Source organism: Anolis carolinensis, chromosome 3, assembly GCF_035594765.1.
Source record: "Anolis carolinensis isolate JA03-04 chromosome 3, rAnoCar3.1.pri, whole genome shotgun sequence".
Taxonomy (NCBI): domain Eukaryota; kingdom Metazoa; phylum Chordata; class Lepidosauria; order Squamata; family Dactyloidae; genus Anolis; species Anolis carolinensis.
Window position 1 is genome coordinate 239728491 of NC_085843.1, and position 144179 is coordinate 239872669.

Below are 144179 nucleotides of genomic sequence, written 5' to 3' on the forward strand. Positions count from 1 at the left end.
AAGCCATTGTTCCGTGTCCTAGTCTGCAGGGCAGCAGAAAATAAGCTTGCTCCCTCCTCCCTATGACTTCCCCTCACATATTTGTACATGGCTATCATGTCTCCTCTCAGCCTTCTCTTCTGCAGGCTAAACATGCCCAGCTCTTTAAGCCTCTCCTCATAGGGCTTGTTCTCCAGACCCTTAATCATTTTAGTTGCCCTCCTCTGGACGCTTTCCAGCTTGTCAGCATCTCCCTTCATCTGCGGTGCCCAAAACTGGACACAGTATTCCAGGTGTGGTCTGACCAAGGCAGAATAGAGGGGGAGCATGACTTCCCTGGATCTAGACGTTATTCCCCTATTGATGCAGGCCAAAATCCCATTGGCTTTTTTAGCTGCCGCATCACATTGTAGGCTCATGTTTAACTTGTTGTCCACGAGGACTCCAAGATCTTTTTCGCACACACTGCTGTCAAGCCAGGCGTCCCCCATTCTGTATCTTTGATTTCCATTTTTTCTGCCGAAGTGAAGTATCTTGCATTTGTCCCTGTTGAACTTCATTTTGTTAGTTTCGGCCCATCTCTCTAGTCTGTCAAGATCGTTTTGAATTCTGCTCCTGTCTTCTGGAGTGTTAGCTATCCCTCCGAGTTTGGTGTCATCTGCAAACTTGATGATCGTGCCTTCTAACCCTTTGTCTAAGTCGTTAATAAAGATGTTGAACAGAACCGGGCCCAGGACGGAGCCCTGCGGCACTCCACTTGTCACTTCTTTCCATGATGAAGACGACGCATTGGTGAGCACCCTTTGGGTTCGTTCGCTTAGCCAATTACAGATCCACCTAACCGTAGTTTTGTCTAGCCCACATTTTACTAGTTTGTTTGCCAGAAGGTCGTGGGGGACTTTGTCGAAGGCCTTACTGAAATCTAGATATGCTACATCCACGGCATTCCCTGTATCGACCCAACTCGTAACTCTATCGAAAAAAGAGATCAGATTAGTCTGGCATGACTTGTTTTTGGTAAATCCGTGTTGACTATTAGCAATGACCGCATTTGTTTCTAAGTGTTTGCAGACCACTTCCTTAATGATCTTTTCCAGAATCTTGCCTGGTATTGATGTGAGGCTGACCGGACGGTAATTGTTTGGGTCGTTCTTTTTTCCCTTCTTGAAGATAGGGACCACATTCGCCCTCCTCCAATCTGCTGGGACTTCTCCTGTTCTCCAAGAACTCTCGAAGATGATTGCCAGTGGTTCTGAAATAACTTCCGCTAGTTCCTTCAATACTCTTGGATGTAGCTGATCTGGCCCTGGGGACTTGAATTCGTTTAGAGTGGCCAGGTGTTCCTGGACAACTTGTTTCCCTATTTGGGGTTGGATTTCCCCCAATCCTTCGTCCATTCCATGTTGCTGAGGTTGAAGATGGCTTTCTTTTTGTGAGAAGACCGAGGCAAAGAAGGCATTAAGCAGTTCTGCCTTTTCCCTATCCCCTGTCACCATCACCCCATCTACTCCTTGCAGTGGCCCTATCGCCTCCTTTTTCTTCCTTTTTCTACCAACATAAGCAAAAAAACCTTTTTTGTTGTTTTTTATGTCCCTGGCAAGCCTGAGCTCATTTTGCGCTTTAGCCTTGCGAACCTTTTCCCTACAGGAGTTGGCTATACGTTTGAATTCTTCTTTGGTGATTTCTCCCCTTTTCCACTTCTTGTGCATGTCAGCAGGGATCCCATCAGGTCCGCTGGCTTTGTTGTTTTTTAGATGGCTTTGCCAACTTCCTCCAAACTAGGCGATGCTGCAAGCTCATTCCTTGTTTGTTGTTGCGGGATTTGCAAGATAACCTCTTCAGCCACATTGGAGTAACCTGGCTCAAGGTTATGGGATTTTGGGAGTTGTAGTTTACCAATATGTTTATCGTCCTCTCTGCTATATAGTGCTGGGGCCTCACAAACTACAAATCCCAAGATTCCATAGTATCGAGCCATGGCAATTAAAACTGTGTCCAGTTGTATTAACTTTGCAAGCCTATCTCCTCAACATAACTCCGCCCCCTGTGTTTAGTAGCCCAGGCTCGAGCAACATTCGAAGGGGAGGGGCGTCGCGTAAAGGAGGCGTGGCCAGGCGCCTATGCCCCGCCCTCTCCCCGCCTTGGAATCAGGGCGCTGTGCTCAGTAATCCAGGCACAAACGTTTGAAGGGGCGGGGCGTTAGATTAGGAGGCGTGGCAAAGCGCCTAGGTCCCGCCCTCTCCCGCCTTGGAGACCAAGGCGCTTAACTCTGTCCCCTGTGCTCAGTAGCCCGGGCACAAAAGTTTGAAGGGGAGGGGCGTTGGGTAAATGGGCGTGGACGGGTACCTAGGCCCCGCCCCCTCCTCCGCCAAGCCGGTTCCGCCGCGAGCGGGATGGAGGCCATGGCGCCTGCGCCGGCCCCTGGCAACGCGTCGGAAGCGCTGGAGCGGGCCTTGGCGACGCGTGAAGGGGAGCCCGCTGCTTCTGCCGGGAGCATGAAGCTGACCCGGAAGGTGGTTCTCTCCCGGGCGAAGGCCACCAGCCTCAGCGGCGTCCGGAAGCTCAATTGCTGGTGAGGGGCCGGGAAGGCTGGCAGAGAGCGGACGGTGGAGGGGAATGGGCCTATACTATCAATAAAGGAGCTTTTCCTGATGCAGAGCACCCAGTAAAGAGGCCGAAGTGCCCTCTCCTCCCTGAGTTGTAGTTCCCTGCCATTTTATTGACGCAGGGTTGCTGTGAGTTTTCCGGGCTGTATGGCCATGTTCCAAAAGCCTTCTCTCCTGACGATTCGTCCACATCTATGTCAGTCATCCTCAGAGGTTGTGAGGTCTGTTGGAAACTAGGAAAGTGCGGTTTTGTAATGTCCAGAGTGGGAGAAAGAACTCTTGTCTGCTTGAGGAATGTGTGAATGTTGCAATTGGCCACCTTGATTAGCACTGAATAGCCTTTCAGCTTCACAGCCTGGCTGCTTCCTGTCTGGAGGAATCTTTTGTTGGGAAGTGTCAGCCCTGATTGTTTCTTGTCTGGAATGTCCCAGTTTTGAGGAGTGTTCTTTATTTACTGTCCTGATTTTAGAGGTTTTTAAAAAATACTGGTAAAAAAGGTAAAGGTTTCCCCTGAAGTTAAGTCCAATCATGACCGACTGTGGGAGTTGATACTCATCTCCATTTCTAAGCCGAAGAGCTGGTGTTGTCCATAGACACCTCCAAAGTCATGTGGCCGGCATGACTGCATGGAGCGGCATTACCTTCCCGCTGGAGCAGTACCTATTGATCTACTCACATTTGCATGTTTTTGAACTGCTAGGTTGGCAGGAGCTGGGGCTAACAGCGGGTGCTCATTCCTCTCCCAGGATTTGAACCAGGGACCTTTTGGTCCGCAAGTTCAGCAGCTCAGCACTTTAACACACTGTGCCACCAGGGGCCCATCAAAAATACTGGTAATCATAAAGTTGTTTTGTTGTTGTTGTTAAAATACTGGTAATAATAATAACAACAACAACAACTTTATTTTTGTATCACACCCCCATCTCCCCGAAGGTATTCGGGGCCGCTTACATGGAGACAAGCCCATCTGGTAGCCACATTTTGTTCATTTTCATGGTTTCCTCCTTTCCTCCCTCTGTTAAAATTGTCCACATACTTGTGGCTTTCAATGGCTTTCTGTGTGGTCTGTGTAGTTTTTCCTGTTGCAGGACACTCAGTAAAGCTCTCCCCCTGAGTTGTTGTTCCCTGCAGTACTATTGACACATTTTATTGTTTCCTAGCCTTCATCAGCATTGGAAACTGAAAGGCAACCTCTAAGGGTCCATTCTACACTGTGGTATTAATGCAGTTTGCGGAATCATGGAGGTTGTAGTTTAGTAAGGCCTTCTTTGCCTAGGAGTACTGGTACCTCACCAAACTCCCAATCCCAGGATTGCATAGCATTGTGCCATGGCAGTTAAAGGCCCTTCCACACAGCCATATAACCCAGAATATCAATGCAGGAAATCACACAATATCTGCTTTGAACTGAAACATATGGCAGTGTGGACTCAGATAACCCAGTTCAAAGCAGATATTGTTGGATTTCCTACCTTGATATTCTGGGTTATATGGCAGTGTAGAAGGGCCCTAAAAATGGTGCCAAACTGCATTCATTCTACAGTAGGCATGGGCAAACTTCAGCCCTCCAGGTGTTCTGGACTTCAACTCCCACAATTCCTAACAATCAGTTATAGCTACCATTATTCCATGGCAATTAAATTGGTGTGAAATGGCATTGATTCTACATTGTAGTAGGTGCACCCTTAGCCTCCTTCTACACTGCCATATAAAATCCAGATCATCTGCTTTATAATGGATTATATGTCGGTGTAGATGGAGCCTTAGTTTCACCTTTGAACTGGCATTTTTATTCACTTCCCTTCCTTACACCCATTCATTCATTCATTCATTCACTCTAAGATATAAGATAGAATTGTATGCATACCTCCCCAGGGAAGAGTGTTAGAAGAGCAAATGCAGTATGGTTGCAATTACAGTAGAGTCTCGCTTATCCGACATAAACGGGCCAGCAGAACATTGGATAAGTAAAAATGTTGGATAATAAGGAGGGATTAAGGAAAAGCCTATTAAATGTCAAATTATGGTATGATTTTACAAATTAAGCACCAAAGCATCATGTTTTACAACAAATTGAGAGAAAAAAGCAGTTCAATACACGATAACGTTATGTAGTAATTACTGTATTTATGCATTTAGCAGCAAAACTTCACAATGTTTTGAAAAATCAACTACAAAAACATTGACTACTAAAAGGCAAAGTGTGTTGGATAATACAGAACATTGGATAAGTGAAGGTTGGATAAGTGAGACTCTACTGTATGTGTGGTTTATATTGAAGCACTTTTCAGACATTTTCCTCTCCCCTGGACTTTACATATTGGGGGTGACATGACTGGCTTTGCCCTGCTACCATACATGTATTTGTTGATTTGACTACTGAATGCCTACACATGTATGTTTGCAGAAAAGTTTAAGAGGGAACATGAAAAGATGTGGTGGAGGCTCCTTCTCTGGAAATTTTTAAGCAGAGGCTGGATGTCCATCTGTCATCCTTTGATTTTGTGCTTTGATTTTGTGTTCCTGTATGACACAATGTGACTGGGTTGGGGTCTCTTCCAACTCTCTGATTCTATGATTCTACAACTGGGAATCTTGTCTTACCTGCTTAAGTTAAGTGAAGGGATGTTGCAATGGGTTCTGCCATTTCAGCAATATCATGTACACATTGGTGCACAGAAAGGAGCTCAGACATTTATAGAGGGTTTAAAATGGTATTTGTGTCCTATCTGGCATTCCCTTGATTAGTATAAATGCTGGCATATATGATGTTATAAATGCACCCTGTAAATAATGGTTTTCTCTTCTAGGGGCAGCCGCATTGCAGATGTAAGTATTATTTCTATCTATTGAAAATTTATTAAATTGGGTTTATGACTGTTATAACTGTTCTGAAGTACAGGGGGGAGCAAAACAGCATCTTTAACTCAATCTCAGGCATATAGCCCAGAATAAAAAGGCAGAAAATCCCACAATCTCTGCTTTGTAATGGGTTATCTGTGTCCATACTGCCATATATTCCAGTTCAGAGCAGCTCATGTAGTATTTTATTCAGCTGTGTGAAAGGGGCCTCATACTACCATGCTACACAGTAACAACAGGAAAAGAAAGAAAAGAACACATTCATTGGTTGCAGCAATCCTGTCACTGTGCTTTGCCACAGCCTGGTTTTGATAGTAATCTAGGAATCATGGCTAATACAGCAGCCAAATCATTTCTCATCCATCACTTCCTATACCACCATCGAGGAAGGAATTTTATCCCAGTGGTTTATTATGTGTTTTGCTTGCTGAAGTGGCCAATTTCTATATCTAGCATTTCAGTTTAGAAGGATTGCTGCTCATGTATGCTGAGGAATACCCCCACTCTTAGGGGCTGCTGTAAGACGGAGATTGGGATATTTTGGGTAATTTGGGGATAGCCCCCTATGTTTTGATACTGGTAAACCACATATCTTGTCCCATTCTAGAGTCTTGTAAAACTAATCCTTTAGTTCACTGTAGTCTGGATTTTTGTCTGTTTATATTATTGAAATTAGTGAAACTGATTTTATTGTAAGCTGCCCCAAAGTCCTGTGATACACAATAGGATATCAATATTGTAATTAATAACAGACTCCTCGGGTCATTTGGTACATATGTTTGCTTCTCCCTTGGTCACTCCCAACTTTGAGAGAGCCTGTTTTTATCTTTTCCCTCTTTTTTTTTTTAATGTCCAGATTTCAGTCTGCCGTGAGCTTCCCAACGTTGAGGTGATGACACTGAGGTATGTAAGAACCTGCTAAACAAGTATGCTTAGGTTGACAAATCAAAACAATGAAATTTGTTGTGTTTCTTTCAAAGTCAAACACTGCTTGGAAAATATACTAATAGGTCAGATCTTCCAAGCTGTTGTGTATAGAATGCATCACACCCTCTCTTCCCTGTTCACACACTTGCTCCTTGTTTAAGCTGGATGTGGTTCAACAGTACAAGTTTCTTGTGTCACAGGCTCTCTTTTTCAACTGCATACTACCCTTGAACTCTGCTTGGACTAGAAATCATGAAGCATGCAATTCCCTACTGCTACTACCACTACTCCCAAACAATAGGGGGAAACAGCAAAAGATTTTGTTTGCTCTTTTTCAAACATGACACTAGCTGTGAATTATGCAGCAATGCTTGATCGGAAATAGATGTAAATAAATATTACGTTTTAACTAATGTTTTAATATGCTTTTCCACTTTCTCTCTAATAGTGCAAATAACATCTCTGATCTGGAGCCCATGAACCAGTGCCTGAACTTAACTGAGCTTTATCTCAGGAGGAACAATATTGCTAGCCTCCATGAACTGTTCCATTTGAAAAAACTGCCCCATCTAAGGATCCTCTGGCTCTCTGAGAATCCCTGTTGTGGCCCTGACCCTTTTCACTATCGGATGACAGTACTGCGCAATCTCCCCCACCTCCAGAAGCTTGATAACCAGAGTGGGTACTGCATTAAACTGCTTAGTTTGTGTTGGGATTTTTTGTGTTTTTGAATTAACTCCTCTTATGCTTCGACTCGATATGAATTGGAATGAGATGATAAAAACCTGAGGCAGTAGATTAATCTACTGTACATCAAATAGCAGGGAATTCCATTTAAATACTTTCATGTGCCAAAATCTTTCAAGTGAAGACTACACAGAGGAAGGAGCTCCCAAGATATTTCTATATTGCCGGTTAGTGAGAAGCTTGTCTAGATTATCTTTCATGTGTCATATGGGCATCAACCTAGTACATTGCTTAAAGTATCTGAATTCAAATCTGTAGCAGCTAGGAGCCATATGCTCAAAGTGGCAATGTGCTAGCTGCTAGCGTCTCATAAACTCAGAGTTCATAACCAAGACGATAATGGAATGAAAAGAAATTTTCCCCTGGTCAGTATTCCAAGCACAATAACTCTGGATATATGAAGTCCCACACTTCACTATGAGATTACCAGTAGAGTGACCCAGCTCAAAGGATCATTTGAATTTTACACTTGAAGCATACTTATGGCTGAATTGTGGGCTATTCATTCTTTATGGTTGTCCTGATTCAGCAAGTGCACTTGCTACCATTTGGGTTTCTTTATGTCTTAACTTGGTTCTCTGGTTGGTATGGTCACATGTCAAGTGGAAAGATACTTAAGTGAATTGTCTCTGCCTTACCTCTCTCTGCCAAAAGTACTCCTGAAATTCTTGCACATTGGAAATTTTGCAGATGAAAGAGAAGGCTAGGGCTAGAACTCTTGTTTGTTATGTGATGGGATTTTTAAAAGTATTGGAGGAGCTTCTAGCCATCTAAGGCTCTTGACACAGTGATGCTTTGATTTTGGACCACTGAACTTGACTAAGAGGGCACATCCTTTAGCTATTGTTTGGTGTTTGTAGTGGTGACAGAAGAAGAACTGTCCCATGCACTCCTGGAAGGGGAGGAGATAACAGCACCCCCATCAACAGCAAACACAGAGCATTGTTGCCAAAACACTACCATTGAGTCCAGCATGGCAGAGTCTACAGTCGAGAATGAAAACGAACTCATGAACTTCAGCTTGGAAGAGACAAAGTAAGGAAGCACTGTTTGTTTGTCCTTTAGTGCTCCTCTGCTTTTTATTCATAGGGAAAGTCCAGTGCAGCATTGTGTTAAAAGCTGCATAAATATATGTAGCAAAGTATTATGTAAGCATACGAGTTTTAATGTTTCAACTAGACTTGGCAGTGTTTAGTGGACCAAAGCTCTCAGAATCCACCATCCAGCATTGCCAGTGGGAATTGTAATCCAAAACTTGCTTTTCGAGACTGTTACACATCTGTTGTGTTTGATAGAAGCAGCTAGGGCAGTGGTTCTCAACCTGTGAGTCCCCAGGTGTTTTGGCCTACAACTCCCAGAACTCCCAGTCCGTTTACCAGCTGTTAGGATTTCAAGGGAGTTGAAGGCCAAAACATCTGGGGACGCCAGGTTGAGAACCTATGAGTTAGGGTGTCCCATTTTAAATCATGCAAAGTAGGTTGTGTTCATAAATGACTGTTTTAGTTATTTGCTTTTCTTCTTTCCTCCATTCCACAGTAAAATTCGTGAGCAGCTTGGTATGAAACCAGTTCCAAGAGATAAGTTTATTTCCTTCTCACCCAGGGAGATAGATGGGAACCAAAAGAAACGGGTGAGTGCAAAAGCATGTGAAGCTGTTCTTACATAGTTGAAAAGGCATAATCCATTTGCTTGACCCATTACTATCCCTATACACTGGGTAGAAATGAATTGTCATCTGATTCTCCCTATTGAAATCTGTTTCTGCAGTTTAATAGGAATAAAACTTGAAAAGGCATCTTTGATTTCTTCATACCTGGGATATATAAGGAGATTACCATTTTTTTCTAGCAAGGAGTGAGTTGGGGCATAATAATACTGCAGTTATTTCATTGGATTGGATGGAGAATGCATAGCACTGTTTCTTAAATTATGGTTCCCAACCCAAAGTGGGGTCCCTTTAGCTCAGTGTTAAGGTTTTGAAAATCTGGCAGCAGTAATAGTTTTCTGAATGTCATCCATGGTTGTTTCAGCCATTTACACAATGTTTACAGTGGACTCTGCAGAGAAAAATCAGCCTGTTTAGAAAGTCTTGCACATGCTGATTTGCTATCAGTAAATATTTGATCTGTATACCTTTTTATACACTTATATATCTGGGTAAAAATCAGGTAAAATTTTTTGGGCAGAAAGGGGTCAGGGGTGGAAAAGTTTAAGCCCTGATCTAGAGGACTGAGCTTCCAGAAGATCACTGATTCCCATCTCATTTCTTATATTCCTGTCTTGTATGTTTTACATTAATAGAACAACATCCTCAATGCCATCCTGCTTCTCCTAGAAGAGCTTGATTCAGAGGGACTAGAGGTTGTCCATGAAACTGTAGAGAACAAACTCCAAGCCTTGCAGAAGAAGGAACTCCATGAGAATCGATAGCACGTCATAGCAACGTTTTTGTGGACTAGTGGAACTTGCATCTTTAGGCAAGGCTGCACCCTCCTCATGTTTCTGAGCTTTGTGTGGAGATATGCAAAAGCTTACAAGAAGAATAATATACATTCCTTCTCAGTCTTGCAGTAGGATCCTGTTGTAGAACAGGCTTTCATCTGCAGCCACAACTTAACATACAGCTGCTACTCTGCACTCCGCTAAGCCTCACAACAGGGAAAGCAAACCAGCAATTAGCTGTTACACAGAAAAGAGAGGAGGGAGGCCATTCTGGGCCCTTTCCTGCTAGTGCCTGACAAGTAGAAGAATTGCTCATAGTCTTGCTTCAGGTGTGGTTATGCCTGGACTGCAGCTGACTTTCTTAGCATGATATTTTCTTGCATTGTAATATTGGAGCAAGAGTAGGCTTCCTGATTCCATCATCCAGTACTAAGGAGCTTTTGATAGTAACTTTGGTCACAACGTCAGAACTTCTCAAACCTAAGATATTTCTTTAAAAAAATCACTGAACTTTTAAATTTAGTGCTGAGCTTCTTAGTTTTGACCCACTACCTCTCCTTCACATAGTGGGCGGATGTGATGAAAAGAATGTAATTTGCCAACTAAACTTGGGGTTAGAGTTTCTTGTTTCACTCAGAATGAACCCTGTGTTTCAGCTTTGAATGTCTGCCTCAGCCGCCTTTGATCACTTGTCATTTTAGTCCATATAGTAGCCTTAAAAAAAAAAAAATAAGGACAGCTAACTGTAGTAATATGGAAAAAAGTGATTTGACGATGCACATTACTTTTGGTGTCGGAAGGAAAATTAAAGTAATTTACCAAAAATGTATAGATTTGGTGTGGTTCATCTCATTGTGTGTCATGTAAGAAGCTGGGTCAAATGCAGGGGAACACATGCATTGATGTTCAGTCATCTATATACACTGTGTTTCCCCCCAAACAATTCTGATTATAGATCTTGTGGATTTGAATGTAAAAAAAGGTTTCTTGTAAATATATTTTTAAAATTGTGATAATTTGTCTAGACTCATCTCTGTATGACTGGGATCGCCTGAGAGTGCTAATTAATTTTGAAATACCGCTAGTTATTTTTGTTTTGCAATGCACAACTCACCTTCTGGCCTAGGAAGGATGTTCAAGTTAACAATAATAAAATCAAAATAAAAAAAACTAATGTGAAAACAACTACATGTATCAGTGTAAGACATAGCTAGAATGGAAATGGGTACCCAAAGTCATAAGCACATCCTGTATAAAATATCTTTGCCTGCTAGCAAAAGAGGTAAATACTGGCGAGCACCTACAAAATCTACAAGAAAAAATGGGGAGAGGTATCTCCAAGTGATCCAGTAGATGGTATTTATTTTTTATTCTTTTGAAAAAAAAAAACCTCAACATGTTTAATCCTATGGATATATTTGTCCTTCCTCATAAAAATCAGCATGATTATAGCTTCATACTATATACTACATTCAATTTTTTCTATACTCAATTGGATTGACATATATCTCTTTTGGAAGGAGGGGAGAATCAATTACCCCTGATTTTCTTTACCCTTTTTTGTGAGAAAAATTCCTCTATATTCCCCACTTCAATGTGGATGAAATTTTGCCACGTTTTGGCCATTTTAGGTCCAGCAAAGGCCTTTTAAGTCACTTCCAGAATGTATTGTTTTGGTCCTGATAGCCCAGAGGAAGCTGTAAAATATTCCCTTAAATGGCATTTTTAGTATTTCCCCCCAAATGTTGGGGCTTTCTGTGCCTTTTGAGAGCATCAGGTTTTTTTTTGGGGGGGGGGGGGAGGATGGGAATATACAGGCTATATGTGGCCAATACCTGCTTTTAAGCCCTTAGGGCACAGTCCTAGGACAGCTGGCAAAAGTCCCCATGTACTGTACTCCAAGGGGTTTCTGAAAAATGCTAAAATAATTCCCTGGCTATGTAAAATAAAACACAGTCCTCTAGAAGTATGAGTTATGACACTCAGTATTTTAATCCAACCCTAATAACCATAAAATTATTTTATGTTCATCTACTGCCAAGCTAAAGACCATCGTATTTTTCTGCAGAAATGGACTATAAAATCAAACCTGGTATGTCCCAGAGTAACCTTTTACACAGTGCCAGGAATCTGAAATTAGTAACAGCACAAAGTAATGAGCCATAAAAAGGACCTTGCACACTAATTTATAGTTCTCTTACCTTGCCTAGAGATATTTTTCCCTTTGGTGTTAATTGCTCTGGCTTTTCCGAGTTTTGTATTAGGTAAAGGTAAAGGTTTCCCCCGACATTAAGTCCAGTCGTGTCCGACTCTGGGGGTTGGTGCTCATACCAATTTCTAAGCCGAAGAGCCGGCGTTGTCCGTAGACACTTCCAAGGTCATGAGGCCAGCATGACTACATGGAGCACCATTACTTTCCTGTCGGAGCAGTAGTTATTGATCTACTTACATTTGCATGTTTTGATCTGCTAGGTTGGCAGAAGCTGGGTCTAATAGCAAGTGCTCACTCTGCTCCCCGGATTCGAACCTGCGACCTTTGGGCCCGCAAGTTCAGCAGCTCAGTGCTTTAATACGCTGCGCCACCAGGAGCTCGAGTTTTGTATTAATAACTTGTAAAAAGTGGTGTTAGGTCTACAGCAATATATTCAACAAAACATGAGACTACAAATCCTTTAGTATGGTGTGTTCCAGATGTAATTCCTTACTGAAAACTAGTGGCAGTGCCTAGTTCTACCTGGGCTGGATACCCCCCTCCACCAATCTTGTTATCTTTGTAGGGGCTCTGTCTCTCTCATCTATCCACTGACACAGATGGTCTTCCACCCACTCTAGCACTTTTCCACTTAGCCATTTTGTAATTTCTCATCTGTCACCCCACCTTCTTATTTAGAAATTTATTGCTAGGGTCACCAAAATGAAAACTGGAGAGGGTTCTCTACCTTTACCTTACCTAGAGAGGGAATTTCAAAAGAGATTGCTTGTCATACAGCAAAGTAACAAGTTACATCTGAAATTTCCTCTTCTATACAACTATTAGAGTGCAGAAGTTCTCCCCAGTTTTCCAACCCTACAGCTACCCAAATTCTTCTATTTCATCTTACTTTCTCTTCTTTTCTTTCGTGTACACAATGATGCTCATTCTCCACATGTCCTTTTGCCAGCTGCAGTCTTCCTTCCCTCCCTCTCTCTTAAGAGAATAATAGTACAATAAAGAGAAGCTGCAAGACTGTTTTCTTTTCCCAGCCTTTTGCCCTTGTGTTGCTGCTTAGATGCCTTATGGAGAAAGGAATGGGCCAAGCTCTGTGAAGCTTGCTCTTTAATGGCTAGGGTAGGGAAGGCTGCCACCTAAGGATTGAAGATAATGCTGTAGGCTGTGCATAAATGTGAATTAACTACATTATTCTTTTTTAAACAGTGAAATAACCTTGATGCTTATACCCTAGGTCTTCTTTGCCTGTATGATACATTTCAAGTGTCTGGGCTTCATAGTTGTGAGATGAAGAACTATACATACATACATACATACATACATACACACACACACACACACACACACACAGAGTGTGTGAAGAGGATTATTTAAAATGGAAGCATCTAATTCACTTTATGTATGCAAGAAAGGCATATACTGGCTGAAGGGGGAACAGCTTATTTCTTTAGAGCTCCCAAAATTGGCTGTGTATGTGTGTGTGTGTGTGGCAGGGGGGGATCACAGAAGGCAATGTTGCCTTCATGTTTCACTTTATTCTGGCCTAGACTTTCTCACACCAAAGTGAGGTAGCAAAAAAGAGCCATAATGGATTGAAGCAGGGGACAGGCAGAAAATGTCTGATGATTTGAAGAAAGTTTAGCAGTTACAGGACAACTGAATCCGTTCAGGATGGCACTGTTGTAAAATCATTATTCCACTAATTTCTTTTGCACTCTGACCCTGGCAAAAATTCAGTTGCCTGCCATAAGTTAGTCTTTTGGATACAGGGGAATGATATACAACATGAGAATTGAAGATCAACTTGTTCCCACTTCTACAGGATGAGGTTGTCATTTGCCAACTTGACAGACTTCATTTAGAAAGAATTCTGGTACATTTTTGTGTTTTTGCTGTTTGTCACAGTTCATTCCATTTCTGGAAGTCTTATTTTTGGGAGGGCCCATTACAGAACTCCACAGGGAATTTTTGGTAGCTATTGTATTTTCCATGGCAGAACTGCACTAAGTAATCTGATATGAATCCCAAATGATATGCTGTTGCAAATGAGTGGAATTCCTTAGTATCCGCCATGCTGGATAGAGCTGTAGGCCGAATATAGAGGATGTAAGGTTTCCTACCTGTGTTGTTTATTTCATGTTTAGATCAGAGTCTGGTTAACAATTGGGAGCATCATAACATGTAACACACACACACAAGTTTGATTCAGTGGATTTTTTATATTTCTAGGGGACACCAAGCTGTGCCACAGACAGGTACAGGCAATACAGGACACCAGTTTCACAGAAGTGCATCAGGAAGAGCACAGATACAGCATGGCCACAGAGCTGGTGCCACCATGACAGCTCCAGTCAGGTACAATGAATCAGACATACTAGCCAGACTGCATGGAAAAGAAGGCTCTCCATGCAAAGTCAAAGCACATTAATCAGCCCAACCCACCACTCAGGCATACTGTTCTCTTCCCTGTTGGCATGTGTCATTTCAGTGTGGAAGGGTGAGGCAGGAAGAACAGTTCTTCTGCTTGCTGCGCTGTTCAAAGTGAAGCCTAACTCCTGCAGACATAGGACGCACCTGAAAGACAGGATCTTTCTTGGATATGAAATCTTCAGGCCCTAAAATCTATTGCTCACATATCACCCAAGTTTGGGGAGTCCCATATTATCTATAGTTTTGACTAAAGGGAAGACCCCCCTTCTGGAATTTTGCTTTCTTCTTGGCATCTGGCTGGAAAGACTCAAAAACTACCTCATTGTTCATATGACAATCAGTACCATGATTATTTTAGTATCAAGAATAAAAGATTAGCCTGTGAAACAGGAGATTCTGTTTGGCATTGTTGTGTGCATTGATAAATCAGAATTCACCCTTTGCTACCTGCTGCAAACAGAGAGGGAGCTTACAAGCAGAAGCATATAACTTCTCCCTTCTTCCCCAAAAAACCTCAGTAGGGAGGACTGTGAGCTTCTGGAGTGGGCATGGCATGATTCTGTAACAACGGCAGGGCTGCCCCCCAGCCACATTCCTGCAGGCTCACAGTGGCACCAGCACTGCACTCAAAAGTCATGAGAAGGCCAGAGTGGGAGGGAACTACAGGGAAGTGGCTAGGGGTGGAGAGAAGGGAAGAAGTGTAGCTAGAATCCCTTCTCGATACTAAGAGTGCGCCGGGTAACATGCTCTATCTTCCCAGACACATATTCAGTCAGACTGATCTGGTAGTGGGCCAACATCTTCAGCATAAGACGCAGGTTCAGCCACCATTGCTCCTTCGGGAGCCTATGCCTGTCGGGAGAGAGAAAGAGAGCAAAGGGAAGTAGCAGTGTTAGTGCTATATCAAAATCAGACACAGGACTGAAACCTGGAGAATGTAATACAGTACTGCATACAGCCTGCCTGGGAAAATGTAGCATGTGGCTCTCTCATGTGCAAGTACTATGATCTGGGGGCCTGCAGGAGAACAGGGGAAGGAAGAATGTGGTCTGTAGGCCACATGCGGATCCCCCAGGGCTGGATTTGAAGTCCTTAGCCACTCAATTTCCAAATAATTTTGACCAAATTTTCACACACCACCAATGCTATTTTAGGTCCAGAGGAAGTAAATTTTATCATTTTCTTGTTTTTATATAAAGGTCTTCCCTGGAACTAGAACATGATAATATTGCTCCCTGCACTCTTAGAAGTTATATGGGGAGAATTCTGACCTCCCAACAAAAAAGTAAAAAATCAAGAGTGGGGGGCATCCTCCAAGGTCCCCCAGGGAGCTAATGTGTTTCCACAAAACCCTGACAGTTGCCCATCCCTGGATCAAAGCTTCCAGAATACGTGAACTCTTAACATCTCTCTTTTTGAAACTTAACATCGATTAGAAGACAGGTGAAAAGCCCACCCTGCTGCTCAGTATTTAAGTGCTTCAAGAAATCTACTTAAATTTTCTACTTTTACACAGGCAGTTGGAAATGGGCTCAACAAGGCTGAGCAGTAAAGTAATTAGTACTGCTGATTTACCTACCTGGCCTTTCTATGAGACCTGTTTTATACTCTGACAAGAGGTGTCTTCACTATCACCAGTCTCACATCGCACAACTTGGACGTTCAAAGGGAAACTACTTACTCAAAGTCTGTTACTTTCTTAAGCTCAGTCACGGGGCTAAAGGACACAGTCTTCCTCCGAAGGCCTATTACACAGGCAGAGTCTGCAGAATTGGCAAATACCCGGCCTGTGGAAAGAGAAGGGCATCTTATCTGAGATGCCAGGCAAGTCTACAGAAGAAAGGCAGTAGCTAGAGAAAACTGAAGATAGCAGGACCCAAAGATAATGGGTTTTTTATGCTTACTACTGAACATTGGCAAACATCAAAGCACTAACCAAGTTCTCATAAAACTGCAGCTGCCAGTAGGCTGTTAGGAAGTGTGGGAGTCAAAGTCCAAAACACCTGGAGGGCCAAAGTTTGTCCATGCCTGTGTTAGAGTAAAACTTCCGCTGTCTATACCATTAGTGAGTTGTAGTCCCATATATCTGGAGGGCATCAGGTTGGGAAACGTGGGCTAGACTTAAGAATAGTTCTACACAACACATCAAGGAAACAACATTGGGATAATCTTTCTGGGTACACCAACATATCCCAAATCCTCATATCTCTCTACAAAATAACCATAACTAGACTCAAATAAGGATGATTAATAACTGTTCTTGTTCATTTTGAGGGCAGCTACAATAGAACTACTTTATGCTGTATGAAGCAAGTTTTAAGGTGAAGTCTGTTACATACAGACTTCACCTCATTCCCTCAAAGTTTTGAACATCCTCACCCTCCTTACTATATAGAATACAGCAGCAAAGATGTTCTACCCTGGAGGCAGTATTTTTAACATACCTTTACGGTAGGATTCCTTCAGCTTGTCTGACATCCACAGTACCGCTTTCACACCCAGCTTTGTGCTGTAATTGCGATCAAAAGGAGTTGGAGCACCTCCCTAGAAACACAGACAGGAAATGGAAAGCAGAGTAATAGTCCTGCTAGTAAAGGTTCTTCACCATGTGACATTATCTTTCAAAGGCATAACTGAATTTAATTATGGAGTCATTCCAGACTTAATTTGAAAAATTAGTATCTTTGTTTCAGCTTCAGCCACAGAAGCCCAAAGATCCAGAGAGAATAGGCGCATATCCATAGAGTGTTGCTCTCCAGCTCCCCTAAAGGCAATACAGTTGGCCCTTCATATCTTAGGTTTTAGTTTTTGCAGATTTGCTTATTCATGGATTTGAATCTGTAGGTCAGTGCTGACGAACCTATGGCATGTGAGCCAGAAGGGGCAAGAAGGTGCCCTCTTTCCTGGCATGCTCGCTTGCTTGCCTCCCCAATCGCCATCTTGTTCACTCGTCTGCCCTGTTTGTCATCCCACCTGCTTGCCTGCCATCCCACTCACTCGCCCCCCACCATCCCATTCACTTGCCTGTCATCCCGCTCGCTCACCCACCCGCCATCGTGCTGGAGGAGTTACAGACTGCTAAAAAGAACAGCTCTTTAGGAATTTCTAGGTCCTTCAGTGTGATTCTACTTCAAAACCTGGTGCAAGTCGGCCACTAAGTTGTGATAGAAGACCTAGACATTCCGAGATATGAGTTCCCTCAGGTAAAAAACAAACAAACAGCATTTTAAAATTTTAGTCAGTATCCCAATTTTGCAGGAGTTCTGTTCTAGCAAATGTGAAGGGTTGACTGTAGTTTCATGACTTGAGACTAGTGTTTTCTCACTGGAATGTACTAGTTTGATGTTGGACACTAAGATACTAGCTAAAACTATTTTATGCAAAACTCAAATCAGACCCTATAAACACCAAGGCTCTAACATGGCATAAATTGTTGACTAGTTATTTGGAGAACACATATGTATTTTTTTAGTCATACATTTTTTAAATTTCATTTTTATACTTTTATACCATAAGAGTGGGGGGAAAGGCCAAGGAAAGTATGAGTTGATTATGGAGTTTTGTTAGTAAGTTCGGTCTATCCATATTTTTTCTTCAGTAATTCTTCCACAAGCATCATCCGCCATTATTATTTGCTTCCACCATAAATCTTAAATGAGATCTACCTTCAAATGATGTGTCCCTCCTCAGAGCTGAGCCACTATCCCACTTCACATACCTGCTGGAGATGGCCTAAAACGTTGATCCTGCAATCAAATATGCCTTTCCCCTCTGAAGAGTAAAGGTTGTAGAGAAACTCAGTGGTATAGTGTGTATGGCACTTCTCATTTCTAAAAAGAAAACACAAGGAAGAAGAAAAACTTCTTAGGCACTAGGCAACTACACCTTTTGCATAAAAGGCAATATAAAAATATGTTGGATCCTATTCAAGGTGCTTATTTTAAAATGTAAGTCTTCAGTGGCTCAGTCTGGTGTCCTGAATATCCCTCAGAAAAAGGAAAGGTCTGGGCTTTCTTGGTTGTAGCTCCAAAGACAATATTTAACCTTCTGAAGGGAAATTAAGACATTGTTATTCTAGCATTCATTTGCTGCATTGTGCTGAATTTCTATTTGGCTATTCGGTTTTTTAAAGTGTTCACATAGGCTGATATTTTAATTCTGTCCTTCACACTAAAGTACAAAAAAGAGGGATACATAGCTGGCAAAGGAAGTAAAAAGAAAGACCCATTAAGCGGGTAAAATAGAATGCTAGCAACTTTTTGTCATAAGCAGCCCATGTGACAAACAGGGTCTGGGGAACAGGTGACAAATGCCTACATAGTACTTACACACTAAATCATGGAACCAACTGCTGGCCGATGGTAACACAGCAGGCTTCACTGTGCTAACCTTCTCCATTTTTTTTCCTTACAGGACTACTGTGGAGTTCATGGAACCTCCACCTGGCATGAAGCCGAGTCCAGTTTCATCACATTTGCACACTATCCATCTCTTTTCAGTGTTAAAGAGGTTTCTAGCTTGCAATCCCTTCATTTGTGCTGAATTCAGCCATGTTAGAGAGATGCACAACCTGGCAATAGCCCAAGCAAAGGGTCAGCAGAGTACATAGAGACAGGCTAACCCTAGGGTTCAGCATTTGATGGTGTTCTGTACTATCAGCAACAGTTTTCCACAGATCTAGATCTGTCTCCCTAATGCTACTTAGTGCAGTATATTTGCTTCCACATTTCCTGGGTACCAGATGAGGAGAATGGCATAATCATCATCAGAATATCACTGTTTAGATTCAGCCCAAGATCTCTTGCTGGCCTAAGCAAAAATCATAGACACCTCAGCCACTACACTGACAACCATGTAGTCCAAGTTTTTTTCCATCTCAGGTTATTCCTAAACATTTACTAAGTAAGGTCATTTTGGGATCCTTTCTTCCACTTACCGCAATACTAGACCTCTCTGAATGTCTGTTTTCATTTTGTCAGTCAAATGTTCAACATTTGCCTGGAAAGAAACAAAGAGCAATCGTTTTTATGCAATTCATCTTTTCCTGAAGATTTTACACAAAAGAAGGAAATGTCTGAGTTACAGTGAAAATGAGATAAGATAGAATTGTTTTGATATGTTCACATAAACATCATTTATAGTGGCATCAGGGGAACAAATTCCAACAAAAATAAGTCCATATAATACAAGTAATGTTTCTACTATGTTTAGAAAAATGACTACACTGAGAAGACAGAAATATCAAAGCGAGAGAAATGTTCACCATCATATCATACCTTGAACACAGTCATTTGTCTATAACTATGAGATCAAATGTCATACTACAAATAACCTGAATTCACTGATTTAACTACTATGGGAATATGAAGTAGCCTACAATTCCTCTATTGTATGAACTTAATTTAGTTTTCAACTGCTTATATGAAGGGGACCAGTGTTTATCTGTATGCTACCTTCTGGCATTTTCAACCTATTTTCTGGAATTCGGTTTACTCCAGTATGCTCGAGTAGAGGGGACGACATTTTAGACACTTTTGATGGTTAATTAACAAAGTACTTGAGGGAGACAGGACAAAACGTGTTTTTTAAATTAAAAAAATCTTCCCCACTCTACTGTAATGTCATCTCTATCAAACATACATAGCAGCAGTCTCATAACATAATACTATGATCTGCATTGTGGGTTGTCAGCTTATAACTAGGAGTGTCCTATCTGAGATACCTTCTTAGCTTTTAGGAATATATGGATGGACAGTTAGTACACAGTGTACTCACCAGAAATGTGTACTTGATAAAGGAGCTTTTCAGTCTGGCAAAAGGCACAAGTATAAAATTTCACAAACTGGAGACTTGTTGTTACAAGTGTGCCTTGGCACACTCTCACCCTGCTCCTTCTCCCAAGTAGCTCTTAAGAAAATCAAATGCAGGCATCTCTTCCCCCTTCACAAATATTCTCTTTAAAACACAAATGGTACAATTTCCTCTAATATCTTGACTATGCATAAGAAATGGAGATGGGGGGGAATAACATAATGTTTTGTCTTAAGTTCCAGCTACATAGAGACATCATTTCAAGGAATACCTTTTGTTCACTCCACCATCACAATTATCTAGATTTTCATTGCCCCTTGAATTTGGTAGCCAATGTTTCCTGTTGCAGGGAAGAGTGACAAGAGATATTCCATTTTTGGATACTCCTTTTAAATTTCACTTGAGTTGTTATTTCAGGGGTTACTACTAGAGAAGGGCCAATGTCTTCTATCTCTTTCAAGACGGTTCACTTTCAATAGCCACACAGTTGTGAAATTCTCTCAACCTCCATGTTAGAAGGCATCCTGACCACAGAACATTTAACATCTGTTTTGCTTCATTACATAAAACAACACTTCAGTAATACTACTGTATATATATATAGCATTTCACCACCAGCATACCTTTAGGTCATGAATAGTGAAAGGCTCCTCATAGACATAAGCAGCATCAGCTCCCACTGCAATGCCAGTCACTGTTGACAGGTAGCCACAATAACCCCCCATAGTTTCCACAATGAACACGCGTCGTTTTGTGCCCGAAGCAGACTGCTTGATACGGTCACAGCTCTGTATGGCATGGGAAGAAGAAAAACAAATATTTAGTTGGCCAGATGTTGTAAGGCATGTTCCTGCTCCACACATTTTCTCTATAACTTTTTTAATTACAAGAAAAACTGAATTGAAGCAACTGGTCCAAACATGTCTTATTCCTAGAATGCTATGACCAGTCCCTGCTCACCTCCATGGCAGCATTGACAGCTGTATCACATCCCAGGCTGAAATCAGTGCCAGGAACATTATTACTGATAGTAGCTGGTATGACACACATGATGATACAAAGCTCATCATACTGTCCACGTGCTTCCACCAACTGTAGTACTCCCTCATAAGCCTGCAAAAGATTAAACAACAACAACAGTTGGAAACATAGAGTGTGGCACATAGTTAAGCCTAAGCCTAAAAACTGGATTGCTGATAGTATAGAAATCTAGCACTTTCTAGCACCATGACAAAGAGTTTGGATTTAACCTCTGAGTCAGATGGGAGGTAATTGCTTTAAACAAACCTGAATTTCTAGATATCTATCAATTCAAAAGTATCTGAAACATAGTAATTTAGTAGTACTCAGAATATTGAATGTGGGGGGATTGACAATCTTTTCTCTCTAATGTGGCAGGACCATATTTGTTTAATATATATTTAGACACCCTTTTCTGTGAAGGATTAAAAATGTCTTAGTATTCTTTACATCTTTAATAAGTACCTAAAACTTCCATTGCTGAGAGAAGAAGGCACTATGTAAAACGGCACAAGCATTAGTACAAAGATTGCATACATCCACAGAGGCAGATGCCTGGTACTTAGTCAAGATTACAGGTCCATCTAGCTCAATGCCATGCAAAACAGTCCATGACTGGCAATCTAGGGTTTCAGACAGAAGCAATTCTGTCTCTCTCTGGCAATGCTGGTGACTGAAACTGCAACACCACAGTATTCTCCACAGAGCTACAACTGAATTAAGCCAACTGGTATGGGCTTAATTCAGGTGTCAGTTTTGCTTCTGTGGTCCCAACAACCCAGACCATCTCCTTATCTGGCAAAGGAGGATGAATTGTCTCTCCTGGAAGACCTTAGGTGTGTCAATTCACCTTTTAAAAGCTTGCAAGTTCCCCACTGCATAACATTTAAAAAATGCTATTTAAAAACAACAATGTGAATTTCTGGCTACTTCCCGATTTATTCTTTTTTAAAAGATATTCATATCGTTCCAGAGGATCCCCTCAAAAATCACTGGAATCAGTCAATTCTAGCCTTGCATTTTGTCTGCACATTGAAGCACCAGCTCAATGGCAAACATAACTGTCCTAATCCTTTTAGGTCCCTTCAACAGTCTGATCTCAGATTATTTGCTTATCCCAGTTTATATGACAGTGGTGACTCATATAACCCAGTTCAAATAACCTGGGATATAAGGACAGTGTAGAAAGAGCCTTAGACAAAGGGGAAAGGCAGCCTCTATTCAAAGGCCTAATGAGTTTCTCCATACCTCAAATCCTCCAATAACCAATAGTGCCTGGATATTAAATTTCCGAACATTTTCAACAATCTTTTCCATGCATGTCTTTGGAAGAGTTCTGGCAAAACATAAACAAAACACATTTTTTAAAAAGTTATATAACGGTGTATGCCATTCATAATCCTAATTGTATGGGAGACTCTTTACAGTATAATTATCTTTGCACAATGAACATAAAGAAGAACTACCAATTCCGTGAAACAGGTTGAAAAATCCTCTGGAATTTTTCAAATCAATTTGCTACTTTTCACGTTTCAGATAATAATACAAAGCAAAGAAAAGATGCACTAATAACCAGCCTTTCAAGTAATATGGTCTTTGGCAAGTGAGCAGAGACACTAATCAGGAACAATGTGCTCTTTATATTGCTTCTCCCATAATAAATAGTTCAATGACTAACAATAAAAAGAGGAAATGTGTTAAATAACCCATTTGTTCCCTTTTTGTTCAAATTAATAACTGGAGCGTATAGTTCAGACGACACTCTCCAAAGGTCTTGGAAAAGGTTCATACACTCAGAGAAACAGGGAAATGTAGCCAATCAGACCATTAAAATATGGTGCCAAATCATCTGCTCCGGAACAAAGCAAAAGGCTGCTTTTGGAAAAAAATAATCCACTCAGTTAATACATTAGTCTGATTCTAGAAGTGTAACACTATCTGTACAGGAAAGGGGAAAATATAATGTGAAAAACTATTTCATCATTTTTGCCATGAGATTGCAACCTGTAACTAATATAGTCATACATTCTCTGAAGGGAGATCGAATACTAGAGACATTTATTTACTCAGGAGGAACCATACAGAACAGCTCAAAACGTTAATTGCAAAAAAACAAATCAAATTTTGCTATCCTATAGTTTTGTACATGATCTACCTGTCACAACACATTTCTCCTTGAAGTGATGTACTAAGTATCAACATTGTGCTTATGAAATAATAATTGTTAAAATAGGCTGACAATAGCCTACAATTGTTAAAATAGGCTAAAAAACACTGAAGGTTTGTCAGACTATTTTAACTATTATTATTTCAAACTTTTTGTTTTATATAACATAATATTTGAACACAAACTGCTTGAGATTCATTATATCATGATATATAAATATTACAAATAAAAAACGAAAGGTGTGAATCTGCATACACACAGAATCCATACAAAACCAATAAATACTGATGCCATTATGTTACACAGGAATCCATTGTTATTACTATCAGCAGGACTACCTCCTTTTTTCAAACCTATTATCTTCTGGAGCAAGACAGGCTAATGGAGTTGGCTAAAACTTGGGAGTTTTTATGGAGCATCATCACCACAATCTCATGCAATTCAAAAACAGGCAGCATGAAAACATTCCTTAAGTGCCAGGGCCATTCCACAAATGGGACATCCGACTTGAGAATAGAGAAGCAATACAAAAGAGTGAACATAGTATAAGAATATAGGTATACCTTCCAATCACGATAATAAAGAACTGACTGAAAAATGGGATAGCAAAACCCTTACTGTATACCACGGTGAAATACAGAGCACTAATCAATACTTTCAATGACAGAAATAAAAGCATTTACAGGGCATGAACTGACAGTAATAATGGCCCCTGCACTGATAAGACAGCAACATCAAGACATTTTCAGCATATGCTGGTCATATTTCCATTTGGAAAATGAAGACATATGTTTGGTAATGATACACTTTGAATCAAAGAAACAGTGGGGAAAAATTATTCCAGGGTAAAAAAAGGACAGATGTATCCCAAGAGAATGCAATCATGCAACGGAGCTTGTCACGATAAAAAGATAGAACAGTTATGCAGCAGAGCTGACTTAATTAACTAAAAGCTCGCAGAAAGGAGAAGAGATTATACACAAAGCACAGAAACCACGACAATTTCAAAAACAGAAAAGCAAAAGAAAATCAATTTCTTTACTGCAAGAATAGTTCAACAATATAATAGGAAAGAAAATATTATTATTTGAGGAAAGAATAACCTGTTTTAGGACAAGAACAGACAACACAATCCATACATTTTAGTTTTAGAGAAAGACGAGTTCATATCTCCCTGATCTGCCTTTGTCTGCAATTGCAGAGTATCTCTCTCTTTGGAGAGAACCCATGTCTAGGATTTGATAGCACTTACCGTTTGGTTCCTAACATAGATCCTCCACGGCCCAGCCATCCGGCAACATCGTGCCATCCCACCTCTTGAATCTATGAGAGAGAAAATGCACTTAAGTCTCTGGTAGGTAATTCAATCACGGGTAAATGGGGGCAATTCCACTGCCTTTTTATAACAGAAGATCACACTGGCATTTCGTCACCTGAGAACCAGCCAATATCAATTTCTTCTGCTGCTATTTCATTCTAACATTCATACTTCAATGAGAACAGTAAACACAATAAAGAAAACTCCATTTTAGAAATGTGAACTTCTAGACTGCCTTATAATCAAAATTATTTGGAAAGTTCACAAAATTTTACATCTCAGATCTAAAATGTAAAAACCAGAATAAAACAATATTAAAGCAGCACAAAATAAAGTAGCACAAAGTAAAATGAGCAGCAAACTAAAAATTACCACCAAAACCTAAAAGAAGTAGAATACGGAGGACTAAAAACAGTTAAGTAATTTGTAAAACCCTGAGATAATAAAAATATGTTGACCTGGTGCCAAAAAAAGTAACAGAGATCCCAAAAAACTTTATCAAGGAGAAAATTTCGCACATTTTACTTCACCATCTTTAACAAGTGCCAAATGAATGTTGTTTCTGGATATTCTAGTGGGAAAGAAATGGAAATGTGGCTAATAATTCAGCAGGAGTAAACACCTCTTCCCTGTTCATCAGATAGACTTACCTGTCCCTTGCTCAAGCCTTCAAAACCATCGTTCACTGTATACATTGTGTGGCCCTGGCAAATCCCAACACGTACAGCTGACCGGACTGCTGCATTCATTCCTGCTGCAGGGGCTCCCACATTGAGAATTGCAATACTGAAATTGCTCTGTCCAGAAGGAGAAAATGAGAAGTAAGCAGCCCACAGAGAACTTGAAAAAGCCACTGAAGTTATTAGTCTAACATTCTCAGAAATGTGGAAGCTGCCATGTAGATCCCATTGGGAAATAATTGACCCTCTCTTTGTGGGAGTCTAAAATCTTCCAAAATTCTTCATCATCTGGAGACCCAAAGGTTCTCCATCTCTGCTTTAAGAGGCTTTGAAAAAATGAAGCCTGAGGAATAGATAGCTTTCCCTGTAACATTTCAAGTAAATTTTTTGAAGATTCCAGGCAAGGCACAGAGCAGTGGAGGTTATCTCTGGGTTGCCTCCCTTTCTACTGAGCCATCTAAATTGAATGATTAAGGACAGACCATTGCTTCATTCCAGTTATAGTTCATCAGGTCTCTGCCCAAACATTGCCTTTAGCAGATGGTAAAATACTTCCTTGGCTTCCCCAAACTGTTTAAGTAGCTCAAAGATTCCTATAATACCCACCAGAAACTGTAAGGGTTAAAAGCAACAAATTCCTTTAAAAACAAACAAAGCAAGGACATAGCTACTTTGTGTCTTTCTACGTGCTTCTATCTCCTTGCATCTAATTGGAGGGATGTCCTTTATGCCTCTGTGTGGGATACACGATAAGACTACTGTAATTTCCTGTGGGAACCAAAATATTGTTTTTGGATTCCTTTATCCATTTCTTGAGGAGAATAGGTCAAAACAAATTTCTAGTACTGATGGCAGCTTTTCCTTGTCTATACAAACACATCCAACTCTGTTCAAAGAGGATGGATGTGTAAACAACTGCTTTAAAAAATAAGAATCCTCAACTGGAAAACAGAGATGTCCATGAGAGCGTCCTTCTTTCTTGGCTGGAATTACAATTCTCTACTGAACACACAGTATGGATTCTACCATAAATTGGTGATTCCAGGTGAGAAGGAAACCACTGCATTGTCCTGTTGTTTTTACTGTTGCTGCTTAAGCATATATTAAGTGCAATTTACTCAGGAACTTTTAAACTCCTTTCTAACAATACAATCCGCTTGCTGTCTGGGCCCACACCATGTTTTGAGCATGTCATCTTTTCATCTTTGCACATGGACCTACATTTGGCATTTTTGCCAGACTTTAGACATTTCCAAACTCCAGCCTTGCAAAAAGGATTTACTTTAAAAAAATTTAAGATTACAGCAATCCCTTTCTACATCAGAGGAACCTGAAAAAAGTTACCCTTTCCATGCTAGCTCAGAGATTCTGAGAATTAGACTCCATAACAGTAACTTTTCAAAGCCCTTAACAAAGCACTTACAAAACAGGGACTCAAATGTGGCCTACTACTCCTCACCTTCTCCTGTGCCGGTTTCTGGTGTGCAAGAAGCTTGTAAATGTTCCAGTTATTTTCAAAGCTCCTGTAAAAATAAATGTTATATTACATCATAAGCATTTCACTGACATTACCCAAATCTCTAGTGTATGAGAAGCTTCTCTTTTGATCCCTACTACTTTTGGACTTAGGAAGACTTCAAAGAAGTGAAAGATGACACTACGAAATATGAAAACCTGACCTTTTCTATCATGGTATATATGTGAAATGAAATGCATTGTGTGTGTGAGTCTATACCTATGTAAAATGTCTATTTTTTGCCAGAAATTTTTGGTTTAGATCTGTGGAAAATATCAATGTATTCAACTTAAAATGAGTGAATTTTTAACTGAGCATCTAAAGAAAACTGCCAGTCTTTAATTGACATTAAAATAGAGGATAAAAGTATCTGCATTCTCAAAAATGAGACTTGAGTTGCTAGTCAACTCAGCTATCTCCTTGGAACTCAACAATTATGAGTTCAAAATCATTTATAATTTCAGAGATTATCAGTCATTTCCTTAAAAGTTACACCCATTTTTAAAATAGTCTGGGTGATGTATCATCTAATCTGATATAGCTATTACTACCAGGCATGTCACTGGTGACAGGAAATACCCTTACGCCTGTAACACTTTCCTAAAAAGATGAAGAATTTGCTTAGAAGAATGGCATGACCAGAATAAAAGTAAAATCATGCCATATATCTACAATGTTCAGGTTTGAGGTGCGTCTCTTTATGTAGCCAAACAGTCACCATCCTACATATGATGGGAACTGATTCAGATTCAAAGGAACATCACAAATTTTCAGGGAGAAAAACTGTACAGGTGAGAAAACTTACCAAAACTATCCAGATTCAAAAATGTTCACCCTGCTTGGCAAGATTACCAAGAATTTTCACATTTTGTCTGTTATTTTTCACATTCCAGCCATTTTTGCAACAAAAAATAGCAAAAACCCCCCAACAAAAAACAAAAACCCCATGTACAAAGTTGGTGGGTTTTATACAAACAGTCCCGAAATACTAAGTGCTGTTCCAAGTACTTGGTCATTTTTATTCATTGGCTAGAAAATTTGGGAATATTTTAAAATCTCTTATGCTGGTAACTGAGAGAGGGACCAGAACTGGAAAATTGGTGTGTGTATGTGTGCCTGAGTGTGTGACAGCAGTGAACAGAACGAAGCGTCCACAATACTGAATAACACTGTTCCAAAGATTCCTCTTGTATATATTTTCTCCCGTTTACTAAGTATGTGATTGGAGTGAGACACTTTCTTGCATGCATGATCACTTCTGATCTCAACAAACAGGCCTGGCTTGCATTAGCAGCACAGCACAGATCCAGTTACACTGGGAAATCTTCTTTGGCTGTGGATAAAGTCTATTGAAAAAAAACCCCTAACTACTTAGCTGTATGAATGTTACAGAGGCTGAAAAAAAAAAGGAAAAACAGCTTATGCGATTTTAAAGGCTAAGACTCCAAAATGCATTAATTTTTCAACTGATTTCAAAGATCTGCCACATTATGTGGCAAGTTTTTGGGTTTGCAACTTGCTTTTTCATTCATATGAAGTAACTTACAACATAAAGAGATGAAGAAAATTTAATTTCCTCTCAGATTCCAAAGAGATCTCTCACCTCCCTCTGAGCTGGATTGCTTCGTCAAATCTTTTCTCATCCATTGCTTTCTGGACATCTTTGGTCTATAAAGATAAAGAACCATGGGGTCTTAGTGACAGAAACCATAACAGAAATCTAATCCAACAGCATTAATTCTGTCAGTTCCTATTTAGAAAACTCCAAACCGCGTCCAGAGACAGTCCGGACACACTGATGTTTCAAAAATGAAAAGAGAAAACAACATAATTGGAAAAGGAGGAGTGGGAAAGAAATGGTAAAAAACCTTTCTTCTAGAAAACTTACACCAAGAAAAAGAACAAGGGATTTGAAACACCAGGGCAAGCCATTTACATCCCTTTACAACTGGCTGAACTTCAGCTCCCATCAGTTCTAGCTAAAAGTGTCAATGGTGAAGGAAGATGGAAATGGAAGCCCAACAACATCTGGAAAGCTGTTTATTGTCCACCCTGAGATAATTATTTGGCATGATCCAGCTTGGCTCTTGCTGTGTTTTCAGAAAGGGAATAATGTTTTATGCTGAAAAATCTGAAACTCTCCAGCTCAATAAAACATACGGTTAAAAAAAAGTGCAAACGACACACATCTGTATGGTTTTGGCATCATCAGGGAAGCATTTCTTCCATCATCCAATTTAACTTGTGAAGATGTACTTTAATATTTATTTTGATTTCTAACATTTGTAATGTAAAGCACTTAAGAGTGTTTTTCCCCAAGACATGGTAAAGAGTATGTTAATTAATTTTATTTATTTATTGATATACTTATATCTGTACAGATTCAAGACTCCACCACCAAAGGCTTTAATACAGAGCCATTTTTTAACTTGTCACTGGAATAAAGCTTATGTTGGCATTAATTAGGCTTCCAATGGTAGGGCATTCCACATTTTCACATAGCATACTGCTCTTTCTGATGGAGCTCCCTGAAGTATCTAACTCAACTTTCTAGGTGGTAGGCTGTTTAAAACTTTAAATATCAAGAACAGTGTCTTAAATCCAGTAGTACTATGGGTGCCAGCACAACTCCTCTAAAATCAGTGTTATGTGATCTTTTATCACCAAATCAGCTGATCCCTATTGCACTAGCTGAAGATTTCAAATCATCTTTATCTAGAGCACACGAACACAAGCCCAATTGGGAAATTGACAGCACATGAACTGCAGGTTATCCCTGTCCAAGAAAGCCAGTCAAAGCTGTCCTAAGCACTTTCAACTTGGAATCTACCTGGACCTCCAGTGATCGGAGTGATCAAGAAGTACTGCAATGCCATTCACCAACTAGGATACACCTGGTTATTAATTTACTTTAAATGTAAACTGCCAGTCTCTCCACTCATATAAAAACAGGGGCCTTAAAATCTTGGATAAAAATAAAGCCACAGCTCCTCTTCCTCTACACATTTGGTTCCTATGAGTCTTGCGATATACTCACCACTTGCACACACTCCATCAGGGGCAGGCGCACAGACTGGTTTCCAGAGAGGCTCACCACACAGGCTGGAGTGTCTGGTGTTGCTTCCAGTAAAGCCATCACAGCTTCCATGCCCATTTTGCTGCTCTAGGAGACATATAAGGTTTTGTTTTTTTTCCTGTAAGGGAACTGCCTTGCTATTGGCATTTAACAAGTTGAGAGGCCCCCATGACTTAGAGTCGGAGAAAAGGACAACATACAGGCAGTCCACAAATTACAAACATTCGACTTACAAACAAATCATAGGAATTGGGGTGAGACAACAGGAAGTGAGAGAAATCTACCCCCAGGAAGAGAAATTCACTTCTGGCATAGTTATCATGAGGAAAAGGAGTCTCCACGTAAGCCTTCTCACCAAAGCAACCTATTTTTTTCAAATCCAATTATCACAGGGATAGAAAATGGAGTTACACTTTAAAAATGTACCTGTTCCAGGTTACATACAAATTCAACTTAAGAACAAATCTACAGAATCTATCTTTTTTGTAACTTAAAGACTGCCTATATAACAAACTAGCTGTGCCCGGCCACGCGTTGCTGTGGCTTAGTCTGGTGGTGTTGGTCAGTCTACATTAGGTTGTATTGATGCTGTGACCTCCACCTTCTTTATACTCACATTAGTAGTAGTATTTGAAGTCTGTTACCTTCTTCAATTTTTGTGTTGATTGATAATTGCTTGAGATCCCTGTTGTCTTTGGTTTGTTGTTAATCGTGATGTCTGATTCTGCTGAGTGCGGTTTATATTTTTATTGTGGTATAATAGCCTTTTTTTTTTTTGCATGTGTAGGTGTTTATTATTGTTTTTGTTGTAGTGGTCATGAAGGTTGTATAAGTTAGATGCTACTGTATTGTTTTTTGGAGGCCCAGTGTAGCACTGACTGGCCTCTCAGCCTAAGTGCCTGGCTGTTTCTTGCCTGTGATGGTGTTGATTCTTGTTGTCGTTGTTGTTGTCATTGTTATTATTGTAATTGTTTTTTTGGAGGCCAAGTGTGAATGTAGGGATTGGGGAGGCGGATGAGTTGTGTTGTCAAATTATGTATTTGTTATAGTCACAATGCGTTGTTGTGAGTTTTGTGGGTCCGGATTGTGGTTTTGTGGTGTGGTTGTCTTGTTACAACTGAGAGGCAAGGCTTTTGTGTTGTGTTGCCAAGTTTTGTATTTCTGGGGCGTTTAGTTGTGTGCCAAGTTTTGTATTTCTGGGGCATTTAGTTGTGTTGTTATAGTCACGATGCTTTGTTGTGAGTTTTGTGGGTCCTGATTGTGGTTTTGTGGTGCGGTTGTGTTGTTACAATCGGGAGGGAATGCTTTTGTGTTGTGTTGCCAAGTTTCGTATTTCTGGGGCGTTTAGTTGTGTTGTTATAGTCACGATGCTTTGTTGTGAGTTTTGTGGGTCCGGATTGTGGTTTTGTGGTGTGGTTGTGTTGTTACAATCGGGAGGGAATGCTTTTGTGTTGTGTTGCCAAGTTTCGTATTTCTGGGGCGTTTAGTTGTGTTGTTATAGTCACGATGCTTTGTTGTGAGTTTTGTAGGTCCTGATTGTGGTTTTGTGTTGTGGTTGTGTTGTTACAATCGGGAGGGAATGCTTTTGTGTTGTGTTGCCAAGTTTCGTACTTCTGGGGCGTTTAGTTGTGTTGTTATAGTCACGATGCTTTGTTGTGAGTTTTGTGGGTCCGGATTGTGGTTTTGTGGTGTGGTTGTGTTGTTACAATCGGGAGGGAATGCTTTTGTGTTGTGTTGCCAAGTTTTGTATTTCTGGGGCGTTTAGTTGTGTTGTTATAGTCACGATGCTTTGTTGTGAGTTTTGTGGGTCCGGATTGTGGTTTTGTGGTGTGGTTGTGTTGTTACAATCGGGAGGGAATGCTTTTGTGTTGTGTTGCCAAGTTTCGTATTTCTGGGGCGTTCAGTTGTGTTGTTATAGTCATGATGCGTTGTTGTGAGTTTTGTGGGTCCGGTGTGGTTTTGTGGTGTGGTTGTGTTGTTACAACCGGGAGGCAAGGCCTTTGCATTATTTTGCCAAGTTTTGTATTTCTGGGGCATTTAGTTGTGTTGTTATAGTCATGATGTGTTGTTGTGAGTTTTGTGGGTCCGGATAGTGGTTTTGTGTTGTGGTTGTGTTCTTACAACTGGGAGGCAAGGCTTTTGCGTTGTGTTGTCAAATTTTGTATTTCTGGGGCGTTTAGTTGTGTTATAGTCACGATGCGTTGTTGTGAGTTTTGTGGGTCCGGATTGTGGTTTTGTGGTGTAGTTGTGTTGTTACAACCAGGAGAAAAGGCTTTTGTGTTGTGTTGTCAAGTTTTGTATTTCTGGGGCGTTTAGTTGTGTGCCAAGTTTCGTATTTCTGGGGCGTTTAGTTGTGTTGTTATAGTCACGATGCATTGTTGTGAGTTTTGTGGGTCCGGATTGTGGTTTTGTGGTGTGGTTGTGTTGTTACAACCTGGAGGGAAGGCTTTTGCGTTGTGTTGCCAAGTTTCGTATTTCTGGGGCGTTTAGTTGTGTTGTTATAGTCACGATGCGTTGTTGTGAGTTTTGTGGGTCCTGTGTGGTTTTGTGGTGTGGTTGTGTTGTTACAACTGGGAGGCAAGGCTTTTGCACTGTGTTGCCAAGTTTTGTATTTCTGGGGCGTTTAGTTGTGTTGTTATCGCATGATGCGTTGTTGTGAGTTTTGTGGGTTTGGATTGTGGTTTTGTGGTGTGGTTGTGTTGTTGTAACCTGGAGGCAAGCCTTTTGCATTGTGTTGCCAAATTTCGTATTTCTGGGATGTTTAGTTTTGTTGTTATAGTCACTGCGCAAACAACTTTATCATTTTATATATATAGATTGGAAAGTTGCAAATAACTTGCACATTAAGCTGTAAACAGTTTATCCCTGCAACATTGTAGCATAGCATCCTGTTAAGGTGTAAACAAACTTTATCTAACTAAACACTGGAAGCAACCCTTCAATCCTTCAAACAGATGTCTGGAAACTATCAAGACCAAAAGCTTCTAGATAGAGCATAACTCTAGAAGAAATCTGTGGTCTATACTACACTCCCTTAGGAGCAACATACAGAAATGACTCTTCACTACAGAACTATTTCCAGTGCTGGAAAAGGGAAATCTCCAAGAAATAAGACATTATGAAAAAGGCCTAATAGAGAAAAATCTGCTTTGAAGAATTGGGATGGAGGAAAGAGGCAAAGTACCGGTAACTCTACAGGAAAACATGTTATCTTCTGCGCATTAATACATTAGTAAGAATGCAATTGATTAAGCTCACAGCTCCTCTTGCTTTCTCAATGTTTGTTCTACATTATCAGATACCTGCTCACATCAGCTATTTTTCCAAACAATTTCCTCCCTCATTAGCACACTGTTTTCACTTCCAGGTACACAAATATTGTTTAAAATGTTCAAAAATGAAGTTTTAAAAAGCTTAGTGGCACTGTTTGCTTAACCAAGAAAGGGAAAATAGTCTTATAACTGTGATTTTTTATTTTTGGTAGTGCCAGGGTGGACCAGTCTACTTCTGGAATTGTGCGTCCTCTGCGACGCAAGCAGGACCAGTTTGTAAAGGTGTCAAGGAGGGCATTTGTCAGTTTGTACCAAAAACTGGAAAAGGACCCCTCCCATCCGGGAACACTGGCTAAGTCTGCAAGATAAGCTTTTGACACACAAGGTTGCCAAACTGTCAAAATATTATCTTTAAAAGCAATATATTCCTATCTTTTACCATTTTGGAAAGAGAAAACATGAAGGCAATGGGTCATAAGCAGCACTCACTGTCTGGCTATATGAATGCAAAGAGAGAGAGAGAGAGAGAGAGAGAGAGAGAGAGATTTTCCATTCATCCACACCTCCCTCTTAAAACTGGAGTTCCTCACAGAATCTTTTTTGTATTCCCTTGAGAGGGAGCACACAATGAAGAATGTGTGTGTGTGTGTGTGGGGGGGAGGACGGACACAAAAGGGACTAAGATAAAAATGGAGAGACAACTACTCATGGAAAGTCTCCTCTTCTTAGCCCAATCTCAAACCAAGATGAGGGAGAGAGAAAATAAGACAGAGAAATCAAGAAAGAAAATAACATGTTTCAAATCCTCTCAGTAGCCAGATATTTGAAAAGAGCTTTGCTGAGAACCTTTTGCTGCTAAGCAAGTCGGACAAAATAATTATTTGCAAGGTGGCTAATGTCTACAGCAAACAGTGAAAAGTGGGAAGTGAAAAATGCTAAAGAACCTGGAACATCAATAGGTTCACTGATGAGCATCATTTGTAATGGATTAGGACAGCCTTCATTCCTTGACTGTCTAGATAGGTTGGACTATAACTTCCATAATCTCCAGCCATCACATCCATTGGCCACACTGATTGAGGATAGTGAGGTTTAGAGTCCAACACATATACAGAGCACCAGCCTGCAGAAATGGGATTACAATTTATGTTCTCCAAGGCTTTCTCTATTACGCACAGAAGGGTTACGCACAGTTTACAGAAAACCTATGCACACTGATAGATACCTTCATAAAAACTCCAACAATCACCCAGGTCAAAAAAGAAGCATAATTAGATTGTGCAAACAGGATCTGCGAACCCCACCTCCTCCAAGGTGAACTGAACCACCTAAACTGGGTTCTACAGGCCAATGGATACTCCACCACAGACATCAGAAGAGCTGCAAGATCAAGAACAAGCCACAAGAATAAAGACAAAGATCCACCCAGAAGAAAAGTGTTCTTATCATATATCAGGGAAACCACTGGCTGCATAGGGAAGCTGATGAAGAAACACAACCTACAAACAATTAAGAAAATAATTTCCTGATGCTACGCTCAGGAAAAGGATAAGAGGGATCCTCTAACCACTGCAGGAGTCTACCGTATACCATGCAGCTGTGGACAAATCTACACTGGGACCACCAAATGCAGCGCCCAAACACGAATCAAAGAACATGAAAGGCACTGCAGACTAATTTAACCAGAGAAGTCAGCTATAGCAGAGAACTTAATGAACCAACCTGACCACAGAATATTATTTGAGCACACAGAAATGCTGGGCCGTTCTGACAACCATCATGTCAGATTACACAGAGAAGCCACTGAAATCCACTAGCATGTAGACAATTTCAACAGAAAGGAAGAAAGCATGAAAATGATCAAAATCTGGTTACCAGCATTAAAAAATAACAGAATCAAGACAATAAAAAGAACACTACTCAGAAACAGGGGAATTCCAACAGCAAACAATCAAATGCCAGTTAACACCTCTGAAAAAAGGATGCCTCTAGGCAACAACAGCCAGGCTATCTCTATGCAAATACAATCACTGATTACTTTGCAGCTGCAAGGCTACTCAATGCTAATCAATCTTGCTAATTGCAACATTCACACTTGCTTCAAACAGACAAGGTTTCTTTCTCCCACCTTGGACATTCCACAGATATAAATATATACACTCCACCTGCCTCATTTCCAACAGACCTCTGAACAAACTTCTGAGGATGCGTGCCACAGATGCAGGCAAAACGTAAGGAGATAATGCTATTGGAACATAGCCTACAGCACGAAAAACTATTTACCAAGACGCGGTCAAATGCTGAAGGGGTCCCCCCACGCTGCACATGGCCAAGAACAGTCACACGGGTGTCAAATCCAAGGCGCTTCACAACGAGCTGGTAAGGGGGAGAAAAAACAGAAAGGAGATTGTTTTTTTATTTATCCACATCTTGACATCAGATTGCTTTTCCCATGGCAGACAGAGGTCAGACATGTTTACTATGACCTAATTCCAAATGTTAGTCCCAATTAGTGTAGGCAGATTAAATCAATGGTATCTATGTACCTGCTTATTAAATGTATCTATCCTGTTCTATCCGGAAAGAGCAATTCGATCTAGGCGTATGTGTTAGAGCCGAAAGTACCTTAATTGAATTTTTCTGGATTGATTCAAACCCTAGAGACGTTTGAACAATAAAAATGAAAAATGGATATATGGAAAGTACACAGGGTATATTTGTATTGGATATATTTCCAGAATATTAAAGGGCCTGCAGCAATCAGTGTAGATTACTACACTGATGGATACAGTAAGCCCTTAGTATCTGTAGGGAACTGGTTTCAGGACCCGCTGCAGATACCAAAAATCATGGATGTGCCATTCTTCTATGGAAACTTGAGCGTAGGGCTGCAGTGGTGTCAGCACAAGCCTGGGTTGCCAGAGATTTGAGATGGTATTTCTGCTTGTTTGTTTGCCCTGCAGAAGCTGCTTGCTACTCTATAATTGGCAGTGGAAATCAACTTATTCAGGAATATAGCAACTGGCCTTTAACTCCCTTTCATCAACATCCACCTTCCCACCTCACTCCTTTTGTTCCCCTCCTCCTCTTCATATCCTCTTATCTTAGTGTGAAGTGGGATAGAAAGTTAAGGCTTGGCACTGTTGGCTAGTTTGTTCACAAGTGAGATCTATCACCACCTCCCTGAAGAAAGAGCAAATCACCACTGCCAATCACAGGGAAGCAAACAGCTTCCACAGGACACAGCAACTAGGAGCCCCTGGTGGCGCAATGGGTTAAACCTTTGTGCTGGCAGGACTGCTGATTGAAAGGTCGGTGGTTCAAATCCAGGGAGTGGGGTGAGCTCCTGTCTGTCAGCTCTAGCTCCCCGTGCGGGGACATGAGAGAAGCCTCCCACAGGATAGTAAAACATCAAACATCCGGGTGTCTCCTGGGCAACATCTTTGCAGGCGGCCAATTCTCTCACACCAGAAGTGACTTACAGTTTCTCAAGTCGCTCCTGACACACACACAAAAACAACAAAAAACTGACAAGTAGGAGCACCCACCATCACCATGTTTCTGTATTTATTATTATTATTATTATTATTATTATTATTATTATTATCATCATTATTATTATTATTATTATTATTATTATTATAGTTATTATTATTATTTTGGATTCCCAGTTGATGAAATCCATGGATACATAATTTGCAAATACAATGGACCCACTACTTTTTTACTGTTCTATTTTTAATTCATTAAAATTTGTCACTCACATCCTTCACATAGTTAGAAGTGATGGCTTTCCCATTCCGGTCAATGGCACCTTCAGCAATGATGATAATATTCAGCCTGGATCCTCTGCTTCGTGTCTATCCAAATAAAAATACAGAACACAATGACTGGAAGTCAGGCAAAGACAAGATACTATACTGGAAATGTCTGGAACATTCTGATGCCCTTAACATTTTCATTCTTTCACTGAGAAGCTTGTACTTCCTGCATGTCAAAGAAAAGGTGAAGAAAAATACACTTGAACATAGCTAAATGATCCTACATACTTTACAACTCTAATCTGCAATGCTGGGAGAGCTTCCTTAGTCCTTCTTCCTGATGGCTAGGTTAAAAGATATACAAAAATTGATTTTCAGTTTAATTTATTAATAAATAAAATAACTTATTTATACCTCACCTTTCTTTCAGCAGCTTGAAAATAAGGTATTCAAGAACACATTTGCCTTACAGTTTTATGTGAAAAGCTGAGTTGGTGCACCCCACCTTAACAGGTAAAGGGTGTTTTTTTTGTTCAGATCTCTGAAATAAATGCAATTCATGAACTATGATAGAGTTCTTGGCTAGGCATTTCATTCCACAAGTGAGTAAAACCAAAAGCCCTATTTTTGATAGCTATTTTTTTTGCTACCACAACCACCATCACTCACCTCTCCTAGTCTTTCACACATAAAATCCTCCCAACCATCTTCAGGTGGTGACTCAGGGATGAAAAGCCAGTCAGCACCAGAGGCCAAAGCTGAAACTAATGCAAGGTATCTACAGAGAAAGAAAAGAGTGAACTTGGTGCATGGTAACACTAGGTATCAATCAAGGTGGAAAAATTGGCTTCCAGAATCCAGAGTAATTCAGGGAACTCTTGATGTTTGGGGATGAAATGGATGGCTGTCTATACTGCACACATCCTAGGTTTAATCCCATAATAATAATAATAATAATAATAATAATAATAATAATAATAATAATAATAACATCCCAAATCTCTCTCAATTTAACAACAACAGAATTTTTCTCTTACCCACAGTGCCTGCCCATCACTTCCAGAACAAACGTCCTTTGATGACTGCAAAGCAAAATGAGAGAGAGCAAGGGCTTATCTAGATTATTCTTCAATCCACGCATAAATTATACCTTCTGTTATTGCAATGGACACACAAAAATTTGCTGAGCAGCAGACAGCATTAAATGCTGGGAGTAGAAGCCCACGAAATTGTTCATCAGCATGCTGCTTGCGAGTATAGTTTAAAAAACATATTCTGGCAAAATCTCCTGAGCTGAAAGAAATATTAAGAGACCTGCCAAATCTTGTGCAGACCACTGAAAACATTAGAAAGATGTTTCCAGATTTGGTGGTGCACATTTAGCCATGATGTCATATTCAGCAGCCTATTTTCTCCTTCTAGGGAAGGGACAATTTCTGTGACAAACTCACATTTACTCTAAATTGACACAGTTCTTGGGGGGGGGCATAATTTTTCAAGCACCATCCATAAAGAATAAAGGCTAACACAATGTCTAAACAACAACTATGATATTAAACTGCTTTTGTAGTTGCTAACCAATTGTGAAAAATCTCAGTCCAATAGAAGGAAAACTTCGAATACTGGGATGGACATCTACAGAGGACTTGGGGACCACACCCATTCCATTTTACAGCCTAAGTCCCTATAAGCTGCAGCTTCTTATTTTTTTCCTCCAAAGGCGACCAGAAAAAAAATGCCTATTTATGGCCCAAACAAAAGGCTGAGACGCAAGGGACAGCCTCAGTATGGAAAATTCATACACAAATGATCCAATTAAGGTTCTTTTTCCCCCCTGGTACTGAACTTGCTGACGGTGGTTCGAATCCGGGGAGCGGAGTGAGCTCCCGCTGTTTGCCCCAGCTTCTGCCAACCTAGCAGTTTGAAAACAATGCAAATGTCAGTAGATCAATACTGCTCCGGCGGGAAGGTAACTGCACTCCATGCAGTCATGCAGGCCACATGACTTTGGAGGCATCTACGGACAACGCCGGCTCTGCGGCTTAGAAATGGAGATAAGCACCAACCCCGAGTCGCACACAACAAGACTTAATGTCAGAGGAAAACCTTTACCTTTACCTAAGGGAAAGCAGTTTCATTGCACCTACCCAAACCTATAAAAATGCTGCCGTGAGGCAGGAAATAATTGCAAATCATGCTAGTGCTAGACATTCTTGTGAAAATGAAGAAAAGAAAGAGAAAAGAAGACCAGAGAATGCATATGTTCACCTTTGGGCGGTAGTGGTGATTGCATCAATCACTTCCATGATACGGTGCAAGGCAGAGTCAGTGCCAATAGTCATATCTGTGCCACAGAAGTCATTGTCGATGGAACCAACCAAGCCCACAATGTTTAAATGACTGTATGTTTGAGACACCTCCTCCGTGATCTTCCCTTAGAAAGAAAGAGAAAATTAACAAAGCTCCTTTATTCTGGTAAATGAGTTTTTTATTTCTAAAGAATAAAGATCAAGAACAGTGGGCAACGGAGTTAGCATAAATGGATTTAGCTTAACTAAAAAGACTTGGCAATTTGCATAAAATATCTTTATAAATGAGATGCTGGAAATGAAGTTATAACCTCGTTGTATCTTCAATTTGATTTGCAATTTTAACTTGAAAAATTGTAAACCTAGCTGTTCATTATCACTTTGCTGCAGATTGATTTCTTAAATTCAAATAAGGGGAAAAGTAACATAGAGAATAAATGTATGTGTCAACTTAACATTGATTTCAATGGATCTAGAAACTTTTCAAACACAACTGGATTCAGTTCAGCCAAGTAATCCATATTATGCAATGAAAGAGCAAGGAATGTGCACCTGATGGCAAGAAATTCATAGGATTCATACTTCTTAATAACTTTCACAGAAACTAAAACTGGCAGAGAGGTGATGTGGGTAGTAGCTTTAATAAAATGGGGGGAAATATATATGAAATTGTGTCAAAATAGTTTTATTTTTTTCATTTCCAGCTGACACTCAGCATTCTGTCTTCAACTGGAGGTAAGGCTGCTGTGTACATTTGATGGACCTTTCATTTGTTTTTGGTACAGTAGAGTCTCACTTATCCAATATAAATGGGCCGGCAGAACGTTGGGTAAATGAAAATGTTGTATAATAAGGAGGGATTAAGTAAAAGCCTATTAAATGTTGAAGTACGTTATTTTACAAATGAAACACCAAAACATCATGTTTTAGAACAATTCAACAGAAAAAGCAGTTCAATACATAGTAACATTATGTAGTATTTATTGTATTTACGAATTTAGCATCAAAACATCACAATGTATTGAAAACACTGACTTAAAAAATTGGCTACTAATAAATTGACTGCAAATAAAGATAGAATGGCATAAAATGAACTTACAGAAGTTTGTCAGAAGTTAAATTTATAAAAAGTTTAGTCCTTGCTGCCTAGTGAAACAGCTGTGGATCCGGGCGGGAGCCAGACTGTGTTGGATAATCCAGGATGTTGAATAAGCAAAGGTTGGATAAGCGAGACTCTACTGCACTTCTAAAAGCCTCATGGTCAGTGGGCAACTCCTGTCTAAGTCTTAAGAGACCTTAATTTGGTGTCAATCTAATGTCACCACCTCAGTTTACTATTGGTGGAATGACAATGAGCAAACTTGGCATAGGGAACTTTCCGAAGGAGACATTAGCATCTGGTATCGGAATGATGACAAGGTTCATACATACCTTCACTGACCAGTTCCTCCAGAAGCCCACCCCATTCTGTGCGGAAGATATTTGCACCTGTCAGGCTCCCATCCCCTCCAATGACACACAGGTTGGTGATGCCGTGCTGTACCAGGTTGTAGGCTGCCTGGAGCCGGCCCTCCCGAGTGGTGAAAGCTTTGCAGCGAGCACTGCCAATGATGGTGCCACCCTACACATAAAGAAGCAAAATAAGAAATTCAGACAAAAAAAAGCAGAATCCCATATAGGCTCAGAGCTCAGCAACAGTCTTTAAAACCCTGTGCTTTCCAATGGGAACTGATTATGATGGCTTTCTAATGAGGATGCTGAATGGGTCTGTAGCACCAGATTCAAAAAAATCTGGGTTGACATATTCTCTATATACAGAAGACACATGCCATGCAGACCCTGAAAAATAGTGCTGAATTCTTGCTTTTGTCTTGTTGCATCCGTGGAATACCACTGCTGTAAGGTATGAAAATCAGTGCAAACACTTCAAGACATGAGAATACTGTTATGGCAGTATGCTATAGAATTGACAGGGAGACATAATGAAATATTAAGGATGGAATAATTTCCTCTATCAAGTCAGACTATTAGATTTGTGGTCTTCATTGTACTTGCCTTTGTGGAACTTATACTGCTTTTCAATTGCTATTGCTAATGTGATATCTACCATCAAACAGTGTCTGACCAGATCTACTTTTGAAAGCAATTTAGTCAATGAGCCTAGGAAAACACTGTCCTTCCACAGTTCAGTCCAGTAAAACCTAAGTCATTTCCAGAGTCATCTCTCTATGGCCTCAGAGGTCACACCCATTTCTGGATTCTCTGTATGGAGAATGGCTTCTCAGCTGATTTTGTTGCCCAGTGCCTCACAATGCTGATAAATACTGCTGTGATGGGAAACAATCTTTCCCAATGCCCTCCCCCTGTTTTGCCACAAAAAACAAAAAATAGTAATGGAATTAGCATCAACCTGCTCTGATGTATATGTTTGGCTGACACCAAGTAGGGGGTGTTTAAAGAAAAATCTGTTGTTTCTAGGAATGTCTATATCTATCTATATATCTGCATTATTTCCCACTTAGGGTGACCCTAAAGTGAACTTATCACAGGGTTTTCTTGTGATTCAAACAGCAAATGCTAAGAAGGCCTGAGCAGAGAGAACATGCTGTAAGCATTGTGAGCTTCTTGCCTAGGTACCTCTCACAGCTAGTTGAGGAGGTACAACAGCACCTAGGAAACTAGCAAAACTGCCATCTTTGTCCTCCTCTTTCAGTGTTAAGGATAGCTTATGTGACTAAGGTGCCACATCCAACATGCCAGCCTTGCTTCAAGCCATCAGAAATGTCCATCAGAAATAGCAGCTGTATCAACATTAGCAGACAGATATGAAAGAGTGAGACAGGAGGGGGCAATCCTGCAGAGGCATGCAACACCAGACTGTTACCTGAGGGCAAAGGAGACACACCAGTCAAATTAGGGAAGGCTCTACGAAGGGGAGAAACAAATGCTCTAGTAAACAGGCTGAGCAGGGTCAATTTAGGTCAGTCCCTGATAGTAAGATGCACTTACAAAAGAATGCAACTCAATGGTATGTTAACCATAGCACTGTCCCAAATTGAATGCTTATATCCACATGAACAGAGCAGAACTGGGCCCAGACTGTAGCTGTCAAGATCCAGGCTGCAGAGCACCAATAACCATGTGCAGAGGCCAGAAACTATCTAATATCTTTATTAAAGGAATATATAAAGTTAATAAAAACAAGTGAAGAATATAGTTCAGAAGTAGACCTTCCAGGAAAGGTCAAATATAGTCCAGGAAAACAATGTCCAATATGAGATATTAAAGTCCAAAGTTATAATCCAATAACCGAAACACACACCTTGCCAAGCAAAGCGTGGGGAAATGACAGGGTCCTTTAGTCCAATGGAGCTTGACAACAAAGGCTGGAAGCAAACTAGATGCTTGGCAAACAAGGCTTGATACGTGGCAACAAGAGGCAAGAAGCAAGAACGAGGTCCGTGGCAAGATCCGAGGACAAGGCAGGCTTGAAACTGGAACAAGGTCCGAGGGAACTGGAGTAGCGTAGTCCACACACAATCCACTCCCGAAGCTGACGAATTGACTCCGCAAGGATTTCTTTGTGGCAAACACCTATATAGGATCTTGTTTTCCCGCCAAGGAACACTTTCTCTGGGGAACAAGAAACGAAACCTATACTGTGTCCAGATGCATGACTCCTTAAAGTTTCCCAAGGGAAACAGACTTAATCAGCTAATTGTCTGGCAGCTATCCTGGCGCTCCGGCGAGTCGCCTCTCGAGCGCCTCTATCTTGATTATAATAATCCCGGCGAGAAAATGGGGAAGATTTCTGCTCAAGGCTTGTTTGGCTGACTTCTTGTGGGCAAACATCTTGCAGGTGCAAGGGCTCCAAATCTGGCAGAAACGGTGGGAAACCCAAGTTTTCCTCTTCATCTGCCACAATAGTACTAGGAACGGGACTACATGGCCCATGAGTCATCACAGTAGCAAATGCCAAGAATCCAGGCTGCTGCATGAACACTTTGTCATGTTGAAATAATTTTCAAATAATGGAAAAAACAATATAATGAAAATTCAGAAATTGTTGGTGTTCTTTCAATTTGCTGTTAGTCATACTCAGAACTCTTGTATTATGCAAGGCTATACTACCCCAAAATGCTGAAGAATTTTATATTGTTCTCCCATAGTACACAGTGCAAAAAGCAATGGATATTTAGGGTTTTCCTGCAATATATAGTTGGTCATATGTGCCTTTTAAATTAAAGGCTGTTATTCTGATCAGACATTTAGTACTTGGACACAAATAGGAAAGTACAAAAACACACACACTCTATCAGATAGGATATACACATGTATAAAATAGGACTTTTTCTGAGGCAAGTAGAAATCTGATCCTCATTCCTAATTTTAGTACAACAATATGATTTAGATATGTGTCCTTCACAGATGACACTATAGCAAGTTCACAAATCATAATATCAAAATTCATTAGAGTGCTTGTGCATACTCCTCAGTCACTCGTACTTTGGTCATCCTGCTAGCAACAGTAGGCCTTCCATTTGTGTTTTGTCTGTTGTGACAAGTAAACTGGGAACTCTATCTTGAATCGGAACCATGATTTAGTTGTCTGGAAACAGTTAAGTCCATGCTTCTCGTTCATAAGTCACCACAAATAGTGTCCAGTTTACTTAGCTTCAGGGTGGGAAGAATATTAGATGACGTTGGACTGAATTTCCCATCAATACTGGCTAGCATAACCAAAGGTGAGAGATTAGGTGAGCTGCAGTCCAACTTAATCAGGTGAGCCAAAATTGATCAAACCCCTAGAGCAGCTTCAGTGGTAATCATCTGGTAGCAGTTATGCACTGGCCTTCTTGACTTATGAACATGGCCAATGTGTGTATATTTTGTTGTCACCTGACAGCACATGTGTTTTCTACTCATCGGGCAAAAAGTGGTCTTGATGCTCACTTTCCAACTAGGTTAAAATTGGTGTGTTTGCCATCAATTAATTCAAACAGAAGTGTCACCTCACAATGTTCATAAGGGGCACCAAGCCCTCCCACTCATCAGAACCTGTGATGTACATTTAGTACAGTGACACTGTTTCATGTTACCTGGAGTGGGGAAGAGACAGCTGCCATTAATTTGCACTTTTTATAGACCTACGCCAGCTGGGGATCTGATCTAAAAACTGGCAAAGGCCCTGAAGATCATCTCTGTAACAAAACACCCTTTCTGGAACCTGAAGAGGGAAAAAAGTTAATTTAGCAACATCTCAATAACATAAACATTGGCTTCACATGTCACAACTATTTTCAAATTGTGCCATCGCAAATTATTCTATACCATTTGGGGTTGGCTGACATGATTATAGTTATACCACGTACAAAAAAAATAAAACAATTACAAAGCTGCCATCGGACTTTCGAAATGGGGTGAATGGGAAAAAAAATGGTTAATCATGTCAAGATGTCAGTTGAAATCAAAAGGGGTCTCGAGATAGAGAGCGCAAGTTGATATTATTGTATGCCAGTAATGAGAAAGCATGTATTACTTCTGCTCAGGAGAGTTGTGTTGAATATATATTGAGGAAACAATATGAAACCATATAATTGGGAGAATTATCCTTGAGGCCTGTTATCTTTCATCTTTCAACTCTTCTGTGTACTTTCCCTTAGGAAGATGATCTTTTACTAACTGCTGTGAAGCTGAAGCTATACATGTCATCCACAGGTCCACAGCAGGTATATAGAATATGAAATATCCCTGCTTGAGATATTAAATACCTTTTGTTAATGAGGCTAGCCATTCTGATCTGGAATTATCTAATTCAGATGCATACTGTGATAGGAATCCTGATTTGGCAAACCATAATGAACAACCTTGCTGGTGCATGCAACACACTTAATATTCTCTTCATGACAGCAGATAAAAATCAAAGAAAGTAGTGTGCTGTACCTTTGACTCTTCAAATATTTTGGACTTCATTTCTCAGAATGCACTGAAAATAGGCTGTAATGGAAAGGGCTGATCATGTAGGACAAAAGATCAGAAGGGCCAAAGTATTCACACCTCATTACCTCTGAAACTGGAATTCTGTTGTTTTCCCCACCACCACCACCACTCAATCAGGCAGGGCTCATGAACCATGTTTCCCCCATTTGCTATGAGAAGCTAGGATCTGACAGGCTGGTCATTTTAGCTTTTCCTGTTATGACTGGAATAGTAGGTTTTATGTGATGTGATGTACCCAGTCATATCTGTCCTGTTCTCTGACAGATATACCAAGTCTACCAGGAAGGGAGCAGCTCTTCCTGGCACATATCTTTATTTTCCAAGGTGAATGCCCTCCCCTTGGTCATCTCCTGTCTTGGTGAATCTTTGCCTATTGGTCACAGATGTAGCTAAAGACATTTCTAAAGGAACAGTATGAAATCTAGAAAAAAAGTGCCTCCCTTGTTACTTTCCTTTATTGTGAGAGACCAATAAGAGTCCCTGAAGTCAGTCAAATTGCTTTCCTAGTTGCCACAGTTCACTTCTAACACGATAAATAAATAAGGTCCCACAGTGTCGGATTTTAGGCAGATCAGCATTGCTGTCTTACAACGGGTGTGTTTTCTTCCTGGACCCATTGCGGATATGGAAAAAATGTGAACAATCACATTGTAATGGTAGTGACACAAACACATGCATTCATGTCATTGTCATGTATTAATATAGGGCACAATGATCTGTGGCTACTGGAAAATGTTGATCCCTATGCTACTTGCACATTCTATGGAGTGAAACACAGAGGAATGTAAAGGAAGATGACCCAAGCGGTTGCTAAGAGACTAGAAGTGTATCTATCAAGTCTTTTAAATAATCCACCCTCTGTACTACAATCTATTACATTCTTCTCTGGTTCATACATATGAATTATTTACAGTAGTGGCAGCAAACAAAGTTACTGATTGGTATATGACATGTTTTCAGTATGGGATTAGTTACTGTAATTGTGGCATTCCTGGCATATTAATCCCAGCTAGATACTTCTTGTGTTCATCCACAACACAATACAATCCCCTTCTTTATTTACATGCTCACACAAAGAGGGGGGGGGGAGACGGGTTATGCATATCTGTGTACTGCTCACTCACATGGTAATTTTTTAAGGTTTCTTAGTGACAACCAATATAGGCTATAACTGAAATTCAACCAGTTAGCCAGTTTAGTATAGGAGCTTAATTAATAACAAACAAGTGCTCTCCGGTACAGCCAGTCTCTGAGTTACAAACATCTGACTTACATCTGACTCCTAGTTACAAACGGGGGTGAGACAACAGTAAATGAGAGAAAATCTATTTCTATGAAGAGAAATTCACTCTTGTAAGAGTTATCATGGGAAAAGCGTGTCTCCACTGAAGCTTTATTACCAATCCGTTTCCATGACAATCTGCTTTTTTCAAAATCCAGTTGTCACAGGGACAGAAAGTGGGGTGAAATCTTCTAAACAGGGGCACAGGCAGCAAAACAAACATTACAGGGATGTTAACTCTTCCCTATGCTATCCAAAACTAAAAAAAAGGCTTTAGTACCTGTTCCAATTTACATACAAATTGAACTTAAAAATAAACCTCCAGAACCTATCTTGTTTGTAACCCTGGGAATGCCTGTACAATTCTACAATGTTTGGTTATTATGATTGTGTATTAGCTACACTCTATATTCTGAATTCACATACATGAAGACTTTTCCTCCAACTAATATCTATTTCATTTCTTCCCATGTGGAATCTTCCAGAACAGAAGTGGTTAATGCACCTTGGCAGTTGTGAAGGGATAACACCCATTAGTTCATATAAATGTCTATCCTGGCTAGGGCACATGGGACTGGCATCCCACCTTTATCTGAAGGGACACATAATCTCCATATGGTAGAAGGTTAACTCCCTAACATGACTGAGAATCTAAATCAGCATTGTGATTGAAAAACAACATAGGTAAGCACAGGAATTTAATCAGGCCATAAATTGCCATCTGACAAATGAGCACCTAAGGAGCTTGTCAAGTTATATTGCTATTCTACTACTGTTTTTCTATAGTATCTCTATATCTGTTCCATAAACCAAAATAGACCAAAATGTTTCTGCTTAGAGAGAATTGGGGGGGGGGGGAGAAGTGAGGGTATGTGTCTTTTACACCTAAACTCAGATATTTACACCTAATCCAAGCAGGCTGGATAACTAAACAAATTTCTGTATTCCAGAAGCTATGTGTGACCACAGCCAGATCTAAGACCAGAAACATAGTAAGGCCAGTTTACCATCCCAGAAAAATGTCAAAAAGGATTATTTTCCAAGCCTTACCAACTGAATGATGTTGGACACACTCAGCCAGTCTGCCTGCTTGATATTATCACCACCTTCCACCAGCCCCTCGTAACCCTGCAGAGAGGAAAGAAAGACATACATGTGAAGTCAGTATTGTACCTAGAATGTTTGCTCCATGGTTCTTTAAACGTAATATCCTGAACATGGAATATTAGGGTGGATAAAATATAGCTGTGGTGTTGCAAGCACTCCCCAAGGGTGTGGGCTTCAATCCCTCCAGACCTCCTGATTACATTTTTCTAGACAAAAAAGGGAGAACGGGTGTGGATCAATTATCCCTTTCAATAGCCCCCTTATGCACTCTATCATAAAGGGATAGGTTTCCTACCTGAAACTGTGTTTCAAGTATTCATCTGTGAAATTACACAAATGGGTGATTTCCAGCAAAATGGATCTCTGGAATTCTAGAAGGTTTCAAAACTGCTCTGAGCAGGTGCAAAATACCAATTTGTATGAATCACAGAGGCCACGAATAAGAAATATCAATTTTTGTAATCAAGAAGTGGACTTCAAATAACTTCTGGTTTTACATTTTGTTTCTTTCGGGGAGGATTTTTGTTACTCCAGATAGCCTCCAGATGGTCCCAAGTTCAGAAAAGTTGGCCTTCAGACTCACCCAAGTTTTTATACTTAAGTTAACAAAATACTTAACAATACTAATACTACTTGCGGAAAATTTGCAGAATTCACTTTTCTAGATGGGAAAAGGGAACAAAGTTGTCAATTATACTTCTCAATTACACAATTTGCTAGGGCAAGTTTCTGCACACTGATTTTTAATGAAAGAAACTGCAGCATTACATCAACAAAAGCCTGTCAGAGTTGGAGTCCCTGTGTATCAGAGCTTGGAAATGTTACTTTTTCAGTCATTGCTCTCATAATCCTTTAGTCATAAATAATCCCCTAGTTAATACGGCCAGTATTCACACAAGTATTCAAACAAGTAAGTTTTTAAAATTTTCTTCTTTATTATTTTATTTCTATGTGTGGTGGGGATAAAAATCTGTGTCTTCCTCTCTTCCATCCAAGCATACATGGCCTAATTCCGATGCCAAAAGGTTTGAATAGGATGTGCATGCATAAAATCCTGCATGCATCATTCTAAATCTCAGTTGATTTTCTAACAAATACTTAGGGATTGGCGTTGCATTGGATTTTATGTGCATGCATTCTGCACACCCAGTACATTCAAGACATGGATGGATATGGCTAGTGGGTAGGGCAGAAAGTAGCCTTGCTCTCTCTCTCTATAAATTAAATATGTAGATAATTAAATATGTAGATTCAGGCTTTACTGTTATCCATACACACTCACAATTCCCCAGAATCAGTGCAGCATTTTTTTTAAAAAAAACAAACAAAACAAGCTGTACTATTCATACAGAAATGAAATAAAAAAATGAACCTCATAGATCAGGAACACTTTAGCTCCAACATATATCCCCATACGAGTCACAGCTCGAACAGCAGCATTCATACCTAGAGAGATGGAACACAACATTAGCAGCAGCTTGAGCCAATCAGGCCCAATGTTTTGCACTTTTTTATCAGCAACAAACTTGGTTGTAGATTATTGGCATATTATTATTATTGGGCCCGGGCTGTGGCGCAGGCTGGTGAGCAGCCAGCCAGCTGTAACAAATTACTCTGACCAAGAGGTCATGAGTTCGAGGCCAGCTCGGAGCCTATGTTTGTCTTGTCCTTGTTCTATGTTAAAGGCATTGAATGTTTGCTTTATATGTGTAATGTGATCCGCCCTGAGTCCCCTTCAGGGTGAGAAGGGCAGAATATAAATAATGTAAATAAATAAATAAATAATAATATTGTGGCCTTGAGTCTGCAAGACCTGAACAGACCTATTGATGATGACTGTGACATCTCTCATTCATGGGTTTACCATAAATTGAAATTGACTTGATAGCAGTTAATAACAATAACAACAATAAAGGATTGCTTTGCTAAGGCAGCTCAGAGTAGCATGTCAGCAAAATGATAAATACTCCTTACAATGAAAGGTTAATAGTAACAAAATGGAAATCAATAAACAATATTGATAAGAAATTAAGAAATATGTATGAGATTCGAAAGATATCACAGCATATTCAGGAATGTATAATATAAGGTTATTCTCTGAGTAATTCAACATGACTGCATTGTTCTATTTAATAACAGGTGCCAAAAATAAATGTCACAAATTGTTCAGCCTGCCTACCCCTCTAAAGGGAAAATCTGTAGTATAAAGAAACCATTTTAATTAAAAATTTATAAACTAAGGCATCTGACTTTTCTGAAAACAGCAGATTTATAACTACTAAGCAAGAAATGAACAAAGAAAAATGTGCTGTTGAAGGCTTTCGGAAATCCAGAAAACTCACAGCAACCCAGAGGAAAAGAGTTTTTCTAGCCACACTAGTTCCGGATTAGAAAGGAAGCGACAGTGTTTAGAATCTATAGCAAAACTACAACTGGGAAAATAGATCTACTGGAACTCAAGCTTAATTAACATTTTTTAAAAAAAACATTACATGGCCAAACTTGTGGCATGTTGACTGAGAGGGATGTGATTTTAAGTGAGACTGTAAATCCCATGGACCAATGGGATAATTGATCTTTGTACACCAATGAGGACATTCTTGTAACATTCTGTAACATTGATATAAAGCCATTGTAACCAACTTGCGACAAAACCTTTTGTCATCATTGCGTTGGCCCACAATAAAAAGCTTATGCAGTTTGGAGATTCAACTTTGTGGTGTCCCTCCTCATCTCATCCTGTTCACAACGGGGTGCTCCTGCCTTCAGTGGGATCGTAGGAGTACCAACGCATCTTTGCCCCTACAGGACAATTTTACAAATGAAAATCACATGCCGTTTCTTAATGTGATTCTCATAACTGTGTTTACACATTGCCTTCCTGAAATACTCAAATGGTTCCACTTATGTTATTTGAGAAAATGTAATAATGATTGTAATGGGAAAAGTCCTTTTGTCCACATTTTGTAGACGAAGTTGTGGGGCTACAATCTAAAGTATATAAATTATTTGAATGTCTAATGCTATCAAACTAGGAAATGGCTGATTTGGGATCTAAACTATGAGACCATACAGATTGGTTCCACTGATTATGTTTCCTTCACTACAGAAAAACTGAAATGCTTGTTTCACCTCTTTCCTTTAAATACCAATCTAATAAGAGAAGGTTTAATGGAAGTCAAGAAAAGTTGATGAACAATTTCACCAAAAGGCCTCTTTCTGCTCTAGTTTTGCAAGATGACAATTTTCCGTGGTTTACTTGATTGAGCAAACAGTGTCATTTCTTATGTCTCTCTGTTATGGGCATTCCTCATTCCTCTTTTCTCTCCTTGTTCCTTTCTTCCTTCTCCAGCTTGCTCTTCAATATTACTGGATGCTGGTAGCATCAGCAATAAAAAAGGAGTTGTATAGCTATTCATTTTTTCCTCCTTGACTGATTTTGGTGAGAACAAAAACAATGGAGGTGGAGAAATACAGGTTACAAATGGAAAATAATAGCATCTAGGATTGTCACCCATCCACAGTATTTTTTCAATGAGTCAGGGCAAGTACAAAATAAATTCGTCATCAGAGAGCTCCATTCTACAACCAAGAAAGTCTGACTGAAACACAATGTGTGAACAGCCATCCCAATGATGGAAACAATGTCTTGTTCATAATGAGCTCAGAAGGTCTCTGTTCAAAGATTTCTTGAACACTAAGTTCTACGTTTTACAACATACTGAACAGGCAGCTTCGCCCTCTTATTCCAAATGGTGGGAAGTCAATCAAGGACCAGTCAGAAAGTGATGTGAACATGCAGCTACTGTTGGGTTAAAAGATAATATTTAACCAAAGGGAGCACATTCTACGTACATCTGAAAAGTGGCGAGTGCACTTGTTTACAGCTTAACCCGAATTTTCTTGGGCACATTTCCAAGAAATTCCTATCATACCTTCGTGAGACAGTCAGGTAAGACTGTTTCCTGCTGACCACATATATGCAATGAGTTCGCATTTTATCCGAGATGTATTATCAAATGGATAATCAAATTTTATTCTTTTATTATTGCTTTTGTTCTTCCTAGCAGACCTAGGCCCATAAGGTATGGGCCCTGATTTGCCTAATTTGATAGTCTGTAGACATTTCCTCATGGACCATCTCAGAATAACATGTAGACTATGTGATGCTAACTCAGTCTCTCTCTCTCTCTAAAATAAAACATCCTTGTCTGATGAGGAAATGTATTTTTGAAAGCTGGTACAGGCATTTCTCTGCCTTTTGTCTACTAAAATGACATTACCATGGTATGGGCTTTAGAATTTATGTTATGGTTAAGACTTCTGCCTCTGCAACCCACTGTTCTATCACAAAAAAAGCTTACTTCTAAAATTATTTGACCACCACTGCTGTCTCATTTTTCTCTCCATTTTCTTTTTTAAGGGTATGGTTGAGCATGCTATTGGTGTGACTGCGAAATATCCAATATATATTTTTCTCTGAGAGGAAAAGATTCAACAAGCCTTTCCAATTATTTCCACACTCACTACAGATCAATCTATAGTGCAGAGGGGAAGCATATACTGTAAACCACTTGCAGGAGTTTGGGGGAAATGGTAAAAGTAGGAACAGCAGACTAGCCAAGTTGTAGGGAGTGTGTTCATTTGCCTGTCTTTCAAGATGCCAAATATTACTTGTCAGATGAACCATACCGATTCAGAATAGGTGTCTCCATATTCAGGTGCTCCAAAGTTTATTCCACCCCCCACTCACTTTCACTTCTCCACTAGCTGAAGAAATGAGAAGACCCAGTTATATGTTTATTGTAAAAAAAAAAAAAACTATACAGAATCCAAATGCACATTGAGGGTGCATCTATACTATAGAATTCATACGGTTTGGCACTACCTTCACTGTGATAGCTCAATCCTAAGGAAGTGGGGGAACTGTAGCTTGGTGAGGTACCAGCATTATTTGTCAGAGAAGGCTAAAGACCTTGTAAAACATCAACTCCCATAAGTCCATAGCATTTAGCCATGATGGTTAAAATGGTGTAAAATTAAATTAATTCCGCAGTGTAGATGAATTCTAAGAACCACCAGATCATACTATATGAATTGGGACTTCTTTATTTCCAAATGCATAACAAAGCAGCTATAACTTCAGATGCACTAAATACTGTCTGGGAGTAGTGACATTTCTGCACCCAAGTACAAATTGCTAGCTTGCCTCTGAACTTCATGTCTGCGACCTCAGGCTAAAGTTCTTAGGTTCATTATTTAAAACAACTCCCAAGCAGCACTTCTTGTAATGTGAGTAATCTCTGGGTTGAGGTGTTGTACCAACTCCCAGTCATCTAAATGACATGGTGTATACTTTACCTTTCGTATTGCAATATGAAAGGTAAAGTATACATTAAACAGGAAACTTAAGAGAGGCGTAAATAAAACCAAACAAAAAGTATCAAAATCAATGTGGAAAAAACACAAATCTCTGAAAACCATACAGAATCACTGTTCAATTATGTGGAACCCCTGCCTATCTATTCAGGATACAAAGGTTTTCTACTGTGAAAAAGAGCTTGTACCAAGTTGAAGGTTAGGGAGGCACAGTGTAACACTACTTCAGTTCAAAACAGCTTGAGTCAGTTGTAAAACATTAGGATTAGATGTGTTACAGTATACACAGTGACTTAACTGATTAGAGGCAGTAATGACGACTAGCCATCTGTCCGAGGCCATCTGGCTAGGTGTCACCATACTACACTTTGCTCATCAGCTAGCTACATCAGTTACATACATCCAGTTCTTGTCAAAACCCTACTGTGCTCTCTTCATTTTTATATCTTTCTTCCCAGAAGTGCAAAGTATTCATGAAGATGCTGACTTCTATAATATACCACAGCCATGCCAGAAGACACTGAACTGAGCCTTTAGCACAGAACTCTAAAATGCTTATAGCGTCTGTAAAAACACTTTTAAAAAACTAAACCAAACCAAGAATATGCATTCCTGGATCTGATCAGGAGATCACAAGATGAAGAAAAATATCAACTAAATGTTACTGACTAAAATGTGAAGAGGATCTGGGAGCAGAACATCACACAACTCCTCATCTGCCCCTAATACTGGCAATGCCTGGGCACTTTCATATTTTATGTCTGAATTGCCCTGTACAATTTGAGATAATATAATTTAATAGAGCAAGCTTTGTATAATGTTTTGAATGTTGCACAAAGACTCTCAGGACCAAGTTTACATCCCTGCTTGGCCACTGTGTGACATTGGGCAAATCACACTTTTACCCTCATAGGAATGGAGCCCCCGATGGCACAGTGGGTTAAACCCTTGTGCCAGCAAGACTGATGACTTGAAGGTTGGATTGCTGACTTGAAGGTTGCCGGTTCGAATCCAACCCAAGGAGAGCGCAGATGAGCTCCCTCTATCAGCTCCAGCTCCATGTAGGGACATGAGAGAAGCCTCCCACAAGGATAGTAAAAACATCAAAATATCCGGGCGTCCCCTGGGCAATGTCCTTGCAGATGGCCAATTCTCTCACACCAGAAGTGACTTGAAGTTTCTCAAGTCGCCCTTGATATGGAAAAAAACCCTCATAAGAAGTCAAAGGTAAATAACTTCTGAACAAATCTTGCCAAGAAACCACACAACCCTAGGGCCACCATAACCTGGAAATGACTTGAAACAAGACAGCAAGAAAATATCACTTAAACTAAGTTCTATTCTATGATTCTAAGTTGGTCAAAACTGAATCTGAAATGATGTTTTGTACAAGATGGACAAGTTCAGAAAATGCTTCACAGATGGCGTATGTGCACATCGTCTTCTAAATAAGCCCGCAGAAGTTACTAGTTTCTAAGAGTTTTTTCCCCCTGCTAGATATCTAGTAGCCACTAGCAAGTATTTTTATGTTTACTTCTTCTTCTTTATTAGTTCAGTCGTTTCCGACTCTTTGTGACCTCATGGAACAGTCCACACCAGAGCTCCCTGTCCGCCGTCGCTGCCCCCAGTTCCCTCAAGGTCAAGCCAGTCACTTCAAGGATACCATCCATCCATCTCGCCCTTGGTCGGCCTCTCTTCCTTTTTCCTTCCATTTTCCCCAGCATCATGATCTTTTCCAAGCTTTCCTGTCTTCTCATGATGTGGCCATCTTTGCTTCTAATATCCTTCCCTCCAGTGATTAGCCGAGCATTATTTACTGGAGGATGGACTGGTTGGATCTTCTTGCATTCCAAGGCACTCTCGGGATTTTCCTCCAGCATCAGAGTTCAAAAGCACTATCTTCCTTTGTTCAGCCTTCCTTATGGTCCAGCTCTCACATTCATAGGTTACTATGGATATTACCATTGCTTTCACCATGCAGACCTTCGTTGCCAGTGTGATGTCTCTGCTCTTCACTATTTTATCAAGGTTGGCCATTGCTCTCCTCCCAAGAAGTAAACGTCTTCTGATTTCCTGACTGCAGTCTGCATCTGCACCTAGAAATATAAAGTCTGTCACTGCCTCCATGTTTTCTCCCTCTATTTGCCAGTTATCAATCAGTCTGGTTGCCATAATCTTGGTTTTCTTGATGTTTAACTGCAACCTAGCTTTTGCACTTTCTTTTTTCATCTTGGTGATAAGGCTCCTCAGCTCCTCCTCACTTTCTGTCAGGACCCCAGGCTGCAGAGCACCAATAACCATGCGCAGAGACCAGATTCTATCTAATATCTTTATTAAAGAAATATATAAAGTCAATAAAAACAAGTGAAGAATATAGTTCAGAAGTAGACCTTTCAGGAAAGGTCAAATATAGTCCAGGAAAATATTGTCCAATATAAGATATTAGAGTCCAAAGTTATAATCCATTAACCGAAACACACACTTTGCCAAGCAATAGTGTGGGGAGATGACAAGGTCTTATAGTCCATTGAAGCTTGACAACAAAGCTAGAACATGAGCTTGATTCTTGGCTGGATCAAAGACTTGAAACGTGGCAACATGAAGCATGAAGCAAGGTCCGTGGCATGAAGCAAGGTCCGTGGCAAAACGTGAGTCAAGGCAAGACTTGAAACTAGATCCGGGAAACAGGGAACAAGGAATACGAAGTCCACACACGATCTCTCTCACAAGCTGATCAAATTGACTCCGCAAGGTTCCTCTTGCGGCAAAACCCCTATATAGGTTCTTGTTTTCCCGCCAACAGAACACTTTCCCTGGAGAACAAGAAGCGAAACCCAACTCTGTCCAGATGCATGACTCCTTAGAATTTCCCTAGGGAAGCAGACCTAATCTGCTAGTTGTTTGGCTGCGATTCTGAGGCTCCGGCGATTAGCCTCCCTGACTCCTCTATCTCTATTATAATTGTCCTTTCGGGAAAACGGGGGAGAATTCTGCCCAAGGCTTGTTTGGCTAACTTCTTGAGGGCAAACATCCTCCAGGTGCAGAGGCTCCGATTCTGGCTGAACCGGTGGAAATCCCATGTTTTCCTCCTCGTCTGCCACAATAGTACTAGGAACGGCACTACAAGGCCCATGAGACATCACACTTTCAGCCATCAGAGTGGTATCATCTGTACATCTAAGGTTGTTAATGTTTCTTCCAGCAATTTTAACTCCAGCCATGGATTTGTCAAGCCCCGCACCTCGCATGATGTGTTCTGCGTACAAGTTGAATAGGTAGGGTGAAAATATACAGCCCTGCCGTACTCCTTTCCCAATCTTGAACCAGTCTGTTGTTCTGTGGTCTGTTCTTACTGTGGCTACTTGGTCTTTATACAGATTTCTCAGGAGACAGACAAGGTGATTTGGTATCCCCATACTACCAAGAACATGCCACAATTTATTATGGTCCACACAGTCGAAGGCTTTAGAATAGTCAATAAAGCAGAAATAGATGTTTACTGGTGTTGATTATAGGAATTCCTCCCCTCCATGGCATACAAAGAGTGCCAGACAAATAATCTCTCAAGAAGTTACTGAAAATGGCCTTCCAAGTAGGTAAGAAATATAATGATGTGTTCCTTCTCCACCAACCTACTTTCCTGTTTAGGTGGATTTATCTGTTGCATGTAGTACTATGGACAGTAACTAAATGCAAAGATAAACAGCTTTCATTTGGGAATTTTATCAGAGTAACTGCAGTTGCATTATGACTCAATAACTTTAACAGCAGCTAGGGGATAGAAATTAAGTTTGGAAGATCTATGAAGGTTTTTTTTTTTTTTTTTTTACAAATTATATTACACATATTGAATTTACTTTCAGGGGCTTACATGCTACTGCTGCCATCACCACTAAGAATAAGCACCACTGTTCAAAGAAAGCTTGAACAGCAATTCTTGGCAAAGCTCTTTATTTTTCATCCCTTCCAAATGAAATAAAAAGACTTTATTCATTCTAGCTAACTGAAAATATCATATTGTCTAAAAGTATTAATTATCTTAACAAATATAATTGGACCTAAATGAATTAATCTTATCTTGAATGTTTCTTCTGTATTCTTTTATCATAGAGTCATTGTAAAAGTAAAGGTAAAGGTTTAACCCTGACATTAAGGCTAGTCGTGTCCGACTCTGAATCTATATGCAGTAGAACCCAGTATTAATTTATCTTTGATTGTAGTCATACAACAATCCACAGCAATTTGTGGCATTTTCATACAGCTAAATATGAAAACGCAAACAAACCACATGGAAGAACATAATCCTCATTCCATGATGCTATGCTCTGACATCAGATATACAGAAAAAGAGAGTATTTGAAAGATAAAGGAAGAAAAGGGATATGATTGCACAATTACAGGGAAATGCATACTTCAAAATCTCAAGTTTGGTTGGTGGGAAAGAGAGAGCAGGCCTTCTCAGTGGCTGCCCCACGACTCTGGAACTCCCTAACCAGGGAAGCCAGAATTGCCTCCCTCCCTGCAGTCCTTCCGGCAGCTAAATAAAACCTTTTTATTCAAGTAGGCTTTTAAAGATGAAAGCGTTTAAGACCATCAAGGGCTGCTGTGATTGTGTGATGTGATTTTATATGCTTTTATGGTTTAACCCTGGATCATATTAATATTAATGTTGTTTAATACTGTTTTAATATTTGTACATTTTAAGTTGTATTGAAATGCTTTTAGTTGTGAGCCGCTTTGAGTCTCCGTATGGAGAGAAAAAGCAGGATTATAAATAAACATAATAATAATAATAATAATAATAATAATAATAATAATAATAATAATAATGTAAGCTTTATTCATGAAGAAGGAACTGGAAGAGCCACTTCAGAGCATTCCTTTCCTAAGGGTTTCATGAGCTTGCCATAGGTCAACAGGCAACTTGAAGGCACACACACAGATGTGCTAAATCTCCTGTTTTCCTACCAAACACCAAACACAGAAAAGGATTTTGGATATTACTGCATTCTTTCTTTTTGGCATGGAAACTCAGCAACTTCTCTGAGGGTAGCTTGAACTATGGAAGGCTTTCCCACACCAGAAAATCTCTCCCTTTTGGAATTAGATTAATAAATTGGCTTCATACATATATGTCTGTGTATATGTGCCGTGTGTGTGTGTGTGTGCCCTACAACTGCCTGTCAACTTATCACAACCCCATCAATTTTAAAGGATTTTGTTAGGCAATGTATACTTGCCTCTTCAATAATTATCAGTAGGTCCTAATTTTGATTAAAGCTTTCTAAACATGAATCACAGCCGTTATACAAAACTGTACTTCTTCCAACATGGCTTGCTTTTCTAGTTTATGTTAGGATAGTTCCCCTGAAAATGCAAGCATCTACTTACTGCTGAAGAACAGCTGGATTCCCAGCAGTGGAATGCTTTTGTGTTATACACAAATCATGAATTGTATCAACAGAGAGGATTAGAAACCAAGTGATGCAAACGACAAGGGAGTAATTAGTGGGACAAAAGGGCAAAAAGTCCTAGCTAACTGACTGTTGATACGTATAATAGTTCAAAGTTTCTGAAATATGTAATCCAGAGAGAGAAGTGGTTTCAAGGACAACATAGCAATATCTTAAGTATCCTAAATGTATTACACTTTATAGGCAAGGTCTATGTCACATCATTTTTTATTCTAGAGAGATTACATTATTTCATTACAAATGACTACAGAAACAACTGAACACAAAACCAGGGCAAAAGGAAAGCTGTGTAAGGGTAAAAGGCTATTCTAGAACACTGACATATGAAGTTCTGTTTTTCTGAGAAACAGTTGGGAAATGAAAAGACGTTTATTTGCAAGATAAAAATTAAATTGATTCTGTCTTTGCTATGGCACATTTTATATATCTTTGTGTTGCTCTGATTTGTTACTGGAATAGCTAAGAAGATAAAGTTGGGGTTTGAAAAGTGGGAAGACTATAATATCCAACCAAGAACCATTATAGCTGACACAGTCTGGGTTTTGTTTTAATTCCATGATTTTGAAAGAAATTTAACTCATAAAAATCATAATGACAAGTATTTCAAATTATTTTCATTATCAATAGTGACAAAACAGTGGGAAATATTTTTCACCTGTTGCCTTGACTGCAATGGAGAAGACTTATTCATTTTTAACTAACTTTGTAAAAACAATACAAAAATGTTAACAAAATTCATCTCAAAAGGAGTGGATAACCTCCAAAGGTCTGGAAGGTCACTTTTGCCCCCCCCCCCCGGACATTTTGGGACAGCACCCCCTATGCCCCTGAGTTTGAGTTCCCAAAAAGGCAAGCCCCCAATGGACAGAAAAGTGATCAGCCAACCTCTTCCAGTTTGGCCTGTTGGGGGTGCCTCCTAAAGCCCCAGGGAATTATTATATTTAGAGGAAAATTCAATAACCCTCCAAGTCTCCTGGGGCCCAATTTGCAATTTTGGGGGTGGAAACCCCTTTTATAGTATTCTTTGAGACACAGTGGGGGCAGGGAGGGTATTTATCAGGCTCATGGTCTGGGCAGACATGATATATCCCCTCTCTGAGACATACAGCTTTAAAGTCAGCTTTATCCCCTACAGGTCGAAGCATATTGATCTGACAAAAATAGCCATATGTCTGTTCCCAACCAATTTCTGTGATGGCCACAGATGTACTAAATATGACCCCTGACAAGTTAATAAGAAAACACAATTTCCGTCACAGAAAAACCTTCAATTCTACAGATGTAACTTGATAGAGAATTTGGACCAGTTACATTAGATTATATTCAATCAGGTGCCATTTTAGCTTGCCAAGAGAAAGGCTGAAATCGGCAAAAGACAAAAAGAGAGAGCAGGTGTCATCTAGGTATGATATAGATAAGCAGACAATTCAAGGGCAATTGACAAGAAATTAGACTCCACAGTGAGGTAGTTCAAACCTCATGAGAGATTTCTAGCATTAATAACTTGCAAAGTATATTCCCAAAGTATCATGCAAAACATGCAGTAATAGCCAGGACAAACCCATGAATATATATTCCCTGTAATCCTTACAATTCAATGATCCACAACCTGAAAATATTGCTTTAAAAATCCAATAAACAAACCTTGATTTTGCCATTTTATTAAAGGCATGTTATTTTACTATTCCACTGTATACAATGGGACTTGAGCATCCATGTATTTTGGTATCTACAGGGGTCCTTGAACCATTTTAAGTGTATTTGTTGTATTTTAATTCTGATTTTACCATACTGTTACTATGTTGTTGTTGTTTTTTACTTTTGTATTGCAATTTGTAAACTTGTCTAGTGTGGGATTGTTAGCTGCCTGAGTCCCAACAGGAAGAAAAGTGGGGCTATAAATAGTTAATAATAATAATAATAATAATAATAATAATAATAATAATAACAACAACAACAACAGCAACAGCAACCAAACCCAAGGGCGCATTGTAAATGAAGACTCTGCTGATCTGCATACCTTTGTCAGGAAAAGGCAACACATTGAATAAAGTCTGGCTACGAAGGGAGATACCCTGGGGATTACAATCTTTCAATTATAAAAAATGCTAAGGGCCAAATATTGGAAAAGCATGTGGTCAAACTTTGGATGGAAGAGGGGGGAAGTAAATGGAACAAAGAATAATCAGATAGCCTACAGGCAATTATTGAGTTTGTGTAATGGCTGAGGTGAATCAGAGGACGAAGGGTTCATCAATGTGTCAAATCAATGTTATTCGACACTATATTAACTGCAATGGCTACAATGGGAGTTGTAGCTTTAAAAGTTATTTTGCCTTCTCTGCAAGAGTGCTGATGACTTCTCAAGCGACAAGCACTGAGCCATGGCAGTGAAAGTCGTGTAAAACTGCATTAAAATTGTACCCTTAACCACTAGGGCTTCATCTTTGTGTTGTCGAAGGGTTTCACTGGGTTGCTATGAGTTTTCTGAGCTGTATGGCCATGTTTCAGAAGCATTCTCTTCTGACATTTCACCCACAACTATGGCAGGCATCCTCAGAGACACCTCCCAACCTCTGAGGATGCCTGTCATAGATATAAGCAAAATATCAGGAGATAATGCTTCTGGAACATGGCCATGAAGCCCAAAAAACTCATAGCAACCCAGAGATTCCATTTTTCCCCTGAAAGGACCTCCTGTACCCATTCAACTGAGGAAAGACAACACACTTTTCACATGCTCAGAAGTCCAGCAGACATTCAATATCTGTTGACATTGGATACACACATAGATACCAAAATCCATGGATGCTCAAGTCCCTACCGACTGTTAGGAATTCTAGGAGTTGAAGTCCAAAACACCCAGAGGGCCAAAGTTTGCCCATGCCTGCCTTATATAATGCCGTGAGGCGCTTTGAGTCTCGTTTAAGCAAAGAAAACATGAAATAACAACAACAACAACAAAGTACACTCTCCGTTATCTGGAACACAATCAGCTAAAACTCTCAAACAGCCAGCAAAAAAGTCTGAAGAAATAGTACTTTAAACAAAAAAATAATTAAAGACATGTATAATACAGTCAGACTGTTACATTAAGTTTGTCTTTAATTATCTAAATTTGTTTTTAATTGTTCTATTTCATTAATATCTACCAATCCCCATGAGTCTAATATTAATAATAACAATAATAATAATGGCAAAATCAAGGTTAGCATAACTCGAAAGCTATCACATTTTTTCCCCAACATCTGGTGACAGGGCTTGTTTATTTTCATTTCAACTCAGCTTCTGTTTTGTTCTGAGGCGCTGAGGAAAGAGGCGGGGGTCTGAGGGCGGAGCATGCGCAGTCTGTGCGGCTTCCTTCTCTCCGAGTAGGGCTCGGGTTGAAGAGGAGGGGGAGGGCTCGCGCTCTTGTTTCCTTGGCATCGATTGGACGAGCCCCTTCCCCACGGAGCCTCCCCCTCTCTCTCTCTCTCTCTCTTCTCCCCCTCCCATTGGCCAGGCCTAGCGGGTGCCTCGTGCCGTGTTCTCCCGCACGTTCCAATCTCGCAGCGCGAGGCACACCTTCCTCCCCCCCCCCCCACACACACCTGGGTCTCGAGCGCAGTCGGCACGCGCTCCTGTGTTTCAAAAGGGGAGGGGCGCGAGGAGCAAGGCTGCCCCCCCCCTCTCTGTCTCAGTCCTCCTTGTGTTCTCTGACTGACCTTGCGCGTCTCCTCCACTGGTGAGCACAGCCAGAGCCAGGCCAGCGCCGGCCATCCGCAGCTTCTCCAGGTCGAGCCCCGGCGAACCCAGGCCGGTCCCCGACATCGTCGAAAGCGTAGAGATTTCCCCCTTTAAGAATGAATGACAGGAGAGACAGAGGCAGGCAAGAGCAGCACCCGAACCCCGCGGCTCCCCAAGCCCCGCCCCTACGGATAGCCCCGCCCACAGTGGGCGGAGCCACCTGCCTCGCGTAGCCGCCGACGTCACCGTGCGGCCAGAAAGCCCTCAATCAGGGGAGGGAGAATGTGGCTGGTTCTTGCCAATTAGTTTGGGCTCAATGCTATGAAATTATGGGAGTTGTAATTTTACAACGTCTTTGGCCTTCTCAACCAAAGAGCGCTGAATGCCTCTGCAAACAACAAATGCAATCATTATAATTAATTGACTAACATCCCATTCCAACGCAATTTCAAGACGCATAAACCCAGTTTCTGAAAAGACAGAATGTAATTATCTATAGACATAATAAAAGTGAAAATATGTATGTGTGTATTTTGCTAGGGTGGCAGGACAAGCTCCTGTCTCCAGAAACAGCTATAGCTCCCACTATTTCAGGAGACACTGATGGCCCTCCCTCCAAGGACACTGCAGGTTATAGTGAGCGCGGTAAACATGTCCAAGAGCCCTGCCCATTAGAGATGTGCACGGAAATCTTTCCTTTGTTTCCTTCGTGCTGTCGTTTTGTGTCAACCGATCGTTGACACGAAATGACAGACGCCGTTTTCGTACGAAACGATAGGCGTCACCATAAGGAAAGCCGCACAGTCATCGTGCTGGCTTTCGTTTTCTGTCACATGGGCTCCATGGCTGCAATTCACTTCTTCATGCATCAGAGAAGGAGGTGGGTTTGGCTGTGTATGTGTGTAGTTCAAAACCTTCCTCCCCCCCCAATGGTTATTTATGATTATTTGTTTAAAAAAAATTCAAAAGGAAATAAATAACTTCTGCTTGGGTTAACTTTCCTTCTATCCGCTGCTTTTACTCTGCCTTAATCCTCCCTCCTTCCCTCCTTGGCATGAAAATTTTTGTGTTTTTCATTAGCGATATGAAAATTTGTGTCGTATAGGCGGCCAATTTTCGTTAGCGGGACACAAATACAAAAATGAGATGACATGAATGAAACTACATAAAACAAACAGCTGGTAGGCTGTTAGGAATTGTGGGAGTTGAAGTCCAAAACACCTAATGGGCCGAAGTTTGCTCATGCTTGTTCTAGATCAGGGGTCCCCAAACTTTTTAAGTGGAGGGCCAATTCACCGTCCCTCAGACTGTTGGGGGGCCAGACAAGGGTGAAATAGTCCAAAATTAGAGTTGTTGTTGTTGTGTGCCTTTAAGTCATTTCAGACTTAGGTCAACCCTAAGTCTAAAGTTGAGGACAGAGGCCAGGTCAGTGACCTTGGAGGGCCTTAGTTTGGGGACCCCTGATCTAGACGATCTCATAGGACCATAGGTAAGCAAAAAGGCCTCCAAAGACCATCAACATGGTCTCATAAGACCATCTGTAAGGAAAGGGACCCTCAAAGGCCATCTAGATGGTTTCATAAGACTATAGACAAGGAAAGGGGCCCCCAAAGGCCATCTAGACAATCTCATAAAACCATAGGTAAGGAAAGGGACCCTCAAAGGCCATCTAGACCATCTCATAGGACCATAGCTAAGGAAAGCAACCTCCAAAAGCCATCTAGAGGGCCTCATGAGGCTGTAGGTAAGCAACCTTCAAAGACCATCTAGACAATCTCATAAGGCTATAAGTAAGCAAAGAGACCTCCAAAGACCAGGTAGACTTAGGTCAACCCTAAGTCTAAAGTTTAGGACAGGTGCCAGGTAAATGACCTTGGAGGGCCACATCCGGTCCCCAGGCCTTAGTTTGGGGACCCCTGTTCTAGATGCTCTAATATATTTCCACTGCAATAAAATATTCAAGCATCTCTCCCATACCTATACTCTCATACATATAGTATGCAGACAGGCAACCATGTGCTACCTATGGGTGCAATCCTATGCATAATTGCCTGGGAGTAGTACACCTGAAAGAATATAGAGCAAATTACAACTAAATATATGTATGACTATACTGTTAGGACAACAATGGGAAATTTGTGACCTATCAGATGTTAGGTAAAAGCTCCCATCATCACTGACTGTTAGCTGTGTTTGGCAGATAGGGGTTGGTGTCCAACAATGTCTAGACTGGATACAACCATGCATTTTGAATTCCTGGAATTTGCTGCTATAATTAGGGAATAATTAGGAAAGGCCCATTAAGATAGGATTCTCTTTTGAGCTTGTTGATTGTCTGTTATTTGAAGGTTTTGTGGCTAAACAAATATTTGCACATCCATATCACATTAAAACCTGGAAAAAGTAACCTGTGGATTAAGATAATCTGTTATGGCTTTCTGCAAGGACAGTCCAGCTCAATCAGAATGGAGACTAGAGGTTTGTCTACACTGGTGAAAAATAATCTGGCACTGGATTTTCCCAATCCACATTGGTCCTGCAGTGCCCCCATAAATGCAACACAAACATCATCATTTGATCTCCATAACTGACCACACATTTCCCCCATTGACTCACCCCAATTTCCGATCCATTGCACTATTTTTATTACATGGTTGTGGACACTCTGCTTTTTTCTTATCTCTCCCCCCCCCCCCAATGCATGTGAATAAATATATTTTCTGTTAAGCAATAGTGTGCTAGTGCTAATATACTAATATCTGAGTATCTGTACACACAAACCTCCTTTTAATTGATTTGAAGTCAGCTCTCTCCAACCTGGCAACGAAAGCCCGCAAAGTTAAAGCAATGGTACTCCCAGTAGTGACCTATGGATGTGAGAGCTTGATCATAAGGAGATAGACGCTTTTGAACTGTGGTGTTGGAGGAAAATTCTGAGAGTGCCTTAGACCGCAAGAAGATCCAACCAGTCCATACTCCAGGAAATAATACCCGACTGCTCACTGGAGGGAATGATATTAGGGGCAAAGATGAAATACTTTGGCCACATAATGAGAAGACAGGAAAGCTTGGAGAAGATCATGATGCTGGGGAAAATGAAAGGAAAAGGAAGAGGGGCCGACCAAGGACAAGATGGATGGATGGTATCCTTGAAGTGACTGGCTTGACCTTGAAGGAGCTGCAGGTAGCCACGGCTGACAGGGAGCTCTGGTGTGGGCTGGTCCATGAGGTCACATAGAGTCGAAAGTGACTGAACGAATAAACAACAACAACAACTCACTAACCTGCCACAGAACTACACACATAAAAGTCAAGATTTTCTTTAAAACCTCAGCAAGGATTTTTGAAACACCTAAAGAAATCCTAAAGAAAAATGTTGCAAACAAATGTCACTGAGTTGTGTGTCAGGATCAGAGCACCTATGAGGTGAATATGATTTCTTTAGCCCTTGCAGAGAAGCCCTATATCTTTACTCAACAAGTGTGGTAAACAACCACACTGGTGGCTGGAGATGCATTTGCAACAAAAGATTGTTCAGTGAGGGAACTGTTTCGCAATGCTAATGGCATCATACATCTAGGTGTGCATCTATAATAAGGAGAGAGACATTCTGAGTACTTCTTCAGCTTGTATGGCTCCTTTCTTCTTAAGGATGTATTGAAACCACTGCTTGGAAACTTCACTTTTTTATTATGTTGCCTAATCCTTTAGCCAACATGACGTTTGGCCAGCTGGCTGGCTGATTAAAGAATTAAAGCCACAAAAAGTACAGTTTCTAAGCTCGGATCTACATCCTATCTTACTTCTAAAATATTAAATGCTTGAACTAGCACTGGTGTATATTGTGCTTTGATAGTGTTTCTTTTTCTTTCTTGGATATTATGAAGCAACCCCATTCACTCTCCTAAGCATTTGGAGGCAGTACCCACCCTGATTTGTAGCCATTGACAGCTTGGTTTATTTAGAGCACACGCCTACAGATGTCTATTCAGAAGTAAGCCCTGCTCAGTCCAATAGGGTTTATTTCCAAGTAGATGTGCACTGAACTGCCACCCAAGGCTACAGTTCCCATACTCTTTTATGTAGTAGCAACTTCACAGAATTCATCAGGCCTTTTGAGTAGGCATGAATGGGGTCATGCTAGTAAATGGATGCTTTTGAAAAAGTTCAACCAAACAATGTGGTTTTAGTTGCTACATTACTACAGCAGATTATAGGACATCCATGTATGCACAACCAGAAGTGCTTTACAAACCTGCATAATTGCTTATTGATTTGACCATAACAGGAAAATATTTTCATTCATAATTTCATTCTATTTATTTCATATTTTCATTCCCTGGGGAAAATAATGGCAACCCACCCCCAGTACTCTTGCCATGAAAACTAAATGGATCAGTACAACCAGAGAAATGTCGGTATACCATCGGAAGATAGGACTCCTAGGTCGGAAGATGGTCAAAACGCTACTGGGGAGGAGCAGAGGACTAGCCCAACTAACCCCAGATGTGATGGGGTTAGCTCGAAGCTGAAAGAAAGGCTAATGGCCGACGGTGCTGGAGGTGAACGATAAATCCAATGTTCTAAAGATCAACACACAATAGGAACCTGGAATGTAAGATCTATGAGCCAAGGCAAACTGGACGTGGTTAATGGTGAGATGTCAAGATTAAAGATAGACATTATGGGAGTCAGTGAACTGAAATGGACTGGAATGGGCCACTTCACAAAAGATGACCACCAAATCTACTACTGCGGACAAGAGGAACTCCGAAGAAATGGAGTAGCCTTCATAATTAATAATAAAGTCGCTAAAGCAGTGATTGAATACAACCCAAAAATGACAGAATGATCTCAATTCGAGTTCAACATCACAGTGATCCAAATATACGCCCCAACCACAGCCGCTGAAGAAGCAGAATTAGATCAGTTCTATGAGGATCTGCAGCACCTACTGGATAATACACCAAAAAGAGACATTATTTGCATTACAGGAGATTGGAATACTAAGGTGGGCAGTCAAATGACAACCGGAATCACAGGCAAGCATGGTTTGGGACAACAAAATGAAGCAGGACATAGACTGATGGAATTTTGCCAGGAAAACTCACTGTGCATAACAAACACTTTCTTCCAACAATCTAAAAGACGGCTTTATACATGGACTTCACCAGATGTTCAACACCAAAATCAGATTGACTACATCCTTTGCAGCCAAAGGTGGCGGACATCCATCCAGTCAGTGAAAACAAGACTCAGGGCGGCGCACACAATTGGCAACAATTCGATGCCTACACATAACTAAAACATAGCAATGAAAATCCAATTATAACAATTAAAACAATATAAAAATATATAACATATGGTTAAAAATCCGTTCATCCAAAATCCTCATGCTGTAGCCGTAAATCAGTCCGGGTTGTCTTTATCATTTAATCATTGAAAGCCTGGGCACATAGCCATGTTTTCAGGGCTTTTCTAAAACTCAAAAGGGCTGGGGCTTGTCGTATATCTCTGGGTAGGGTGTTCTACAGCCGAGGAACCACGACCGAAAAGGCCCTGTCCCTCGTTCCTGCCAGCCATGCTTGCGAGGCAGGCGGGACCGAGAGCAGGGCCTCACCAGATGACCTTAGGGATCTTCCTGGCTCATAGGAGGAGATACGTTCGGACAAGTAGATTGGGCCAGAACCTTTTAACATGACTCAATACAGCAGTTTAACCATATTTTTGGATACGTTTTCCTGGATTGCACTCATGCTGTATATGCACAGTCTGCCGAACCATTCCAGCCTGTGTCTCAACCCTGCCTATCCAATCTCTGTGATATAAAAAGTTTCTAGCTCTGTGGATTCACAAGGGACCATCATCTGTCGGTCTCAGATTTTGGCCTGAGAATGGGAGGTTGCTGACCTCACAACCCAAATCATAGTAGCAGTTGTGTGCAGCTTTTTTGATGGTTAAAATGGAAGAAAATTAGTTTTCCACGGTTGTCACAATTACATAGATACACATTTAACTGCAGGATAACCTGACAAAAACATGAAATTCAATTAAGCATTGAAGCATTGAATCAAAAACCAAGCTGTAAATCTTCTGGCAAGTTCAGCTCCTCAGAATTGTATGTTCCAATTGTGAAAATCATTGTGAATTATAATCCCAACTCTCTGCAGAAAGCATAGCTGTCTGTTCCCTGCTATAGATAGTCATTTTTAAAGAGGAAGGTAGATGAGCAATACAGTCCCAATTCAATACTATGTCATCCATAAAGAATTAGGAATAAGCACATGGCTGTTCTGCAGGTAGAAATGTGCTTTTGCTGGTACAACACTCTTCTGCTAAGACCACGAAAGCAGAAGATCCTCCAAAAAGCCAAAAATAGGTGAAATGTGGGAGGAGCTGAGATCTTAACCTCCTGCTTAAAGAAACACAGCCAAATGCCAGCACAAAGGTCAGCAAAGAATAATTTCCAATCTAAGTACATTGGGAGAGGCTCCCTTGGCTCTTAGCCATCTCCACCAGTTAAGATTGTGGTTCAGGATAACATCAAAAGGAAAGGAAATAGAAAAATGAGAACAGACAAAAGGGAGATGGTTAGATATGGTCCTCTGACAGATGGAATCTGGGTGATTCTGGATGGAATATTTTATTGAGCCTAGAAGAAGTAATAGAGTGGCAGTTTGTGTATGTGTGCACATTTCAATGGATAGTGACACAATGGATAGTATTGGGATAAGTAGAACTAGCACTTATGAATTGGTTCTGGAGGAAACACTTGGGGTTATCGGAACTGCTTTTGGAGGGTCTGGGGGGTCAACATTGGCCAGCAAGTTGATATTAATTTTACCTAATTGCAGTAGGAGGACAAATTAGTTTTGCCATCCACTATAACTTATTTGTGTAAAAAGTGCCCTTCATGGGTTTAATGTAGTTTACTCCTAGGTAAGTGATCGTATGATGGATTCCAGACCGTCTTTCTGATTCTTAGGAGGGTTCAAAAACAACTATTGCCTTTATACTTCTTAGTTCTTGTTCATTTAGTGTATATTTGATTGATAACTCCCAAGGAGATTGAACTACCTAGGAGTTTTGATGGTCCAGGTTTTCCAGATCATTTCTGGAAAATGATCCCCCATCCTAGGCTTGAGGTGAAGGCTTGGACTCTCTAGTGTTCATAGATACAGGATTTAAACGAATGGAGGTCCTGCCATGTAGGGAATCTAGGGGTGAAAATGAAGCAAATATTCCAACAAACTGACATTTATCCACTGCTGCCTTCTCCCACAGGAAATCAAACCCTTAGTGCAGTCTTTGGAATGCCTCACAACTTGGGGATGTTTGCAACAATCTGCTTTGCATATTAGCTCCTCAGAACTCTATGTGCCGATTGTGAAAGTCATCCTGAACCCTAACCCCAACTCTCTACAGAAAGCGCAGTTGTCTGCCCCCTGCTATAAATGGCATTTTAGCTATATATACCCCCTTTCCCTCTCCACTTCAGTGAATAAACTTGCAACAACCAGGAAATGCTTAGTATTTTAAATAACATTTCCCAGCTTGAATTTGGGATGTAGGAACAGAGAGGAAAAGTCTGGCAAGGAAAAGGAGTCAGTTTCTCAGCTGCAGATGTAGGAAAAAGGAAAACACGCCCCACCCGCCCATTCCCAGCCAGCTGGCCTCCCCCTTTCAATCCTGGCTTGGCAAGTTAGAGAGAGGGAGTCCTGCTTGTGCTTGCTTCTCCAAAGAACCCTGCTCAGTGTCCTGAAGCTTAAAAGTGCTTGTCTCCCACTTCTGGGACTCTTAATATCTCTGGGAACCTTTGCTCTTAAGTACTCCTGGCTTTTGTGACTCTTGAGAATGTTGTTCTTCAACATGTTCCTCCTGTCTTTGGCCCTGTGCCACTGGGCATATGGTGCAGGTGAGTGGAAATGCATGGCTTTCTGAAGCATCTGGCTTAAAATCTCAACTCTACAAAGATATAGTTAGGCTCATGAGGGTATGTTTGGTGTAGATTTATAAAGTTGAGGATACATTTGTTTTATATAATTTTTTGAAACTGTGCACATGATTATTATTTAGGGCACAGTTAACTTATTTCTGACCGCAACTTCTAGAGTATTACAGCTAACCAAGACCAAAACTGATTGGAGGATTTTGAGAGCTATTGTCTAAAATACTAACGTTTCCAAGTTCTGGCATACAGTTGGATCTCCATATCTGCAGATTTAACCACCCCCCAACTTTAAAATATTTTGTTAAAATTCTCAAAAGCAAATCTTAATTTTGCTAGTTTATATAAGGGACACCATTTTGCTATGTCATTGTTCACCAGTTTTAGTAGCCAGGGGATCCAGAAACCAAACTTTAGTTGATATCAAGGACCCACGGTATATGATACTTCGTCCTTGAACTTTCAGGAGCATTTCAAATGGCAGTTGGATGGTAGTAAGAACAAAGGTGGCTAGGTTAAGGACCATGTAGCAGAAGTCTGATTTGTAATAATTTCACATTACCTGCGTTAATTGGGTTACCAAGTGCCCTGATGCTTGTGTTATTAGCAAATTTTTTATGTCTGGCAACTGTTGATGTGATTTTGTCAGTATGTGTCGGTGTATGTATTTTCTCACTACTCACCATCCTATTATGAACCATACATTTTCATATATCAACACAAATACATGTGTGCAATTCTTGATAGCATTTAATGAATCTGATTGTTCATGCTGGGCAATAAACTTTAGTTTATGAACTAGTTTGTCAGTTCATGTATTTGTTAAGACAGATTAACACAGTTGTGCGTATGTGCCTTTAAGTTATATATCACGTGTGGTAATCTTATTAATTTCATAAAAATTTCCTTAAGCAACGAAGTCAGTTCCCACCTCTGAAATATAGTCTACAGCACCTAGTCTCCTATCCAAGGACTGGCCAGGATCTGATGCTTTTAGTGTATTTGGGCTAATACAATTTGTTGTTGGTGTGTGCCTTCAAGTCATTTCTGAATTATGGTGACTGTAAAGTTAACCTTTCACAGGGTTTTCCAGGGCGGAGAATATGTAACTTGTCCAAGGTCACCCAGTGGGTTTCAATGGCTGGGGGGGGGGGGCAAACCCTATCCCTCAGAGTTGTAGCCCATCAGTCAAACCACTAACCACTATACCATGTTGGCTCTCTAAGGAAATGGATACAGTAATCTAGTGAATTTTTTCAACCTGATCTTTCTGAAGATAATTTTCACTGAGGGCGGTGCTTCTTTCTTTACCAATTTGGCCTTTCCAAATTGATCTCATTGATACCTGTAGGTATCTGGCTAATAAATGGTTCATTCGTCAAATAAATTATTATTTTTAAACAATTTACTGACTGAATTGAACAAGTTTGTTTGGAAATTCTAAATACATCTATTAGAGCTTTATAAGAAAGCCAGCATGGTGCAGTAGTTTAAAAATTGGACTATAACCCAAACAACCATGGGCTGAATCCCTGCTCAGACACATAAACCCATTGGGTGTCCATATGAAAGTTCCATTTTCTCAGCCGCAGAGGAAGGCAAAGGCAACACTTCTCTGAACAAATCTAGTCAAAACCCTGTAATAGTGTCACTTTAGGGTTAACATCAATCCAAAACAACATGAAGCCACATAACATCAAACCTTTATAAACAAACTGAGAAATCGTATGGGACAAATAGTATATTAAAATGTTTTTAAGATATAAAGAAAACTGAAACGTTGAGGAAAATACTTGGAAATTCTAGTCATTGTTAGTAAGGTAGATTTAGTGTCTACCTAAGACAGTTGTATAAGACAAGGAGCTACAGACAGGGAACTGGAAATAATTGTAACCTTGTGCATAAAATCCTGTTAGCAATAACTCTTCTTAACCTAACAAGGACAGACTTGCTGATCATTTAAAAGAAAGAACAAGATTGCCAGGCTATCATTGTGCAATTGAAATGACCATTATGATCTGTGGAACAATGGCCTCTGAAATAATGAGCAATCAGTCCTTAAGATAAGGTGCACCTACAAGGTTGGTAGGCAATTTCAATATATTGGAAGGAACATTCTTTTAATAAGTCACTTTTACTCATGCTAGCAATTCCTTCCTACTCGTACGTGCACTTTCTTCCATTCATTTTTATCACACACACATTGCACAATCTTTGTTGTTGAAAAAAGTGTTGCTTCCAAATCTTGAATGCAACTCTCTTATTAGCTGGCATCAGAAATGTGTTCTTTAAACGTTTTCTCCCCTAGGACTATGGTGGGCTACTTATGCATTTCTTTCCCAAGCTGTTACACTTACCACAAGCTACTCTTTTTCTGTTTAGATTTCTTGAAAGGAATTTTACTCTTAGTCACTTCTGTGCATTCACATTCTTTATGCCTGCTCACATGGTCTTTTGGGCAGTTTGGCAGAAAGTCAAGAGTGATGGAATGTAGTTCTTCTAGACTGCTGTGACTTATCATACACACATGCTGGCTGTCATGAGCCTGTTCACACTACAGATGCAAAGGAGTTATTATACCACATCAACTGTCATGGTTCCATCTCATATAATCCTGGAATTGCATTTAGAAGTGCTTTAGCACCTCCAGAATACAAACCCCAGATTCCATTGAATAAGTAGAATAATAGTGCTATAATGATGGGCCCCATGTAACTAACTGAGGGACTAGGCAGCAAATGCCCCAGTAGTAGTGGGATTTCCTTACCATGCTTTGGGTGCATCAATTGAAATATAAGGCAACACTTTGGAGAGGGGTGTTTATCTCCAGCATGTGGCTCATTTAGTGAAGGAAGGATCGTGTGACTTGGAGAGGATGCTAAAGTGAAGAGCTTGGCTCTCATGATTCCCCTGTCTGAAGCTTGCACCAGCCTCTTTGCCTTTCCTGGAGGCTTTTACCTCCATGTAAAAGAGGCCAGGGTGAAGAGACCATGCTCTGCCACTTGCTTATTGCTTCAAGGGTTCCTGACAACCTTGAAGTGGCAGCATTTGAAAATTAATACCAGCCTTGCTTTCTCCAGAAAGGAAAGAATGCCTAGGACATCAGAAGCTGGCTCTCTTGTGGACTGGCACTCAGGGAGCCTTAAAATGCAAGTGTCCAAAGCTTTCTGCTGTCTCTAACCTTCTCTACATACCAGAGAAGGCCCAGATCAGCAGATAGAAGCTCCTTTTAGCACTGCTGCTTTGGGATGGTCCAAGCACGTTGAAGGCTTCTGTTGGCACAGCCATTCTATTCAATGTGGAGATGGCCTAGACTGGCAGAAGCAAGTATTAATGGGTTCTGCCACTTCAGGTATCTTTAGTGTCTTGAAATATCTGTTATTTATTTATTACGTCAGAAGCAAACGGAGGTTACAAGTTGCAATGTATTTGAAAACACAAAGTTTAAAAAAACACAACAACTTGGCATTATACTAAAGGTCATTTGACAAGTAGCTGGCCACTTGGAGTGCCTCTGGTGTTGCTGTAAGAAGGTCCTCCATAGTGCATGTGGCAGGGCTCAGACTGCATTGTAATAGGTGGTCTGTGGTTTGCTCTTCTCCACACTCGCATGTCATGGGGCCACTTTGTAGCCCCATTTCTTAAGGTTGGCTCTGCATCTCGTGGTGCCAGAGCGCAGTCTGATCAGTGCCTTCCAAGTTGCCCAGTCTTCTTTGTGCCCAGGAGGGAGCCTCTCATCTGGCGTCAGCCACTGATTGAGGTTCTGGGTTTTAGCCTGTCACTTTTCGACTCTCGCTTGCTGAGATGTTCCTGCAAGTATCTCTGCAGATCTTAGAAAAACTATTTCTTGAAATCTTGAAACTATTTCAAGAAATCTTGAAACTATTTCAAGAAATCAAGAAATATCTGTATTAGAGCCACTATTTCTACCAAGTTGGAACTGCCACTGCAGAATAATTTAGCAGAGTATTTAATGTATTTAGGAAAGTTAAGGTCTAGTATCAGGCTACACTTGTGCTATTCAAAGTAGAGATCTGCCAGTGGTGCTGGTATGTGAACTGTGGTAGTTTCCCTGTGACAATGTTTGAGGAAATAAATAGTTGTTGCCAATGGGCACAAATATGGTGCCTGTGTTTGACACATTGGGGAAAATGCCTTGCTTCTTTATGGGGGAAGAACTTAAGTCAAGCCTAGGTATCATTCCATATGTGCCACAATTTAGCAGATTGCTGTCTCAGGCCAAGTGCCATAAGTTAGCTAGCCCTGGTGTTTTTAATGTGGCTTCGAGAACATCATTCTTGTTTTCTTGGCAGCCCTCTTGTGGGGCTTCCTCTAACTGCCTCCGCATTTAGTATTTAATGGCTTGACCACAGAGTGATGCCTAGCCACTCCTGTTCACCTTGCAGCTGCTTTTTTATGACCCTCAGAGGAAGGGCAAAGTAAAACTGCCCAAAGTTGGAGCCTTACGTTTCAGACTAGCTTTAGGATAAGAAGGCATTGCTATTTAAAACAAGCAAAAGCATGTCCTCTGCGCAGAAGGAAGCAGCAGGCTAACCCCTGACATTGTTGATTCTTTTGTTCCACTACCAGAAAAGCAAGTAAGCCACCAAAGGGGTCACAGGAAATGGTGGTGCCACTCAGTCTGGGAAATATTATGGGAGCGTAGCCAACAAATGAATGCCCTGCAGAGTGCAGTGAACACAAAAGCATCCCTTGGGAGGAGAAACCAAGCAGGGCATTCCTTCCTTCCTTCCCGAATATGGGATATTTCCTCTGGCAGTCTTTCAGCCTTTTTGTTTGTCATTGTGCCTATAAGAAAAAAGAGAGAAAACTGTTTAAAAGAAGCCATGCTGTTATTCTCATTTGATGTTTATTGATTATTGTGGTTTTAGTGATACCTTATTCGTATTTCATTGTCTAAATTGTATTACTTTGTTTTTAACAATGCTTGTTAGCTGCTTTGAGTGCTATTTTAAATGGAATAGCACTAAACGAATATAATAAAAACAAATATTTCCTTTTCAGTGCTGTTTACAGGTGAACATCACATTATTTAAGGATATCAGTAGACTAGTGTGGGATGAAGCTTTGGCCTCTTCTTTAACCTTCAGTCATTTCTGTTTTTCTGCTCAGAATCTCATAATTTCACCATGGTCCAGTACAGTTACTTCCCAAACAAGACTTTAGTGGAAAGTGTTGGTTATGCCACTCTAGATGGGACACGCACCCACACCCTGGAGAGCCATAATGGACATGTCAATGTGAGCCAGTTACTCCCACTTGAGACTTCAGATCGCTGGGAGATGAGGAGAACCCAGCTACATGATTATCTATCCCGTTTGAAGGCCCTGGTCTATTTGCTTACCCTAGAAAGGAATATATCATGTGAGTAATTTTTATTGTACTTTTTATTCAGCATTACTGAAAGTCATTGTGAATTCAATTTTTTGCAAGAAATGTGTGTGTGTGTGTGTGTGTGTGTGTGTATAGAGAGAGAGAGAGAGAAAGAGAGAGAGAGGTAAAGGTTTTCCCCTGTCATTAAGTCTAGTCATGTCCGATACTGGGGGCTGGTGCTCATCTCCATGTCTAAATCGGGCCAGCATTATTCATAGATACTTCCAAGGTCATGAACTGCACAGAGCACCACTATTGTCTTGCCGGAGTGGTACCTATTGATCTACTCACATTTTCATGTTTTTGAACTGCTAGGTTGATAGAAGCTGGTGCTAACAGTGGGAACTCACCCTGTTCCCCGAATTTGAACCACCAACCTTTCAGTCAGCAAGTTCAGCAGCTCAGATGTTTTTCCCGCTGCGCCACCAGGGTCTCTCTCTCTCTCTCTCTCTCTCTCTATATATATATATATATATATATATATATGTGTGTGTGTGTGTGTGTGTGTGTGTGTGTGTGTGTGTGTGTGTATATATATATATATATGACTAAATGTTAGGAAGGGCCAATCCAGCTACAGTAGAGTCTCTCTTTTCTAAAATAAACGGGCTGGCAGAATGATGGATAAGCGAAAATGTCAGATCATCAGAAAGGATTAAGGAAAAGCCTATTAAATGTCAAATTACATTTTTCTGGGCAGCAATGTGCTGTTTGATTTTTTAGGCAGCAATGCGCAGCAGGCTTCTTACCAGGAGGGGCAAGACACAGCCCGTGCAGGCTGGATGTTATGCCGAACAAGAAGTCTGCATCGCTGTGTCTTGCCCCTCCCGGCAGGCGCCCAGAGCACAGAGAAGCCTGCTGTGTGTTGCTACCTAGAGAGACAGCTGTGGATACGGGCAGGAGGCGGACTGTGTCGGATAATACAGAATGTCGGATGAGCAAAGGTTGGATAAGTGAGAGTCTACTGTATTACTTAATGGCAGAATATTCCTCCTTACCCAGTCTGCAAATCTCCTGGTATATTATTTGATGAACAACTATGCTACTTCCTAACACACACACACACACACACAGAGGGAGGGAGAGAGGGATGGAACTAAATGTTAGAAAGTAGCATAGCTATTGATCAAATAATATACCTGGAGATTTGCAAACTGGGTAAGGAGGGATATGCTACCATTTAGTAATAGCTGGATCAGCCAGGCATGTCTCATTCTACACATTTTAATTGTAGCCAAGGCAACAATTGTTGTGGTTAGTGAAATACGACACCATTATCATATATACAGAATACTACACATGCTGAACCTTCGGCCATGTATATGCAATTGTTCCGGGACATTATATGTTTTTAACTTGCTCTTCTCACAATTTTGGCTTATATGGCAATTGAAACAAAGTTTCATTTAGTGGTGTGTGCACTCACCATTATTAAGCATGTTGTATCCCTATGAACTATTTAAGTGCTTTATAGCCAAACAATAGATTTCAGTCTCTGTTAGTCTGTTTCATTTCCAAGCACCAATCTAGGCATTATTTCCCAATGTTGTAAAATGAGTAAGTTATACTTGTAATATCTGGGGATAAAAACAGGCTCATTGCCAAGATATCTTTCCTCAGAAAAGGAGTCAAGGTGTTACAAAGTGGTTTGATTTGATTCAGCCACATGCATTCTACAAGGTATAATTTCTTAGCGGGGAAGTTGGATTGTATTGCAAGAATGCATTGCTGAAATCTGACCCAGCTCTTGGATATTGCAGTTCTTAAGAAATGCTTTGAGACCTCAATAAAAGATCAAATAAAAAAGAGACCAGATTTTAAACGAGGAATGGAGATGCCATAAAACAGCTGCTTTATAGGATCTTTATAGCACTATTCCAACAGGCATTTGCCTAAATATTCAAGGGCTAAAATCTGTATGTGAGTGGGGACCAAAGATACAAGGGGATAAAACAGCTATCTGAAACTATTTCACGAAGGTGTGTTTTCAGGGAGCTTTAGCGGATTCTCTTTGGTGGCAAAACTGGATTGGTTGCCATCAGATGCATGAAATAGCCATTGGCAGAATCACTAATTTAAAGCATATTAGCAAACAACAGACAGCAGTACTTCCTTGGATTGTTCAGAAGAGGAAAATAGAAAAGGCACTGTCTAAGGAGTCTCTAACACTCTCGTTTGGATTGCAGACCCCCTCGAAGTACACTGCACTGCAACATGCCAGCTCTCTGAGAATGGTACCAGCAGCTTCTTTGAGGTTTTGCTCAATAAAGTTGAATTCCTGATATTCCGTGGAGCCAAGAATGGCTGGGAACCTTTACAAGAAACATCTGAAGCTATCTATGCCAGTACAAATTTGAACAAATATAACGAGACCAGAGGACATGTAGAGTTTTTCCTACAGGAAACATGTATCAACTTCATCAGAGAACACACTGATGTGAAAGAAGCCTTAACTGGTATGTGAAAAGTAGTTTTATCATCTCTATGCAGGGACCTCTTCCTGTATTGGTTCCTGTGACAATATGTCCAAGATAGAATAGTAAAAAATTAAAATTCCTTTAGGCAGGTTGTTATCTTTTGTGATGTTACAGCACTGTAAGTGCAAACAATGGGATGAAATGCAAAATTTGGAACCTTAAGAACTATCTCTCAGTGTTTTATAAAATAAGCCCCTAGGTAACTCACATGAAGAAATATTTTAAAAATAGTTTCTGAAGGAGGGGGATATTTTACCAACTCTAACAGGAGTCAGACCTCCTGACCTTCCTGACCTGAAGGCTGTCAGGTTCGAATCCCACCCGGGGAGAGCGCGGATGAGCTCCCTCTATCAGCTCCAGCTCCATGTGGGGACATGAGAAGCCTCCAACAAAGATAGTAAAAACATCAAAAACATCCGGGCATCCCCTGGGCGTCCTTGCAGAAGGCCAATTCTCTCACACCAGAAGCGACTTGCAGTTTCTCAAGTTGCTCCTGACACACACACACACACACACACACACACACACACACACACAAACAGGAGTCAGAGCCTCCCTGAATCGTTTGATCTCCCCTAGAAGCAGAAAAAATATGCACAGTAAATCACGTACATGTAAAAACATTACATGTATGGCTTTTCCGTATAAACTAGTGTTGTCTGTTAGCTGCAATATTCAGCTATTCTCAGCCTAGAGAATTAACAATTGTGAACCACCAACAAATTCCCATTTCTGTCAACACATGCATACTGTCCTATTTTTAACTGAAATTATTGTGGCTGAAAAAGAGCCTCTAATTTCTACCACTAAAAATTTTAACATTACCTGCAAAACTCATTTTAAAATTTGGTCTAAATCTGTAACACTTTATAATTAGCTTAGACAGATGTGCCTTAGGCATCAAAGCTAGTTGTTTGAACAGCTTTTAGCAGTGTTATTTACTAAACTAGTAGCTGCAGCATTGCAATACAGAAAGACACTCATATATTATCTTTGCCTTACAGGGAAACGTGAAGGACGCCCACACACTCCATTGGTGTTAGGCATAATCCTTGGTGCCCTCGCTATAATGGGCTTCGCTGTTTGCCTCTTCCTATGCACAGGAGGGAGGAGATAGCACCAATCACTACAGCATGTGGACTCCCAACTCTCCAGACTGCCTAGCTCAGTACAACAAGCAGGAAGATGTAGATTCTTGTTTGCTATTTTTCTGAAAAGGCTAGTGTCTGTACAGACCTTTGACTCACATATTATACTGATATGTATGATGAACGATAACACAGAAGCATCAAGGCTACCAGTATCACTGGGATATTTACTGTCTTCACAACCTTGGAGAAAAGGGCCCTTCACTCATTCATCCAAGAGGATTCCAGTTTGGACACCCCATGGCTGGGAGAGCCCCACCTCATACAAAATTTAAACATGCTGCACCAGTTCTGATAGTGACTTTTGATCCATTTCCAGCCCTTCACAGGGATGATTTTGACACAAATGCTTTGAACAACTTGGGATCAAGATACTCCTAGAATGCCACCTCACCTGTGTACCTAATGTCTCATGATATTTAGAGTACTCTGAAAGTCCCTTCATTGTAAAGCTGAGAGGCTTGTTACAAGCATGTTTCTTCAGTTGTAATCTCTTGGCTCTGGAATCCTTTTTGGCTATGAAAGTTCAAATTCCTTACCATCTACGTTGCTAACATTTTAGCACCGGCCTGTTTTTTGGTTTTGTTTTGTCTACAGGTAGCAAATGGAGGAAATATTCCAACATTGTTAATAGCTCAAATCTATTGCTTTCATTCCTCCAGTGATTTTAGCTTTTGTGCTTACTTGTGGTTGTATTTTAGCATCCATATTTTATTTATTGTTGTGTCAGTATGTTAGGTTAGTGCTTTGTTATAACCTTGTATTTTACTTGTATTATTCCTATGTTATTTTTAACAGCTTAAATGCCAAAAAACACTAGATCCTCTTTGATCTTGCAAGCTAACCAGAGCTAGCCATTTGGATGGGAGACTACCAACAGTCACCAGGTTATTTCAGAGAAAGAAACTGGCAAAACCACACATGTATTTCTTTCTGAAGAAAATCCTATAAAATTCATGGGTTTGCCGTTAACTGATGGGTGACTTGAAGGAACATACACACTTTTCTCCAAATTATACTGTACAATGCCTAAAGAAAAACACTTTCTAGGGCATTTAAGAAGTACATTTGTGTGTGCATGTTAGTGGACAGGGTAGGAGCAAATTCACAAACCATAGCATAAAAGAACATGTTCACACATCTTGTTCTGCAGCTTTTCACTTCTGAAGCATCTTGAAAAACTATTACCAGTATTGTTTATTTTGTTCCAACAGTTTATGAATGGATTTAAAAACAGTATTGCCATGCTATGTGGTGATTACCACTGGGTTGGAATAACTTATGAGGAATACATCAATCGGCAGCTATTAAACAGGTGGACTACATTAAATCTCCATCCCAGAGGCAGTATGTCATTGAATATCAGGAAAGTTGCCAGGAAAGTAGAACAATGGAGTACTATTGCTTTATTTGTGGACTTACTGAAAACATTGGGTTGGGTTACTGTGAAAAAAGGACGTTTATAATAAGATGGGTTTTATTGTAGAATCCAGTAGAGATCTTCCAGGTGTCTTCTGGCCTTCCAGGTGTTTTGGACTTCAACCCCCATAAATCCTAACAGCTGGTAGGCTGTTAGGAATTGTGGGAGTTGATGTCCAAAACACCTGGAGGGTTGAAGTTTGCCCATGCCAGCTCTAGATGTAGAGTTGGGCATCATATTATGTATACTATGCCTCAAGAAAAAGCATTCATATCGGAGTTGGCCAGGTAGCATCTAAGGCAACAAAAATAGCAGTTATTTTTGAAACTGTTAAATCGCTCCAAATCGCTCCGCTGTCTCCTCTCAAGTTCAACAGAGGGCAACGCATGATATTTTTTCAATAAAGACAAAACAAGCATCTAGAAATAGTTGGTGGAGGTGTGTCCATAAGGGGAATTAGGAACAGTAAAGACTAGAAATAATGCTTCTTGTGAAATTACCATTAAGCCTCTCCTTGAAACAGAATTTACAAGAGATCAAGATTCAGCTACTTTCTTTCCTTGGTATATTCCTGAGACTATGAGAGTAAGTGAACCTTGAACTATGACATTAGGTACACTATCCTTGCAACAGGAATAAGTAGGAAGCCACAAATGGTTAAGTAGCTCATGTATAAATTTTCAAGTGCTTTGAAAAAAAAAAACCCAACGTTTGATAACTGCTCAGTTAAGGCTTTCTGGATTACTGTATATCCCAAATTGCTTTCTGAAGAAACACAGACTGATTTTTTCCAACACAGATTACAGATCTCAGTTGGGGAAAAAAGTATTTGAAACACTTCCATTTCTGTTTTTCTTTTCCTGTTTTTGAGCCCAAGCTCATAAAAGTAGTTCTAACATCACAGAGTAGCTGAGAGGAGAACTGGTTTTCTGGATGTTATTAAATGCATTTTTAAAAAATCCATTCAAACTAACAAACACTTTTTGGGCTTTTTTCAGTGCTAGTCTATTGCTATTTTTTCTTCCCATAAAAACAATACCTTTTGCAAATGATGGCATGGCAATACATTGCTACTGGTGACTTCAATGGTCAGTTCTGGAAGACACCAGAGTATATTAACTTTTAAGAAAAAAAGAGCACTGTTTCACTCAGGCCATTATCCATATATGGGAAGAGAAATTCCGGTTCATTTTTTATAAAACAAAATATAAATGGCACTGGAACACACACATATGAGGAAGGAAAACTACATAACGTTCTAAACATACATGTAGCCAAGAAATAAATCTTTGATAAGCTGCAGAATTCTCACCCTTGCCTTACAGCCTTGTTAAAGAATTGGACCTAACAATCAACTGACTCAGAAGTATGCATGCTATCTGTATGGTGGTATTTTCAGGAAAATGATTCCATACAAAGGAGACAGCTGTTTGTAAAATCAGTGTCCAAGGCAGCCTATTGGCTGTGTTACACTTTATGGGGGGAGGAGGGAGTTTACTGTCGAAAAACGAATTCAATACATGTTAGCCTAAAGCTTCCCACAAAAAGATGCCTTTGTGTTCTGGTTTAATTTGATGCTTAAAACACAAGCACAATTTTTGTTGAACTACAGGTGAGGGAGATAATTATTACATAGCTGAATAAATGGGGTAAATTGCAGATGCTGTCTACAGATGGGAGATGAAGATAAAGTGGTATACTTTCCTTTTAAGTCCAGATGCCACTAGATGCCAGCCCCCTTCAGCCATAGCTAGCAAAGTCAATGGTGAGGGATCAGGAAAGCTACAATCTAACATGATCTGATGAGTCACATTTACTTCCATGCCTATCTTAGGTACACAAAACAACTACCTATATGCAACAAGTCACCTGGAACAATGTTAGATGGAGTATTTTTTGTCCACATTCCTATCTCCTTTAGCTTCCATTAGTCAATAGAGCTAAGGGATTTCCAGTCACTTGTTTTCTGCATGGTCTGTTTTTGACTGCATGTTTTTCATTCATACACTTTCAGTATGGTGTATGGAATTTATATGGTATGTCCTACTGTCAGAGATGCACAGTATGTCACACTGACATGAGCTAATGGAGAACTAAGAACCTCTCTAAAGAACATTTCCATGATAACTGCTAATGGAGAACTAAAATCCTCTCCAATGAACATTTCCATGCTGAGAATAAGAGGAAATATCTGGATTTGTGAGAACCCATAAGAGAAGTAAAATGGAAGTAACAAATAAAAGCTGCAGAGGTAGTATTGTCTCATGTATCAAATCCATTAGAATAAGAGATATAGGAACAGGCATATTTCCAGGATGACAACAATCTGAACACTGGGGAAATGTTTTTAACCAACAGCTTTACACTCTGGTTCAATAATGTAATATGTGATACAAGGCAAAAATAGAGGGAGAATGAGAAAGTCATGAAAATTCATTCATTCAGAAGAGCAAGAAAAAGGAACATCAAAATATATTTTAAAACCAGAATTTCAACGTGGTACTTCTTAAAAAATTCCTCATAACTCTCAACCACTGGAGCTTAACAATGCTCCAATTAGAGCACCAGTTGTGTCCTGAATAAGGAAATTTCTTTTGCCATCTTCTGATCAGTCCCAGAATCACCCCCAATATTTGTAAAAATGGAGGTCACAGTAGTCACTCCAATAGCCCTCAATTTTGTTCTACAATGACCAGAAGAAGACTGCAGTTTACAGCACTGATTTCATTCATCTTCAATAAAGTCCATTTGCTTCAAGTCTCAATATCCCTGAAGTCCATTGTACACTTTCTGAACAGATGATTGTTTCAGAAGTTGTTTGAGACCTGCAAAAAAATATAAGAATGACTGTCCTACAAAATATGCGATGCTCCAACAGCAACAATACCCCTAACCAACCAACTGAATCCAAGCTGTTTTGAAACATAGAACATTCCATATATATCCCTTAAAATTTTTTGCAGTGAGGTATACACATATATGTTAAAAACACAGCTGTACCACAAAAATAGTGAACTCGGCTCTTCACTATTGCAGGCTAAGAACATGCAAGGTATTTGGAAAAGATAGCTGACTAGTTTTTAATCAAACCTCACTGTAGGCAACATTTATGCAAAGCAGAAATGGCTGCTTTACCTTTCCTTTTTCGGAATGTGCAATAAAGCTAGAATGGATTTTTTTTTACTATATTTGTAAACATGGACAGCAGACCCTCAATCAGTAGAATAGTTTGGGGGCGGGGAGAAAAGGCCATTCCAATGACAGGTTACAGTTCACTAGTTTCAGAAAAGTCTGCTGTCATATTGATTTCCTAGTCCATTAAAACCCACATTTTCCTGAATGTACCAGATAGTATCTGAAGAGTTAGATATCTGTGGTGGACCCAACATTAGCTAGATCATCACCACAGGATGGTCACACTAAAGACCGAAATACATTTGAGAATCTGTAATTATAGAACACCAAATCTATCGTTATAGTACAGTAGGGCACTATTGATACAAACCTTCCCGCTCTTCACTTGTCAGCTGTTCTTTGGGAAAATCTACATCAAACGTAATTATTAAAGAGCCTTTAATATTGTTGTTGTCAAAATTGGGAAGACCTTCTCCTTTCTTCCAAAGTTTGGCTCCAGGTTTTGTGATTTTATCCCGGGCAACATGGACCTGGTGGATGGATAGTGATAGTGATTTACTTTTCAACAAGTTTAGCATTTAAAAAACAAAATAAAACAGGATGTTCACAGATATCAGTAACACAACACAACACTGTAATTTAGTGCTAATGGACAAGAGTATAATGGAAATTGCATAGTACAGTATTCTGGAAATGTTCCTTCTGCCTCACCTTATGCCCATCTAAATGAGCAACATCCATTTCAAAGCCGACTAGAGACTCCACTAGGGAGATAGTCACATTTGTATATAAATCATCCCCTCTTCGCTCAAAGATTGGGTGCCTGTAGACAAGACATTAGGAAAATATTAATTTCTCTACTTCATCCACTATAACCAGGATACTCCTATTCCAACACGTTGAGTGCACCATAGAAGCTACTAGAAAAAGCATTTAACTTCCTAACTAGGAATTTGTCTACGGGTAATGATTGAAACAAAGTTATTATGCCTATCCTTTTTTTCAGAATTTAAAACTTTTCTAATTTTTTTCAGCAGAATAGAAAAAATGCACAAGGAGAAGGGGAATTTTGCCTCTGGATTAGAACAGAATTGATTGCAATACAATTGTGGCAGTTGCCTTAATCTGATGGATAGTTTTAGTAGTAGTTATTAGCTGTTATAGTAATATTTATTAGCTCCTGGAGCTTTAAAATAGGCAAATTTCACTTAAACTATTGGCTTTCATTCAGTTGCCCATTAATTTCTCTTTTTAGTTGCCAAATATTTTCATTCTACAATCTGAATCTCATGTAGATAACAGCAACATTGATATAAGTCACTGTTTCTCATGCTCCTTGAATTTAGATGTCCCTTCTCATGCTCTTTTACAACAACGTTCCTCAATGAAACACCCCAAATCTGTTCTGCATGTGAATGCACTGGAGAATGTCACACCAGGAACTGGCATAAGTGTGGACTGTGAATTAATTCAATACTTGAAGCAGAAGGAATATAAAATATCTGATTCTGCTCTACAACTGACTATTCTTAGTTTTCAGCAGGGAATAATGGGTTTCCTCCTTCTCCAGAATGCTATCATCCCAACATAAGAGCCTTTGGCCAAGAGATGTTCAACTCAATCACACATTTGATTCTATCTTTTTTTTTTAGGAATCTAAGCAAGGAGACATTTTTCTGAGGCCTAGTGCGACCCATCCCACAAAACAACTGTACTCTACAGTTGCAGAACCACAGTTATAAAGGGAATTGTTTTTCCCCACCACATCAATTCATCATTTTCTTTTGGGCACTTTTTTGACAGAGGAAATGCATATACATATGCTAAAAAACACAAGTTAGTATTAACAAAAAGGTTTCTCCAGTCATGAGTTAACATAGTAAAATCGTTCATAAACATGCAGAGATAACTTACTTGAGAACTTTTATTCGGAAGCGCAAGTCCCCAGGCTCCCCATCAACATGTGGTTCACCTGAAGAGTACAGATAAGTATTAAAATTTCTTATTATTACTAAAACTATTTATACCTAGCCTTTTCCTCTAAAAAAAGAGACTCAAAGCGGTTTACAATAAAAACAATATAATACAATAGCTTATTTGCAAATTGTACAAAAATAATGTGATTTGTAAATAAAGGAGGGTTAGAACCTGGAATTTATTCAAATTAGAAACTAAGGAAGTTTACTAACTTTCTACAAAGTTCCATAAATCTATTTGGATTTATTTAAAAATCTTTGTTCCAGCAAGACAACTGATAAAATAAAATTGTACCTTCCCCAATGAATGGATACTCCATGCCATCCCTCACCCCAGGTTCGATCTCCACTTCTAGAGTTCGCTCTTCATTCACAAGCCTGAGAAACAGGAGAGAAAGGCAGCAAACGATGCATTGCAGGTAAAGGTGTTTTTTCTTTAGAGTCTGCTTTCTTACTTTGTTATTGTATTTCAGTTTAGACTGTACTGTTTGCAGAATAGTGGTGCTGGTGCGACTCTAGGATACGTAAGTAAATTATGATAATACCACAAAACCCAGCTAGATTCTATTTACTAATGAATCAATTAATCTATAAGAACGTAACAGGAAACATTCTACTTAACACTGTGACTGAAACACTTTTTCTATTTGGCAAAGTAAGTTTTACCTGTCTTGAGGGACCAACTACCCAAGCTTCTCTGAGAAACCCAGGAAAATTTTCAGCTTGAACACTTTCTTCTTCCTACTTTTTTTTCATAAATGAGCAAGACACTACGCCCCCACATGGTTTGAGCTGGTAATGTAATGACTCTTCCCTCCTTTCTAATTCCAATAATCATGCATTACTAGTAAATACAGTACATATGCACCAAAGTGTCAGAGGACATCAGACTCACTTGACATTGGGACACTCATCACAGACAACTTCCTGGGTCATCTGAAAACGCCCTGGGCCTAACTGGGTTGTTCTCATCTCCTGCCGACAATTGCATTTTCGCTTGCCTGGTGCCTGTCTTGCTACTGGCTTGTTTCGAATAACCTGAAAAAAAATACAAAATGAATCCCCCTCAATAATTTTCTCTCATCCCTACAGAGCACTTTAGTCCTGAATAATTGAAACAAACAATTTCAATTGGCAAATAGCATATATGAAAACAGCAGCCTAGCAGCCATATTACACTGCTTCCTCCCAGAGAAGATGAAAACTGAGCATTGTAATCACAATTCATTTCCAAGATGGAATAGTTTGAGAAGGGGTCCATGAATTTTGGGCTGGCTTACTAGTCAGTCATTATTTGCAATTGTCATCTATTTTTCTACATCCTCCAAGTATGCTACTGTTTTAGGCCTCTCCCTATACAAAAGCTATTTCATTTCTGAAATAGTGGAATTAAATGGGACCCCATACTTATACCCCAACTTGAGTAGTCCACAACAGAACCAGAGGCTAGGGGATAATGCCTGGTCTTGTTTCTTTTCATGGAGGGCTTTGGAGAAGACAAGGAACAACTGCCACATCCCTATATGCTTGGAGACATAAAGCAATTTAGAAACAGTACTTTACTGAAAAGTACCTGCTTGATCATGACAAAAACCAGGAAGCTCGCTTGTCATGAATCCTAGTTGGAAGTCTCTTGCGTTGGCTATTCCACTGAAATGATAGAACTATAATTTGTTAATGGTTGATAGCTTAAAAAGGAGGCCACTTGGCTCTTAGGCAGTGACATTTTACTGTATGATTTGTAAAAGGCATAAATAGCAGTATAAATAGCAAGATTCCTGAAACTGATTAACTGTAGTTTCATGAAAACCACATCCTTTCAGTAGTGATACAAAAGTGAGAGCAGATAGTTGCTGTTCTCTGTACCACGTGTTCAAAGAAAGCACACTCATCTTTCACAAGTCTAAAGCTGAGGCACGTTCCACATATGGGTAGATGCAATATTTCTGCATGGTCTCTAATTTATGTCTGCTCTAAGTTCCATACAAATGCTTCTGTTCAGAGAAAAGCACACCACTGCCACATTCTCAGTTGGGTTTTTTTAAAAAAACAACAGCACCAATAGCAATTGGCAAGCAGGCTTTAAAAAAAAGCTAAGGCAGCTCATCATGTTAGGTCAATAAACGTACTTCTACAAAGTTTCCTGAATACACCTCTTCCAGTGTAACTTCTAGATCCACAATGATGTCACTTCCTCTTGGAATGTTCCTGTCTTGCTGACGAGGATTGCCTCCAAACATGAAGCCAAAGTCCCCAAAGAAGCTGTAAAGAAAAGAGCAATTTTTTAAAGTGATGCATTTATTGTGATGTTTCATTTCAGTCAAATGGTAGAAAAGAAAGAAGTCCTTCAAACGATAAAGGAGGATCAATTGAATTCACAAGTTTTGAGACTATCCAGTTTAGAAATAATCACTTCTGTCAAAACAGAGCTGCAATAAAAATATGACAACGAAACTAAACTGGATTTAGTTAACAGGAAAATAAAATGGCTGATATCATTGCAAATAAGAAAAATCTTAGGTGGTCACTGATTTGTACTGCAGTTCTGTTGAGTAAATTGCAAAGACTCTGGAATATTTTCCAGCAAATATATATTGATCTGGTCTAGAACTGAATGGATCAGCCTGCTCTCCTGCCTATTGAGTAGCAATACCAAAACAATCAGGAAAGGATAGTCCAATGATGCCTCACATCCAAGGAATGTTTTTTGAGAGGTTTCAAAAATTGGATTTCCACAAGCTGTTATAGAATATGCCTCCTGAAGAAATAATTTTGTATGAATATTGAAAAGCATGCATATAAGCAGTAGGTAACTGAAGGTCTACTCTTTATTCCTTTGAAAATTCAAATATGTTTCTGCTATATGAGAAAAGGCCTTGTCTAGGGGTTAAAAACAAAACATTTTAATATTTTATTATTTAACCTTTTGAAGAGTGTTATCTACAACTCCAGAAATTTCTGTTGAATAGTATGTATGATTTTATTATGAAAAAGACTGCAACTATATGTGTTTTTTTAAGACATGGTTTAATTACTGTTGTCCTGGCTCTTTTTATTATGCATAATAGAGTTTGTATTTATGTTTGGCTTTTAGCACTTGAAAAGGGCCTTTCCTGAAACATTTTGAACTTTTTAAAGGAATAAAAAGTTAACCATCAATTAGCAAATGGAGCTTGTTTTTTTTTTAAATCAAAGAAAACCTACAATAAGACAATAAATTAATTTAGTCATCCCGGCTGCAAAGAACTAACTTCTCAGCATTCTCAAACTTTATTAAAAAGTAAAACCTGGTTTTTCATGCAAGACAGTATGAACAAAGCAGACTTACTGTGAAAAAATGTCACCATGGGAACTCTGGTGACCCTCTTTTAGCCCCTCTTCCCCATATGCATCATACTGCTTTCGCTTTTCCTCATCTGACAATACCTGCAGGCAAAATGTTCATGAATATATTAAATAATTATTCATTAGTATTTCCTGTAACTATTAGTTTGGCATACTTTATGAGCCATCATCTAACTCCCCATCAAATAGTAACATGTTCCACTGATCTCCATCAGAAATAATTGGACTGAAGTGCATATCAAGGATGGAAGATTCTGAATGTCAGTTACACTTTGGAATGTGTGAGAAGAAACACCATAAACCATTGCTGCATTATCTTCCATATAAAGGTTGAGATGCTACATTGACACTACACATGTCACAGCCTATATTCATTAGTTTGCAAACTCAGTAATAGATTCATAATAGTAGAAAGGGCTGGAATATAAATAGTTCTAATTTCATTTTCATTACTTTTTTAGAACACTGAAACAGAAATGGAGACCCCATGATTCCCTAGATACTATAAGGCTACCCATTACTCCTCTCCATGGCTATAGTGGCTAAAGATAACCAGTAAAATATTTGGAGGACCCCACATTTCCCATCACTGCTTCAGAAGACAAAAATATGTGCTCAAATATGATGTAGATCAAATTATTTGTCTCAATTCAAGCAGCCGTTCACTAGATACAGGTAGCTTGTAAAGTGTTACAGCAGTTTTGATAGGGTTTTTTTTGCTCCCTAGGCAATATCACAGCACGCTGCTCTATTCAAAATGTCAATAGGATACCTATACGGTTTATTTTGCAAAAACAGCAGATAACCTATGACTATCAAAGTGACATTTCTGTTCTCTCTACTTCAGAGAAGAGGGATATCCATGATAAATGAAAAAAAAAAACAGACAGAAGAGAGAGGAATATAGTATTCAGAACTCAATGTGTTTCCTACTCTGATATTATCCAGAACCAAACCTTATTTTCCATAACATGTCCACTAGTGTATTTTTCAGCTAAATAAAGGCACCATGCAATTATATAAACAACAAATTCAATATTAATATATTACATCATACAAGGTTGTGAAAGGCATTCAAGTTAACTATGCCAAAATCTGTCATAAAACTATGCTTAAGGAAGGAGAACTCACTTTGGCTTTCAGGGGCTGTCAGCTGGACCAAACTCTGACTCCCAAAACAAGATGGCAGACTAAATGACTTAGTGGGTCATTAATTTGAAGAAACTATTTCTCTATATCAATTAAACACATTCCATAGAGCATAGAAAATAAAACATTCTAAGGAACAGTTTTATATTTTAAAAGAATATGACAAAGAGAAGAACACTGATAGCTTTTTTTTTAAGTCAGTAGAATGTTTGAAAGCAAGTTGTTAAAATCCTGTATTATTGTTCATCAAATGTATGACCATGCAGTGCCCGATTTCAATACTTGGTTGATTTTAATATCATCCTAAAGAACAGAAAGCTAGGAAAAGGGATAAAGATGACTTTTCAGGAACAGATTCCTTAATGATAATTTATAATGTATAGGATGGATATCTTATCCAACATTTTCACCTAAATCCCAACATTTTCCAAAGGAATTTACTGAAAAGACGACACAGGATTACAGGCAGCTAAGGTGACCATATTAGGTACCATTTTTTCTTGAACACACTGACCTCATAGGCAGCCCCAAGATCCTGAAACTTTTCCTGAGCTTGTGGATCATCAGGGTTCCGATCTGGATGAAGTTGCAGGGCTAATTTTCGATAGGCCTTTTTAATGTCTTTAACAGATGCACTGCGAGGTACACCCAATATCTTGTAGAAGTCTCTCCTGGGAAAAAAGGAAAGGAGCATGTTGCTTGTTGTATTTTCTTTTCTTGAATATCAGCTTATCCTTAGGTCACAAGTTAAAGTACAGCAAGATGGTTAGTTTTTTTTCCCTCTCCAAGTGCAACCCACAGTAGAAGCTCTGGAAGTATATCATTCAGATGATGACAGGTTCCTTGCTTCCAAGGAATCATGAAGGCTTCCATTTTTGAGATATTTAAAGAAAGGCAACTATTTCCAAATATGAGTTCAAACAGCTTATGCACATAGCGAGAAATTCCTAAACTCACTAAAGACATTGTGAAATTTATTAGGGTGGGCATACCAAAAGGATTGTACTGAAAATGTGTTATGTTGCTTTGTCTGCACAATAACATTTCCTAAAGTCTACTTAAGATTCACCCACTCCATGGGGAAATAAAAGATGCATTTTTGTGCTCCCCAGGCCATATCACAGGATGCTGGATCAGGAGACAGGGACATAAAACTACAAATGTATTAGACAACTTTACCGCCCCTAGATTTTTACCTTGCTGTATACATATGTGTGTGTGTGTGCTCATACACAATATGCGTATTAGGCTGTATGCAATATATACACATTGAGTATATATTGGCAGAAATGTTGTTGCACTTTCTCCCGTATCAGCCTTCCCCCCTACATACTACTGAATGAAGTGAAATCCCATGCAAGGCAGAAAGGAGCATCAATGGAAATCATGTGTAACATTGTATAGCTATGTTACACCAAAAGGTGTTACATAATTTATAGATAGAACAGGAAGTAAAATGGAAGAAATGACAGCAGGCTTGTTTGATCTTTCTCTTGATCTTGTGTCCTTCATCAAAAGCAGTTTTACTTCAGTTTGCCAAGCTGAATTATTTTAATTCAGCTTTAATAGATTATTACTGCATTTTCCTTCTTCTTGGAGCCAGGCTGTCTCCCATCCTGGTATTGACCAGAACCAAGATCAAAGGACTTCAAGAAGATGGCTTTAACATCTGTCTCAGAGTACATCCTATTAATTTATATATTTATGTAATTTCTTTCTATCTTAATATTGAATAAAGTGCACACAGATTATTACCAGCTACTTTTTATTTTGGAGCTTTCAGAAATTAGCAGTTCTCCAGATATTGCTAGACCATTAACTCCCACCAGCCTAAGCCAGAATAGCCAATAATGAGGAAGGCTGGAAGTTGCAATGTAAATGACAAACCCCTGTATATCTATTTATTTATTATAGGGATTTATTTGCCAATATTCAATAAAAATTCCAAAGCGGCTAATAGAATTTTAACACACAAAAATATACTAAAAGCATACAAATTAAAGAGTAAAAAGATAAAAAGTCCAAAGCAAAGGAAATATGAAAACCTGAGAAACTATTAAGGGTTAGGTCCAAAAGGATATGCTTGGAAGAGCATTCCACCATTAAGAAGCCACCACAGAGAAGGCATCTACTACAGTGGTTCCCAACCTATGGCTTGCAACCCCAAATGAGGTCACAAAGGGTTTTCTGTGGAGCTTGTGGTGAGCTATAAAAATTTGAAAACGAGAAAATAAAAAATCACACCATCTAAATGTCACCATGCTTGCGCTTCAAGTTATACTCCCCTTTGTTTCTACATATCTCTGTGACAGCCGATTTTCAATGCTTCTTCAATTGAAAACCAAAACAAGAAACAGATTAAATGTTGAGAATGATATGAATTTAGCATTAACAAAAAACGCAACTGCAAATGTTTAAGAAAGTGAGGTGAAATCTTCTGAACAGGGGCATAGACAGCAAAACCAACACCACAAGAATGTTAATCCTTCCCTATGCTATCCAAAGCTGGAGGGGCTGCAGACCAAGCACAATCTGAAGACCTCAATGGTTAATCAGGTGGAAGACAACATGATACATGTTACAACAGTTGTGAAGGCGGAAGAACACTACAACAGATTGAGAAGCCACCATCGTTGTGTTAACCATGCCACTGGTTGGGACCCTGATTCTGTGCAGACTGTGTTGATCAGCTTTGCATCGACCTCCAGGCATAAAATTTTTTGCACACAGACATCCTCCAATAATATGTATATATGAACACGTGTGTGTATATATTTGGCTGGAGTTACACTTAAAAACGTACCTGTTCCATCTTACATACAAATTCAACTTAAGAACAAAACTAAAGAATCTATCATTGGGTTGCTGTGACTTTCCTGAGCTGTATGGCCATGTTCCAGAAGCATTCTCTCCGGACGTATTGCCCACATCTATGGCAGGCATTCTCAGAGGTTGTAAGGTATGTTGGAAACTAGGCAAGTGGAGTTTATGTATTTGTGGAATGTCCAGGGTGTTTGTCTGTTTGAGGCATGCCAGAGAAGCCACTGCAATTCACAAGTATGTGGACAATTTCAACAGAAAGGAGGAAACCATGAAAATGAACAAAATCTGACTACTAGTATTAAATAACAATACCCAGAAAACGGGAATTCCAGAAAGGAAACAATCAGGGCCAACAAAGGATTTCCCCAGGAAGCCGCCAGGCTTTGAAGCTGCAAGGCTATTCAATGTTAATCAAGCTGGCTGATTGCAAGATTAAAACTTGCCTCAAGCAGACAAGAGTTCTTTCTCCCACCCTGGGCATTCCAGACATATAAACCCCACTTGCCTAATTTCCAACACATCTCACAATCTCAGAGAATGCCTGCCATAAGAGAGAATGCTTTTGGAACATCCAGCCTTAATTGACTGACATATTGTATTCAGCACTTTATCCCAGTCCTGGTCCTATAATCTTCTTTTTGCACAAGTCCATGCCCAGCCCTCTTTAATTCTGATCATCCCCACCATATCCCTGGTTACTGGCTCTTGAGATTTGCTTCGTTACATTTTAATGATGTTTTCTACCCTGCTGTTTTGATTTAATTATTCTGTTATAGGTTACTTTGGGCTTGGTCCTGTATGTAAGCCATCCAGAGTTCACTTGGGCGATGGTGGCGGGGTATAAAAATAAAGTTACTATTATCCACTCTTCAGGTATCAGCTAGCACGCCAATGCCTTAAATCAAGAAATAGTTTTCTAAGACCTACAGAGATACTTACAGGAACATCCCAGCAAGCGAGAGTCTAAAGTAGCAGGTTAAAACCTGGAACCTCAATCAGTGGCTGATGTTGGATGAGAGACTCCCTCCTGGTCACACAGAAGACTGGGCGACTTGTAAGGCACTGAACAGACTGAGCTCTGGCACCACGAGATGCAGAGCCAACCTTAAGAAATGGGGCTACAAAGTGGAGTCTATGACATGTGAGTGTGCAGAAGAGCAAACTACAGTTCACCTTTTATAATTGGTTGTTCTGTTTTAACTTGTGTTGTTCGGCTTGTCCCCATGTGAGATGCCCTGAGTCCCTTCGGGGAGATGGAGGCGGGATACAAAAATAAAGTTATGGTTGTTGTTATTATTATTATTACTACAATACAGTCTCAGCCTTGCCACATCCACAATGGAGGACCTTCTTACACCAGGGGCACTCCAACTGGCCAACTACTTGTCAAAGGACACTTAATATAATGCCAAGTTGTTGTTGTTTTAAAAAAACTTTTAAATTTTTTTCAAATACATTACAACTTGTACCCTCGGTTCACTTCTGACACGATAAATTAATAAATAAATAATATTATTAACATGGCCATACAGACTGGAAAGCTCACAGCAACCTAGTGATTCTGGCCATGAAAGCCTTCAACAACACATAAAACCTATCATGTTTGTAACTTGGGAACTGCCTGTATACGAAACAATAAAATAAGGTGTTTAGACTTGGGTTCCACCTCCATAATGTATATGCCAAAAAGGTATTCCGGGAAAAATCCGAAACTGCCAATCAGAAGGTGCATCTACCAGGCATGGGCAAACTTGGGCCCTCCAGGTGTGTTGGACTTCAACTCCCCCAATTCCTAACAGCCTATCGGCTGTTAGGAATTGGGGGAGTTGAAGTCCAACACACCTGGAGGGCCCATGTTTGCTCATGCCTGGTAGACACCTGGAGGGCCCAAGTTTGTCCATGCCTGGTGTAGGTGCACCCAGACTTGACAATGGGAAGTCCTTCACACAGAGGAAGCATGGAAAGCACAGGAAGCCAAGCCTCGCGGGAGCCTGAATGATGCTGAGAGAATGGCGGTGGGAGGGAAGGCCTCACTGGAGGACGGAGGCTGAAAGGGGCCTGTGGGAGAGTCAAGAGGGGGGATATGAGCCTCTCAGGAGGCCGGAGTGCGGGTGGGGCTTTCTCCCTCGCTTTCTGTCCCGTCTCTTTCCCGTTCCCCTTCCTTGGGGCTCACCCGGCGATGGCGTCCCCGAGCAGGCACAGCAGCAGCAGGAGAAGGCCACCGAGGGAGCTGGGAGTCATGGCGGGGCCGAAGGGTCCTCAAACGGCTTCAGCACGTGCCCCCTCCTCACTCCCTCCTTGACTCGCCGGTCACCATCGGCACGACGGAGAAACCCGGTGAAAGCAGGCAGGCAGGCAAGCAGCCAATCAGCGGCCGGCACAGCGCAGCCGCGTCACGCTCCACCGGCCAACCACAATTGCACACTTCACCCGCGAGCCGGCTGGGCGCAGCCAATCACTGCTCTAGACGTCAATAAATGAGGACGCTTGCTGGGTGGTTGTGTGTGTGTTGGCTTGCCTTTTTTAATCAATCAATCAATCAATCAATCAATCAATTAATTAATATCCCGCTTTATCTCTCCATACGGAGACTCAAAGTGGCTCACAACCAAAAATATTACAACTTCAAATATACAAATATACAATATTAAAACAGTATATCATTAACAGTATAGCGTCTAGATCCAGGGAAGCCATGCTACCCCTCTATTCTGCCTTGGTTAGGCCACACCTGGAATACTGTGTCCAATTCTGGGCACCACAGTTGAAGGGAGATGTTGACAAGCTGGAAAGCGTCCAGAGGAGGGCAACTAAAATGATCAAGGGTCTGGAGAACAAACCCTATGAGGAGCAGCTTAAAGAACTGGGTATGTTTAGCCTGCAGAAGAGAAGGCTGAGAGGAGACATGATAGCCATGTACAAATATGTGAGGGGAAGTCATAGGGAGGAGGGAGCAAGCCTGTTTGCTGCTGCCCTGGAGACTAGGACGCGGAACAATGGCTTCAAACTATAGGAAAGGAGATTCCACCTGAACATCAGGAAGAACTTCCTGACTGTGAGAGCTGTTCGGCAGTGGAACTCTCTGCCCTGGACTGTGGTGGAGGCTCCTTCTTTGGAGGCTTTTAAGCAGAGGCCAGATGGCCATCTGTCAGGGGTGCTTTGAATGTGATTTCCTGCTTCTTGGCAGGGGGTTGGACTGGATGGCCCACGAGGTCTCTTTCAACTCTACGATTCTATGATTCTAGTATAACAATCAGGGTCAACTGCAACATGCACACTTGCCTCAAGCAGACGAGTTCTTTCTCCCACCCTGGACCTTTCACAGATATATAAACCCCGCTTGCCTAGTTTCCAACAGACCTCACAACCTCTGAGCATGCCTGCTGCAGATGCAGGTGAAACGTCAGGAAAGAATGCTTCTGAAACATGGCCATTCAGCCCGGAAAACCCACAGCAACCCAGATAAAACCGATTAAACAAAGGGCATGCATTAAAATTCATGTTTATGTTTAAAGACTGTTTGCGTAAGCCTGCCTGAAGAGACAGGCCTTCACTTGTGTCTTAAATTCCAACAGCTGATATATACACATACAGTAGAGTCTCACTATCCAACATAAATGGGCCAGTAGAACGTTGCATAAGCAAAAATGTTGAATAATATGGGGGGATTAAGGAAAAGCGAAGTAAACGTTATGATTTTACAAATTTAAGGACCAAAATGTCATGTTTTACTGAGGGGGACGTGGGTTTAGAAAGAGAATTTTCAAAGATACTTCCAATGTCTATAAGTCCCATATATTTTGATTGACCTAAGTTGCAAAAGGCCTATGTTTGAGAAAGGCTTGCGCTTGAGAGAAAATGCTGGTGTTTGGAAAAAGAGTTGTTCCAGAGAAAAAGAAGTTACAGTAGAGTCTCACTTATCCAAGCTTCTGGATTATCCAAGCCATTTTTGTAGTCAATGTTTTCAATATATCATGATATTTTGGTGCTAAATTTGTAAATACAGTAATTACCACATAACATTACTGCGTATTGAACTACCTTTTCTGTCAAATTTGTTATATAGGATGATGTTTTGGTGCTTGATTTGTAAAATCATAACCTAATTTGATGTTTAATAGGCTTTTCCTTAATCCTTCCTTATTATCCAAGATATTTGCTTATCCAAGCTTCTGCCGGCCCGTTTAGCTTGGATAAGTGACTCTACTGTACTTTCAATAATAACAATACATCAAGTCAGAACCGGTTACCCACTACTTCCTAGATTCCCATACGGTTTCGAACCTATACTTGCAACAAGAGGAAGATAAGGAGGTACTGAGATCAGGATCAATAGCATGAAAGCACCATTGTCTAAAGAGTCACATGTTGTTACAGCATAGAAAACCAATGGAATTGCACAATGGTTATATAGCCAACATTAGACGAATGGGGTAAATGATCTTTGTAAGCCAATAAGGATATGCTTACTATTTTCTGTAGAAGTGATAAAACCCTTGCAACCATTTTGAAAGTACGACAAATCCTTTTATTGATTGCATTGATGTATGCATGTTTTTGCCATTATTGCTAAGCTCGCAATAAATAGTTCTTTTGCAGTTTGAAGATCCAACTTTCGTGGTGTCCTTCCTCACCTTCTCCACAGAAAAGGGGCCTCCTGCTTTTGACTTTGGATTAAGAGGAGTATTTTTACATCTTTTACATCTTTGCCCCTTCATATCAACAAACTGACAGAAAAAGCAGGTCAATACACGGTAACGTTATGTAGTAATTGCTGTATTTACGACTTTAACACCAAAACATTGCAATCTATTGAAAACACTGACTACAAAAACATTGACTACTAAAAGGCAGACTGCGTTGGATAATACAGAACGTTGGATAAGCGAAGATTGGATAAACAAGACACTATTAGCTGTGCCCGGCCACGCGTTGCTGTGGCAAAGTATGGTGGTATGGGAAATAAAGTACAGTAGAGTTTCACTTATCCAACATAAATGGGCCGGCAGAATGTTGGATAAGTGAATATGTTGGATAATAAGGAGGCATTAAGGAAAAGCCTATTAAACATCAAATTAGGTTATGATTTTACAAATTAAACACCAAAACATCATGTTATACAACAAATTTGACAGAAAAAGTAGTTCAATGAGCACTAATGTTATGTAGTAATTAATGTATTTACGAATTTAGCACCAAAATATCATGATGTATTGAAAACATTGACTACAAAAATGCATTGGATAATCCAGAATGTTGGATAAGTGAGTGTTGGATAAGTGAGACTCTACTGTATTGAGGAATTGGTGGTAGTTAAGGTAAAGGGTAAAGGTTTTCCCCTGACATTAAGTCCTTTATAAATGGGTTATATAGCTGTGTGCAAGGGCCTTGAGTCGACACTGCCATATAATCCACTTAAAATCAGATAATCTGTATTTTATAGGCAGTGGGGAAGAGGCCTAAGTGAGCCCTAACTCGGCCTGTCCCCTGGGCTGAATGGGTTGCTAGGAGACCAAGTGGGCGGAGCTTAGCCTTCTAACTGGCAGCAATTGGATAAAAACAATTCTTCCTCTCCCTCTAATTAGGACTTTATTTTTCTTTCCTTTTTGTTGTATGAACGTAGAGGCATGGATGAGGGGTTGTGCTGGCAAGTTTAGTGTTTCTGGGATGTGTAGTTTTGTTGTTTTGTCCTAGGCTGAAATTTCATTACCCTTTTATATATATAGATATACATACATATACACATGCATGTGTGTGTGTATACATACATATACATACATACACATAAAGTCAAGAATAACATATTGCGTATTCTGGTTCTGCCTCTGAACCTATGGCTAAAGAAAAACAAGAAAAACAGACGCGATTAAATCTTGAGAATTATATTTAATCCGAAATCATTATATGCCGCATCTACACAGTGGAATTAATGCGGACTGACATCTCTTTAAACAGCCCTGGCTCAATGTATGGAATCTTGGGAGTCCCAAGTTTCCAAAGCCCTGGCAGATAAATGTGTCAAACTGCATTGGAGAAACAACGGAGGGGGTCCTCCCTTCCGCAGAGGGCGCTGTGGCATGCTCTCATCCTCCCCGCTGCCATTGCCATTGCCTCAGCCAAGGGCGGAAATGACGTGTATAGTCTCACTGGCTGGTGTGGCGGGGAAAACAAAATTCGGCCGTTCTAGCCCGAAGCATCTCTTTGGAAGGCGTCTGGGCGGGTGAGGGTGTTTGCTGTACGGCCGCGGTAGCCAGCCATCCAGCCCGCCGTTGTGCGCAGGCGCAGTGGATGAGGGAGCGGGCGGGAAGCGACTCTGGGCTGAAGGGAGACTGTTTGGCAACCTCCCATCCTCCTCCTCTTCCTTCCAGTGCGACAAACACCTCAGCAGGCTGGTGCCTTTTTTTCTGTGGCTTTCCTTTCTCTCCTTCCATCCTTAGAACTTTTTGGGGAGTGCATGGCTTCCTTGGGTGCCTCTACACTGCGGAATTAATGCAGTTTGAGACCACTTTAGCTGCCATGGCTCAATGGAATGGATTTATGGGGCTGTAGTTTCACAAGCCTTTTCTACCAGACAGAGCTGGTGCCTCATCAAACTAATACCCCCGTAGCATTGAGCCATGGCAGTTAAAGTGGTGTCAAACTGCGTTGATTCCACAGTGCAGATGCATCCTGAGATAAACCTATGTGGGTTTTCTTGGCAAGGCTTCTGCAACTCCAAAATTCGTTGTAGTAATCCTAGAAGGGTTTTTTTGATACTTGGACTAATTTTTTTCTATAATGCTTTTGCTAATCACAGAGTTCGTTAAATAAATGAACTACAGTAAAGTCTCACTTATCGAACGTTCTGTATTATCCAATGCAGTCTTCCTTTTAGTAGTCAATGTTTTTGTAGTCAGTGTTTTCAATAGATTGCAACGTTTTGGTGCTAAAGTCGTAAATACAGCAATTACTACACAACGTTACCGTGTATTGCACTGCTTTTTCTGTCAATTTGTTGTAAAACATGACATTTTGGCTCTTAATTTGTAAAATCATAATGTAATTTAATGTTTAATAGGCTTTTACTTAATCCCTCCTTATTATCCAACATTTTCACTTATCCAATGTTCTGATGTTTATGTTGGATAAGTGAGACTACTGTACTAGGCAGTCCCCAAGTTACAAACAAGATTGATTTATAAATTGAATTTGTATGCAAGTCAGAAGAGGGACTAGACACACACACACACACATATAGCTTTGGTGTTAATTTTGCTGTCTGTCCCTGTTCAGAAGATGGGAGAAAGTAGATTAATGATATGAAGTTTTCACACAAATGGATGAAAATGTTCTATGTGTTGTCGAAGGCTTTCATGGCCAGAATCACTGTGAGTTTTCCAGGCTGTATGGCCAGGTTCCAGAAGTATTCCCTCCTGACGTTTCACCCACATCTGTGGCAGGCATCCTCAAAGGTTGTGAAGTGTGTTGGAAACTAGGTAAGTGAGGTTTATATATCTGTGAAATGTTCAGGGTGGGAGAAAGAACTCTTGTCTGCTTGAGGCAGGTGTTAATCTTGCAGTTGGTCATCTTGATTAGCATGAATGTCATTGCAGCATCAAAGCCTGGCTGGCTGCTGCCTAGGGGAATCATTTGTTGGGAGGTATTGGCTGGCCCTGTCTGGTTCTTGTCTGGAATCTCCCTGCTTTTTGACTGTTGCTCTTTATTTACTGTCCTGATTTTAGAGTTTTTTTTAAAACACTGGTAGCTGAGTTTTGTTCATTTTCATGGTTTCCTCCTTTCTTTTGAAATTGTCCACATGTTTGCGAATTTCAATGGCTTCTCTGTGGTTCAGCATTTCTTTGTTCTCAAATAATATGCTGTGTCCAGGTTGGTTCATCAGGTGCTCTGCTATGGCTGACTTCTCAGGTTGAATTAGTTTTCAGTACCTTTCACGTGGAGCCCCAAGTGTAACAATAGGTTAAACCACTGAGCTGCTGAACTTGCTGATCAAAAGGTCAGTGGATCAAATCTGGGGAGCAGGGTGAGCTCCCACTGTTAGCCCCAGCTTCTGCCAACCTAGCAGTTTGAAAACATGCAAATGTGAGTAGATCCATAGGTACTGCTTCAGTGCGCTCCATGCAGTCATGCCAGCCACATGACCTTGGACATGTCTACAGACAACGCCGGCTCTTTGGCTTAGAAATGAAGATGAGCACCAGCCTCCAGAGTTGGATCCAACTAGACTTAATGTCAGGGGAAAACCTTTACTTTACCTTTCACGTTCCTTGATTTGAGTTTGGGTGCTGCGTTTGGTGGTCCCTATGTAAACTTGTCCACAGCTGCATGGTAGATGGTAGAGTCCTGCATAGATGAGAGGATCCCTTTTGGATACTCCCAGGCAGCAACCAGCCAGGCTTTGAAGCTGCAAGGCCATTAAATGGTAATCAAGGTGGCAAACTGCAACTTTCACACCTGCCTCAGGCACGCTTCTTTTTCCCAACCTGGACATTCCACGAACTTCACTAACCTAGTTTCCAACAGACCTCTCAACCTCAGAGGATGCCTGCCACAGATGTGAGCGAAATGTCAGGAGATAATGCTTCTGGTACATGGCTATACAGCCCTGAAAACTCACAGCAACCCACTGAAAATGTTTTGTTTGGGTAGTTTTTGCTTGGTGGTTTTCAACATAGTTTTCTTTTCCCCCCCTAAAAATACAGGTGTGGGGATCCTGTGGTGGACTAAAATGGAGCAACCCACAGTCAGTCTGTGGGTGAAAATGGAACCTTTCATAGTGGGAGCCTTGCAAATTCCACCTCCATCCAAGTTGAGCATGCATTTTCTCCGAAAGATGTCAACCTATGTCCGGATGCGTTCTAGTGAAGGCTATTATCCATACCTCTTCTGGCCTATGTGGAGACACATTGCTTGTGGAAAACTTCAGTTGGAGAAAGATCTGGCATGGCTGTATTTTGAATTGTTTGACAGTCTTGTAGAACGGACCTCAGAGCAACGACTGGGATGGGCAGAAGTGATATCCAACTGTGCAACTGAAGAGGAGGCAGAGAAGCAAAGGAATAAGGCATGAAGTAGTCATATTGTAACTTTTAAAACTGCAAAAACTGAGTGTGGCCTCTTTTGCAATGTTATTGGTTTGCTAACTGTCCACTGTACTGAAGTCATTGATTTCTCTCAAATGTATAGGGTTTTATCTAGATATGTGAGCCACAGTCAAAAAATACGAGGTTAGGTGCTCACTGTAACGATCTCAAGGTTTAAAAAAATTAATACAGCATAGTCTTTTATCTCCCTTACTTCACTGCATTGAATATTTGCTGAGTAGAAAATACCTACCTCAGGGAGATAATGTGGCTCTTAACTTCAACACCTTATTCCAAAATTAAATTATGATCATTTTGTCTCTTAGTTATCTGTGGATACTCTTCAATTCCTGCTGTTCCTATATATTCAGCAACTTAACAAGGTTTCCCTGAAGACATCATTACTTGGAGATGAGTGGCCAAGTCCTAGATCTCGGTCTTTCAGTCTAACTGAAGAATCCACCAATCAGATTAAGGTTTGAACTTTGTTTTATCTAAAATTGTAAGCACTATAGAAGTTGTCATCAGACATTTGTTTGAAGATGAGAGCTTGGAATAAGTAGTAATTCTTAAAATTTATTGTACTTATTTATTTATTGGAATAAGTAGAAAGTAATACATAAAAATGTATTGTACTTTTGCTTCATCCAGCATTAGTAAAATGAACAGTTCGTATTGTAAATGAGTTGCCCTGTGATACCCATTGTTGGTGTTGTCATTCAATGGAATATTTGCTATCTTCTAAAATTCCTTGTGGTAATTTTAACAGAAGTGGTATTAAGATTCTTCTAACCTTCTTTACATTCTTTTTTTAAAAGTATATGCATATTTGTCAAAATATACACATTTGAAGTATAAAGATCATCTGATTAAGGCACTGCACTGATTTGCATCTATACTGCCATTCAGCATATGCTGCTTTTTAAACCTGGTTTTAATTTTGTGTATGGGTGCACAGAAGAGCCAGCATGGTGTAGTGGTTTGGATATTGGATTAGGATTCTGGGAGACCAGAATTCAAATCCCCACTTGGCTCTGGAAACCCACTGGGTGACCTTATGCAAGTCATATGCTTTCAGCCTTAGAAAACAGTCAAAGTTGACCCCACCCCCCTGAAAAAATCTTAGCAAGAAAGCCCTGTAATAGGTTTACCTTAGAGCCACCATAAGCCGGGAATGACTTGAACAAAAACAGCAATAAGTGCACATCCAGGAGACTATCATGTGTAGGTATCTCTCTGTTGCTGATTCTGCAATCTCCACTGCCTTTTTCTGTAACTCAGCTGATTTACTGGTCTACAGGGAAGTAGAATGCTGCCAAAGAGTCCTGATTGCGGTTGCTGAGATTAAAGGAAGGGATTTTTCCAGTCAGTGACAGTGATTTGAAAAGAAGTCATCACTAAATGGGCTACATTCAATATCTTCTTTAAGGCATAGGAGGGGGCTGTGGAGTCTCCCAGATATTGGGCTGTAACCTACCAGCCCTTGCCAGTATTGTGAATGGTGAGGAGTGCTATGCAATCTAGCTGCATCTGGAGGCCCATAAAATTTCTACATTTGCTTTAGCATATTAAAACTTTGAATTAAAAGACCTGAGCCTGAAAAACATTGCACCAGACTTATTTTGAGGTAGATATGCATAAAATTCAGCTGCACTTTGTGTGCTTGATGGAAAACATAGACATTTGTAAGAATTATATTTATTTGCCCAAGCATGTTCACATGCATATACAGTCTTCCTCAATGTAAGGCAATGCCAGAAAGATCACCTCTTAGATAGGTACCGTAATTGTGGTTTTGCAGATTTGTTGGATTACATGACTCATCTACTTTACCCTGCATTGTTAATGGCAAGAAATGCTGTGGGTTGAAGTGTAACGCCGCCCTGAGTCCCTTCGGGTGAGAAGGGCGGGATATAAATGTTGGAAATAAATAAATAAATAAACATCTGAAGAGCCACCTTTGTCTTATTGTTGTTTTTGTGTGTCTTCAAATAATTTCTGACATATGATGACTGTATAAAGGGGGTTCCTTTGCAAGATTGTTTCATAGGGGGCCTTCCTTTGCCTTTCTTTGAGGTTGAGAGAGTATGACTTGCTTGAGGTTGCCCAGTGGGTTTCTGTGGATGAGTGGGGAGTCAAACTCTGGCTTCCAGAGTCATAAACCAATACTCAAATAGCTACACCACATTGACTCTGTATTTTTTGTGTGCCACAAGCGACTTGAGAAACTGAACGAGTCCAGAGTCCAGAAGCGATTCTGTACTGTAAACTGATACATAGTTAATAACACGCTATATCACATTTATTGTCATTTTATTTGTATAACATATTTATATGTACCAAGCTTAATGTGATTCAGAATTTTAAGAATGCAATTTTTCTGAAACTAGTTTTTTTGAAAGTTTGTGAGGAAACCTCTGTCTATCATTGTGATTTTGCCATAATAATGTAGGCAAGGGTTGTGCAAGCTTTTGGGAGTCTAGAGCAGGCCAGCACAACTTGTGGCTCTCTGCGTGTTTTAGACTTCAGTTCCCAAAGTTCCTGACAAGCTGACTAGGGCTTCGGGGAATTGAAGACTCAAACACGTGGAGGGGAAGCAGGTTGAAGAGGTCTGGTATAAAGGCTATTTTCAATCCAGAATGGGCTGAGGGGCACATCAGCTCTCTAGAACAAACTTGGAAGGGGTAGGAAGTTCATTTCCAGTTTTGAAAAAAAGTTTGCTTTTACTTAGAAATGAGAGTGATTTCTCCCTTTTTAGTTGATGTTCTTTTCAGAGGAGTAGGTTTAGGATCTATACAGAGGCCTTTGTGGGCTCTGTGATTCCTAACTCTTGTTGAGAAACCAATTGGCTGCTCTCTGATTTTTTTTATACGGATGCCTGTTTGTTGAGGGTCTCAAAGCAATAAAAACTGAATGAGAGGAGAATTTATTTTCACCTAAAGCTGTTGGTGGATAGGTTTAAAAGACTAGTATTTTGGTTTTGTGAAAATCCTTCCCATGTATAATGATTTTTCTACATTGTGTTCTTTTGGTGTAAGAATTGGAATGACAGCTACCATGAAGAGTTTGTTCAAAACCATCTCCAGGATCTTTTGGAATTGTTGCTGGACCCAGATCAACTCACTGCCTCCCTTCACTCTACCCATGATAGTATGGTGTCTTCTGAAGCTGTCCGAGCACTTGGCTTTCTTATTAAAGGGTGTGTGAACAAAAGCAGGACTGTTCACAGTTTGCACAAGCTTGCACTCTGGCAGCCATTACATTCCAAGACTGGCTACTCAAAGACCTCCAAAACCTTCTCTTTCCCCAAACTAGAGTCATGGTTGAGGGCTTGTCTTACCAGCAACCCATTTGGCACATCAGCCTGCCTCAAGTCTGGAAAGAAACTTTCATGGGCACAACAAGGTACAGTTATTTCTGGTCATCAAATCTTTGTCATTTAAACATTTATTTCTTTCATTTTATTTCCAAAAATCAAATTCCTGTATTGTAAAGATAAGACTCTTTTAACCATTTATGAACAAATTAAATTTAGAATTGATTGTGTTATGTTTCATTTCCTACTTGATAAGTTGCCACTTTCACAATTGGTCTAATCATTGTTATTATCACATTTATTAAGATCTCACTTTAAAAAATCTTAGAGTTTTAGATTAAATCATCAGTTGATTGTCAGTACACAAGAAAGAATATCATATTTCATCACATAATAGTTACCATCGCATAATAGTCAAACCTCCTTTTCAGGGTCCGTTTTCGGTATTTTGCGATTCCGCACATAATATTCACATCCATGATTTAGACCACCTCCCTGCTGTAAACGGCCTAGTCTTCTTTTTGAGGAACACAGTTTTAAGTGGATGAATGTATTCGACTTCCCAGCCACCTACCTACTCACACATTCATTCGCATGCCCATCTATTTACTCACCCACCCCCTTCCAGGAACACCACTTCAAGCTCTTGAAAGGGGTGGCTGAGCAGATGATGAGCATGCAAGTACATGCATGAGTGGGTGGCTGGGTGGAAGGGTGAGTGGATGAATGGGTCAGTGGGTGGGTGAATAAGTGAATGAAGTGGTGGGCAGGTGGGGCTTTGCGTGAATGATGTGCCCTTGCTAAAAGGGGCCAGAAAGCTGTCAAGCTCTTTAGGCAAGACAGCAAGACATGTGGAGGGAACACTGGACTGTTTACATTGTGGAGAATCTTGGAGTCCTTGTGGACAACAAGTTAAATATGAGCCAACAATGTGATGCGGTGGCTAAAAAAGCCAGTGGGATTTTGGCCTGCATAAATAGGAGTAGTGTCTAGATCCAGGGAAGTCATGCTACCTCTCTATTCCGCCTTGGTCAGACCACACCTGGAATACTGTGTCCAATTCTGGGCACCGCAGTTTAAGGGAGATGTTGACAAGCTGGAATGTGTCCAGAGGAGGGAGACTAAAATGATCAAGGGTTTGGAGAACAAGCCCTACGAGGAGTGGCTGAAAAAACTGGGCATGTTTAACCTGTGGAAGAAAAGGCTGAGAGGAGACATGATAGCCATGTATAAATATGTGAGGTGAAGTCATAGGGAGGTGGGAGCAAGTTTGTTTTCTGCTGCCCTGGAGACTAGGATGTGGAATAACAGCTTTAAACTACAGGGAAGGAGATTCCACCTGAACATTAGGAAGAACTTCCTCACTGTGAGAGCTGTTCAGCAGTTGAACTCTCTGCCCCAGAGTGTGGGGGAGGGTCCTTTTTTGGAGGCTTTAAAGCAGATGGCTGGATGGCCATCTGTCGAGGGTGCTTTGAATGTGATTTTCCTGTTTCCTTTTTCAAAAAAAAGGAAAAAAGTGTATTATGCAATGGAATATGGTATTTAGTATGGCAATAAAAATTAGTTGATAAAGTGTTTGAATTTGATAAGTTAGAACTGAGTACGAGTTTTCTAGGGATAAACCATCTAGTGTGATTGGAGTAAATACTCAACACACCAGATGTCATTCACTGATATCTTTCCCCTTGATTGTCAAAGCTGTTTAAAATAGTTGGTATCATCAAATGCCTTGTACTCTGATCTGCCATGATGCTATTTCTGGACTTGTTGAATGCCTGAGTGAGAAAATGATGGTGCCGGTGACCAAAGTGGCTAGCCCCTAAATCAGCATTTGTGCTTTCCACTCTGTGCAGAATGACTCTCAACCTATCCATGTGTCATATCAAAATCCATAGTTCTGGTCCCCAAACTTCCCCTTGACTTAAACATTAGCATATACAGTATATAAGCTTCAAGGAAATGTATTGTATATGCACGTAAGGCATAAGGTGTATAACTGGATAGCATGGCAACTTCTGTTTCCTTATTGTGGTAATAAATGGCCTTGTTTCAGCTCTTTTCTTATTAGAAATTGCTAAGCTTTATATCAGATATTAATGTAGACAGGCTTGAATGTGTTTCTGGATGCCTCTTAATGAAAGTCTACTTGTTGACTCTGAGTCTGTGAGTAGAATGAAAGATACATGATTATTATTGATAGTTTTGGCTTAGACTGGCTTACATTATAGTTTTTTTTAATTGTTTAACTTTTAATTTATCGTTACCCTTGAAGGAGCAACCAAACGAGCCAAGATAGCCTGTAATACTGATATGGTTCCTTCAGGACACCGCATAGTTGTGATGAGCCAAGTTTATAAGCAAACAATGGCAAAGAGCTCCAGTACCTTAGAAGATACCCATGTCAAGATTCATCGCTGCTGTGAATCCTTCATCTATTTGCTGTCCCCCTTGAGGTGAGTTAGGTTGCTTCAGGCAGCCTCAGTAATCTTATTTCAAAGATATTCAGGCTTTGTGTGATTTTCCCTTTCCCCTTTAGCATTAATAGCTTCATCTCTCTCTTTCAGATCGGTGACAATAGAGAAGTGCAGGAATAGTACCTTTGTTCTGGGTCCAGTACGAACAGTTGTTCACCTCCATAGCTGTGACAACATCAAAGTTATTGTTGTTTGTCACCGTCTTTCTCTTTCCAAAACTACCAATTGCATCTTGCATATTCTCACTCCAACTCGACCTCTCATCTTACTTGGTAACCAAGCAATAACTCTTGCTCCATTCCACACCCATTATCCAATGCTTGAAGACCACATGGGGAGGTCAGGATTGGCTACAGTTCCTAATTATTGGGATAATCCCATGTTAGTATGCAGAGAAAACTGTGATAAGGATGTGTTTAAACTCCTTCAACCTTTGGAATTTTACCCCTTTGTTGTTCCATTTGAAATGGAAGGAGACACAACAGAAATACCTGGGGGATTGCCACCTGCATACCAGAAGGCACAAAGTCAACGAGAACGGAGAATCCGGATCTGGCAGAAAACCGTAAAAAAAGCAGGCTTGACAAAGTAAGTGACAGCTTTCTTTAAAGAGGGAGAGGCCAGCTGCTATAGCAGTTTTGGAGCAAAACACTAATAAGTAATATTGTAATATTAAAAAATTACTTAAGTTTGTCTCTGGTTGGACTATCTGATAATCTGCTTCATTAAGTTACTCAACTCACAAACCTTATAAAGATTTTAGACTGGTCTATGAAATTTTGAACTAACAGTCAAATCTGTCAAACGGCACACTTTATGAAAGTGTCATACCAAAGTTCAAGTGAGTCTATTGCTTTAACAAGCTACTCTTGGGGGTGATACTCCTCTATATGTTTTCGGTAGGCTGCAGTCTAGTGAACAGTTGCCTGAAATTAAAACCCAGGGACTTAATTCTAAGTATGCATCCATAGAATCAGTCAGTGTGCCTGTAACCTTTTTGCCTGTTCTACCCAAAGAAACCAGATATAGACTTGATTGGTTTGGCATGGTCACTTCCTGCCTTAAGAGCTCTGTGACAAGTCATGACAAGATGACTCTTGGTTGTACTTCAAATAGTTTTTGGCTTCCATAATTCCACAGGTAGTATAAGGATGGTCTGAATTTATATGAGTAAAGCTAAAGAATGTTTGTGCAACTCTGCACAATACACTGCATTATTTACTATAATATTATTAATATTGCTGCTACAACCAATAAAAACAATAAAATTTGGATGTATTTCTGTAATTCATATGTTTTATTGATTTTGTGTTTTTTAAATTATTTTATGGGTTTTAAAATTTTTGTTTGCTAAACTTTTTATTATTGTTACATGTTTAAATATTTAGCCTAGAGTCAAGCTAACATGATATAAACCACGTAACAGGATAAAAATCTTAAAATAGTATATAAATAAGGAAAAATGATAATTGCTGATGTTAACCTAGACTTTTGGCCAGTATGTATGAGTAAACATTTTCAGTGAGGATTATTGGATTTGCTGGATAAAGCAGTTGGCCTTTTAAGCACAAAATGGCACATACCAACATGCTAATATTTTAATGTGTTTCAGAGACCAGAGGAAGGCATTCCAGGTGTTGGTGGAGAAAAAGTTCTCTGAATGGCTTGTTCAAACTGGCAATCTTCAACAACTTGACAGCCTGGAACTTCCTGCTGCTGGTTCTAAACAGGCAGCAGGTTAGAAGAGCATTTGAACTTGACACAAGTGAGTTTAGATGGGTTTAGCTATTATGTTACTTATTGTAATTGCGTATGTAAAAGAAACAAGCCCCAGACCACTGCATATGTGCCTGCACACTAAGATCCATATCTTAACAGAATTTCATTTTTTTCTCATTTTTGATTGAGTGTCAGAGGTTTAGGAAAATATCCTTGGAATGCTTACTGGTATTATTTTTGCCCAGATCTTTTTCTAAAGGCTACAACTATGGAGCAATGGGGTCAAGCATGCTGTTTCTACCTGCTACATCTAACCCAGTGTCCAGCCTGCATGTTGAACAGCTAAATCTGAAAAGATGCAATATTCCTGTTTGCTTGAGCCCAAGCAGAATGCTCTGCATTTTTCAGGGAGTTGGAATAGGGATAAGTGTCTCCTGTATTTGGTAATCAGCAAAACTAAAAGCTCCAGCTGATATGAATCTCCTAAATTTTTGTCTGCCAGGAATATTTTCCAATAAAAAACACCCACATCTCAATTTTCAAGTTGCTTTGATTTAGAAACATGGTATATTAGATGAGGTGGGAACTAACTGTAGTTTGCATTTGATAGAGGAAGCACAAAGACAGAATCCATGCAGACTCCAAATATTGAATTGCAACTTCCTTGTTCAGAAGACTTGCAAGGAAGTTCTTTTGCTTTTTTCCATCTGGAAGAAAGGCAGAAACAGTATTGCCGAGTGTTAGAGAAGTTGGGAATGTCTAAGACAAATCATTGCAACCTCTCATTGTGAGCTGTCCCAAATCTGTTTGGCAGATGTCTTTGCCACTAGTAGTGTGTGCGTTCCAGAGATGTTATCTCCCTCTTACTTCTCAACCCACTCTCTGTTCCTTGTCTTTTCAAGCAAAGCATTGTGGTCTCATTGTACTGATATTTCCCCTGCTCCTTACTTCCCATCTTCTCCATGGGCTCACCAGTTGAATTAAATTAAATTATTGTCCTAAAATGAAGGTAAAAAAATCATTAAATAGCAAAACAAAACAAAACAAAACAGTTTTGATATTATGAAAAAAGGAAGCGGTTATTTCTTTTCTTTTCTTTGGCATATTAATTCCTATATGGATCCCAGAAGACCAGTATTAAGAGCTTCAAAATTCCATTTCCTGGGGTAGATGAGGATTCTTTATTTGATATCAGAGTAGGACTATCAGAATGCAAAGAATGTTGCCCTTCCAACTTGCCTTTGAAAATAATTTGTTTCAAATGTTTTAATTCTGGGATTAACTATTGTATGATGAACACAAATAAATAAAAATTCTTTCATCTATTTGCATTTAATAGGACGGAGTTCCATGGTTTTATTAAGTACATGATCAACCAAGTCCTGGTCCCTAATTCTAAGTTCACTTGTTTTGCATTGATAACTGCAGTTCAAAAGTCATACTTTTGATAATGTAAAATTTGTTGGCTCTTGGCATTGTGGGTCAGTACATCAATAATTGATACCTTAATTTTGAAGAAGGGGCTTAATCTAACCTTAGGTTTTCTCTTGACCAGTAATATATAGCTGATGCTTAATACATATAACCTTTCAAGCAGATTCTTGATGCTTCACTTCATTCTTCACTGAACATTTTGTCTGCTTGACATGGTTGCTTACATGTTTCTTCTGTAATGAAATGTTTGTGAAATTATTGTGGTACATTGTGTGTTTAGAATGTGATAGATTTGTTAATTATGGTATTCAGTAAATAAAAGCACATTTTTCTTCTTTGTTACAGTTCTGTCAATGCACTGGAAGTATTTCTTCTTCAAATTTGAGGCTACATCCATTTTGAAGGTTTTTGTGGCATTGCTGATGAATTTGAAATTGTGAACTTGCTTAGTAGCATTCTGAAGGAACAGATGGACTTTCTGTTCCTTTCTGTTTGTTTTGGTATCTTTCATTGCCATGCAGTCTTCATAGGAAATTGGGAAACCCTGCTGTTAACATGCGAAATTGAGCTTTCTAGCATGTGAAATAAATTACATTTTTGCTGCTGTTAACTGAAAACGGATTGATTTGTATGTAATGTATTTTTATATCATTGTTTAGCACTTGAACTATGATATTTAGTTAAACAGGATTTTGTTTGTGTTCCATTTCCTTTTTTCTAGATGTTTCTGTGTGTTGAAAAAATTCAGTATTATCTTTGTACATCTGGATAATGATTTTGGAGTTGGGCTGGATATGTATAAGACCCATTGCAATATGTGGGGCATAAGTCTTAAATGTGACTATCGGCACACCTAAGCTGTTGAATTAATGCATTTTGAGCCACTTTAACTGCTGTCTCTCAATGCTATCAGATCATGGGAACTATAGTTTGATGAAGTACCAGCAGTATTTAGCAGAGGAGTCTAAAGACCTTATCAAACTTCAACTCCCAGGATTTCAAAGCCTTGAGCCACAGTAATTAATGCAGTGTTAAACTGCATTAATTTTACAGTATATATGTGTGGATCCCTCTCTTTGCTCCCCCTTCAAAGAAATAGCTGTTATGCTGAGTTGTGCACTCCTTTAATATGCTTTGCAGACATAAAAGAATAGTAAAATGTTTCTTACTGAAACACATTTAGCTTGACAGGTGGGTATAAACAGACCCTGTCATTGCTGGGTTCCTGTTAGATCTTGTTTCCCAGCAAGGGACCCAGTGTCAGCTGCTACAGTGCCTTGACTTGATCCTGTATGTTCGCCCCTATCCCTTTTAATTAAGAACTCAGTAGCAGAAATAAGGTAAAGATTTTTCAGTCTCTTTCTCCTTCACTGTTTAAAATGCAGATAACTTTTTCGTGAAGAGAAGGGCAGATCTTGGCAGGGCGATGCCAACTCAGTGGGCTGCATTTTGCCAATTCCTGCACTAGGTGGCTTTGTGGTTTGCAAACAGAGAGTTAGAGCAAGCGAGCTGGGAGATGGAACCTAAACGCTCTTCACCTCCCCAAATAATTAAAGTTGGATATCCATTGGTACATTCGTAACTAACCCTGTTTGCCTTGTGTTTTTTTTTCTGAAGATGCAAAAGAGTAAAGTGATTCAAGCAAGTTTCTCTTGAAAATAAGATGATGAAAAAAAGAAAATGAAAATTTTTAAGTTACTCCTGAAAACTATGTAAGCATCATGGATGCTGTAATGGAAAGTTAATTAAGTCTTCAGGTATTTCCCAATGCCCATTGCAAAAGCAGTGGGGAGTCACTTTGATCTAAATTCAGTTACTAGTTCCTTTGAATCTCTTGCTGAGGGTGCGTCTGCTTTGTACAATTAATGCAGTTTGACACCACTTTAACTGCCATGGCTAAATGCTATGGAAACCTGGGATTTATAGTTTGCTGAGGCACCAGCACTTGCAAAACTATAACTGCCATGATTTCATAGCATTCAGCCATGGCAACTAAAATGGTATCAAACTGCATCAATTGTACAATGCAGATGCACCCTCAGCAACAGATTGGCATTAATTCTACAGTGTAGATGCACCATAACTATTGAACAATTATTATACCCCTCTGATTCAGTGGGTCTACTTTAGTTGAAACAAACAGTTTGATTTAGGCCTTTTAGTGCTATGCAGACTTTCTTTAGGTAAGTATTGTTATATTCACTGAGACCTACCTTGTGGGTTTTGTCACTTTGTGAATAAAATTTGAAAAATGACTTTTGTACTTTGTTTGTGGTCGCAAACGTAAATGATATGATTTAAACAAAAGTTAATAATTCTCTTCTGAAAGTGTGGTGGCTTTTGTAATGAAAGTAAACAATACAATTTCATTTCAGAGGGGAAGAATTATCCATGAGAGGTGGGGATTTATTATGGTCCTTTTCAAAACACCCAACCCCAGAAGTGCTTTGTTATGCTTCTCATTTGTAATGGCTTTAAAGCATGAATGCCTAATTAGTCTAATGCTACAAATGTCGACTCTCATTTATACTTGGGATTCACAGCATTGCAAGAAGTCCTTTAAAACTTTCCACTTGGACTCAAATGTATTTAAAGTGGCAGTGACTTCTTTAATCGAGTACTATTCAAAAAGTGTTTACTGGTACAAGGTTTAGTTGTTGCAAAGTTTTGTAGTAAAGCAAGTGCAGGTCACAAACAAATTTCACCTTTGCATTCAAGGTGAAATTAAGTAACCACACATTTCATGATGTTTTGAGGGACTGTTTCTAATTGTACCAATGCCATCATCCCCAGATTGAAATTAACTTTCTTCACAGAAGGTTTACTTATCTCTTGAGTGAACAAAACGTCTGGTTCCGGCCCAGTCTACCTGTCCGAACATATCCCTCTGAACCACGTCGGAGGCTCTGCTCTCGATCTCACCCTCTTCACAAGCAGAACTGGCGGGGATGAAAGACGGGGGTGACTAAAGACAAAGCCTTCTCAGTGGTGGCCCCTTGGCTGTGGAACTCTCTCCCAAGCGATATCAGATCACCCCCTCCCTCCCAGCCTTTAGAAGAAGAGTGAAGACTTGGCTTTGGAAGCAGGCCTTTGAAAAATAGCGCAGTGCAATAATTTTTAACCAGAAATTGTGCAGTTGATATGGAATGGCTTAGACCTTGTTTTTGGATGACATGTCTTATCATTGGAATGTATTTTAACTATGCTTTTATGTTTGTATTAATTTTAACTTAATTTTATCTCAAGTTTTGTTTTTATGTTCGAGACACAGTATAAGTGCCATTTGTAAGCCTTTTTGAGTTCCTCGAGGTAGAGAAAGGCGGGATATAAATAAAGTAAATAAATAAATAAATTTCTGTTGTGCCTTAGAATAGAATCATAAGTTGGAAGAGACCCCAAGGGCCATCCAGTCCAACCCACTTCTACCATGCTGGAACACACAAAGCGCATCCGACAGATGGCCATCTGGCCTCGGCTTAAAAACCTCCAAGGAAGAAGACTCCACCATGTTTTGAGGCAGCATACTCCACTTCCAAACAGTTCTTACTGTTAGGAAGTTCTTCCTAATGTTTAGGTAGAATCGTTTTTGCATGATGACTTGGATTGCAGTAGTTCAAAATGAAATATCAATACTATATCCCATTATTTCAGAAAAACTGCTTTTCTCTGGCAGAGATGAATCCCTATGTTGGGTCAGTGATGGACATGAAATAGAGCTGAAGGAGATTATAATCTTGAGTAGAGTTTTGAGGAACAGTTTTTTTTAAACTCTTAAATTCAGTGGGTATGATGCTATTGGATATTGAGAACTGTCATTCTGAAAAGTAACATTTCCAAGGTCTGACTTGAGATACATACATACATACATAGTTAAAGCACAAGGAGGTGGGTCTGGTTCAAGTTCAAGTTAGGGGAAAGCAAGAATGATGGAGCGTGCAACCCAAACATAACAGTGCATTTGCTGGAAGCAATCCCACTTGTTTCATAAGAGTTGTTAGCGTTGCTCACCTCTCGCCCCTTTGAAAGGGATGCAGTCATGTGCAAAGGGCACAATGGCTTTTTGGGTGCATGAGAACGGGAAGAACTCAAACGAGGCAATGGATGCAGCTTCATTTAGTGGAAAATTTCATTGGACCAAAGGGGAGAGAAAGTCAGTGGACAAGGATGCACGTTTTCACCACAAAGAAGAAAATACAATAGAGTCACTTATCCAAGCTAAACGGGCTGGCAGAACCTTGGATAAGCGAATATCTTGGATAATAAGGAGGGATTAAGGAAAAGCCTATTAAACATCAAATTAGGTTATGGTTTTACAAATCAAGCTCCAAAACATCATGTTGTACAACAAATTTGACAGAAAAAGTAGTTCAATATGCAGTAATGTTATGTTGTAATTACTGTATTTACGAATTTAGCACCAAAATATGATATATTGAAAACATTGACTACAAAAATGCCTTGGATAATCCAGAACTTTGGATAAGCGAGTCTTGGATAAATGAGACTCTACTGTATGCCCTCCCTTCAAAGTTTATCCTAAGATGTAGTTCCAGACTGATACGGGATTCTGTAGCTTTAAAAAAGTAATGGAACAAATAAATGTTGAAAATTGTTTTCTTGCACAGCTAGTTTCTTAGGTAGAAGAATAAAAGAAATCTGGGCCTAATAATCCCCTAATATGGTTTGCCACCTATTACTGAAGAATCTCAGTGGATTTGATCCAGATGTGATCATACTTGAAGTTGATGTATTGAAATCATGACTTTGACTAACTTTCTCCAAATTGATTTCAGTGGGTCTGGATGTAACAATGAAGTTACTGTTTGGGTATTTCCATTCTCAACCTCAAATTCTAAATCCTTTCAAACATTTGTTATGAATCCTTGTAAACCATTTTTTTAAAAAATAAGTGCCTAATATATTAGAAAATGGCATACAAGAAAGAACATTTTGGTCTAGTATATTTTGTATATTTCTATGGGGATTGCAGTCCAGTGTTTCTTGGCTGCCACTACTTTTTGAAATTACTGTCATAATTTCCTCTTTCTCCCTCGCCAATAAATCCATTTTGGGATTTTACTGTTAAATAATGTCCCAAGTGTATAGGTATAATTCGCTAGCTAATATAAATAAGAAATAAGCTTCTAGCTGATTTTCAGCTGTGGAAATTCAGACTTTTTAAAATCTTCCTGCACAAAGGCAGACAATTAAAGCTCAATTTGTTACATTAAAAATTGGTTTAAAGAGTGCCACACTGAAATACAATACTGGAGTCATTGTGTGTGTTATTTCACATACCACAGCTGCTTTCTAGTTTCTTTCCAATTGACATGTTAGAAAATATTGTTGTCAACATTTGATTTATTAAAATGAGAGGAGGTTTGGCTGCATTTCTACATATGTTGGAAATCACATGTCTGTTTTCAGACAAATGCCAGGTCCCTAAAAGCTCAGAGAGTTGTCTGTGAAAATTTGTCAATTCTTTCTGTTGGCATTTAGATATTTCTAAACCTGGGTTTCATGTATAAGAAGGACAAGGGGAGACTGAAGATAATCTTAGAAGTTGATGTCAATCCTTATGGCCTTATTGTGGAGAACTGAGGCCTGCAATGTAGATTGCTGATTGTGGCATTTGAATTGCAAGTATTTAAAGGATGAGAGAGGTATCATCTTGTTGCAGGGTGCTACAAGATAGTTATTTAATAGGCATGGGTAAATTAATCAAAATTGTTAATTGTAATAAATTTGTTAATCGTAATAAATCTAAACGGGGTTCCGAGGTGGAATTTAACCTTCCAGTTTGACGCGTTGGTGCCCATGCCCCGGAATACCTTCGGATAACCTTCGGATATATGAGAAAGTGTTTTAATTCAACCGATCTGTCTAGTTTTCTCTCCTGGCTATCCAGAGAAAACCCCCCTTCCCTTCCTGGTTGGTTTCTATGGGGCTCTTAAACCCACTCCTGAGCATTTTCCCTCCTGGTTAGAAGCGGGCTAAGCTTCATAGGAAGAAACCCACTTCTGAACGTTTTCCCTCCTGGTTAGAAGCAGGCCTGTTTTGAGACAGCACGGTGTAGTAGTGTAGTGATTTGAGGGTTGGACTACGATTGTGGTTTGATTGCCCACTCAGTCATGGAAACCCACTGGGTAATCTTGGGCAAATTACACACTCTTAGCCCCAGAAAACCCAATGAAATAGGAAATAACACTTTCAAACCAGGAACAGATTTCCTTATTCAGAGGCTGATGGCCATCTCTCAGGAGTGATTTGATGGTGTGTTATGATTTCTGTTCCTTGTTGATAAATGTCTTTTCCTAATTTGTTCTGTCATAAAAACATGACAAAACTTTATTACACTGCCAAAACTTTGTCTTTGCGCAAGGGACATCTATAAAAAATAGCACATTATGGTTTGTTGAGTCTCTGTCCACCAATTTAACACAGTTTCAGCCACAAAAACAAAATTTCTGAAGTAGAACAATGACTTTCAAAGTAAAGACAACCCAATGAAACAGGAAATAAGACTTCCAAACCAGGAACAGATTTTTGTTATTATTAAAAATGTTTTTTTTAAAAAAAAACCTTTGGGAATTTGCTAAAAATCTGATGATAAGTCAAATGTTCTTAGATTTGGTGAGCTAACAGTGGTAAATATGTTCTCCCACTGTAGAAAATTTCATTGGGATAGCTCAAAAAATGAGGGAGAGAGAAGCCCCTCAAATTTCCCCATTGACAATAATGTTTTCCTTCATGCGCATGTGTATCCACCATTAACGAGGTACATACAAAGATTCTGAATTTTTGAAAAGTTTCAATTTTTTTGCTTCAAAATTTGGAAATGACTTTAGAAATGAAGCACCAGCGCCCCCTACTTTCAAAGTGAGTATTGAACCATTTTTTTTTTATGGATCGCACATGCCTATTATTTAATGTGTGTTTGTACACTCTGTATGTAAGTTATAAAAGAGAGGTAGCTGCCCTGTCAGTGGGCCAGTGAATCTACTCTGGGTTTTAGTCTTTAGAGAAGGTATTCATACTTGTGACCTCTGAGCTGCAAATGTTTAGCTTGGGTAGCTTTTTTAAAGTTTAGACTAAAACTTCAGTTCATGGAAGTCACCTTAGTCAGTCATGGTGTCACCTTAGATCGAACACTAATATGTAGAAAGCACTGTATATGTAGAAAGCACCAAGCAAAAAGTTCTGCATGCAATAACATCCTGCAGAAACCTACTGGCAGTACATGGGGTGCAGACCTAACATTTATAAGAACATCAGCCCTGGCCTTGTCTTAGTCAACTGCTGAGTATGCCTGTTCTGTCTGGCACAAGTCTGTCCACGTGAAGCAGGTGAACATAGTACTGAACAAAACATGCAGAATAATCACATGTTGCCTTAAATCTACACCTGTTGATAAACTCTACAAGCTAGCTAGCATTGTCCCCTCGATGTGCAACGGGAAGTTGTTGCTAACTGTGAGAGAAATAAGGTTGAACACCGTGAAAGCCATCCACTGCATGGCCATCAGCTTCCTCCCAGTAGACTCAAATCATGAAAGTTTCATGAGAACCACCACTCCTCTTAATGTTTCTCTAGCAACAGCAAGAGTATCCCTCTGGGCAGCTAAACCAGGCAATCCCAAATGGATACCCCCCCATGAGGGTCTGCTCCCAGGGGCAAACCAAGTATGGGCAACTTTGAAGTCCCTGAACAGATTCAGAAGTGGAGTGGACAGATCAAAAGACAACCTGGTAAGATGGCACTACCTGGAGGAATCCTCCACCTTGTGTGACTGGAGCAGAACAAACAACTCTGCATATGTATGCTTGACCACAACGTCCTGTCTCATGTACAGAGGAAGAGTTGCTTAAAGCTACAGACAATGTGGTTGCTGTTGCCTGCTTTTGGTCTAAAACTATTTAGTTGCTTGTGATCCCTTTATTTTATCAGTTTTGAAATTTTGCATTAGGCAATGCTTTTGACACGAAATAAATTTTTTAAAAATTGAAATTACTATCTGCCATAAACTTATAATAAAGAAGTTGTCTTTGCAACAAATGGGAGCACTTCTGTTCTACTAACTACAAAGTCAAGAAGGACTGGCAGAGATATTCCCACAGAAGGTAAGTGAGACCCAAGATTTGCATAATGGAAATTACAATGCTTTGTGGGCAGCCTTTTTTTGCTAGCGAAACATGGCAATAATGAGGCCAAGAGTACAGGTCATGCTGATTGAGAAGGTTTGGGATTTGAAGTCCGAGAAATTAACTTTGGTGAGCCGGATAGAATAGATAAGAGTATGTTACATATTCATAGATTGTGTTGCATATTTATTTTAAATCTCAAATACATTATCAAGCCAGGGAAAGCAGTTGTAATGAGGCCCCATTTAGGGCTGCAATTTCTAAGTTACTGAATTTTCCGGGAATGGTTAACCCAATTGCCTAGTGTATCCAAGAACAAAGGATTCAAAGTTCACAGTACAACAATGCTTCATGGTGTTTATTTTGCAGACCAGACATGATCTCAAAGGGAATTATTTCAGTCTTAACATTATTTACATTGGAAGTAGAGATGCCTCTGAAGAATTCAGGAAAAAAGGTTTACCAAAGTAAAACATCACCTGCCCTGTCCTGGGGTGTACAAAGTATTACTCCTATGGCAGCAGGTGCCATTCTCAAACTTCCTTCTTTTTCCTCATGGACCAATTCAATATGACTGAGCTTCTCAGTGGATGTATTAGTAACTTATTTGGTCTACAATATAAAACATAATTAAGATAGTATTACTATTATTTTTACTTCTGCCAGTATCATTGGAAAAACCCACAGCCTAGTACAGCATTTCTCAACCTGGGGATCGGGACTCCTGGTTGGGGGGGGAGGTCATGAGGGGAATTTCATAGGGGTCGCCAAAGAACATCAGGAAACACACATTTCTGTTGGTCTTAAGGAACCCAATCCCTCCAGTATTTTCTGTTGGTCATGGGGATTCTGTGTGGGAAGTTTGGCCCAATTCTTTCATTGGTGGAATTCAAGGGGCTCTTTGATTGTAGGTGAACTATAAATCCCAGCAGCTACCACTCCCAAATGCCAAGGTCTATTTTCCTCAAATTCCACCACTGTTCACATTTGGGCATGATGAGCATTCGTGCCAAGTTTGGTCTAGATCCATCATTGTTTGGAGTCCACAGTGCTCTCTGGATGCAGGTGAACTACAACTCCAAAACTCAAGGTCAATGCCCATCAAACCCTTCCAGTATTTTCTGTTGGTCATGGGAGTTCTGTATTTATTTATTTATTTATTTATTTTCCAAACTTATATGCCGCCACTTTCCTAGGGCTCGGGGCAACTTACAAGAACCGACTAAAATCAACAATTTAAAAACATCTTAAAAACATCTTTAAAACATTTTTTTTAAAAAAAACATCTTAAAAACATCCTAAAAGCACCTTTTAAAACATCAGTAACAGAACTCAAAAGCCTGCCGAAACAGATGTGCCAAGTTTGGTTCAATTCCATCTTTGGTGGAGTTCAGAATGTTCTTTGATTGTAGGTTAACTATAAATCCTAGCAACTACAACTCCCAAATGACAACATCAATCCTCTCCCAACCCCACCAGTATTCACATTTGGGCGTATTTGGTATTTGTGCCAAATTTGCTCCAGTGAATAAAAATACATCCTGCATATCAGATGTTTACATTACAATTTATAACAGTAGCAAAATTACAGTCATGAAGTCACAACAAAACTAATGTTGTGGTTGGGGGTCACCACAACATGAGGAACTGTGTTAAGGGATCGCAGCATTAAGAAGGTTGAGAACCACTGCTCTAATATAACTATATCAGGGCCTAGGCTTCATAGTTTAGCCATTAATCAAATCCTGCTCAAAATGATCTTGAGCTGCTTGAACATTGGGCCAAGTACAGACATTCTTGGCTGCAACCTTTCCATCTGAATCGAACTCTTCATTTACAACGTATAGTTTGAGAATCTCTGGTTTTTGATATGGTTTCCTTTATTTTGGAAACTCAAGAGGCTTTCATAATGTGGTTTACAGGGGAAAGAGACATCTTAGACTTAACATGTTTGCAAAATGGAATTTTCAAGTAAAAGTGTTTCCATTTTCAAATTCAGAGATTTCACCTGGCCATAAATAGAACTTCTGTGGCTCAAAATTTCCTTTTTCCTAAGAATCTTTGGAGCTAAATGATGGTATGTGTCAACTGAAGGAAGGTGCTTTTGCGAAATGGCAAGGAGTGTTACCCTAACAGTGTTCTTTGTGATGTCTTTTAAGCAATACCCAGTTTTTAAGAGAGAGAGAGAAAATTGTCTTTCTCTCTGCACTGTGATGATGTGCTCTAGCTTTTCTTCTGACCTGAAGAGCTCTCTCTGATTCTTTTGTTCCCTTGTGGGATTCTGTAGTGGATGGGAACAATATTACCCTCCTTCGCTAAGATTGCAAGGGTTTTTTATTTTGATTATTTCTGACAGAAGTTTGGTTTTCTGACTCAGCAAAGTGTTCAGAACCTAATAATACAACAGCCCAATGCTGAAAAATAAAGGGAGCAATGAAGCGTCTCTTTATCTTGTAATCCTGTTTGCTTTTCTAGAACTGATGAATAGAATCAGAATCACTGACTCAATTTTTGGATCCCGTTTTCATGACAAAGCGAATGTCTAGTCTAAAAAATGAGCTCACTATAAAATGAGGCTTCCTGGTTCTTGTTCTTGCAGCTGCTTCTAGATTGTCTTAACCTCCAGGAGTATTGCCTCCAGCACTGGCCATGTCTAAAAACAGGGTAAGTATGCTTGCAGCCTCAGGCTTCCCTTTTTCCTTCCAGCGGTTGACAAGAAGATGAAACCCAATTCATACGCTTTGCTGGAAGAAGCAGAGGAATAGCGTCTCCCTGTCTCAGGAAGCTACAGATTGCTCCTTTTCTAAGTGGAAGATTTGATAAGCTCAGGGTCAAATGAATTTCTGGAACTGTCGATGGCTTTTTAGCTTTTCTTCAAGTAGCTCTAGTGTCCTAAACTTTGTCAAATTAAGACCAGTGTTTGAAAATAACAACATCAGGGAGTGGCAAATGTATCTTACTTTTTGTTTCTGCTTCTGAAAATAAGGAAGAGTATAGAATTATTGGGATGTGTTTTGAAATATGGAGATGTTCTTGCACCAGGATCAGTAACCTTGTTGAGAAGAACCGTTACAGCTTGATAAAACATGTACAACATGGACTGTAGGAAATAAATACCTCTGCCTTCTTCTAAGGACATAGACGATACTTAGTGAGCTCATCAGCTGTTTTTAGAATATAATTTAAACTTTCCTCATTCACTTCACACTGGCAAGCCAAACTCTTCGCAAATGCATGTATTTCTTGCACAGCAGGAGTTTGGACTGGATGGTCCTTGTGGTTTCTTCCAACTCTATGATTCTATGAAACATAACTGGGATAGGGACAAAGACTGGCTGATGTTTTACCTTGATTTTAAAACTCGCTACATGGTATTTATCATTTACATACGGTACCATTCAGACATGGAATCTGCCACCTGATGTCTTCAGAAGTACAGAGTGTCACAAGGTCTGTTTGTTATTGCTATGTGCTTGGAGGTGGACTCCAATATATGGTGAGGTTTTCTTGTTAAGATTTCTTCAGAGAAAGCTTATCATGACTTTCTTTTTAGGCTGAGAAAGTGTGACTTTCCCAAGATTGTTCAGTGGATTTCCATAAGTGTAGGACTAGTCCTACACTCAGACCACTACATCACACTAGTTGTGTGTGTTTGTGTGTTCATATGCTTTCAATTTGCCTATTGACTTATGCTTACTCCATGAATTTCATAAGACCTTTTTTAGGCAAGGGACACTCAGAGGTGTTTTTGCCAATTCCTTCCTCTGAAATACAGTCTACGCTATCTGATATTCATTGGCGGGCTCTTATTCAAGTACTAAGTGGAGCTGATTTGGCTTGTCTTCCAAGATGTGATGGGATCTGGTGGGATTACTTCTAAATATAGCCTTTAAGTGGGGTAGGGTCCCAATCCTTTCCACCAGATCAGTTATTGGTGCAATTTGTGCGTGTGCTATCAATTTGATATGTATGATTCCATGTGGCTTTCTAGAGGTAACGGAATAGTTGCTGAATTATTATGTTTTTGGAGCACTGGATACGTTATATTTCATTCCTGGGGGAAAATTGCATGTTTTCCAGAGATAGCATATCTATTGTGACTGTAATTGCAATGCCGAGGATCCTGTGAGAGTAATGGGTGCCTGTCAGATATTATCTGTGATATTGTTAGTGCCAAATTCCAAGCCATGAATGATTAACTAATTCCCCACCCTAACACCAAATCACTCAATGAAAATACATCCTCCCCATCTATTTGCACCGATCCTTCCAGTGCAAATAATGGTGGGTACAAGGGAAAATAGCTCCTTTCCCTCTATTCCCATGTATGCCAATGAATAAATGTGTGTGTGTGGGGGGAGGGGGGGAGAGAAAAACTAAAACCCAATCCCACAGGACTCCTGTGTATTTAAAAAAATCAAAGATCTGTGGCTAAGCAATTGCTGTATGTTCTTGAGCTTGCAATGCAAAAAGAGAGTTGGGTCCACATGAGATCCTTTCTGCACCAAAAAGTGTGGATCAATAGTGGCCCCCAGTTTCTGATCTAAAACCTGGGTAAAACCAGGAGATGGCTGTTTTTCTGATGGGAAATGAGCTCACAGAAAAATACTTTCTGATTATTCTTGTATTGGAAGATAACTGTTCACTGACTTCTGCTTCCGGGGGAAAGATCTACATTGAAAAATGGATGTGAGAACAACCTCCCCACCTCCCCTTGCTTCCAAGTTACTATCTATGGATTTCCTGAATATTTTGAACAACCTGAACTCATATAATCTGTATTAACAGGTTCACATAGAACACATAGGCAAGAGAAGAATGGGGCAGGGACGGTGATCTCATCTCTCTGTAAATCCCACTCTCCATTCACATGTTGATAATACTGGAACTATTGTATGAACAGGGTTTATGTAAATTGGGTTTGCTATTAAGACTGGCCTAGGAAAGGTTTCAAAGATGCCTCCATTCTATCTACAGAAACTAATTGGATTGACAGATAACCACTGGTAATCAATCAGTCTCATTCAGTCGGCCAAGGTCTTTGTGTGCAGGAAGGGTGGAATGTACAAATCTTCTCCAATACATGGGAGCAGCCAGGACTCGATGCTTCCTTTGATCCCTTCATACCTCCATTTTTTTCCACCTGTGACATCTACTTCACTCCTAACAAGTTGAAGACTTGTTAGTACATATTCTGAAAAAGGCAAATGGTTCAAGTACCACTGTTTTTATATCTCCTTTTGAAAGGCCATTGAATCCACATGTCCATTTCAAGAAACAGAAGAATAGAGACTGAACTGGAATTAAAAACAGAGGGCTCAATCTGGTGACAGTGGAATTGAAGAGAGTGGATAGGATGTCAATAATAATAATAATAATAATAATAATAATAATAATAATAATAATACTTTAGTTTTATACCCTACCTCCATCTCCCTGAAGGGACTCGGGGCAGCTTACATGGGGTCAAGCCCAGATAAAACAGCAAACCAAAATAAATTAACATCAGAAAATACAGACACAAAATTAAAATTAACATTCTAAACATAGTAAAAATATAAAATGATAATCATAATAAAAACATGGATTTTGCACCCAAGTAAAGGAGATAAAACAAACATACAATATGAATGCAGGAACAACAACCACTACCTTCATTATACTAGCTTGATGGCTGAAAAATCATGCATAGCCATAACCTGTATGAATAGCCAAAGATATATTTCCCTAAAAAGAAACTGCAAATGTTTTTGAGCATTGTCATGATGCATGCATGTATATGTATTTATTTATTTATTTATGTATATATTTTGCAGCAAGTGCTCTTGTAGAATTTCTTTCAACATTTAGATGCAAAGGAAGTTGTCAGAAGGCATGTCTTCTATGCAATCCACCCAGACTTGCTACATCTAATGGGAAATATGCTTCCTTTGTTCTTTGCTTGTGTTTTCAGATCACCTTTTATGAAGGCAAGAATTTCCAAGGCCGCCGCTATGAGTCCGACAGGGACTGCTTGGATTTCCACACTGACCTGAGCCGTTGCAATTCCATCCGTGTGGAAGGGGGAGCCTGGGTGGTTTATGAGCGGCCAAACTTCGCAGGGAATATGTATGTGCTGACTCATGGGGATTATCCCGAGTACCAACGTTGGATGGGCCTAAATGACCGTCTCAGCTCATGCAAATACATTCAATTAGTGAGTTGACTTTTTCTTTCCTTCTATGATTATTAAATTTACATGAATGAATAAAATACCCTTATGTATCATGATAGTCTAAATAGTTGCACTTGATTGTCTCTTTTCTTCACATGCCCAGATCTTTGTACAGTTTAATTTCATGTTCATGAAATGATAGTAACATACTTAGAATCTTAGACCTGGAAGACCCATTTCTTGTCATATAGTGATCTACTGTAAAACCAACCTCCTCAATGTAAAAGCCTGCAGAGAAAGAGAACCCACCTTTGTATGTACAGTATTCATGGGGGACATGTGTCTAGACTTTGCATGGACATATGAAACCATGGATAATAGGAAATCCTTTTATTTTCAAGGAGATAAATGACAGAAGTACAGAGAAGAAGGTGTAGCTAGTACAGGAGGCCAAAGTGAATAAGTGAAATCACTTATTTGGTTCCATAGATATGTTGGTTGTACTGCTGACATGGACACACAAATGTTAAAAGAAGTGGGGAACCCATGACTCTCCAAATGTTAAATCTTGCCCCAACTTGCATGGTCAGCGGACAAGAACAATTAATGTTTAATCCCAACAACATCTGGATTACCTCAGGTTTCCTACACCCACATTGTAAGACGAGAATGTTCTGATTTATCACTAAAGGCATGAAATCATTTATTTACTATAGGTTTATCCCATTTTTCCTCCAAGCAAATTACCAGTATGCCTTTCTTTCCTAGCCCTATTTCTCCTTTTTATCCATGCAATAACCCTAGGAAGTCTTAGCCTTATGGAGAGTGTTTGAGGCATACCTTGGATTGTGATGACTGCATTATCCAGGAATGTATTTAATGGCCTGTCCAGAAAACAGTTTTCTACCTCTGCTCACTTTTGTGTTCCTTCTCTTTTTTATTGCAGTCCAGTGGAGGCAAATACCAGATCCAATTCTGGGAGAAGGGTGATTTTGGTGGCCAGATGTATGACTACACAGATGATTGCCCTTCTGTCATGGAGCAGTTTCATTTCCGGGAAATCCACTCTTGCAAAGTCCTGGATGGGGCCTGGGTTTTCTATGAGCACCCCAACTACCGTGGCAGGCAGTATTTCCTGGAGAGAGGAGAGTACAGCAAACCCATGGAGTGGGGAGCTGCATCCCCTGTGGTCCAGTCCTTCCGTCGTGTTGCCGAGTAATAAGCAGCAAGAAGTCTGAAGCCAAAGTCACAGCTGTCTTAATGCCATCAATAAAGCACTAGTGGGCCTGATGCTGCCTGTTGTTGTTTGTGAGAAATGTGTCTCTCTAAGCATACTTAGTTTCATTTAAGGGAATTGATTCAACATTATAATACTGCATTACCACAGTGGTTCTCAACCTGGGGTCCTCAGATGTTTTGGGCCTACAACTCCCAGAAAGCCCAGTCAGTTTACCAGCTGTTAGGATTTCTGAGAGTTGAAGACCAAAAACATCTGGGGACCCAGGTTGAGAACTACTGCATTAGAAAGACCCTTTAGTCTTATTCAGGCAAAAGATGCAAAAAGCTACTATTTTGGATTGTAGCTTTCAGATTGAGCCACCATGGTCAATGAGGGGATTTTGAGACGGGTATTCCCAAAACATAATTTTTAGAAGATTTGATTCAGATGTTAAACTTTCAGGCAGTATGTTGGAACAAAATAAAAAGAAATTAGGATTGCACATTTCGGTGCTTGATAAGTAGTTATGAGTTTGGAAGTCTGCATAAGACTTCTGCATGTGTTCATTGCACAAGTTAAAAGTTCCAGCTGGATAGAAATTCCATTTTGGCATGTAAAAAAGAGTACTGGGGGGTGTAAGTTCTTTATACCCTACGTTACCTTAATAGAATGTTAAGTTTAGGCCAGTGTTAACTTAGCTAACTTCTGCTTTATCTCAGGAATGGGGAAATTGTTTTAGACCTATAACTTCCACCAACAGTGGTGGGAGTGATCATGGGAGTTGCAACCCAGGAACTGCAGAATCACTCCTTGCTTTTTTGGGAGTGGAGAGAGTGGACCCCCTTAGTTATTGCTTTTAGAAGAGACATTATGAATGGACTAACATTGGCAGGGGCTTTTCATTTTCCCAACAAACATTAATGGAATTTAGCATCTGGGAAGGCAGAACCACCCTTTGTCAACTCAGGAGCTTACTGAGGTCAAAAGCTTTTTCTGAGATCCCCTCTCACAATTCTTACAAAGCCTCATGATGTATGCCCGAAAAACATACAACAACCTCATGATGTTCTTCCTCATGTTTTCATCCAGCATGGGGAGTAGGGAGTACAACTGTGTATGCTGATTATGACCTGGATGTTTGTTGGTTCCCTGCCAGCATCCTTTTCACACATAGCAGAGCATATAATTACATGGGGATATAGCTGTGTGAATGTTGGCCAGGGTTACTGTCCTTCCCATATACTCTCTTTGTGGTGTGGGTGAGTGTGCAAGAGAAATAAAAATATACAGAGGTGTGGTTGTGCATCTGAAGAAGCTTCAGGGCATATCCAGGTAGTACTTGCTACACTCCATAGTTAGGTATGAAAATCATCCAAGGAAAAAAAAGGCATAATTGCTTTAGGGAACACAGTCTCTCCCATGGTACTATAACAATGAGAAAGCATTTTTGGATGTGAGTGCCTGATACACAAAACTTTCCTGTCTGTGTTGGTGTTGTAAAATACAAAACCTTGATGCTTTACTAATAAAAAGTTCATAGTATGAAGATAAATAAATATGTTGACTCTCTATGAACAGGGAGGGAGGAGGAAGAGTTTCATGCATCCTTGTCCCTTCAAACAACTGATTCACTCTTCCTGCCCCATGGTGTTAATTGTACAATATTGTACTGTATAACAACAACAACAACAACAACAACAACACTTTATTTGTATCTCCCCAAGGGGACTAGGGTGGATAGTACTCATCTGCACATTTGGGCTAGCCCTATCGAAGTCCCTCATCTGGAAATGTTTTTATTAAGATTTTCAGCAATGAGCGATAGAAATGCAGGTCTTTATGATTTTGCATAGCACCACCAAGCTATTTATGCTGGACTTGTGCTTCAGACAATAGGCTGCTTGTTTTGAAGATAATGGGAAATGAAGATTGTAGCCAAGTGGCACTAATAGAGTTGGGCCTTGGGGTACATGTCCATCGATCTGCAGAACAGAAGAACCTCAGATAACAATACCTCATCGGCCACAGCCACTGTAACATTTTCCCTTTCCTTAAAACAAAAACCACCATGAACTGCCTTAATGACCACAAATGGGTTCTCAAATAAATCAAGCATGAACCTTTCTTAGACATCAAAATGATTAGACTGGCTATCATGCTTGACAATATTATGAGATGGTATAACTTACGAGAAATGGCTATAATATTTAGTAAGATGGGAGGCAGTAGGAAAAGAAGACCACCTTCCAGGTGGGCAGACTTAAACAGGGAAGTCACAACACTGATTTTATAGGATCTGAGCATAATAATAATAATAATAATAATAATAATAATAATAATAATAATAATAATAATAAAACTTTATTTATACCCCGCCACCATCTCCCCAACGGGGACTCGGGGCGGCTAACATGGGGCCATGCCCAGAGCAATACAATATAATAAGATATAAAAACAACATATCATAGCACCATTAAAAAATACAATAAATGATAATAGGCATCAAGAAATCAAATTACATCAAGAAATCAAAAAACAATAAAACAAGGGCAGGCCGTGTAAACACAAAGATAAAACCTGGAGTGAGAGGGACAGAGGGGTACTCCACTGCGGGCAGGGACATATGGAAGTGGGGTAATCTAGAGGATAGATGTTCGGGGTGGGAGTAACACAGAAATATATAACAGAAATTACTCACCGAAGGCACAGCGGAAAAGCCATGTTTTCAAGTCTTTCCTAAAAGCTAACAGCGTGGGAGCTTGCCTAATTTCAGTAGGTAGTGAGTTCCACAATCGGGGGGCCACAGCAGAAAAGGCCCTCTCCCTTGTACTCACAAGGCGGGCCTGGGATAACGACAGTGGTGATAAAAGGGCCTCCCCGGATGATCGTAAAGATCGGGCAGGTTTATGGAAGGAGATACGGTCACGGAGGTAGGTTGCCATAAATCAAAACCAACTTGCTAGCCACTACAACAGTAGTTCTCAACCTGTGGGTCCCCAGGAATTTTGGCCTACAACTCCCAGATATCTCAACCAGTTTACCAGCTGTTAGGATTTCTGGGAGTTGAAGGCCAAAACATCTGGGGACCTGCAGGTTGAGAACAACTTCACTATAACAAGAAGATAGCACAAATTAACACGATCAAGTGTGACTACTTCTGCTAGCAAATCTCATAGTTAAAGTATGTGCTATGTGGAAAAGCATATCTGGATGTATTTATCTTCCAAAATGTCTCTTTCTATTATTGCTATGCCACCTTGGATTTTTGGATGGAAGCCATAAGAGTTTAACTGAAATAGCACTGATAATATGTTTGATGTTTGTCTGGTTGATCTTGTCTCCTGGAAGCCTCAGTTGGAAAAGAAATCTAGTAGCCCTAGGCCAGCATGCCAATGCTCTCCAAGAACCATTGTACAACCACTCCTTTGCTTCCCTGTGGTTAGGAAGTATAGATTCTAGAAAAAGGTAAACATGCCTATGTCCCACTTAAATTCATAGAAATATGTCACACGTGTTCCCTACTTCTCTGATTGCACTCCACATTTGTTTATATATTCTTTCCTCCTCCCAAGGACATCAAGTTGGCAAATGTATTCTTTATTTTTATTTTCACCAGTGTTCTGATAAGGTTATGCTAAGCCATAACGTAGCATCTGGCTGGAGGTGACCCAGTAAGTTTCTTGATCAAATGAGAACCTGTATTCATTTTTTCTCGTCTAACCCTTTCTAACTGCTACACACATCATGCTGGTTCCTCTCTCTTCTCTCCAAATGAAAGCCCTATACTGTATATATATATTGGCTCTGAACAAGTGTGTTTTGCCATTTTGCCACCAGATGTCATCCTTTATCTTCTTTCCTAAATATCTGGAACAATATGATGAAATCTTTGGGTAAACTCATTCCATTCCTACCTCCCACTCCCATTACGTTATGCCTGAAGTCTTAGAAAATAACAAATGTCCATTTTATTGGGCATTTTGTCTGGCAAGTACTCTGGGGAACTTAAGCATTTTTGCATATCAAGCAAGGGATTGGGGGACTTTGGATAATGATATTCGGTGTAAAAAGTGTGCACTTTCCTAGAAAGGGCCCTGCAGTCTCTTCCAGTTTGATATATGAGGTTATTATGGAGCCAGGAAGCAGGGTATGTGATGCTTGTCAACTGCTACAATAATATAGCCTCTGTGAGTACATTGTTAATTAGGGACTGGCCAAGTAGGAAACACTCCCCGATGGAACTCTGCTTCTGTCTAGGTGAGGTCTAAGGATCAATGGAAACATAGTAAGGTATAGAGTACCTTAAGTAATAGAAATCATAATAATATCTTTCTTTTCAGAATTGCATATGTTGCATTACAATTGAAACCTAATGATAGATACCTTCATTTCTTTTACTTTTATAGTTATGGAGTGTGATCTTACTAAACAATGGAGGATGAATACAATGTAAGGTCAGCCGTTCGCATTAGTTGGGGCAGAGGATGCAGAACCACCACAAAAGTGGAAAACATGAATAAAACCCCCACCTTTTTTTAAACGAAGAGAACACCACCCTAGATTCTTCAGTGCAACTCTATCGTGGAAACTGACTACAGAGTCATGTTGGAGGACTACTTCCTCCTCACCTTCTTCCTCTTCTTCTTCGTCTTCTCCACTGGCTGCTGATAAGTTTCCGGACCCAATTCAAAGTGCAGGTTATTACCTATAAAGCCCTTTATGCTTCGGATCCAACCTATCTTCAAGACCGCATCTCTTTATATGAACTGGCACAGGCTTTAAGATCTGCTGGGGAGGCCCTTCTCTCAGTTCCACCTCTGTCTCAGGCGTTGTTGGTGGGAACGAGTGAGAGGGCCTTCTTGGAGGTGGACCCCCCCCCCCCCCCCAGCACTGGAATGCCCTCCTGAGGGAGATCAGGCTAGACCCTACTCTCAAAACCTCCCGCACACAATTAAAGACCTGGCTTTTCCAACAAGCCTTTGATCATGTTTAGACTCTCTTATAATACATATGAGGTCTGTTAGACTTTTTAAAAGCACTTTACAATTTTGAGGTGGAATACTGCTGATTTACCTACAGCAATTGCTATGTTTTATTATTTTTTATCAGGAGGGACTGTGAATGTATGATGTGTTGCACTTGTCATATTTTGTTTTACACCTTGAGTGTTTTGTGAGTCGCCCTGAGTCCCTCTGGGAGATGATGGCGGGATATAAATAAAGTTGTATTATTATTATTATTATTATTATTATTATTATTATTATTACTCTTCCTCCTCCTCCTTTTTAAACTCTGCTTTTTCTCTCTCCCAGGATTCCATAGGACAGTGGCCTAACAGCTAAATTGGTATCAAAGTGATATAATTGTGTAGTGAGGGATTTTGATCTAAATATGTTGGTTATATAATACTATTTTTCTCCTATTTCAAGTCATGTTAAAAAATGACAACTTCACAAAGATGCTGGTTATGTACAACATTGAATGGATTACAGCTGTGATTTTCCTAAAACCTCAGATGCAGTCGCAGCTGGTGGCTTCTGCAAGAAATGAATCTGCATTTGAGGCTTATAAGTAACTATGGCACACTCTTTCTGAAACAGGTTCAGCAGCTTGGATTGTTGCCTTAAAGACTAAAATGAAACCAAGAGTTTTATGTGAAAAGTCAGCCCCCTTTGTCCTGGGGCAACTGCATAGTTTTAAAATATCAACTCCCATTAAAATATGTTAAATGAATCAATAAATAGATAGATCTGTTGTTTCTTTGAAAAAATAAGCAATAAAATAGCTGAATTGAAATATGGCAAAACGATAACTGAACCAGTATTCACTGTAATTGCATTCAAATCTGTCATTTCAGTTATGAAGATGGGAGAGAGAAGGAGCACAAAGTGGGCTTATAAAGAGACAGATTGTGAACTTGCTTTCTGTATTACATTTAACTATAACTACCAATTCCACCAAAGAATCCTAGGATGTGTAGTTTCATGAACTGAAATTGGGAACCATGGTAATGGAATTGATCAAATCAATGAGTGTGCATTGAAATTAGAACTACCCATATCACAGGTAGAGTGAGGAAGGACAGATGTAGGCAACTGTCATATCACCATCAATGAATCAGTCAAACGACATAGGTTTTTATCCTATAAATAAATATTCAGGGGTAGATGAAGATTGCGATTACTGCCTAGGAAATATAATATCAAATTGAGTATATCTTGAAATGCAGCTGTTGTTCTTATGTGGCTTGAAGACAACATCTGCTAATGGGGACCCTATCTTAGGGATTTTTTTCGCAAAATATATCGAGAGGAGGTTTGCCATTGTCTTTCTTGGAAGCTGAGGGCCCATCCACACAGGGCCTATAATGTGGGAGCTTCTGTGATTTTACAGGAGGTGTCCAAACGACATCTCCAGTAAAAACAAAGTAGTTCAGGACAAAAGAGGAAAGCCTATTTTGTGTGTGTGTGTGTGTGTCGGGGGGGGGGGAGGGTTGGGTGTCTCTGTGCCCTCCTGGAACCTACCAGGAGGGCATCTAGACACCCCTCAGGGATGTGCGTGTTTTGGAGGGTGGTGTGGAGATTCAAGGCCATCCCAATCCCGGTTTTCTAAACCGAGGTCGATGGACTTGGTTTACTATCTGGAAGCACCCTGGTAAGGTGTGTTTTTCCCAAAGTCAACTAGTGGGTTTCTATGGCTCAGCACACTTTGGTTTCCCAGTGTCCTTCTCCAAACATTCAAACTGCTACACTACATTGGTGTGATGTCTCATGGGCCTTGTAGTCCTGTTCCTAGTACTATGGTGGCAGACGAAGAGGAAAACATGGGATTTACACCGTTTCAGCCAGAAACGGAGCCCCTGCACCTGCAGGATGTTTGCCCACAAGAAGTAAGCCAAACAAGCCCTGGGCAGCATTCTCCCCCGTTTTCTCAAAGAGACAATTATAATAGAGATAGAGGAACTAGGGAGGCGAATCGCCGGAGCGCCAGAATCGCAGCCAAACAATTAGCTGATTAGCTCTGCTTCCCTTGGGAAATTCTAAGGAGTTATGCATCTGGACAGAGTTGGGTTTCACTTCTAGTTCTCCAGGGAAAGTGTTCTTCTGGCGGGAAACGAGACCCTATTTAGGGGTTTTCCCGCGAAGGAAACCTTGCGGAGTCAATTCGTCAGCTTGAGGAGTGAGATCGTGTGTAGACTTCGTACTCCAGTTCCTTGTTTCCAGGACCAAGTTCCAAGCCTGCCTTGTTCCCCGGACCTCGCCACGGACCTTGTTTTTGCTTCTTGTTGCCTCGTATCAAGTCTTGTTTGCCAAGAATCTAGTTTGTTTTCCAGCCTTGTCGTCAAGTTCCAATGGACTAAAAGACCTTGTCAATTCCCCACACTTTGCTTGGCAAAGTGTGTGTTTCGGTTATTGGATTATAACTTTGGACATTAATATCACATATTGGACATTATTTTCCTGGACTATATTTGACCTTTCCTGAAAGGTCTATTTCTGAACTTTATTCTTCACTTGTTTTTATTGACTTTATATATTCCTTTAATAAAGATATTAGATAGAATCTGGCCTCTGCGCATGGTTATTGGTGCTCTGTAGCCTGGGTCTTGACAGTTTGACTCCGCCACCCTAAGCACCAATTAACCTAGGCCAGGATGTCTACAGGAACCGGGGCGGAAGCCCAACCACTCAGCTACACCATTTCCAAGGATGAATTCGACAGAATCCGTGATACACTCCGTACGCAGGAATGAGAAATACGGGGCTTGAAAGAACGCGGTGTCCGGCTCCCTGCCCTAGCGCTTCCAACCAAGTTTTCTGGAGAAGCCTCCAAGGTTCATGTTTTCCGTCGCCAGTGCCAGGCATACATAGAAGCCCGCCAAGCCGAGTTTCCCCAAGAAGAAGTCAAGGTGGCGTGGATTTACAGCCTTCTAGAAGGGCCTGCGGCCAATTGGGCGACGGCGCTATATGATGCGGGTTCCATACACCTAAATTCCGCGCATAATTTCCTGAATCACCTTAGAGTGACCTGGGGGATCGAGGACAACGAGGAGGCGGCCGGCCATAAACTCCGGCGCCTCTTCCAAGGGGACAGACCGTTGTCCCAGTACATAGCCGAGTTCCGGGTGCTGGTTCAGAACACCGGCTGGAACGATATAGCCCTCAGAGGACAGTTTCGTGAGGGGCTCAACATCGAGATGCAGGAAGAAATCTCTAAGGTGGATCCTCCAGATACTCTTGAGAGTCTTATTAATCATTGTTTACGAGCCGAAGTCCTGCTAGCCAACAAAAAACAGTGGCTCCGAGGCCAGAGTGGAAGAGCCGGAGTGAAACCTCCCGCTTCCGCCAGTATTCAACCACGTCCAGTGTGGAGACCCTCACCACCAGCCCAAAACCCCAGGGGAAGCGAGGAGGAGCCAATGCAGTTGGGCAATGTGCGCCCCAGATTAGATGTTGCCAAAAAGGCCCGCCGCCAACGTTTAAACCTCTGTTGGTACTGCGGAAATGGGGGACACTTCGCCAGAGGATGCCCTGCCAAGGGAAAGCCCACCACCCGCCTGGCGGCGGCGTCCTCCACAGAGCCGGAAGCGGCTGCGACGACTGGAGCCAAGCCGGCGGGGGAAGCCAGCGACCGGGCGTAGAGAGGCTCGACAACCCGGTCAAAAACCCCACTAAAGAGCCGCAAACCGGGGTCCTATTTCTCCTAGTGGTCACGTTGTGGTCAGCGAAAAAAGGACCCGTCATGATCCATGCCATGATAGACTCAGGAGCTACAAACAATTTCATCGATAGAGAGTATGCCGACTCTCTGGGATTACAATATCACGATTTCAAGAACGCCCGGGTGGTGCAGGCTATAGATGGCCGTCCCCTAAAGACGGGTCCAGTAAGCCAATGGACTGAGCCCACCAGAATGTGGATAAGGGAACACATGGAAGAGATTTCCTTCTTCGTTACCGAGGTGCCCCACTTCCCTGTGATTTTGGGAATTCCATGGCTGACACTCCACGACCCAAACATCTCCTGGACCAACAGAGAACTACAGTTTGCTTCTAAATATTGCCAAAACCATTGTCTTGTAGCCAAGGTCTGCCATGCCACAAACGCTGAACCCATCATCACCTTGCCCAAGAAATACTCAGACTTTTGGGATGTTTTCAATGAAAAAGAAGCCGAGAAACTACCCCCGCATAGACCCTACGACTGTGCCATTGACTTGGTGGAGGGGGCCCCGATCCCGCGAGGACACCTCTACTCCCTGACTGAACCAGAGCAAGAAGCTCTCAGGGAGTTCATAGAGTCAAATCTTCGCAAGGGATTCATCAGACCCTCTCAATCCCCAGCTGCTTCCCCGGTGATGTTTGTAAAAAAGAAGTCGGGGGACTTACGCTTGGTTGTGGACTATAGAGCATTGAACAATATCACGAAGCGGAACCGCTACCCCCTGCCTTTGATCTCGGACCTATTAGACCGGCTTCGAGGGGCCAAGGTTTATACCAAGCTGGATCTCCGGGGAGCTTACAATCTAGTTCGCATCAGGGAGGGGGACGAATGGAAAACCGCCTTCCAGACCAAATTCGGATTATTTGAGTCCCTAGTCATGAATTACGGATTATCCGGAGCTCCCGCAACGTTCCAGCATTTTGTCAACGATATCTTCTAGGACTATCTAGATCGGTTCTTGATCATATACTTGGACGATTTTTTGGTGTATTCTAGATCACAATCAGAGCACGAGAAACACGTCAGGATGGTGCTACAACGATTGCGGGATCATGGACTATATGCCAAGTTAGAAAAATGCACCTTTGATCTGCAAGAAGTAGACTTCCTGGGGTACCGCGTCTCGCCACAAGGACTCTCCATGGACCCGGCAAAGGTTTCAGCAGTTTTGGAATGGCGGGCGCCAACCAACAAGAAGGAAGTGCAATGCTTCTTGGGGTTCGCGAACTACTACCGCAAATTCATCCCAGACTTTGCCCGCTGGTCTGACCCAATCACCAGCTGCATCCGTGGGAAACAGCCCTTCCGCTGGACGGAGCAAGCAGAGAAAGGGTTCCAGCAACTAAAGAAGTTATTCACGACCCAGCCAATTCTACAGCACCCTGATCCTAAAACCCCTTTTGTTGTGCAGGCTGACGCCTCTGATGTGGCAATTGGGGCTATACTCATGCAACCAGTGGGAGAACATCTTCATCCTTGTGCCTATTACTCCCGTCAACTAACAGCCCCAGAGAGAAATTACACTATTTGGGAGAAAGAACTTTTGGCCATAAAGGCAGCCTTTGAAAATTGGAGACATTGGTTAGAAGGGGCCAAATTCCCCATTGAGGTACACACTGATCATCGAAATTTGGAACACCTAAGGACCGCTCGAAAGCTAAATCAAAGGCAACAGCGCTGGGCTTTATTCTTTGAACGTTTTGACTTCCAGATCCATTATGTAACCCCGGCTCAGACCAAGCAGGCAGATGCCTTATCACGGAAACCCGAGTATGCTGCAGGACGCAGAGAGACCTTCGAATCTCGATTGCTGCAGCCCGAGAACTTTGCCACGCTCACAGTGGGAAACACCAAATCCACTCCAATTGAACCAACTCCTTCTAACCCAGAACCCCTTTGCGCTCAAGAGATTAGAGCCAGTCAACAGGCAGATGCCTGGGCTCAAGAACAGATTCGCCAAGGACTACGTTTTCCTTTCTCACTTAAGGATGGGCTACTGTGCTACAGGAATCATGTTTACATCCCTCCAGGCCCCGGCAGAGAAAAGACACTTCGTCTGTGCCATGACAGCAAGCCAGCAGGGCATTTTGGACTTTTCAAAACCATGCACTTGATTCTACGAGATTTCTGGTGGCCCAAGATCCGCAAGGATGTGGAGAAATATGTCAATACCTGTCCTGTATGTAAGCGCTCCAAGACACGAAGGGAGAAGCCGACAGGGCTACTGCATCCCCTTCCCACTCCTTCTCGCCCATGGGAGATAATTTCCGCGGATTTTATCACTGACCTACCACCTTCCCTTGGATTCACCACGATCCTAGTGGTGGTGGACCTTTTTACCAAGTTGGCCCATTTCGTTCCCTGCGATGGTCTCCCCACGGCCAAAGAGACTGCAGATTTATTCCTTCAGCATGTTTTCAGACTACATGGATTGCCCAAGAGTTTAGTCACGGACTGTGGATCTCAATTCACCTCTCGTTTTTGGAAGGCACTACAGAAACTATTGGGCATAGACTCTTGTTTATCTTCAGCTCATCATCCCCAAACGGATGGGCAAACTGAGCGCACCAATGCCACTTTGGAACAATACCTTCGCTGTTATGTAAACTACCAGCAGGACAATTGGGCTTCCCTGTTATCTCTATCAGAATTTGCTTACAACAATGGTGTCCAGGCTTCAACTAAAGAAACCCCGTTCTTTGCAAACTACGGTTTCTATCCACGTCTCTTCCCTTCTGTCATTGAAACCTCAGAAGTCCCTGCAGCGGAGGATTGGCTACAAGAACTTACAGCGGTGCAACAACTCTTGCACCAACAACTGGATCAAGCCAAGGAGGACTATAAACGCCACGCTGACGGCCATCGCCAGCCTGGCCCCGAGATCAAGGTAGGAGATCGGGTTCTATTGTCCACTCGCTTTTTGCCCTCCCACCGTCCCTGCCGGAAGCTAGATGCCCGTTTCATTGGTCCCTACCCAGTGGTGGCGCAACTTAACCCCGTGACTTTCAAACTCCAACTTCCGCGCTCCATGCGCATTCACCCAGTGTTTCATCGTTCCCTGCTCCTTCCGGCGGATGGTGTCCGTCCTGATGTGAACCGGCCGGCCCCCACCCCTGTTTTGGTGGACGGGGAGGAGGAATTTGAGGTTCAGGACATTTTGGATTCTCGCTTTCATCGCCGCCGCCTTCAGTATCTCATTGACTGGGTGGGTTTTGGGCCCGAAGAACGCTCTTGGGAAGACGCTTCCACAGTCCATGCCCCCGATTTAGTTCGCCACTTCCATCAGACCTACCCTGCCAAGCCGCGGCCCCGCACCTCAGGAAGAGGGCCCATTTTGGAGAGGGGCCTTGAGGAGGGCGATAGTGTGATGTCTCATGGGCCTTGTAGTCCCGTTCCTAGTACTATGGTGGCAGACGAAGAGGAAAACATGGGATTTACACCGTTTCACCCAGAAACGGAGCCCCTGCACCTGCAGGATGTTTGCCCTCAAGAAGTAAGCCAAACAAGCCCTGGGCAGAATTCTCCCCCGTTTTCTCAAAGAGACAATTATAATAGAGATAGAGGAACTAGGGAGGTGAATCGCCGGAGCGCCAGAATCGCAGCCAAACAATTAGCTGATTAGCTCTGCTTCCCTTGGGAAATTCTAAGGAGTCATGCATCTGGACACAGTTGGGTTTCACTTCTAGTTTTCCAGGGAAAGTGTTCTTCTGGCGGGAAACGAGACCCTATTTAGGGGTTTTCCCGCGAAGGAAACCTTGCGGAGTCAATTCGTCAGCTTGAGGAGTGAGATGGTGTGTAGACTTCGTACTCCAGTTCCTTGTTTCCAGGACCAAGTTCCAAGCCTGCCTTGTTCCCCGGACCTCGCCACGGACCTTGTTTTTGCTTCTTGTTGCCTCGTATCAAGTCTTGTTTGCCAATAATCTAGTTTGTTTTCCAGCCTTGTCGTCAAGTTCCAATGGACTAAAAGACCTTGTCAATTCCCCACACTTTGCTCGGCAAAGTGTGTGTTTCGGTTATTGGATTATAACTTTGGACATTAATATCACATATTGGACATTATTTTCCTGGACTATATTTGACCTTTCCTGAAAGGTCTATTTCTGAACTTTATTCTTCACTTGTTTTTATTGACTTTATATATTCCTTTAATAAAGATATTAGATAGAATCTGGCCTCTGCGCATGGTTATTGGTGCTCTGTAGCCTAGGTCTTGACAATTGGCTCTCTTAAAACCCATTGAATGGTCAATACTACTGGTGATCCTGTGAAATATGAACAAAAACAAAAAGACATCAATAACCCCACATTTAGTATTGATTTCTGCTTCTGCTGACGAACCTAACAAAGAAAGACCTAATTTTAGACTATCATTGCGATAACTTAGCTACCTCTTCTATGTAGTTTGCAGCATGTGTTTCTCCTGAACATCTGGCCAGGTGCACCTATGGAAATTGGGAAGTGGAGTAACTCTGCAGCGTGGAAGCCATTTTTGCTTGCTTGTTCTACTTGTCCTATATTAGCATTTCCTCTGAATGCCCTTTTATTGGATTCTGTGATCTGCCTAGCGCCAAAATGCAATTATCAGAGTTCCTTTCTCTCCTCTCCAAACGGTTCTTGCCCCCTGGTGAATTTCATATTGTGCCCCAATGTTGGCAACTAATACGAATAACAATACAGTGTGGTAGGTGTTTTAGGAAGGGAAAAATTAGATTACTTTTTTTTCCAGTGGGGGCTCCCTTGTTGGAGCTGCACGCAGAATGGAGTGCAGATGGATATGAGCCACAGACAGAGAGCAAGCAATCGGAACTGCTCAGCTGATGCCTTGCCTTGACAGCTAATTTCCATTTTTCAGTATCAGGGGGTCTGTTCCAGTAATTGGCATGCAGATTGTGTCTGATGGGCCTGTTAGACAGAAGAAAAGAATCTGCTGGTTAGAATAAGCCAACCCCAGGCTGATGGATGGGGCATAAGGAGGTCATTCCAAAAGAGAATATATATGTAGGTATATATACACACTCTCACTACACAGAATGTGTATAAAAATTCACAGTCCGTGCCCTCCCCTTCGCCCCTTCTCCCTTTATCCTGCAAAGTCTAATTTATCATCTTCCATTGAGACAAATCCAGCTCCCTTCCTCTCTCTTTCCTTTTTCCCTTTAAGGGATATTTGATGGAACCTATTCTTGGTTTTAATAACACGACGGTAGGGCAAGGAGGAAATTAAAGTGGTGCCATGGTTCATTACCAGCCCAAGATCCTCCAGAACTGGCCCACTTGTTAATTACACTAAAGGAATTAATTCCTCCCCTTCACCATCCTTAATCCACCGGGCAAGAAAGCAGGGAGCTCTTCATGCCTGGCAGGAACCTGAGCCATTTGTATTTGTTTCCTGCACTTTGTCTAAAAATGATTGCTTATATTGGCTTTTAAACTTGGGATCTTTTCCAGTACTGAAATTGGGCTGGAGCAACACAGATTGTGTGCCACCACAAGCTTTGCAGAAACTTGGAGGCAAACATAGAACAGACAGCAGTGATACTCATTTTCTGTGGCCTGCCATAGTCTCCCATCCAAATGGCTTTGCTTTGATATGTATGCTGGAAAAAAACAGGGACTATCAGTGTTGTAAAACATATAATGTTGTAAGTCATTATGATGCTTCCATTTTAGATAACTGCTTGCAGAGTTTTGAATCATTACATTTTTTGACTACAAGTCATGGAATCACATAGCCAGTTTTTTTTTAATCATTTTTTTCACAGGAAACAGTATGACTATATCCGCAGGTCATACATGCTGTAATTTGTTGCAATTTGACTTATTGTGATTTCCAAATCCATCACAATTATTAAGGAACAAATCTGCCAAAGAGGCATTAGAGAATCAAACCAGCAACAAACCAGATAAGCCATGGTTTATTTAAATGACCGGAATACATTTCCTGGTTTAAGTCACAAACTATGGTTAACACACACTATAACATGGGAACATATGTTCACTCTTCTTTATTTTAGCACAAACACCTTTTGCTCAGGTTAAGAAATGCCCTTAGTTGATAGTGGTTATAAACACAAAAAACTCCATTATATGTCAAAGGCTGTACAGATGTGCAGAACAACAATTGATAAACACAAGTATAAATACTGTACGTCTATTGACTGCAATGTGGGCATGCCTTGTATCACATGAGAATTACAGTACAAGCGTCTACAGATTTAGAAGTATATTTCATAAGCTGAATGAAACATGCGAATATCCATGTTTTGCACCTATTTGAGAAAATCAGGCCTCTCCATGTTATGATTAGGAATCAAGCATAATCTGTCTCACTCGTGTTTCCAAATGTGGGATGCTCTTGTTTACTGACTCATTTGTGAAGAGTGTCAAGATTTATTTCATGCTATAGTGGATTTTATATATAGTGAGCTGGTGAACTTGCGGACTGAAAGGTTGCAGGTTCAAATCCATGGAGTTGAGTGAGCACCCACTGTTAGTGCCAGCTTCTGCCAACCTAGCAGTTCAAAATCATGCAAATGTGAGTAGATGAATAGGTACTGCTCTGGCAGGAAGATAACGGCACTCCATGTAGTCATGCCAGCTGCATGACCTAGGAGGTGTCTATGGACAATGCTGACATTTTGGCTTAGAAATGGAGATGAGCACCAACCCTCAGAGTCGGGCATGACTGGACTTAATGTCAGGGGAATAGCTTTACCTTTACCTATTGTGGATTTTAGGCAGAATATTATACAGTATGGTCCTAGAATCAGTAAGGAATATGTTCCATCCCACCCCTTTCCCTTGTGGAAACTTGAATCCATGGATAATAGTAAACTTTATATTTTGACTATACTTGGGTCAGAAGGATACCATAAAATAGCATTGGAGGACCTAGGGATGCTCACAAACATCTCTATTGCATGGGTAAGCGAAACTGTGGACAGTGAGTCCAGGATAAGAGGGTCATAGATAAAGGTAAAGGTTTTCCTTTACATTGAGTCCAGTTGTGTCCAACTCTGGGGGTGGTGCTCATTTCCATTTCCAAGCCGAAGAGCAGACGTTGTCTGTAGACACCTCTTAGGTCATGTGGCCAACATGACTGCATGGGGAGTGGTTACCTTCTCGCAGACACAGTACCTATTGACCTACTCAGATTTGCATGTTTTCGAACTGCTGGGTTGGCAGAAACTGGGGCTAATAGCAGGAGCTCACTCCGCTAACGGATTCGAACAGCCAACCTTTCGGTCAGCAAGTTCAGCAGCTCAGCGGTTTAATCCACTGTGCCACCAGGGGCTCCTAAGAGGGTCATACTGTATCAAAAATAATACAGATTTTTTTTCTGCCAAAATTGTGCTTACACATAAGTACCTTACACAGAATCATATAAATAAAGATGGGCTTCTCCCCTCTTTTTTATTTGCATTTCTTCTATCCATGCTTCTTAATATCTGTAAGTTTCAAGGGCAATTAATTCTTTCTATTCAGTTTAATATTGTAAGATCGCGGCTCCCTTAGAACAGGAATATCTATCTAGCAGATTCTGTGGTAGATTTCACCTGCCTCCCTACCTCTTCCTGGGTAGGATTCCTTATCCTTAGAGGATTCTAGCATTATCTCCACTAGTTTCTGTGCTTTTTCTACTGGGTTCTTCAGCTCTGCCTGTACTATTATAGTGTTGCAGTCAATTATTCTTAGCATTAAAAGCCAGACATTCCTGCCTGCTTGCTTTTCTACTTTGAACTGAAAACTATGTCATCACATTGAAAGGGTTAATGTCAAGTTGTCCAAGGGCACATTTCTGGAACTTTTGAGAATGCCTTTGAAATCTCTTGGCCATCTATTGTTCTAGTCTAGTCAGAATGTGCCTCCCTTTGGTTTTGATTCCTGCTTAGAAATGTCCATGCCAACAGCAATAAAAGACAAGGTCAAGAACTGCATTCAGAGTTCCTCCACTTATTTCATGGGTAATTTTTCACTCTTTTCTAATATACTGTTAAGTGTCTTCAGGTGTCCTGTTGCTTTCACTATGATATCCACAATGTGACCATGAACCAAAGGCTTAAGTACCTTTCTGTTCTTTTATACTCTGTTGAATAGGGAATGGCTCTTAGCATTTGCCCTTGACTGTCTAATTGTACAGTCTTCGCTGAAATATGTAGCCAAAGACATACATGCACACAAGCAGCTGTTTGTAAGGGACCAGTGAGTCTGTGAAAGACTGGGCAAGCCCCAGTGGGAGAGGAATGCAAATGCAAAAGACCAAGCCCACCTTAATGGAAATAATAAATGTTGTATTTTGCTGTATGGCTGGAATTCAAGGAACTGGTTGTTAGCATTTGGAAATGTGCTGACATGCCTTGAGAAAAGATAGAATGACTTGGCACTGGAAGACACCAATGTAGGATGTTGGAAGACTGAGTGCAATCATTATTGGTTTATTATTTATTAAGACATTTATCCTGTCTTGTCTCAAGATAGCATGCAACAAAATCAGTCAACCAAAACTTAAAACTTTAATAAAAAAAACCCAGTAGCACTTTGCTGATGAACCACAATGGTGAAAGTTGAACTTATGCTATTGCAACTCACTTTTTGGTTGTTGTAGAGGTTGGAATTCCATTCCAACATTACAAAGACCTTCCCCAAATCCTACTTATAAGAAGCATGGCCTCTCCCATGGTCATTTCTGTGTTATCCGAGAACTTGGGGATGATTGATGATAGTCCAGCTATTTTATTATTGCTAATGTGCTGCAAGGACTATCTTTAGAGACCCCTCAAGGAACTCTGATGTCTCTGCAAATATCTGTTGCAACACGTCCAGCTATGGAAAAATAAATGGGCTCATCTCCACTGAAAGTTGATAGGAAAATGAGCAATATATTTGAAATGTGGTGCTGGAAAAGAGTTCTATGGGTACAATGAACATTTGATTGGGTTTTAGATCAAATGAATCCTGAACTCTCTATAGAAACAATAATGGCAAATTGGAAGGCAGTAGGAGA

At 40.4% G+C, this 144179-nt stretch overlaps 6 protein-coding genes across 8 annotated transcripts; 4 read left to right on the forward strand and 2 right to left on the reverse strand.

Annotated features, from left to right (window-relative positions):
• Positions 1 to 2230: 2230 nt before the first annotated feature.
• Positions 2231 to 10579, forward strand: cfap410 (cilia and flagella associated protein 410). 2 transcript variants are annotated; one of them, XM_003218416.4, is made up of 7 exons: positions 2231 to 2551; positions 5396 to 5414; positions 6304 to 6350; positions 6823 to 7052; positions 7982 to 8156; positions 8658 to 8751; positions 9423 to 10579. In XM_003218416.4, exons 1-7 carry the CDS (start codon positions 2373 to 2375, stop codon positions 9549 to 9551), a joined length of 873 nt encoding a protein of 290 aa, XP_003218464.2. In that variant the 5' UTR covers positions 2231 to 2372; the 3' UTR covers positions 9552 to 10579. The 2 variants fall into 2 exon arrangements, with proteins under 2 accessions (XP_003218464.2, XP_062832555.1); XM_062976485.1 differs by lacking the exon at positions 2231 to 2551 and adding an exon at positions 2577 to 2806.
• Positions 10580 to 13971: 3392 nt separating this feature from the next.
• Positions 13972 to 62299, reverse strand: pfkl (phosphofructokinase, liver type). Its single transcript, XM_003218369.4, has 22 exons — positions 62079 to 62299; positions 48894 to 48967; positions 47465 to 47542; positions 40564 to 40753; positions 39092 to 39257; positions 37861 to 37905; positions 37493 to 37601; positions 36827 to 36922; positions 35346 to 35438; positions 29752 to 29877; positions 28318 to 28382; positions 26658 to 26721; positions 25169 to 25315; positions 24453 to 24523; positions 22282 to 22369; positions 20974 to 21126; positions 20637 to 20801; positions 19139 to 19200; positions 17921 to 18032; positions 16647 to 16746; positions 15884 to 15989; positions 13972 to 15054 (listed from the first exon to the last, which is right to left on the reverse strand). Exons 1-22 carry the CDS (start codon positions 62182 to 62184, stop codon positions 14907 to 14909), a joined length of 2364 nt encoding a protein of 787 aa, XP_003218417.2. The 5' UTR covers positions 62185 to 62299; the 3' UTR covers positions 13972 to 14906.
• Positions 62300 to 69771: 7472 nt separating this feature from the next.
• Positions 69772 to 80401, forward strand: procr (protein C receptor). The gene is made up of 4 exons (XM_003218368.4): positions 69772 to 70015; positions 75182 to 75433; positions 77629 to 77898; positions 78924 to 80401. Exons 1-4 carry the CDS (start codon positions 69955 to 69957, stop codon positions 79034 to 79036), a joined length of 696 nt encoding a protein of 231 aa, XP_003218416.1. The 5' UTR covers positions 69772 to 69954; the 3' UTR covers positions 79037 to 80401.
• Positions 80402 to 82910: 2509 nt separating this feature from the next.
• On the reverse strand, positions 82911 to 95287 carry dnajb11 (DnaJ heat shock protein family (Hsp40) member B11). The gene is made up of 10 exons (XM_062976486.1): positions 95089 to 95287; positions 90607 to 90763; positions 88927 to 89024; positions 87728 to 87860; positions 86494 to 86636; positions 85894 to 85976; positions 85537 to 85594; positions 84334 to 84445; positions 83993 to 84152; positions 82911 to 83312 (listed from the first exon to the last, which is right to left on the reverse strand). Exons 1-10 carry the CDS (start codon positions 95154 to 95156, stop codon positions 83248 to 83250), a joined length of 1077 nt encoding a protein of 358 aa, XP_062832556.1. The 5' UTR covers positions 95157 to 95287; the 3' UTR covers positions 82911 to 83247.
• Positions 95288 to 99024: 3737 nt separating this feature from the next.
• On the forward strand, positions 99025 to 113193 carry tbccd1 (TBCC domain containing 1). 2 transcript variants are annotated; one of them, XM_062976488.1, is made up of 8 exons: positions 99025 to 99135; positions 101615 to 101976; positions 102322 to 102471; positions 105034 to 105400; positions 107584 to 107764; positions 107876 to 108373; positions 109398 to 109550; positions 111284 to 113193. In XM_062976488.1, exons 2-7 carry the CDS (start codon positions 101641 to 101643, stop codon positions 109525 to 109527), a joined length of 1662 nt encoding a protein of 553 aa, XP_062832558.1. In that variant the 5' UTR covers positions 99025 to 99135; positions 101615 to 101640; the 3' UTR covers positions 109528 to 109550; positions 111284 to 113193. The 2 variants fall into 2 exon arrangements, with proteins under 2 accessions (XP_062832558.1, XP_062832557.1); XM_062976487.1 differs by lacking the exon at positions 99025 to 99135 and adding an exon at positions 99146 to 99303.
• An 8445-nt stretch (positions 113194 to 121638) lies between these two features.
• On the forward strand, positions 121639 to 126523 carry crygs (crystallin gamma S). Its single transcript, XM_003218367.4, has 3 exons — positions 121639 to 121743; positions 125033 to 125275; positions 126180 to 126523. Exons 1-3 carry the CDS (start codon positions 121729 to 121731, stop codon positions 126450 to 126452), a joined length of 531 nt encoding a protein of 176 aa, XP_003218415.1. The 5' UTR covers positions 121639 to 121728; the 3' UTR covers positions 126453 to 126523.
• The last annotated feature ends 17656 nt before the right edge of the window (positions 126524 to 144179 follow it).

Coding starts and splice junctions, on each gene's coding strand:
- procr (XM_003218368.4), top strand. CDS start 69,955: ATGTTGTTCTTCAACATGTTCCTCCTGTCTTTGGCCCTGTGCCACTGG. Junction 70,016..75,181: donor CCACTGGGCATATGGTGCAG/GTGAGTGGAAAT, acceptor TTTTCTGCTCAG/AATCTCATAATTTCACCATG. Junction 75,434..77,628: donor CCTAGAAAGGAATATATCAT/GTGAGTAATTTT, acceptor TTTGGATTGCAG/ACCCCCTCGAAGTACACTGC.
- crygs (XM_003218367.4), top strand. Junction 125,276..126,179: donor CATGCAAATACATTCAATTA/GTGAGTTGACTT, acceptor TTTTTATTGCAG/TCCAGTGGAGGCAAATACCA.
- tbccd1 (XM_062976487.1), top strand. CDS start 99,204: ATGAGGGAGCGGGCGGGAAGCGACTCTGGGCTGAAGGGAGACTGTTTG. Junction 101,977..102,321: donor CAGAGAAGCAAAGGAATAAG/GCATGAAGTAGT, acceptor TTTGTCTCTTAG/TTATCTGTGGATACTCTTCA. Junction 102,472..105,033: donor AATCCACCAATCAGATTAAG/GTTTGAACTTTG, acceptor TTTTGGTGTAAG/AATTGGAATGACAGCTACCA.
- dnajb11 (XM_062976486.1), bottom strand. CDS start 95,156: ATGACTCCCAGCTCCCTCGGTGGCCTTCTCCTGCTGCTGCTGTGCCTG. Junction 85,595..85,893: donor GTATCCATTCATTGGGGAAG/GTACAATTTTAT, acceptor TGTACTCTTCAG/GTGAACCACATGTTGATGGG. Junction 84,446..85,536: donor TTCCGAATAAAAGTTCTCAA/GTAAGTTATCTC, acceptor TCTTGTCTACAG/GCACCCAATCTTTGAGCGAA.
- pfkl (XM_003218369.4), bottom strand. CDS start 62,184: ATGTCGGGGACCGGCCTGGGTTCGCCGGGGCTCGACCTGGAGAAGCTG. Junction 47,543..48,893: donor AAGTGTTCCTGATCTATGAG/GTTCATTTTTTT, acceptor TCCTCTCTGCAG/GGTTACGAGGGGCTGGTGGA. Junction 25,316..26,657: donor AGAAACCGGCACAGGAGAAG/GTGAGGAGTAGT, acceptor CCTTCTGGACAG/AGCAATTTCAGTATTGCAAT.
- cfap410 (XM_003218416.4), top strand. CDS start 2,373: ATGGAGGCCATGGCGCCTGCGCCGGCCCCTGGCAACGCGTCGGAAGCG. Junction 6,351..6,822: donor GTTGAGGTGATGACACTGAG/GTATGTAAGAAC, acceptor TCTCTCTAATAG/TGCAAATAACATCTCTGATC. Junction 7,053..7,981: donor CCAGAAGCTTGATAACCAGA/GTGGGTACTGCA, acceptor TGGTGTTTGTAG/TGGTGACAGAAGAAGAACTG.